This window comes from Elgaria multicarinata, chromosome 12 (assembly GCF_023053635.1).
Source record: "Elgaria multicarinata webbii isolate HBS135686 ecotype San Diego chromosome 12, rElgMul1.1.pri, whole genome shotgun sequence".
Classification (NCBI taxonomy): domain Eukaryota; kingdom Metazoa; phylum Chordata; class Lepidosauria; order Squamata; family Anguidae; genus Elgaria; species Elgaria multicarinata.
This window is the reverse complement of record NC_086182.1, coordinates 13,785,019-13,929,197: the sequence shown is the minus strand read 5'-3', so window position 1 is coordinate 13,929,197 and position 144,179 is coordinate 13,785,019. Positions and strand designations below refer to the sequence as shown.

Below are 144,179 nucleotides of genomic sequence, written 5' to 3'. Positions count from 1 at the left end.
CTCTGCTTCGGATCCGGGGATCCATAATGGAGCGGAGCACACCCCTAAAGCATACCCAAGGGTGGTCTAATTAAGGCAGAAAACCCTATAACCACCACCACCACCCTCCTCCTGGGTCATATAAATACAATAACAATACTTGCAATACCTAGCCATTTTCTGCCTTGCTTGCTCCTCTGATGAAACTGATGCTGAAAAGGGGGGATTGTAACAGGAATTCTACTTGGGTGAGGGGCTATCTATACGTTTTAAATGCCATGCAGTCACTGCACGGTTGTGCTGTGTCTGTTATATGACGCAGCTGCCAATTCACTGCCACTGTGGGGCTTCCTTGTGAAGCTGCAATGTAAAAAAAAAAATCAGGGACCCGGCTCTTCTGCTGTCTGACCTTGCTCTGGCATTGAGCCGGGGTTGTTCCTTGATGGAAAATAAGGTCTGATTGGTCGCCAGAGGCCAGGCAGGGGTGGGGGGCAGCAAGCCGAATTGCCACCACAGCAGGATATTCCTCAAAGCAGCAGCAATGCGGCACCATGAAGGCAGCCCGCCCCCCCAGTAAAACGAAGAGCTACCAATTTCTAGTTATGTATTGCATAGCTAAAGGCAACAAGATTTCCTAATTTTAACGAGTGTTACCAGCTTTTGTGACTTGCGGCTACTAGCTTTTGCATCGCTCGGTGGGTCTCGAGAGAAACAGTTTTAGCATTTGGAATATACTCAGTGAAAGAAACAGTTGAAACAGCTTGTGAAAGTTTGAATTTGAATGTTGGCTGGGAAGAGCAGGGGTGTGTGTGTGTGTGTTTGTGCATGCAGAACACTGTTTGCTTACAGTGTGTGGCGGAGAGGAAATATACTGGCAAAATCTGTTTGAATACTTGCCTGCTCTCTCCCATGTTGAATTTGTACATTTGTACAGAGAGAGAGAGGGGGTGGTGGTTTTATATAAGTAACTGTAGGGATCCATCAAGGGGGTGAACTACTTTTCAAGGGGGTGGTAGCAATGCTTCACATACAACCTTTTTGGCACAACCTGTGGAGTAGTGATGCGGGGGGCAAGCTGAAACAAAGTTTCTATTTAAGCTACCAGCTCCTTAAAGGATATGTGCCAAGCAGGACTTTGGATTGCCTTGTATAGAAGTTTGTGGCAGGGGGTGTTTAAAGAAAAAAGATGGGGATAGTTTCCAGTATGTCTGAATGTGTTAATGGCATGAAGCATGGAGAAGCTGGCAAAAAACAGAGGGAACGAGGACTCAGGACCATCTGCTTAGAATTAGCTTACAAATCCCTGCAGTCCACTGGAGAGCACTCGCCTGTACGAAAAGCAAATCAGGACCGACAGAAAACGAGAGCTGCATAGACCCGACAGGAACCAGATTTATCTTTACTAAACTAAACTAAACTAAACTAAAACAAAAGCAATCTTAACTGTAGCTATGACCGGGGGCACATGCAATAAATATCCGGCACCTAGACAATCCAAATCCATGCCAAGAAAAACTGTGTGTTTATTAATTGATTGATTGATTGATTGATTGCATTTTTATACCATCCAATAGCCAAAGCTCCCTGGGCGGTTCACAAAACTAGTAGAGTTTCTCTTATTCTGTAGAATTCATTTTATGTCTGCCTCCCCCACCCCATTTGGCCAAATTTATTATCAGGGGAGGGGCAGCAACTCTGAAGCCCTGTCCACAACCAAATTGGCTGCATCTCTTGACATCTGAGCTTGAACAGGCTTTGTCCGAACATTTTCAAGTGTATCGTTGAGCCAAACTGTGAATTATGGGAATGCAATTCACGGTACTCATATTTTTGCTATGTAAATAGCACCCATGGGCCCTATTAGGTGACGCGCCCCCTGGAAACAGCCCCTGGACCATGTTAGGTGTAGAGGGAGACCTACTTCTCCCTCTGCCTGCCACTGTCAGCACAAAAATCACCTTTCTGAAGCTGCTATTTGCATTTCAACATTATCTTGCTGTGGACAGAATTGAGCCACTGGTTGACAGGGCTCAATCTGTAATTGGGTTTTTGCCTTCTCCTTAGCAAGACGATGATGATGATGATGATGATGATGATGACGATATTTTCCCACCTTTTCCCCAATACTGGGAATCAAGGCGGTTTTCAAGATTAAAACATATACAATTAAAATATATAAATATAAATTTACAAAAGTTAAAATAGAATTAACCCCCCTGTAATATTAAAGACTTTTTAAAAAAATAAAAAATAAAAACCAAATAATAATGATAAAAACATCTAATACAGGAGGGAGCCAGTCTAGCCTCCCTGGGAAGGGAGTTCCAGAGTTTTGGAGAACCACTGATTAGCATTATTATTACCTGATTAGTATTGATGTTGCCAGTTCCCTAGGGAGGTTGTGGGCTCTCCCACACTAGAGGCATCCAAGAGGTATCTGGACAACCATCTGTCAGGGATGCTTTAGGGTGGATTCCTGTATTGAGCAGGGGGGTGGACTGGATGGCCTTATAGGCCCCTTCCAACTCTACTGTTGGGACTGTTGGGATCAGCCAGCAGGCAGGCTGGCCAAGGACTGGATACAGAGTCATTATGCCCCACCGAAAGCTATTGAAGCTGCAACCAATAAAAAGTTGTGGCCAATTGTTTAACCCATCCAGGTTGGTGGTCCCCAGTTAGCATCCCATGATCTGTGTGCTGCTGATACAAAGTTCCATTGGCACCAAATGGGAACATCCCTCCAATGTGGAGGTGATTTTTCCCCCTCTCACACTACATTCCATTTCCTCTTACTCTGCTAGGCTTGGATTGTGCCCTTAGATGCATTCATAGAGGAAAGGTCTATGAATTGCGATTATTCATCACAGCTAAATAGAATGTGATGGGAGTTTGGTTAGGATGCCTGAGAAAGCCTTGTACCTGCACCTACTGAGATACATGTGCCACTTTGCCTTTTTAGCACACTGCCTTGTGAGGATGATTCCATTCATGTGGGCAATTATTAAACTTCTGTCTGTTTTTTAATGCTGACTCTGTTGTCATTATTTAGTGCTGTGCTGTTTCTTTTTCTATTTTATTTATTTATTTACAATATTTATATACCGCTCCCCATTAAAATGTTTGAAATTGAAAGCACTTTAAAATTGATTTTAAAAGAAGCAAAATGTACAGTGAACCATGGCTGGTCATTAAGGAAAGGCTTCCTGGAATAATGACGTTTTCAGGAGGCTCCGAAAGGAATACGAAGTTGGCGCCTGCCTGACCCGCAGAGGCTGGGAATTTTAATTTGTTTTAATTTGTTTTCATTTTTTTTTTAAAAAAAAGTTATGATTGTTTTGTTGTATTTAAAAAAAACATAACTCTAGCTGCCTTGAGTGCTATTTTATACTGGAGGTGGGATAAAAAATAATAATAGATAAGCATAAATGTCCAGGCGTGCCAAAGTGAAGGATGAAATTAACAGGTTCTTTGACAAGTATGGAATATGGCTCTTTTTGGCTAAACAAAGTGGTGTGTGAGGTGGATGAAACTGGCAATGATATTGACAAGAGGCGGATGTTCCTCTGGGGAGGCACATAGCAAACAGGTAGACTTGTGATTGTGCACACTTGCACAATGTGTGTGTGTGTGTGTGTGTGTGTGTGTGTGTGACATTATTTGAGTAAAATGCATGATCCTTCCACCAAAATAAAAATAAAAAAAAGCACAAATTACAACTGTGTGATCTGGGGGGGGGGAATGTACAACATATTTCAGAAATCAGAGTGGGGGAAATCTGCTATAATCTGCTGCCATGTTCTGAAACATCTGGCTTAAAAGGAACAGAATTCCCCAGTATCACACATCCAAATTAATATCTGAATGAAGCCTGAATGTCTCTAACACAAATTTTCATCTTGTTTAAAGAGTGGCTGTTGTGGATTCTACCACACACTTGCCCCTCTACCAAAGATACATTTGTTTATTTGTTATATTTATACCCTGTCATTTTTACCAAAAAGCTCAAAGACTCCTACATATGGTTTCCAGCTGGTCTCCCACCCACATGCTGCTAAGGGCCAGGCCCTGCTTAGCCTCTGCAGTTCAACTTTATCATGTTCGTTCAGAGAACTCAGAACTAGCACCTCAAAAAGGGAAAAAAAGGGAAAAAAGGAATAAGATTAGTATCATGTCTAGTAACTATGGCAGAGAAAGTGTTTATTTATACCATCAAATTCAGCTGATGCAGCAAAATGGAGAGATACTGTATCTTTGCCTTCCTGTGTGAGTGCTACACTGTACATTGCCCACCCTTAACAGGACAGCAGGTAGCCACCACTACTAGGATTTCCACAGGCACATTGGCCCTACTCAGACAACACGCTAAACCATGATCGTTAAGTGTTTTGAGATAAACGTTATGGCTTAGTGTGCCATGAGAACCATGAATTAGCATGTCATGTGAACCATTCCGAACCATTGCAGCTACATAATCACAGATTAAATCTCTCACTAAATACTTGCTGCAAAAGGGTGAGAGGCCTAACCATGTCTTAGTACAACAACAACAACAACAACAACAACAACAGTTTATTGCGGTCAATAGACCATTCCAGCAGATAAAAATTTTACATACAGCAAACTGAACATACCATTAACTATTAACTATTAAAAGTCAGGCGATCATAGAAGATCTAAAAGAAATGGCCAGGTTCAAAAACTTGGCCCCTTGCTCAGTGGTTGATTTGTCTATATTACAAAGTAAAAGAGACGTTAAGAATTCAGTTGGGTGACCAGGATAAAATTGTAAAATAGGGTTTAGAAGATCATTTCTAGCCCCTAGATAAAATCTGCAAAACAGTAAAACATGAGATACAGTTTCCACTTCACTATTGTTGCAGGGGCAGCATCTGTTGAGCACTGGAATTTTATTAAATCTGCCCTCCAAAAGTTTGGAGGGAAGAACATTAAGTCTGGCTAATGAGAATGCTCTCCTGTATTTAGGAATAGACAACCAGCGTAGATAAGGCATCCCATCTTTACAAAAGGAGGCTGGTAGTCCTAGGGACAGGAGGGAGCATGGGCCCCGTGCAGCACTCTGAAGGACTTGCATATCTATATCAAGCAGTCTCTGTTTCACTACTGATTTGGCACTAGCTAAATCCCTTGATAGTAGCTTTTGGGGGGATAGGCCTACTGACTTGATTTTACTAGTCATGGCCTTTGCCCAAGGGGATTCAAAATGGTCTAACAGAATCTTAGATACTAGAGAATTAGATGGAGGTGTCTTAGTATATTGTCTGGACAGGCCCACCTTCACAGAATCATAGAATTGTGGAGTTGGAAGGAACCACATAGATCATCTACTCCAACCCTAGTCTACCTATTTGTTCAAAATAAGAGTTATTTGGTCTTCCATATTTTTTTCTTAGTCAAACTCTTCTCAACTATAAGGTATATAGTGAAAGAAATGATTACAAGTTATTATCATATGAAAGTTGAATCAGTTTGATTCTAATGATGCATTCTAACAGGAGCATTTTTTGCTGACATGCTGTGACATTTGACTGACCTCAAAGTTTTCTGATATGAGAAAAGCAAGGTAGAATATATGCCCAATCTAACTTGGAGAAGGGGTGAGCAAAATGTGTTTCAGGTAAGAAGTTGTTGTTGTTGTTATTATTATTATTATTATTATTATTATTATTATTATTATTTATATAGCACCATCAATGTACATGGTGCTGTACAGAGTAAAACAGTAAATAGCAAGACCCTGCCGCATAGGCTTACATTCTAATAAAATCATAATAAAACAATAAGGGGGGGAGAGAATGCACCAAACAGGCACAGGGTAGGGTAAAACTAGCAGTATAAAGTCAGAACAAAATCAAGTTTTAAAAGCTTTAGGAAAAAGAAAAGTTTTTAGCTGAGCTTTAAAAGCTGCGATTGAACTTGTAGTTCTCAAATGTTCTGGAAGAGCGTTCCAGGCGTAAGGGGCAGCAGAAGAAAATGGACAAAGCCAAGCAAGGGAAGTGGAGACCCTTGGGCAGGTGAGAAACATGGCATCAGAGGAGCGAAGAGCACGAGCGGGGGAATAGTGTGAGATGAGAGAGGAAAGATAGGAAGGAGCTAAACAGTGAAAAGCTTTGTAGGTCAACAGGAGAAGTTTATATTGGATTCTGAAGTGAATTGGAAGCCAATGAAGAGATTTCAGAAGTGGAGTAACATGGTCAGAGCGGCGAGCCAAGAAGATGATCTTAGCAGCAGAGTGGTGAACAGAAACCAACGGACTGATGTGAGAAGAAGGAAGGCCAGTGAGAAGAAGGTTGCAGTAGTCCACCTGAGAAATAACCAAAGCATGAACAAGAGTCTTGGCAGAAGAGACAGACAAAAATGATCGAATCCTGGAAAAGGAAGAATAAGTGCTGGACTGTTGTTCATGTTCAGTTTATGATGTAAAGGAGTGAAAGATAATATTATATATATATATATATATATATATATATATATATATATATATATATACCTGAGAAGCAAAGAAGATGTATCCTGTTGTGAAGGGAAGTGTGGCTCAGAAAAGCTGGCAAGTAATGAAGAAAAGACATTACTTTGCAAATTCATAGCTGAGAACTTTTGGGAAAATAATGACTAATAGTTAAAGAAATTCCATTCTGTGGAAGGGAAATATACGTCAGCAGTTCTCACAGGATGCTACATCTATGGTCATGAGGACGATGGCACTGGTTCTCATTGACTCTGACTCATGCTGATTAGTTCAGGGTCTAACCTTTTGATTCAGTGTGGTGAGAGCCAGTGTGGTGAGAGCCAGTGCGGTGTAGTGGCTAGGGAGTTATATTTGGAGTTGGGAGATCCAGGTTCTAGTCCCCACTTGGCCATGGAAACCCACTGGGTGACTTTGGGCCAGTCACAGGGTTGTTGTTGTGAGGATAATATGGAGGATTACGTATGCCACCTTGGGTTCCTTGGAGGAAAACAGGCAGGATATAGATGATGATGATGGTGATGATGATGATGATGATGATGATGATGATGATAACAATAACAATAATAATAATGATATGCTTATAGCAACATTTACACTGCAATTCCATACATGCCTTTGCAGAAGCAAGTTCTAAAGAGTTCACTGGGACCTACTGCCAGGTAAGTGGGTGAAAGAGTGCAGCCTTAATTATCTAGGCATCCTTTTATTCCATCCTTCCTTGAAAGACCTTGGCCATAGCTAGACCTAAGGTTTATCCCTGGATCGTCCAGGGGTCAAACCTGTTCATCTAGGTGACGCACAGGGGATCCAGTGCTCAGGGAGGGGCGAACCCTGGATGATCCCAGGATAAACCTTAGGTCTAGCTGTGGCCAGTATCTGTTTTTTTCCCCCTTAAATCACCTGTTTAAAAGTATGCCAAGTTCCCATTTCCTGTCTATTAAAATTTGGCACTGCCTAGAAGTGGCTACCCTGATGCTAGGATGTACTGACTTCCACACACAGAGACAATCGTTTTAAATAGACTAGAATGATTTTAAAAAGGTAACATGCATATAAAGCTTTCATACTTAGAATAAGAATAGAAAACAAATAGAATTAGCTTTCTCTATTCATTGGTGAAAGATTGTCTTATTTCAAGGACCATTTGTACTGGGTTGGAAAAGACCCTAGGGATCTTGAATGGAGGTAGAACATGGCATTTGGGGTGAGGCACTTTATGCCCTTGTACTATTTTATTATTTATATATTTCATTTCATTTCTATACCACCTCATTAACATAGAAAAATTAAAACATAACAGCTAAAACCAATTTAAATAATGTTTATCCCAATAGATCTCTTCTAAATCAGCAGACATCGAAGCCTCATCGTATAGCATTAAATACCTGAGAGTCAAGGGTGGTGTTTACCTTGTGTCGAAAAGATGAGAGTGTTGGTACCAGGCAGGTCTCAGTGGGGAGCTCATTCTGCAGTCAGGGAGCCAACACTGAGAAGGCCCTCTCCCTTGTTGCCACCTTCCAAGCCTCCCTTGGAGGTGGCACTTGGAGGGATGCTTTGGATGTTGATCGTATTGTCCAGGTACATTGAGGTCAGGGGAAGTGCTCCCGAATCTGAATCTAGAAATTGCTGATGGAACACATCTGCCATCCTCCCATAGACCCCTGCCCACCCCCATTAATATGAACTGTAAGTCTAGGAAACTGCCAGAGCAGATTTGGGGGCTGCAGAGGGTGTTGGCAGTGGAGAGGGAAAGAACAGGAAGCCCTGTTGATTGAGTAGATTTCTGTTCATGCACTGTTGGATTGAATCCCTAAGGGTTAGCTGAAATCTGCCTCCCAGTAACTTGCATCCATTGGTTCTACTCCTGTCCTCTGGAGCAACAGTGAAGAAGCCGGCTCCATATTCTGCATGACAACAACCCTTTAGATACTTGAAGATAGATGTACCAATGCAGTAGTTACATCACAACATCATTATTGGCTGGCTTGACAGAAAATAAATTATTATAAAGCTCTTCTCATTAAATTCAGTTTCTCCCACCTCTTCATTAGCTAAAATGAGTTCAATGTTTTATGTATATTTAACAAATGGTGGGAGTGCAGAAAAAATAATAATAGGAAGTTCAATGAAATTGTGCCTTGGGTTGCGAGAACAACTGTTGCAGTTCCTCGTCTCCCTGAGAAACTTCAGCTAACTTCATGGGAAAGAAAGATGGTTTTGTTCTCTCCCACATACAGGGGATCAAATTAAACGTCAGGCTAGAAGAAATAGAAAAACCACAGTAATTTCAGGAAAGCCTTGCTGTTTTTTCTCCATTTAAGGCATGTCTGCACTTCACATATCAAGCTTGCTTAATTGTCACCATTTTACAGTAAGAGAGTCTGATAAATGTAGTGGCTAGGAGGAGTTCTAAATGTAAAAGCACGCAGCATTCTGGTGACACCACAATTCTCTAGGATCCTTTGAGGAATCAATTTCACTATCAGAGAGGCTTACATCCGCAATACAGATGTGTCCTCTGATTCTGCAATCAACCCCAAGATACCTACTAGGCTCGTAATCCTATCTAGCTTCAGGTGAAGCCTTTGAGAGCCACACAGAACCTCAAGCACATGCATATTGTCATTACAGCTGTGTTCAAATGACCTCTCGAAATTCTCCATCCTATTTGCTGTCAGAGAAATTGGGAGGCGGATTTCACAGAATTTCTCCAGTTGGAAGAGAAATGCTCCAACAATTTCTCAGAGGTTCACACCTTACAAGGGTCATAGCACAGCTTCTCTCTCTCTCTCTCTCTCTCTCTCTCTCTCTCTCTGGGTTTTTTTGGGGTTGCACCTCCACTGCAAGTGGCAGCAGCACAAAGTCTGTTGGCAACCCGGTCCCATTTTGCACAATGCTGTTTACCTAGTGTTCTTCTGGGTCATTGGGGGCAGGGGTGAGAGGGAGGGAAAAGCTACCCAAATATGGGGAAGAAAATTCAGGGAAATTTTGCGAAGTGGACTTCCCCCCCCCCCCTTAGGATGTAAGAAAAAGAAAAATAGCAGTATCTGGTTTTTTCCCCCTTAAATCACCTGTTTAAAAGTATGCCAAGTTCCCATTTCCTGTCTATTAAAATTTGGCACTGCCTAGAAGTGGCTACCCTGATGCTAGGATGTACTGACTTCCACACACAGAGACAATCGTTTTAAATAGACTAGAATGATTTTAAAAAGGTAACATGCATATAAAGCTTTCATACTTAGAATAAGAATAGAAAACAAATAGAATTAGCTTTCTCTATTCATTGGTGAAGGATTGTCTTATTTCAAGGACCATTTGTACTGGGTTGGAAAAGACCCTAGGGATCTTGAATGGAGGTAGAACATGGCATTTGGGGTGAGGCACTTTATGCCCTTGTACTATTTTATTAGGAAACAACACATTTGGTTGCTCAAAACAAAGCCATGGTTAGGCTGCTAACCCTTTTGCAGCAAGTGTTTAGTGACCATGTTTAAAAACATGCTATGTCAAGGTTCACATGACACACTAAGCCATAATGTTTAGCTCAAAATGCTAAACAACATCAATGTCAAATTGCTCCAGTACAGATATACAAAAACTTTGTGTCCTGACTCCAACTATAGGCAGATTTCTCTGAATTTGACAGAGTGATTTAAACTTAATTAGAATTGATCTCACTGCATGGATTTGTGGGTGAGAATATACAAAACAAGAATTGACTTGGTTTGTCATCTAGAAACCATGACCCAAGCAGAAAATACCTTCTCCAGATCTGAATCTAAACCACAATGATGGATTTGATTAAAGCCAAATCTTTGGTCCTTATCCTATTGTGAGGCAAACAAAGAGTGCTAGGTTTCGAAAAGGCTGCAGATCAGCAGTGGATTACATGTTTTCGCACATTAAAGCCCCAGTTTGGGACACTGGCACCTCCCATTAACAAGTCTTACTGTCACTGAGGCCAAAATCTCTCTCCGGGGACGGCAGGCCTAACTTTGGAACAGTAAGAAAGTTGAATCACTGGTGTGAAACAGTGTAAAGCAGTTTTTGTGTGCCGCAGTTCCCAAGTATCATATTTTGATTTGCTCATTGTGATGTTGTGGCATCCAAATCCTGTGGCCAACCTTTGCCCTGTGAGTCACAGTTCCATTACATTCGCTACAATCCAGTTGAAATGCAGAGATGGCTGTAAAGGAAGGTCTCCCCCCATGTCTCATATTGATTGCTCAGCCTCAGAGCAGTCTGCTGGCAGTAGTCTCGGCCACTTGATCCCGGAGAATCTGAAAGAGCAGAAAATAGAAGGGAAATAAGATGGAGTTCTCCTTGACTTGAGAAAGGAGTAACTAGAGAAAGGTTACTCCTGCAAGTGGTTGGCCACACTGCCTGCTTATTACTTTATATTTCCAGGAGCTGTAGCCTGGCACTAGATACTTATTGGTCTTGAGGTACAGGAAGTTGTGGTGATGTGATGCCTGTGGGGAGGCACTGGGCCCAGGGAACAACCTCTATGCCAAAAGACACTAAAAGAAAAAGAAATGGTTCAAAGACTTGCATGTTCCAACATTCTCCTAGGGGACAACCCCTACTTCCTGGTCTCTCCCCCTATCGTTGCCTTCTGGGAGTACCTTCTTTAAATTTTGTAAGGCCAAGGAGAACTCCCATTTTGCTACCTCACCAGCAGGTAGGGCTCTACTCAGTGGCTGGCAGACACCATCATCTTTCCACAGACATTCTAGGGAAATGATACAACATAATCACTTTATGTTATTCTCAGATGGATTCCTGGGAAGGAAATATGGCAGACACCAGTGACAGCCTGCTTGGAATTATACTGCTTTCAAGGTGTTTTAAAGTTCTTAAAATTGTTAAAGCTTTCAACGTTGTTGTTGTTTAATTGTAGGTCACTGGGGTGGGGTTATTTGGATTAAGAGGCAATACAATACCAGACCAAGAAAGACATTTTGTAATGCAGGATCTTAGTTGCCTACTGGATGGGCTTGTATATTATTGACGATGATGAGTTAGGGTTAATTTTCTCAGAAAGCAATCCTATGACCCCTATACAGTGTCTGGTGGTGGGGCATAGGATTCTATGGTTTACAGGTTCCATGGTTGGAGACAGGGCTCCTCCCTTGGAGCCAGTAAACTGTGCTCCCCACTCCCCACCCCACCCCACCCCATCTTCTCTTACCCTTGAAGCCAGCATGGAGAGAACTGCTCCAGCTACCTTTCCATACTTGGAAACCTAAGCATGGAGATAGGGAAAGGGGGTGGTCCTGGGAGAAGGGAGGAAACCATGGAAGCTGCCTTTGCAGATTCCTATGCTCACCCCAGGCTTGTTTCTTCCTGTTCTGAAGCGCAACAGTTAGATGGGCAAAATCACTTCTGGAGAAATTCAGTGAAACTGCCCCCCCCCCCAATTTCTCTGCCGCCAATTTCTCTGCCCACAGAGTGGAGAATTTTGACAAGACATTTGCGCACAGCCCTAGTTCAAATTAGGGATGGTGGGGGAATCCATCCTGTGGACAGGTCCACCACATTTTTGGGGTGTGTGTGTGTTGCCCCTCCGCTGGACTCCAGCTCACTTGTCCATGAATTGGCCCAACTCAACCTGTGTCATTGGCAGCCACTGCCCACGAGGAAGAAAGAGTGACTTGCACACAGTGACCCGGCATGGCTGGGCGTCGGGGAGTTCTCATGGGGAGCTTGTGAATGCAAGCTGAGCCAGAGGCTCCATGGAAATCTCTCAAGCCCCAAGAGGGTTGGATTTCCCCATGCCAGACATCCCTAGTTCAAAGTATGTCCCTACTTAAACCTGTGAAATATTGTAGGCATGAACTATGAAGACTATTCAACCAGACCAGAGCTAGGTGGATCGCCTTGTCTTGAAATCCCTCCCATTCCTTCTTTCTCTCAGTCTTTTCCTGTGTCAAGGGATCAATGAGTGGATAACCTGGCATAAGACCATGTATGCTGTCAAGTAAAAGCATAAGAGCAACAACATGCTACAAATTAGTTAAAGATAAGATTTGGATAGCTGCGTTTATTAGTTTTCTCCATCTTTAGATCCTTTCAGCTAGACACCTGACCTTGCAGTAGTTATTCTTCTGAGGCAGTACATTTTGCTTGTGTGAGGCGTCTGTTTCTAGATAAGACTGAGAACAACAAGCATCACAGGATTTTTCTTTGAGGAAGCATTTGTGGGTGAGCTGACAGCTTTGCCAACTCAGTTCATGGTAAATAAACCAGCCGTTTCATTTATTGATAGAATAAATGAAGCCCCCTATCTTCATAAATGGGTTTTTACTCCCTTCAGTGCAAAGCTGTCTATAGTTGTGAAGGAGCCTGAAAAGTGATGAATTGCCCTTTCTCCTTTAAGATACATGGCATTTTTCAGCAGTCATAAACAGCTCGTCACGTTAGCAGAGGCAGCATATGCTTTGCAAATAAAACTGCTTACTAATCTGTACAATGGAGGGGTTGTTAAGAGTCCATTTTGCTGCCCTATTTAGACTATGGTCAATATAAATGAGAATCTAGGCATGTTCAACTACACACCTTCTCAGAAATGTTGTCATAACAACAACAATGACAATAACAATAGCAAGAACATCAACCCATCTATTGCTGGTACTTACATATATTCTCATTGGGGCATGTCTACACCATGCCTCATCCCGGGGATCACCCTGGGATCATCCCTGTGCATCCACATGATGCACAGGGTATCCCGGAGGGGGGGATGATCCCTCCATTTCCCCAAGATAACCGGCACCACTTGTATCCTGATTTTTCCCATGGTCTCAGGATTGTCCCAAGACTGTGGGAGGTGTGGCTGGCCGGCCTGGTTTTGTCCCGGCTCCTTATGAATAAACACAAGGAGCCGGGAACCAGGCATGGGACATGGAGCTCTTCAGGCACTCCATGCCCATAGGGGGTGGGGAGGGGAGCAAGATCGGGGGGCGGTTGTTTTTGTGGATTGAGGGGGAGCAACTCGTGAGCAGAATACTGTGAGATCCTCCCCCCTCCCTCACAGAATGCTGGGAGGTCTAGACATGCCCATTGTCTGCACTGGTCAGTCCCTTTTTCAGGGACCCCAAACTACTTTCAGCAAGAAGGCCATAGAAACATAGAATCATAGACTAGTAGAGTTGGAAGTGGCCTATAAGGCCATCGAGTCCAACCCCCTGCTCAATGCAGGAATCCACCCTAAAGCATCCCTGACAGATGGTTGTTCAGCTGCCTCTTGAATGCCTCTAGCGTGGGAGAGCCCACAACCTCCCTAGGTAACTGGTTCCATAGGGCTTTGTTTCCAGAACCTTGATCATCCCCGTTGCCCTCCTCTGAACATGCTCCAGCCAAATTCCATTTGTGATAAGCTTCAAGGGCCACATTCCAGTGGTAGGTGAGGCTGAAGGCAAAGAGGATGGAACCAACAGACCAAAAATACCAGCTTCTTTTAGCTTAAACCTTTCACTGCCAGTATCCAAGCATTAGGAGAGACACTTTGACTTTTCAAGATGGGTCAACGCTACCCAAGAGGAAGAAAACTGCCCAACAACCTGTAATTGGAGGGAATTTATTTATTTATTGCGTTTCTGAACCACCCAATAGTTGAAACTGTCAAAACCATAAGTCCAAAGCATAAGTACAATTTAAAATTTAAAAGTTAAACCATAATGTAAGAACACAATCAAGAAGTATGATCGAAAAGTACAACCAGAATAAAATTGAGCAGCAATACAAAGATTGAAAATACAGATTGAAAATGCAGATTTGAAAACAGGAATGTTAAAAGACTAAGATGATAAAATGTTAAAAGCACAGTCTCAATCAAATCTCTGGTCTTCAGTGCAATTTCTGGCATCATGTTCATCCATTCCTTCTCATTTCTTTTAAGAGACTGGCATTTAAGATGCTTATGTCCATTGTAGTGCATGGAAACAGCAGACTTGACACACTACTGTCTGGGAGATGTTGCCTCACAATGCAAGAAACAGGAAGTGAAGGGGTTCCTCCTGAGCCTAGAATGAGTCACTGAGTGATGTATCAGGCATTGTGCATATATTGGTTTTTAGAATAATCCTTGTTTTGACTGGTCTCGTGGCTCAGTTGCATGACACAGCAGACACTTGGCTTATCTGTTCTAAAAGTTTAATGAGTAGAATGACTAGAAGGCTTTTCGGTTTCATTCCAGCTCCCACAAATATAGTTTTCTGAAAAGAATCTCAGGCCTTTGCTAGACCTACCGCATATTCCAGGATGGAGGAGGGCTGATCTTGCGTTGTGAATAACGCAAGATCCCGCCCTCATTTACACGTCAAGCGAGGTGACCTCAACAAGAGAGCTGTCATGCCCGCCATTTTTAAAAAACTTTTAAAGGGCCAGCTGTGCACGAGTGCACAATTGACAAAAAGTAAGTATTTTTTTTTAAAAAAAAAATGATTCCCCCGCTCCCCCCACCCTGTCCCTGATGGGTGCAGCGCCCCATGCGCGGCTCCTAGCTCCGCGCGAGTAATCACGCAGAGCCAAGGAAAGCCACGGAAATGGGCCACACGCTCACGGTCTCGGCCCGAGACCACAGGAAAAAGCAGGGCCAAAGGGGCGGGCTATATCCCGGGGCCAGGGAGGGTTGATCCCTGCCTGATCCCAGGATCCCCTGTGCGTCATCTGGATGCACAGGGACAATCCTGGGTATCACCCCGGGATATAGCCTGGTCTAGCAAAGGCCTCACATTCTTGAACACTGAGAAGGTCCACAGCTGGTCTTAAAAGCATGGTAGAACATAAGACTGGAGTCGGTCTCTTAAAGGTATGCTGAGCTGAGGTCATTTAAAGCTTTGTAAGTCATGAACAGCACCTTCAGTCTCCAAGAAATCTCATTCAGATAGATAGATAGATAGATAGATAGATAGATAGATAGATAGATAGATAGATAGATAGATAGAGATAGAGATATATGAACAAAGGAAGATGCCTCATACAAAATCAAATTATTGGTCCATGCGGAGCTAGTCCATTGGCCCAGCTAGCCTGCCAACTTCTTCCCTAGGCCACACCCTCTCTTCCCTGGCAAAACATTCTTATCTACAAGCAATGACTTATTGGAGATGAGAGCTTTTCCCTGCTCAGTGCTGGAGAAGTCCCCCTTTCTCAGCACTGAGCAGGGGAAATGCCCTCCCTTCAGCTGTACTGCTTAGATCAGCTGTGGAGGAGGGGTTTACAAAGTTGTGTGTGAGAGAGAGTTCAGTGGCCACTACCACATGGGCTCTGACAATGCTCCCAGGTGACAATCTGTCCTTCTGGCCAAAACCAATCTCTGTACTCCAGGTCTACATTGAGCTACTCTCCAGAGCAGGCACTATCTCATAGCAAAGATTCCTGAGATTGAACCCAAGAATTTCTCCATGCTAAGATGTGTTCTTCCAGTTAAATGAGGCCCTGCCCCAAAGGAAAGATATGTGAGCCAAAGCCAACATATTTGGAATCAAATCCACTTAAAAAAACTCCCATCAGACAAAGGTATTTCACATTCATGGGATAGTTTTACGAGTCTAAAAATATGTTTCAAGAGTGAATTTGGATCCCAGTCCTAATCTGGCAGTTTTATAGCTCATTGCTGTGATTACAGGCAAGTTCTGGAAAACTTCCACAGGATTTTAAAACCAAGTTTGAAAAATGGATGACAGATCTAGGAAGGGAGTAGCTGTTGCTGAAAAATTCTGGGGGGGGGGTCTTTTGTCCTTGATGATTGCAACAATACAGAGTTAAAGGAAGTATCACTGCTGATTATTTACAAGCAGAGACGCCAAAGCACTTAGTACAAGTAAAAGCCTTCACCACCACGCCCGGCTTGCATGGGCGTAGGGTAGGTCATTGTGTGGGAGGTGAACAGGACATGTGGTGCCTGTTCATTGGCCCTCTCGATGGTGGTGCCACTGATGTGGGGAGGGGCGAGCTGCATTATTTAATGCTTCGCCTCGCCCCTCTGCTCCACTTTTGTTTTGGGGCCTCCCTCCCTCCCTCCCTCCCTGTAAACAGTGTGGTTCGCCAAGTAGGAATTTTTTACTCTCATATCCTGTTAATTTGGGAGTTTTTTTGCCTACTTTACGCTGTAAGACAGCGAGGGTGTATTAATAGGTTAATTTGCTTCTATTTGGTCACATTTGAAGGGGCACGCATGCGGGCATCAGGAGCAAGAATAAGGTTGGTGAGCATTCATAAGGCACCGTTGAGGTGATTGGTAACACCTGAGGCCCTCACCTGGGATTCCTGTGGCACTAGGTGACAGGATAAGGTTTACCTCTTAGGCCAACCTTACTCACTCACTCGGAGTTTTGTAACCTGAGGGGGAGTGACATCGGAAGGCCTACCTACCCCAAAAGGGGAGTCCTGATGGGTGGCGAAGAACACGCGTCGCCTGTCAGGATAAGAATGGATCGCCCAAACACAATTATGGCCAAGACGTTGGCTAAGATAGGATGCCCGCCTAGGCTTCCATCTTTCCTCACTGATACCTCATAAATAAAATGTGGCCCTATTTAACTCCAATCTTGTTGTCTGTCTCGTTATTTCGCCTTCCTCTCACAATCAGTCCTTTACAATCTTTAACTCAAGCTTCTCCCCTCCCTAACAGGGTTTCCTCCAGTTGTGTCAGACTACAACTCCCAATATGCTGTGATGGCTGGGAGTTATGAGAACTGTAGTCCGACACATCTGAAAAGCATCAAGTTGGGGATGGCTGCTTCAACCCATCCATCATTTCAATCTATTCTGGTGCTTTATTCTTCTACTCCGCATGGAGTTCCATGCTGATGATGAATATCAACAAAAATAATTCTGTATGAGCAAGAGCCACAATTCTGCTCACAGCCATGCAACACTCGTTTGGAATGTTTGCTGTATCAGGTGGAATGCAGCTATAGGAATGTGGATATCTTAGGAGCAATTATTCCTTGAAGGCCATTTTCCTACAATAGATTTCTACCAAAGAGAATTATTCCTTGAAGCCCATTTTCCTACATTAGATTTCTACCAAAGAGATTCCTTCCCCATGAGCCCTTGCCAAAGGAAGTGAGGTAGGTGCCAGATACCAGGAAGCGGGGGGTTCTGCTGTGGCACCCCAGCTGTGGAATGAGCTCCCTAGAGAGGTTCACTTGGCACCTACGTTGTACTCCTTAGGGTGAAGTCAGGTGAAAACCTATCCTCCTCCTCCTCCTCCTCCTCCTCCTCCTCCTCCTCCTCCTCTTCTTCTTCTTCTTCTTCTTCTTCTATATTTTACCATTTTACCATTTACTGCTATTTTAAATCTGTATGTTAAATCTCTGCATTGCTGCTTGGTTATTATTCTGGTTGTATTTTTATATTGTGGATTTTAAGCTATTATATTTTATGCTGTACCACATGGTTTTAATTTTTGTGAACTGCCCAGAGAGCTTCAACCATTGTGTGGCATAGAAATGAAACAAGTGCGTGTTAAATTAATTAATAATTACTACCCCAAATCCATATATTCTGCTGTATTGTAACCTGTCCTATTTGTGCTCTCATACGTCCATTCATTACAACGCTACAGGGAAGGGAAATAGTTGTTTTTCATGCAGTTAGAATGTATCGTTGGCTTCATGTTCTTTTCTTTTTTTTTAATACTATTTTTATTGATTTTCAAGTAAGGACAAATACAATAAACACACAGAGTAAAAGCATGTAAATATTAGCTAAAAGACAATGTCAATGATGCAGTACAACAGTGAGCATTTGAAAAGAAATATAGGAAGTAGAGCAGCACAGTGGATTGGAGTGCAGCAAAATGGACTACACTAAATTTCACATGGCAGGACACCCAATTTCACCCAAAGTGCTGCTCGTTGTGACATTGTATCAACTCCTGCTCATGGGGAATGACAGAATCCTTTAAATATAAGAAAGCAAACATCCAATTGCAAGAGGAGCAGCTATGAGATTCAGACCAGAATGCAACTAAGCTGCACTTTTATATGGACTTTTATGGATTGCACTGAGTATGGGGCAAGTAGAGATCACTGTCAGGGCTGGGCAGAGGGGGGCCAGTGGGGCCAGTGGGGCCAGTTGGCATGGGCCTATGACTTTGAGGGGGCCTACTCCGAGTCCCCCTGGGCAAAGTTGCTTGATCTTTCTCTTGTTGATGATGAATTTGCCCAAAGAAAACATGTAAAGCATTTCTGAATGTGAAGAAGTGATGTCTTTTATACATCTTGAATAAAAGAGCTTGCCATTACCTTTTTTTATAAATCGTTCTAGTTCATATATATTTAGAACTGATTAAAAAATACTTATTTATTAAATTAAATTAAAATTTATATACCGCCCCATAGTCAAAGCTCTCTGGGCGGTATACAAAAGTTAAAAACAGTGAACATTAAAAAGTATACAACATTTTAAACCATCAAAAATATAAAAACAGTATAAAACTGTTTGAAATGGGGCCTACATTTCCCATCTGGCCCAGGCCTACTACCAGCTTTGCCCGGCCCTGATCACTGTTAGTTAATTCACTCCAGCCTGTAACTGCAATCCTAGGGCTATTTTAATGAATTTTTAATTCTTTTTAAATGAGCAAATTCTTTTTAATGAATTTGATTATCATTCCTGGCCACCAGTGCCCCAGTCTTAGGTGACTTGTTAAAAAGACTATATATACAGAAGTACCACCATACTTTGCAAATCCCTTTCATATCTGGGGATGGCGTAGATTTTGATGTGATATGCCCACATTTTTATTTTTAACTGGGAAAAGTCAATACCTGATGACATTTTGCAGTCATTCTTCTGTGATAGACCTTCCTTAAGAACAGAAGAAGTGCCCTGATGCTGGATCAGACCAAGGGTCCATCTTGTCCAGCACTCTGTTTACACAGTGGCCAACTAGCCATTGGCCAGGGACCAATAAAGCAAGATGTGGTGCAACAGCACCCTCCCGCCAATGTTCCCCAGCAATGTGCCTCGAATATTGGAGGTAGCACACAACCATCAGGGCTAGTAGCCATTGATAGCCTTTATCTCCAAGTATTTATCCAACCCCCCTTTAAATCCATCCAAATTGGTGGCCATCACTACATCTTGTGGTAGTGGATTCCATAATTTAACTCTGCACTGTGTGAAGAAGTCCTTCCTTTTATTTGCCCTGGATCTGCCACCAATCAGCTTCATGGGGTGTCCTCTGTTTTGAGAGAGGGAGAGAAATGTCTCACTATCCACATTCTCCACACCATGCATAATTCTGTACACCTCTATCATGTCTCCCCTTAGCCTCCTTTTTTCCAAGCTAAACAATCCCAGTTGTTGTAACCTTCCCTCACAGGGGAGATGCTCCAGCCCTTTAATCGTTTTAGTTGCCCTTTTCCACACTTTTTCTATCTCTATGATATCCATTTTTAGGTGTGGTGACCTTGCTTAGACATATATGCTTCATCATTTTAAACTATTTTCAGAATAGTTTTTTAAAAAGAAGGAATGTGCGGGTGGGGGGGGACGACACCACCATGATCTTTTCTAGTCATAATATAAAATAATCCTTATTGTGAGCAAAGCGCTGAGATGATGAATGCATATTTATTAATGTGAGATTGAAAGAATGTGGCATTTCTGATCTTTCATATCCATAAATCAACTTGCAGCCCAGTCCTGCGCATGTTTACTCAGAAGCAAACCCCACAAATTTCAGAGGGATTTGCTTCCAGATAGGTGGAAATTTGGGCCATAGCTAGACCTAAGGTTTATTCCTGGATCGTCCAGGGGTCAAACCTGTTCACCTAGGTGACACACAGGGGATCCAGTGCTCAGACAGGGGTGAACCCTGGATGATCCCAGGATAAACCTTAGGTCTAGCTGTGGCCATGGACTGCAACCTTGGGGGGAAGGTTTTATTTCTATATCACCTCTCTGCAGCCAACCAAAGTGCTTTACAGAAAGTTTAGAATATAAAAACCATAATCAAATGAAAACATAATCTAAGACCCGATCTACACCAAGCAGGATATAACACTTTAAAAATGTTATGAAAACAGTATATGTAATGTGTCCTGGGCCTGAACAGTTGTCATAACCACTATAAACCATTATAAGCAGTAGTGTAGATACTGCCAAAGTTAATGTGGCCGACAAGACCACATCACACCAGTCCTTTTCCAGCTTCATTGGCTGCCAGTCCAGATCCGGGCCTGATTCAAAGTGCTGGTATTAACAGTTAAAGCCCTAACCGGCTTGGGGCCAGGCTATCTTAAGGAACGCCTCCTCCCATATGTACCTACCTGGACCTTAAGATCATCTACAGGGGCCCTTCTCCGTGAGCCCCTGCCAAAGGAAGTGAGGCAGGTGGCTACTAGGAGGAGGGCCTTCTCCGCTGTGGCACCCCGGCTGTGGAATGAGATCCCTAGAGAGGTCCGCCTGGCGCCTACACTGTACTGCTTTCGTCGCCAGCTGAAGACCTTTTTATTCACTCAGTATTTTAACACTTAATTTTAACTTAAATTTAAATTTTACTGTTTTAACTCTGTATTTTAATCTTATATCAACTTTGCTGTGTGGTTTTATCCTGGTTGTGCTTTTTATACTGTATTTCGTAATTGTGTTTTTAACCTGTTGGGTGTTTTATTGTGGTTTTAATTTTTGTGAACCGCCCAGAGAGCTTCGGCTATTGGGCGGTATAAAAATGTAATAAATAAATAAAATAAATAAATAAATAAATAAATCCCTAAGGAGGTTCGCTTGGCACCTACATTATATGCCTTTAGATGCCAGGTGAAGACCTTTTTATTCTCCCAGCATTTTAACAGTCTATAAATAAATTTTAACTTGGTGTTTTAAATTTGTAATTTTGCATTGCTGCTGTTTTTATCTGGTTGAGCTTTTATATTGTATTTTATATTATGGTTTTATACTGTTGTTTTATACTTTGAATGGTTTTAATATTTGTGAACCGTCCAGAGAGCTCCAGCTACTGGGCGGTATAGAAATGTAATAAATAAATAAATATTTTAAACAACCTTAAAAACATAAGAACAATTTAAGAGGTGAAGTTGACCCCCTTTTAGAATGCAGATTGGGAACCAGTTGCAACTGATGTGAATTATTTGGTATTGCTGCCTCTTGGGAGAAAGGCAGTTAGCAGAGAAAAACAAAGGGCAGAACAGAATGAGTGTTTACCAGCCCCATATGTACACAAGGGTAAAAAAGAGACTACACCCTTCTTTAGTGAAGAAAATAGTAAAAATGGTTTTCTCACAATTTCTTGTATAAAAATGCAGGTACAACATATAGGGCCTGTTCAGAGGATACTTGAGGCTCTGTGGTTTGCAAAACTATGGTTCTCTGGGGTTAACACTAACCACAACCAGTGCTATTGCACACAACACTTTAAGCCTTAGTTAGAGCTGCTAACCCTGCTGCAGATGGTCCGACTATGGTGGTTAGTGACTGAGCAGGGCTTAGCAAAACACATTGCATAAAACACCTTAAACCCTGCTGCTTAACCAAATGCCTTAACCAGCAAAGTTTAAGGTGTCTTCTGAACAGGCCCACTGTTTGTTTGTTGTTGTTGTTTTTTTTAAAAAAAAGCTTGTTCAGTTCATTTCTTTGTGTTCAATAACACTGGCAGGAGCAAGAGAGAGCAGGCTTGTGTGCTCCTAGCAATGGAGGAAAGTCAGAGAGAGAACTGAGAGAAAACTAAGAGATCCTAAGGCTAGCTATGCCCAAACTTCCCATGTGTTAACTAACTCACTGCAACACTGCCCCTTCCCTGTAGCTTGCAGACAGTGTTGCAATATTCCCAACAGCAACTCCACGAGGAGTGAATTCCAGTGTTGGAGAAGGCCCTTTCCTGTATGCCTGACAAGTGGACCTCTACAAGCCATGGTGACTTCAAAGGAGCCTTTCCTGCTGATACTGTGGCCTTAGCTAGACAGGGCTTTATCCTGGGGTGAACCCCAGGATCAGGGCGGGATCATCTCTCCCTTGCCCCGGGATAGAGCACTCCCCTTTGGGCCCGGTTTTTTCATGATCCCGGGCTGAGCCCAAGACCGCAGAATGTGTGGCCAGGTGCCATGGGTTGACCCAGCTCTGCGCAATTCCTCACGAGGAGCCGGGAGCAGGCACGGGGTACAGCACTCCTCAAGAGCGCAGCGCCCATTGGGGGCAGGGTGGGGGGAGCGGGGGAAATAATTTAAATTTTAAAAAGGACTTACCTTCAGCACATGAGCGTTCGTGCACTGCCGGTCCTTTTTTAAAAAAATTAAAATGGTGGACTTGATGCCTCTCCTGCTGAGGTCATCGCATGTCAGATGTTGACAGAGGAGGGATCTCATGTTAAACACAACGCGAGAACTGGATAGCAGGTAGATCTAACTAAGGTATGTATCTGGGAAGGTTCATGCTGAGATGGGCAGTCCATCAGCTATCCAGGCACTAAACCATTTGGGATGCAATCCTATGCATGATTAGACTGGAAAAAAGTGCTAGTTACCAGCATTCCCCAGCAAGGGAATTTTAGGACATTTACCCATCTAAACATGCATAGGAGTGCACCCTTAGGGCTTTAAAGGTTAAAACTATCATCTTGAATTGAGCCCTAAAAAATAATGATCTACCAGTGCAGATCATTCAATGTTGAAGTGAGAGATACTCATTCTGGAAAAGGAAAGAGGAAAGGAAAGGAAAGGAAGAGCAGTGTTGCATAAATTATTGCCTCTTTACACTATTCTGGATTAGGGCCATATTTCCATTTTTCTCAATCTCTGGGGGGAAATTCTCTGAAGTGCAAGAGAAAAACAATGCACAGTTTAACACCGAAGCACCTCACATGTCAAAATACGTTGCCTTTGTAAATTTAATACGCATTTGTGAATTTAGTAAGCATTCCCTCTGCCTGCTGGCATTTGAAGAGGAGTATTCAAATACTGCTCCATTGGGGAAGCCTGTTTTGTCTTTGTTTTTATGAAATAATAATGTGTATTTATTAAAGTGTACTCCCTACACAGAGCTTAGCACATAGAAGGGAAAGGATCAATCTGGGTATGGTTAGGGGGAAAATAAGCAACAAAAAGGAAAAGAAAAACAGCACATATATTGAGGGAGGAGGGAGGGAGGGAAAAAGGCAAATGGGTGACTGAACATCTCGTATCTCCACAAGGATGTTGCAATTGTTGGCTTGAAGAATCAGCAAAAATTTGTATGTGAGCTCCTGCGGCCAAAAGCCTGCCATGCAGATATAAATAAAAGAAGTTCTGTCTCTAAGCAAAACCAATTACAGAAAATCAGTGGGAGAAGAAAGCAATTTAAAATATAAATAATAAAGAAAACACAGTTAAGTGAGAGAGAGAAAAAACCTCATAGCTCTAAGAGTTTGGAATATATTTCATATTTGCATATGTGCTTTGAATTTGATATATGAAAATGATATAGAACAGCAAGGACCCAATACAGTCAGAGGCCGTTGCTAGACCAGGGTTTAGCCCAGTGCAAACCCCGGGCTCGCTCCTGTGCATCCAGATGACATACAGGGGATACCGGGCTCAGGCAGGGGTCAACTCTCCCTTGGCCCGGGATAACCGGAACTGCTTGAGGCCCGGTATTTCCCACGGTCTCGGGCTGAGCCCAAGACCGCGGTTGTGTAGACCGGTCAGCTGCTTTTCCCAGCTACCACAATTACTCACGAGTAGCCAGGAAAAGTGGCAGACGGGGCGCAGCGCTCCATAGGAGCGCTGAGCCCATCGGGACAGGGAGAGGGATCGGGGGTGGGGAGATCACGGGGGAAGCGGAGTTCACGTGGGGAAGCAGAGATCGCGGGGGAAGCAGAGATCGCGGGGGAAAGCGGAGATCACGGGGGAAGCAGAGATCGTGGGGGAAAGTGGAGATCGCGGGGGAAGCAGAGATCGCGGGGGGAAAGCGGAGATCGGGGGGGAAAGCGGAGATTGTGGAGGGAAAGCAGAGATCGCGGGGGGGAAGCGGAGATTGCGGGGGGAATCACGGCCAGGGTGAGGAAATCGGGAGCGAGGGGAGTGGGAAACCAGTTTTTTAAAAAACCTTACCTTTGTCGCTGGTGCGCTCCTGCACACCCGACCCTTCTGACATGTAGACTGGGGCGACAGCCCGCGCTACTTGTTGCATGGTCTCGCCCCTCCTCCCTCACAGATCACCAGGTAGGTCTAGCAACGGCCAGAGTTACAACATGGCTGAGGATGCAATCCTTAGCATGCCTACTGGGGAAAAGGGGTCCCATCGAACACAGTTTGATTCACTTCTTGAGTCAATGTGCTTCCTGGGCATCCTACAGATGTTCCTGAGAGTTAAAGATGAAGAGGCAGCAGCCCAGCTGCCTGTGCGAATAGAATCAGGGCAACAGCCAAGCTAGGGTGCCCACTTAGGAATCTCAATAATAACAACAACAACAACAACAATAATAATAATAATAATTTTTTTACCTGCCTCTCCGATTGGATCGAGGCAGGGAACAACAGCAAGCATAAAAAACATAAAATAGCATATGCTCATTTATATGTACAGATGCAAAGTTAGAAATAAATAAAAGAATTTAAGTAGGAATAGTGGGCCTGTTCAAACAATACGCTAAGCCATGATGAGGCCGCTAACCCTTTTGCAGCAAATGGTTCGTGAGCGTGTTTAAACTATGTTTATGTAGCCACCATGGTTAGGAATGGCTCAATTACAAGCTAAGTCATGGTTCACATGACACACTAAGCCATAACATTTAGCTCAAAATGTTTAACCACCATGGCTTAGCGTGTCATCTGAACAGGGTCATTGTCCATAATGTGGCCAACTGTGCCCAGATGACCTGTGTGCCTACTTGTTCACTCTGCTGACCAGGTGGCATTGATGGGCAACTTCAAGGCCTAACTCTTCCTTTTGATGGTCCCTTTCCCTGTAAACTAGGGTGACCATATGAAAAGGAGGACAGGGCTCCTGTATCTTTAACGGTTGTATTGAAAAGGAAATTTCAGCAAGTGTCATTTGTATATATGGAGAACCTGGGGAACTTTCCTCTTCATCACAACAGTTAAAGATGCAGGTGCCCTGCCCTCTTTTAAATCTGGCCACTCTAGTATAGCTCCTGCACCTTTAACTGTTGTGATGAAGCTGGAATTTCATCAGGTTCTCCATATATACAAATGACACCTGCTGAAATTCCCTTTTCTATGAAACTGTTAAAGATAGAGGAGCCCTGTCCTCCTTTTCATATGGTCACCCTACTGTAAACTGGACTTGGACTGGACGACCCTTCAAACAAGGATCCCTACGAAACAACAACAAAAGGGGTGAGCAAAAGAAAAGTGGGGCAGTGGTTTACCAGGGATGGGGACCATAAAATAGGGTCTGCCCCTATTTTATAGGGACAGGAACAGTCAGGGTATATTGAACTGGGGACACATCTGCTCTACAAACCTAACTTGACTCTATAGCCTTTAAAATTTTTAGAAGTGTCATTCTTTCCTAAAGCATCATGGGAATTGAGGTTTGGTGAGGGAGCTGAAAATGGTTGCAGTTGCCTCGTTCCATCACAGCAATACAGTTCCCAAGGGAAAGCCTCTTTAAGGTTGGTTTCCTTTTTTGCTGCCAACTCTTTGTTTTCCTTTTGTATCATGAATTTTAGCTTGTAAGCCTGATGCCTGCAACTGTCCTGGGTGGTGATGGTGGTGGTGATTGATTGATTGATTGATTGATTGGTAAGCCACTCTGGAAACTTTCCCAGCTGATGAAAGGGCTATGAACGCTTTAAATAATTCAATATTTAGCAAGGACCAGTATCCACAGGGTCGATATTCATCCGTTTACTTACTGTATTCCAAGGGTAGCAAGGTGTAGGTTCACAATCATAGCAGTTCCATGCAATTCCATTGGAATAACTTTACTCCACTGAGACCCCAGAATGGAAGCATTGTTAACTTAAATTCTGTTTCCTACTGTCATTGCTAATGCTGTCATTAAATCAGAAGGCTTTTTGCAAAGGGCTGTTTGTGGAAAGAGAATGATTCATCCATTCCCAAACTGATGAATCAAAGATCACAGCAAATTAAAAAAGAAAAGAAAAAGAAACCCACATACACACAATTGTGTGTGGAATCATGTCCTCCATACCATTCATAATTTGCATGAAAGTCTTATGATAGTAGAACGGCAGAGTGCATTATGGCATTTCAGTTACATACATGTAATTAATTAAAAAAATTGATTCGTCAGTTTGGGACTGGATGAATCGTTCCCTCTTTCCACTGTGCACTTTGCATACATTAGCTCAGTAGCCTTCACACCAACCTTATAATGAAGGTCTGTATTATTATTTCCATTTTGCAGATGGAAAACTGACACTGAGAAAATAGTCGCTTTCAAAGGGTCACTTTCAAAGAGTTTATGGATAAAGTAAAAATTGGACTCTGGAATTTCAGTTGTAAAGGCCTAAGGATATAGATGTTCCTAGACCAGTTAGGCCTGGTTGTATGCTCAATTCCTTCCCTTCTTTGCACAAAATATCAAAGAGAGATGGTTCAACTAGCTGAGTCCACGAGGTAATAGAATCATAGAATAGTAGAGTTGTTAGGGGCCTATAAGGCCATCAAGTCCAGCCCCCTACTCAGTGCAGGAATCCACCTTAAAGCATCCCTGACAGATGGCTGTCCAGCTGCCCCTTGAAGGCCTCTAGTGTGGCAGAAGAGCCCACAACCTCCCTAGGTAACTGGTTCCATTGTCGTACTACTTTAACAATCAGGAAGTTTTCCTGATGTCCAGCCGGAATCTGGCTTCCTGTAACTTGAGCCCATTATTCTGTGTCCTGCATTCTGGGATGATCAAGAAGAGATACTTCTCTCCATGCTAGGGCATTAATAGCTGCCCTAAAAGAGATAGCTGTGTGGCCACTCCTTAAGAAATCCTTCTTTGATCCAGAAGATTTTAATAAATAGAAACCTTCCTGGGAAAAGTGCTTGAGCAAGTGATAGGGATGGACATATCTGTCAATTTCAGTTCTGCTCGGGTTCTCCTTTTTCCAACCACAAGTTTGCTTCACCCTGTTTCTGCATCAATTTGCAATAACAAAACAACTCTGTATGGATATTCATAGATACATTTTTGGTGTTCATTCCTCCTAGTAAATGCATTTTCCACACAACTTTGCCTAATATCGACATTTTTGGTGTGCAATTTCTCCAAATATAGTGTGTTTTGCTATATTATTTCCACAAATATAGACATCTTTGTGCACACTTTCCCCCAATGTATGCATTTTTGTACAATAGAGATCTGGATTGCAAAAATTGGAAGAGTGTGCATATCAAAGTATAAATGGATTTCAGTTCACATATTGGTCCAAGGACTGCAAATTAAATAAGTTAACATCAAAATGTGAACCAACTAATTTTTCCCCATTCCTAATGGGTGATGGCTGTGCTAGTCCACGGACCCTTGGTAGAGACTGTTTCTCTGGGTTCACAATTATCAGGCTTTATGCCTGGATCTAGCGCAGACACAGCCTTGGTTGTCCTGATGGCTAAAGATAAAATCACCCTTTGGAAGAGGGTTCAAATACATTAAAGGGAAAAGAAGCAAATTCCAAGAGTCACCCCATGTCTTTCAGAGTGCCAGAATAAGAAGGTACTATCAGAAGAACCACAGTGACAAACATGACAATGGGAGTCTGCAAAAGCCATCAGCAAATTGTGCAGGCCACGGACCCAAAATACGTGCAGAAACGGTACACCAAAACTGCTTAGTCAGTGAGCTACTTATTTAAAGTTAGTGGCTTACACAACGATTCCCTTGGGACATCTCCGCTTTTAAAAGATTGAAACAAGATATATAGTCAGTAACTAATGAAAAACCATTTTCCTAGACAAGCTCCAATGAATTGCCCATGCCATACAACTTTTCCTTGTCTCTGTTTTTAAATGCTATATGGTGTAATGTTGCTGACACAGGGCCATTACTTCAAAGGTAGTTGTGAGTAAAGTGAGCTTTGCACTTGCCATTTTAAAAAAATGGCAGGTACACTTTCTTTCTTTATTTATTTTTCTTTCTTTTGGACAAATATATATCATGGACATGCCTTCAACCATTTAGACAAAATAGGCAGTGCAAAGTTGCTACTGAGACACAACAGGGAAATGGAAGCTTGGAAGGAATGTCAGGCCAATAGCTTGGTGTTGTCCAAGGAGAGAAATAGAGGGTGGCAAAGTCATGAAGTTGCAGCACAAAGATGATGAACACCACAGCCGCAGGGACACTGAAAGATAATGACTAAGCTCAAATTGAAAGCACAGCTTTCGGCTAAAAATAAAAATGATCTGGAGCAAAAGTCAAGAAAAGTTTGTACCCAGAAAAAATAAAGCTCTCTTGTACATCAGGATTACAATATTTACAAATAAAGTACATATGGAGGCAATCTGGATAAGCACTCCATACAGGCACTAGATCTTGCCCCATATAAAATCCTCCATATGAAAGCCCCAGAAAGAGGCACCTTGCAACCCAAGGGGCTTCTAGCCTCTAGCTCTCAGCAATCCCTCTCTGTTTCTTTCTTTGTGTGTGTGTGTGTGTGTGTGTGTGTACTAAAAACTGTTGTTTCTACACATATAGATGAATTTTAGCCATCCTTTCCCCTTAGAAGGGGCAAAGTTTTACAAGTAGCCTCTCTCACTTAAAACAATAGTCTCCAACTATTGGGCACCCTCACAGATGCCATCTAGATCCACAATCATGCCAAGTTTCAAGCAAATCCCATCATCCCCTGATTTTTGGTGGGGCTTTAACCTTTTAACTCACCCAAAATCAAGTCCCATGCTAGAACTACGTCAATTTTCATGTTAGAAACCTCAAGTTCGGCACCATGACACCTCATGGATGTATACACACGCATGCCAATACTCAAGCCAATCCAAGGATCCCCTGATTTTGGGGAAAATTTTGAAAATCGGACACCCCAGTATCTCAGGGATTTAAAGCTGCAGACAGCTCAATGGAGCCATTTCAAAGGAAATCCCAACATGCCATGAATTGGGGAGTAGAGATAAACCTATATGAATCTTCTTCCACACTTGAAAAATTGATTTGGAACTTCCAAAAGTCTAAGTGAGCGCAGGAAGGACTTATCCCCTGAGTCAAAGGAAGACACACACAAACCATCCCTGCGAGGCGGGCAGGGGAGGAGGGAGGGAAGGCAGGCAGGCAGCAGACATTTCTGGGGGCATAAGGAAGTGAGCCAAGAATAGTTTCAAAGCCAGTAATGCAAACCATCCGTGTGAGGTGGGAGCAGCACAGAGAGATGCCTTTTCTTTTGCATCCCATAACTGACTTCACAGCCTGCCTGACTTCACTGAAGAGGAAAAGCCAGGAGAGCTTGGGCTATGGGGTGTAAATATAAAATGGAATAAATAAATAAATAAATAAATAAATAAATAAATAAATAAAGGAGGGGTAGAATTAAAAGCAGCAGTGTTGCTGAATAAACAACAGGAAGAATTTTTTAAAAAGGCTATATATGTCTTTTACCAGTAAGAGGGAAGTGGACGTGCCCAGGGGGAGCAGGAATTATGCCAATTTTGACTGGCCCTGTCTAGGGACCAGTCTTTAAGAAGCAAACTAACACTTCAACTCATGATAGGCATTGCTTCACTGGTTAACCTTTGGAGGGCTCTGATGACCCTCCAGGGTGGAAGAGTGTGTGCACTGGGCATGTCTACATGCCCTAGGGGACCTCATCCCCTTGCACCACATCTATTCAGTTGTTCACCAAGGTTAGGGTGAGTAGCAGTGCTGTGTTTCCTATCTGTTATTTATTTGCTTAGTATATGATTTCAGGTTGTGTTTGTGTATTTGGTGGGGCTACTGTTTTAAAAAACACTGGGAAAAGTCCGTTCAGACTAAGAAAGAGAAGTTTCCCAGTATCCCAAGTACTGTTTTGCCTATCCCCTCCTCCAACTTTGGGATCATGTGATCATGATTCTGCCTCTCAGCACTTCAAAAAGGTACCTCTCCCGCTTTTTTTACCCGATTTTTCCAAAAATTATAGCAAGTGAACCGCACCACGCAGAGAGCTGAGAGTAGGCTCAAAATGACCCCCAGCCACGACTCTCTAAGCACAAGAAGTTTCAGAAAGACAGCTTAAAAAACAACACAGTTATCCCCTATTCTTTTCCGCAATGCAATCCTATGGGTGAATTTTTTCAAAATGGCGATCGGAGCGCTCCGCGGAAAGAGAAGCGCTCCGCCTATGGGCGCTTCTCTTCGCCATGCTTCTAAGGGTCCACGGTCCGCTTCTACTCCACCTCTGGGCAAGGCGGAGCAGGCCAATTCGCTTCTGATTCTCCGATTCTAATCAGAGCGGAGCTCACCCCTATTTTCTATTGCATTGAGTTGCCTTTTTGCACTGGCTACAGAATTCCCTGGCAAGAGCAGTGAAAGAAGCAAGTGTTGTTCTAGGAGAGCCTCTGGGACTGGTGTTTTTTTTTTTTTTTTTGCAGCAATGGCTGATGGGATACCATTGGGAGGACTAGGGGAGGAGAGGCAGTGAAGGAACTGTCAATCAAATGTATTTATTTATTTATTTTATTTATTACATTTATATCCTGCCTTTTTTCCTCCAAGGAACCCCAGGCAGCAAACATAATCCTCTTTTTCCTTTCCATTTTATCCTCACAACAACCCTGTGAGGTAGGTTGGGTTGAGAGTCTGTGGCTGGCCCAGAGTCACCCAGTGGGTTTCCATGGCCGAGTAGGGACTAGAACCCAGATCTCCTGACTCCCAGTCCAACACTCTAGCCACTATACCACACTGGCTCTCATTGTCTTTTACACAACTTTACAGGAGCCCACAGTCACACAACAGTGGAATTAGAACATGCTGTATGGTGAGTACCTCCTGAAAACTCAACTATTGAGTGGAGTTTTCTCACTGTGTAGAGAAACATGTTGTCTGAACTGAGCCAATATAAATTGATTGATTACCATACATTGAGAAGGTTTGAGTCTACAGAGGCAAGACAAAATGATCTGGCCTCTAAGGCCTGGAGTTTTGCTGCTGGGAGAAGGTATGAGTGAGAGGAGGAGTTGCACTTCCCTGGCTAAGATTCATTTCCCTGGTTAGTTTCATTTCCCCAGTTAAGTTTCATTTCAAGACTGAAACAATACTTTCTGTTTGGGGAGAAGAAGGTGTAAAAGAGTGAGAGCCAAAGAAGAAAGAGCAGGGAAGGATGAGAGCATGAGGAAGCAGCAGCTGGAAAAGCCTGAATGCAGCTAGGGTAAAAGACTTGTGTTTTGATTTTTTTTCTATTTATCCCTTTGTATCACTCAGCTCTATTGACTAAATACTTATATTTGTAATTTCGTTGTTTCAATATACCAGTAAACTGTTGTGTTAAACCTCAAGTGTCTGGTGTGCCAATCACCCCACGTCTACCATCTAAACCCCATATCACTTGAAAGGTGAAGGAAAAAAAAGGAAGGTGGGACTCTTAAGGAGGCAGAGATCTTTCATTAGTTGCTCTGGGGGTCCAGGTCTTAGGTGGAACCCTGCCACACACACACACACACACAAAAGCAATCTTGGTGTGATTGTACGTCTGAGTAGTTTTTGCTCAGCATTTCACCGATAACTATGTGTGTATGGCATTGGTAACACTGCGCAAAGAAAGAACCTTGATGCAAACATTGGTACAGTCCCATCCCGATATATTTTCTTTCCTTCAAACTTTAATCAGTCCACCGAGTGTACTGTATTATACATCAGTATCAGAGTGGGAAATTATGCAAGTCAGCTTAATAAAGTTGCAGCACATTGGGCATGATCTTATTCCAGAATTAATTTTGCACATTCTTGTAGTTTGATCAAAGTTCAGGAGGAGTGACACACAGAGCAGAAAGAACCCACAGAGCAATAAAGTAACACAACATGGGAACTCGTCTCATCCTTTATTGAATGTGCTTAAGTTTGGCAGCACTGAGCCTGATGTAATTTGTTTACTGTGTCCTCCATTTGCTGAACTGTTTCACTCAGGCTGGCTCCACTCTTTGGGGGCCCCTCAGGCATAGCATCTTCAATGACCCCCGACTGAAAGAGTTGGAACATGCAGACTGAATTCTGTTAGGCTGCATCTGGTATTTATGGATACTCTGTGCGAAGTGGACTTGGTAACATTGTTAGGGCAGTTGTGCCCCCACTGGTCTTAGGAGCCCTGGCAAATGCCCAATCTTATTACCCTCTGGAGCTGGACTTACATTCCAACTTGGTATAAAACTTGCCATGTGCTTTTTCATTTCTCTCTTTTCTTTTCATAGTGCCTCACTTTGGCCATGAACTCAACAGTGCTAGAAGGACAGTCCCCGTATTCTGAGCTTCAGCTTACAGCCCTCCACCCAGAACACACTAGTTCTGCAATTAGAAGAAATGGTGCAACCCAGCCATGTTTACATAAATCTACTATCCTTGCATTCTTGATTGTGGTTGCAGCTCTGATCTGTGTTTTAGAGCCAAATGAGAAACCCTTCCATGCTTGGGTTTAACGATTAAATAGCCTGTGGGTTGAGAGACAAGCTACATCACGACCATCATCATCATCATCATAAATTATTTCTTACCTGCCTCTCCATCCTGATTGAGGTGGGGAACAAGTATAAAATACATTAAATACTGTTTAAAAACATAGTATACATTGTTAAAACTTCCTAAAAATCTTCCTAAAAGCATCCTAAAAGCATCCTAAAATTTCACTGGATTGGCCTGATGGAAGAGATCAGTCTTTATAGCTTTCTGAAATGCTAAAAGACTGTTGAGTTGACAAATCTCCTCCGGCAGGCCATTCCAGAGTTTGGGAGCAGCAGAAGAGAAGGTCCTCTGGGTAATACCTGTCAGCCTAGTTTTGGGTGGCTGAAGGAAATTCTTCCCAGAGGACCTAAGTGTGTGGGGTGGATTGTACACGAGAAGGCGGGTCAGTGGTGGGTCCACTTTTAATGGCAGTGGTGAATGCATCCTTGATGGAGGCTAGGGTGCCCACCTGCCTAAAATTGGCTAGTGTGCAGCTACTCCTTAAGAAACCAACTCTTGATCCATCGCTGCTGACAAACTACCGACCACTCTCTAACCTTCCTTTTCTTGGTAAGGTGGTAGAGAAAGTGGTATTGGAGCAGGTTCAAGAGTTTTTCATGACTCCAATTTTCTAGATCCTTTTCAATTGGGTTTTAGACCGGGCCACAGCACGGAGACTGCCCTTGCCGCAGTCTGTGACGATCTTCTTTTATCGATGGACAAAGGTCATCTGTCCATCCTGCTGTTATTGGACCTTTCAGCAGCCGTCGACACAGTGGATCGTGAATTGTTGATTAGACGGTTGAAGACCCAGGTGGGACTGGAGGGCCGGGCTCTTGCCTGGTTCCAGTCCTACTTGGATGGAAGGGCTCAGGTGGTTACCATGGGCACCTGTACATCTACCCCCACAGCCCTCCCCTGTGGAGTTCCACAGGGTTCCATCCTCTCACCTTTCATGTTCGATGTATATGTGAGGCCACTGGCAGAGTTAATTAGAGCCCATGGGCTGAGGTACCATATGTATGCTGATGATACCCAGCTTTACATCTCGTTGGGGTCTGACCTCGGCGAGGCAGTTGCTACTCTGTCTTGGTGCCTGGCTGAGATCTGTAACTGGTTGACTAGGAGTAAACTAAAGCTTAACCCGGAGAAGACTGAGCTGATGGTGATTGGCCGAGGTCAGCAGCAGGCAGATTTGAGGCAGGAGCTCGTAGATCTGCCTATTTCAGGAATCCAACCAAGGATTGTGACTGAGGCGTGGGACCTGGGTGTTATTCTTGACCAGTCCCTAACTATGTCATCACAGGTGGGGGCCGTGGTTCGGAGTTGCTTTTATCAACTCCATGTGCTCTGCCAAGTTTGCCCCTTTCTGTCAGAGGCTGATCTTACCACCACAGTCCAGGCCCTGGTTTTTTCCAGACTGGACTATTGCAATCTGTTGTATACAGGGCTTCCCTTGAAGCAAATCCAACGCCTACAGGCTGTACAAAATGCAGCAGCCAGCTTGGTCAAGGGGCTCCCAAAGTGGTCTTCTATCACTTTGGTGCTTCAAGAGCTCCATTGGCTGCCGGTGGCTGCTAGGGTGCGCGACAAGGTTTTGTTGACGATGTATTTATTTATTTATTTATTTATTTATTTCATTTATATACTGCCCCACAGCCCAAGCTCTCTGGGCGGTTTACAACATTTAAAAATAGTAAACATTAAAAGTATACAAAAATTTAAAAACCATAAAAACAGTATAAAAACAACAGTATCCATTTAAAAACAACAATTCTGGGGTCCATTAAAAACAAACTTAACGTTGTTAAATGCTGTTAAAGCCCTGCATTGCTTGGGACCTGGTTTCCTGAGCACTCGCCTTTCTCCTGTGTCTCACCATTGGCAGACTCGCTCTCAGGAGCAGGGTGCCCTGATGGTCCCCCGCTACAAACTGGAATGTGCAGGGGCCAGGGCTTTTTCAGTGGCTGGTCCCCGGTTATGGAACAATGTGCCACTGGAGATTCAACAGGCTCCCACTTTCAATTGCTTCAAATGCCTTTGTAAGGCGTTTTTATTTTCACAAGAGCCTGGGGAGGGGGTGGTTTAAATTGGGGGTCGAGGGCTTTTAATGGTTTGATGGTGAGGGTTTTAATGGAATTGTTTTAATGTGGGTTGAGGGTCAAGACCTTTCTCTTCTCCCAGGCATTTTTAACAGCATTTTAACAGCATTTAACAACGTTAAGTTTGTTTTTAATGGACCCCACAATTGTTGTTTTTAAATGGATACTGTTGTTTTTATACTGTTTTTTATGCGTGTGTGTGTGTGTGTGTGTGTGTGTGTGTGTTTTAAATTGTATACTTTTAATGTTTACTATTTTTAAATGTTGTAAACCACCCAGAGAGCTTCGGCTGTGGGGCGGTATATAAATGTAATTAAATAAATAAATAAATAAATAAATAAAATAAATTAATGGAATTGTTTTATATGTTATTGTAGAGCGCCTCGATGCCAGAAATGGTGAGACGGCACTATAAAAATGCTTTAAATTAAATTACATTAAATAAATAAATAAAGGCGATCCCACAGATAGCCTGGACCCAAACCATGTAGGGCTTTAAAGGTGATAACCAATACTTTATACTTCGCCTGGAAACTAATTGGCAGCCAGTGAAGAGATTTTAAAACTGGTGTATTGCAGAGGAAAGGGACTCTGCTCCAATACTAATCCAAATTGGGAGGCCCTGTACCAGCTATTTGCTATGAGAGGAAAGCTCCCATTGGGGAGAGGTGGAGTTTCCCTTCCATTGTCAGATTGAACCATGGGAGTTGGGGGTGTTAAGGCCTGTCATCCCTATGCCATAGTCCAAATCAACTTTGCCACATACCCTACCTCCGCCCCCCTCGGCCATCGACCCACACAGATTACTTTTTAAATAAGGCACACCTCGGCTAAAAACAAAGGGCGCGTGGAGTGGAAGTTAGAGTATTATTAAGGATTCAGTATAAATGAGAATACTGGGATGAATTTGGGATGCACAAAACATAGTGGGGCAGTGACCAATATGGCTCAAAGGCATGTGATGCAGCAAACGTCCCGAAGCTAATCAAGCATGGGAACAGTCGGAGTCCGGATAGGGTTCCTATTAGGGATGTGCTCCGCTCCAATTAGAATTGGAGAATCAGAAGCGAATTGGCCTGCTCCGCCTTGCCCAGAGGCGGAGTAGAAGCGAACCACGGATCCTTAGAAGCAAGGAGAAGAGAAGCGCCCATAGGCGGAGCGCTTCTCTTTCCGCGGAGCGCTCCGATCGCCATTCTGAAAAATTTTGCCCATAGGATTGCATTGCGGAAAAGAATAGGGGATAACTGTGTTGTTTTTAAAGCTATCTTTCTGAAACTTCTTGTGCTTAGAGAGTCATGGATGGGGGTCATTTTGAGCCTACTCTCAGCTCTCTGCGTGGTGCGGTTCGCTTGCTATAATTTTTTTAAAAAACGGGTAAAAAAACCGGGAGATTTACCTTTTTGAAGTGCTGAGGGGCAGAGTCAACTCCCGGTCATGATCACATGATCCCAAAGTCAGAGGAGGGGATAGGCAAAACAGGATACTTGGGATACTGGGAACTTCTCTTTCTTAGTCTGAACGGACTTTTCCCAGTGTTTTTTAAAACAGTAGCCCCACCAAATGCACAAACACAATCTGAAATCATATACTAAGCAAAAAAATAACAGATAGGAAACACAGCACTGCTACCCACCCTAACCTTGGTGAACAACTGAATAGATGTGGTGCAAGGGGATGAGGTCCCCTAGGGCATGTGGACGTGCCCAGTGCACTCCTTGGAGGGTCATCAGAGCCCTCCAAAGGTCAGTGGAGAAGCAATGCCTATCATGAGTTGAAGTGTAAGCTCGCTTCTTAAAGAGTGGTTCCTAGACAGGGACAGTCAAAATTGGCATTATTTCCCCCTCCCCCTGGGCACGTCCACTTTCCTCTTACTGGTAAAAGGCAGATATAGCCTTTTTAAAAAATTCTTCCTGATGTTTATTCAGCAACACTGCTGCTTTTAATTCTACCCCTCCTTTGTTTGTTTATTTATTTATTTATTTATTTATTTATTCCATTTTATATTTACACCCCATAGCCCAAGCTCTCCTGGCTTTTCCTCTTCAGTGAAGTCAGGCAGGCTTTCATTGTGGTTCAACTCCTTATTGTCGTTGTTATTATTATTGCTATTAATATTAATTAGTACTGCTATTATTAACATTATTATTTTGTTGTTGTTTAATAATGGCTGTGATAACAGTGCAGTCAATCAACTCTGAAGCAAGGATCACAAAGCTTTACTCTTATACTCCTAGCCTCCTAGTTAGTTATGGGATCCAAAAGAAAAGGCATCTCTCTGTGCTGCTCCCACCTCACAGGGATGGTTTGCATTACTGGCTTTGAAACTATCCTTGGCTCACTTCCTTATGCCCCCAGAAATGTCTGCTGCCTGCCTGCCTTCCCTCCCTCCTCCCCTGCCCTCCTCGCAGGGATGGTTTGTGTGTGTCTTGCTTTAACTCAGGGGATAAGTCCTTCCTGCACTCACTTAGACTTTTGGAAGTTCCAAATCCATTTTTCAAGTGTGGAAGAAGATTCATATAGGTTTATCTCTACTCCCCAATTCATGGCATGTTGGGATTTCCTTTGAAATGGCCCCATTGAGCTGTCTGCAGCTTTAAATCCCTGAGATACTGGGGTGTCCGATTTTCATAAATTCCCCAAAAATCAGGGGATGATGGGATTGGCTTGAGTCTTGGCATGCATGTGTATACGTACATGAGGTGTCATGGTGCCGAGTTTGAGGTTTCTAACATGAAAATTGACGGAGATATCAAAAGGGGTGTGAATTGGGGTTATGGGTGGTACGTTAGAGGTTAAAGCCCCGCCAAAAATCAGGGGATGATGGGATTTGCTTGAAACTTGGCATGATTGTGGATCTAGATGGCATCTGTGAGGGTGCCCACTTCATTTTTTTTTATCTGTCAAAATGTCGGAGAACAGTCCATGTCTGAAAATGGGGTGTCCAATTTTCAAATATTCCCCCAAAATCAGGGGATGATGGGATTTTCTTGAAACTTGGTGTCCATGTGGACACATGGATAAGCTGTCATGGGACCGAACATGAGGTTTCTGACATGCAAATTGACATAGTTGTAGCATGGAAATTGATTTGGGGTGAGTTTAAAGGTTTAAGCCCCTTTTAAACCTGGTGGAGCTCCGATCCGGATCCGGAGCTTTGCAGCGGAGCGGGGCGGAGCAAAGTGGAGCGAAGCAGCCCGATCCGCACATTTTTATCTGGAAGAGAAGCGGATCGGGGGGTCCGTGCACACCCCTAGTTCCTATATATGCCACCTAAGTATAATACAGAACAACAAGCAGCTAATTGCAAGCTGCACACAAAAGTGCAGATAAAAGCATACTAAAAGCATCCTAAAATTCCACTGGATTTCCTGACTATTGAACATGTTTTAAGTATGTCTGCTTCCTGGATGTTGGTGTGGGTATATTTTGGTAGGCCCAGTTTCTGAAGGTTTTCTGTAAAAACCAAATTGATGTGATGCCAATGACTGATGTGATTAACAGAATGATTGTAACTTTTTCCTGTTGCCATAGTTTTTCAACTTCCATAGCAAGTGGTATAATTATTATTATTATTATTATTATTATTATTATTATTAAGTTTATGGAGGAGGAATTTGGAATGGAGAAGCAGTCTGCGGAGGAAGGTGTTTCTTAACTCTTTCCCTCCCTCAGAACTTCTGTGTTCCAAATCACCTCTCCTGCCAAGTTTCTTTTCTACTTGCAGGATCCAAAATGCATCTGTTTCTGTTCAAACCATGCGGGACGTGAAGAAGTTCAGAGATGTAATTTGAAAGTCAATTTGGAAAATGTGCACGTATTCGCTCCCTGCCCATGGCACATTCCCAACAATGCATAAGATCAGGCCTTCTGAATGCCAATGATGCGGTTTAGCCAGGGCCGGGTCTCCTATTAGGCCAGTTAGGCAGCCACCTTGGGCATGCAAACCTCAGAGGGGTGCTCTGTGTGTGTATGCGCCTCCGTGTGACCAGCGGGTGCCTCGCCAGCCTGGCCCCCTTCGCATGAACCGCCCGGAGAGAGAGGGGGCCTCGTGGGGCGGACACTCAGCTGGCTGGCTGCATGGCTCCGCCTCCTCAGGAGGGAGGGGAGCTCACTGGACCCGATCCGACGAGGAGGAAGAAGAGGAGAGACGCGCGTAAGGCACCGCACATGCAATATACAGGATGGCGGGGGGAACACTTCCCATCTGTGCCTGGGCTGGTCTCCTCGGGAGAAAGAGCCATCCAGGTCTGGGGAGCTTGCTCCTGAGGAAATGGCCCCCAGAGATTGAAAGCAAAGGGCCTGGTGTGGCCAGAGAGGGGGCCTCGTGGGGCGGAAGTTCGGCTGGCTGGCCGGCTGCACGGCGCCGCCTCCTCGGGAGGGAGGGGAGCTCACTGGACCTGATCCGAGAAGGAGGAGGAAGAGGAGAGATGCACATAAGGCACCCCCCCTGCACGCAAGAAGCAGGATGGCGGGGGACACCTGCCGTCTATGCCTGGGCTGGGCTCTTTGGGAGCAGGGGTTGTCCAGGTCTGGGGGACTTGCTTCCGAGGAAATGCCTCCCCCCCAGAGATCTGAAGTGAAGGGCCTGGCACTGCCCGACACCCCCTGCCCATGTCGGCCTCCCTGGGAGCAAGACTTTGAGGATTTAGATTATTTTCTTGGGAGTGAAGGAAAGTCACCGTGACCCTTTCTGTTTTTAAGGAGGGGGATGGGGTAGGAGGGAAATGTAGAGCCCCCCTTTCCCTTCTAAGGTGTTCAAGGAGAAGCAGGCACCACTAAGAAAATACCCGCTCCCCTGGTGTTTTTCCTGCCAAAAGTGCAGAGAAGGGCAACTAAAATTATTAAGGGTCTGGAGCATCTCCCCTATGAGGGAAGGTTACATCAACTGGGATTGTTTAGCTTGGAAAAAGGGAGGCTAAGGGGAGACATGATAGAGATGTACAAAATGATACATGGTATGGTGAATGTGGACAAGGAGACATTTTTCTCCCTCTCTCAAAATACTAGAACCCGGGGTCATCCCATGAAACTGATTGTTGGGAGATCCAGGACAAATAAAAGGAAGTACTTATTCACACAGCACATAGTTAAATTATGGAACTCACTACCACAAGATGTAGTGATGGCCACCAATCTGGATGGCTTTAAAAGGGGGTTGGATAAATTCCTGGAGGCAAAAGCTATCAATGGCTACTAGCCCTGATGGTTGTGTGCTATCTCCAGTATTCGAGGCAATAAGCCTGTGTGCACCAGTTGCTGGGGAACATGGGTGGGAGGCTGCTTTCGCACCATGTCCTGCTTGTTCATCCCTGGCCGATGGCTGGTTGGACACTGTGTGAACAGAGAGCTGAACTAGAAGGACCCTTGGTCTGATCCAGCATGGTACTTCTTGTGTTCTTATCTTTCAAATTTTGTGCTTTTTATTTTTTCTACAAAACATCTGTTCTTAAAAATCAAAGTTGCCAATTGGGGTGGGGTGCTAGTAGCTCGCCTTGCCTAGGGCGCAAAATAGTCTGGCACCGGCCCTGGGGTTAGCTACCATGATGGGGTGAAGAATGGTGCCTGTACCCAAGCAGTTCACTAAAAAAAAAAAAAAAGCAAAGATGGCAGACAGGCAATGATTTCAAACAGCCACCCTGTGCCCAAATAATTGTGTGAATTGAGCTTGACACTGTGTGATGGATTCCGTGCTCATCAAGGAAGTGACTGTGTGCACAAGGCTAAGAAATTTATTTGTTTATTTATTTATTTTATTACATTTCTATACCGCCCAATAGCCGAAGCTCTCTGGGTGGTTCACAAAAATTAAAACCATAGTAAGACAGCCAACAGATTAAAAGCACAAAAATTTGACTTATTTCTTATTTCTGTCCCTGAAAACAAAAGGCTGAGAAGTTGCTGGGTTTTTAAAAGGTAAATAAATGCACATACTCTCAAAACAGCACTCCTGAAACAAACGTTGAAGTCATATTCTATCTCCAAAGCTAATTGCAGCATTGCAAACTTCTAAATTGCAGCTGTGCTAAATGTTCAGATTCAAGCACTTTTGATGCCCAGATGACTATGTGAATTGGGCTTGCCACTTAGGGCATATCCTGGGATTGTTCCTGTGCATCCAAATGCCACACAGGGGATCCTGGGACCAGGCAGGAATGATCCCTCCATTTTCCTGGGATAACCCTTAGAAAGGGCCTTAGTGCTTTCATCAGCCCACTTCCTCATTTCCTTCGGCATGCTGCTTCCTGAGTGTGTGAGCCCTGCCAATCAGAGAGCCTGTAGACAATATGATGACACCACTAGAGAGGCAATCAGATTTGGCTATATGACATCACAAAGCCAACTCCAAGTGAAGGAAATGCTTCCTCTGCGTTCACTCTGGGACAGCAAAAATCCCTCATCCTGTTCAGACTTTCTCTCCCCCTTGCTGAAAGGGAAGCACTTCAGAGAAATTCCCTCCTCTCCATTTTGCTTAGCTAGGGTGACCATATTTGGGAAACCAAAAAAGAGGACACCTAGTGTGTGTGGGGGGGAAGCAGCTTTCTGAGTCCTGCAGAAAGTACGTTATTCCCCCGCCACCTTAAAGAACCCGATTGGAGTGGAGGAGGGGAAAGGATTTCATTCTGCACCACCACCATCCACTCCAATTGGGGCCTTTTCTATAATGTCCACGTATGACCCACTTTCCCCTTTAAGACCTCAATTGGAGCTCAGGGTGGGGGAATGATGTGCCTCAAGAAAGCATGTCACTCCCTCCTGCCATGCTAATGGCAGCCTTAAAGGGGAAGGTGTGTCATTCCAGGACATTATTGAAAATTATAGAAAATCCCCCGACACCATGGAAAGAACAAAAACCAGGACAAATCCGGGGAAATCCTGACAGTTGGTCACCCTAGCTTAGCCCTGTTCCAAACGCCTCCTCTACTGATGCGAACACAGAGCCATGAAGAAAAATTTAGGTACTTGTATAAGCTACCAGTTTATGGCTTACTTCCAAGTTAATGTGCCAAAGATGATAGCCTGAAGCACCCGAACATATTTTTTAAGCCCAAGGAGATCTCCGTCACAGTCTTCCTTTTGTGCAAAGTTAAACTAGAGATGGTTCCAATTTGAAATCTGGTTTGAGGGTGAGAGATGAACAAGAAAGCTAAAGGAAGCTGTGTAACTCCGGCAGTCCCTTATCTCTTGGCAGATTAGCTGCTGCTGGTTAAAAAAGATATATAAATCTTCCAAACATTTGCCAGTAGCATACATTCCTCCTTTGAACATTGCCCAATCTTCACTGTAATCAGACATGCCAGGAAATTCACTAAAGTCAGCTTTCATGATCTGCATGCAAAGAAATCTGAAAACTCTTCCAAATGCTACAGCTTTCCTTCTTTAAGAGGAACACACATCCCTTTTTCTGATATATGTCTCTCCTAAAATATTTCCACCTGATGTTGACTTTTGGAGAGGCATTGTGGATGTCCAACACTGGAAAGCAAATAACCCACCCCCCGATATACACAGTTGGATTCAAGATCTCTTGACCATACCATCCATGAAAAGGCTTATCGCATCAAATTGCATCAAAAAGATAATATAATCCAATTACTGAGTGTGAATAAGCTGCAATTAATATGGGGACATGCCCTTGAATGATACGCAGAGTAATGTGATCCATCGCCAAACTGCAGAATAATGCATGACGCTAAACAGTTTTAAAGAGCAATCGGATTCTTGGATCCAATTATTTATTTATTTATTTATTATTGCATTCATATCCCGCCTTTTTTCCTGCAAGGAACCCAAGGCGGTGTACATAATCCTCCTCCTCCTCCTTTCCACTTTATCCTCACAACAATAAAGAGAAAGAAAAAAATTCCCTCTGCTGTCTTGCAGTGATAGCTTAAGCTCAAAAAGCACCACTGAAAGAAATTCATAAGGAATGCTAAAAGTGTCCTGAGAATGAGCAAGGGGAAAAGATGCCTTTTTCAAAGGGGAACAAATGTTCTGGGAAATTGGAGGACAGATTTTGGATCCCATGATGATCCAATTTTATAACAGTGATCCAACTTTATAACGAGGCATGCAGCTTAATCCCAAACAGACATTACCCAATCTGCCTGTGATGCCTCACAATAATTTATAGTACAGGGGTTATGTTAGCAATGTATGGAACCTGAGTATGTTTGTTATTGTGATCGGTGACAAACCTGTCAACAACTCTTTTCCGATTAGGGATGCTTCTGGAATACGCATTGTTGAAAGCTTTGCTGTGCTGTAAAATGTAATTGATTTATTTTTATTACATTTATATACCGCCCCCCAGCCGAAGCTCTCTGGGCAATTTACAACAGCTACTATTTGCTACTATGCAGTCGCCTACCCTCTGATATACAAGTCAAACGGGTGTTTGTTGTTCTGTGGATTAAAGAGAAACTAGAAAAGTATAAACTGCCCAACAGCATGTCATCAGTATGCTATCAAAGGGTAGTATCCTATTCTGCTTGTGCACTCATGGGAGCAACCCCGTATGTAACTGGACTTTCATGCTTCTAAAAATAATCCCAAATGCATGGAATCACTGGTTTCTGGACCAGCGTAGGTCACGTCAGCGAGCTCCCTTCCACAAACTCCACTGACCTGACCTGTTCCAGAAACAAGCATTTCCAGATTATTTTTAAAAGCACAAAAGCCCTGTTGCTCAAGCAGTCAGTCCTGTGAGCACAACGGAGACAGCGTAGCCTCATTGGATACTGCCCAAAGATCCACAGCAAGCAAATTGGAGGGCTGCCTGTCAACAGTGCGGGCCTTTATAGTCATCTTCCCATGAGGTATGCAGTAAAAACTAGACCACCCTGCCTCCCATCCTCACACTGCATGAGATGCAAGAAAAGAGGGTGTGTGTGTTAAAACTCACACTAGTAGAATTTCAATCAGGCACCCACCAAAGGCAAAAATAAAAATGGGCTCACCTAATATGGGTAGTTCCTGGTCATGAGTAGCAATATTGCTGGAGGTCATATTTCCTCCTTGGAAACATGAGGTGAGCATTGCAGCCTCAAACTTTCTTCTCCAGTTGGGATTAGAAGCTGAGCCAGAGAAGAATTTAACTCCTGCCTTCCTGCAAGTCCTTTCACTGACCTGCAAACCCTCTCTAACATCCCTGTCACCTTTCCTCCACCCAGCCTCATTTTCCTTTCTTGCTATTTCTGTGTAATGGAGGAAGGGAAAGAGGTTTTTCTCCTCCTGCTGTTCTCCAATACCTGGCCTGTTGCTACAGATCGGAAACATAGGCCTTAGCTAGACGGGGCTTTATCCCGGGGTGAACCCCAGGATCGTCCCTGTGAATCCACATGATGCACAGGGGATCCTGGGATCAGGCAGGGATCATCCCTCCCTTGCCCCGAGATACAGCCCTCCCCTTTGGGCCCGGTTTTTCCACGGTCCGCGGAAAGTGTGGCCCGTTGCCGCGGGTTGACCCGGCTCCACACGATTCCTTGCACGGAGCTGGGAGCCGCGCACAGGGTGTAGCGCTCCTCAGAAGTGCTGCACCCATCGGGGGTAGGGTGGGGGGAGTGGGAAAATTATTATTATTATTTTTAAAAAAACGTACCTTTCGGTGCTCATGCGCTCCTGTTGCTTTAAAAAAAATGGCAGGCGTGATGCCTCTCCTCCTGAGGTCATCGCACCTCACGTGTAAACGGAGGAGGGATCTCGCAATAATCACATCATGGGATCTTCCCTCCTCCGTCGTGGAATAAAAGGTAGGTCTAGCTAAGGCCATAGTTCCCCAGTGCTAGTTACCAGCTCTAGTTCTAGCACACATCTGGGAAATGCACATTATAAAAATGCATATGTTTGAAAAATGCACACAGCATGTTTTAACCAATGGGAGAAAAATGCAGGCATCTCAAAAATGCACAGAACTAGTTTGGGGAGTGTGAATGAAAATATACTGTATATGGATTTTTGTGTAAAAAAAAGTCATGAGCTACAAACACAAGGAATGACCATTGATGTGGCATTTGGAGAACTTCAGTGAGTCCAAGATAGGGTTCAGACAACACGATAACCCATGGTGGTTTAAATAGTCAACGGTTGGTTATTTAACCCACCAAGGGTTATCGTGTTGTGTGGAGGGAGTTCTTTAACTAACGGTTGGTTTTTTGGCAGAAATAACCAATGCAAATAACCAAGTCTACGCAGAGTTGATTATTTGAACTACCATTGGTTATCGTGTCATGGGGAAGGTACCGTTGGTTATTTCCTCAGCCACTGTTGGTTATTTTATCAGCCACAGAGTTGCAAGGCAAGAGCAGTCAAAACAGTGGCTGCTGCTCTAGTCCAGCCAGCAAGATAGATTTTTGGAAGCAATGGCTGATGGGATACTAGCTGGAGGACAGAAAGGAAAGAGAGGGTGGGGGATGAGTGAGTCAACACAACGTGGACTAATAGTCACCTCAACGCTGATCCTAAACCACACCACGGTTGATTATTCTCATGTTGTGTGGGGAGTAAGCAACTGTCGGGTTGATTATTACCCCACCATTGACTATTGTGTTGTCTGAACGCAGCCAAGTGTCGCTGATTTGCACATTTGCATATCAGACTATGAAAACAGTTCATTAAAGGGCCTCAAACCCTACAACCCCATGAAGATTCCCATAAATCCAGCATCACTGCTACACTCCTGAGCTTCTAAAACACCAGCCCAAACTTCCTCCCCTTGCAGCAATCACCTCCCTCGCTAGAGCTGCCTTCCCATACCTATGTTTGTCGGTGAAACATTACAAGTATCATTAATCTCTGTGAAATGGATAATTACTTAACAGAGGGCACTCGGCAGATCCTTTGAGCCAGATAATGCTTAAAAAATAAAATTAAATCTGCAAGACCATTTAAGGGCAGAGCAGCAAGACATTCATCTTCTCCACCCCCGCGACTTCCCACACTTCTTTCAGCAATCAACCCACCCCGCTGTGCTGGCGGACACAGGCAGCCCCCTCCCATGGAGCACCCACTGCAGGGGTCCTGCTTCCATTCTCTTCTTCCCCAGCTGCATGCAAGAAGGGAAGGACACTGGGGAGGGCGCTTGCCTACACGTCAGCTGTTTTCTCAAAAGCGACATGATGAGGCTAGAAGGCCGTTCTGGAAACCATGTACTTTGGCCCCTGAGGAGCCCTGCCCAGTAATCATAGGGCTTGAAAGGCTTGCTGAGGTAGTTACTCACTGCTGAGACACATGTGCTCTGCACAGAAGAAGAACAGGAGAAGAGCCATGCTGGATCAGAGCAAGGGTTCATCAAGTCCAGCATTCCGTTCACACAGTGGCCAACCAGCTGTCGACCACAAACCAACATGCAGGACATGGGTGGAACAGCACCCGCCTGCCCATGTTCCCCAGCAACTGCTTACTGCCTCTGATACTGGAGGTAGCAACATAAAGGTACAATCCTATGCATGTTTAGACAGAAAAAACGGCCTCCAACTCCCAGCATGCCTTCTGGCTTGGAGGCATGCTGGGAGTTGGAGGCCTTTTCTCTGTCTAAACATGCATAGATTGGACCCTTCATGTTTCAGGAATGACTCCATGCTATTTCAGGAGCCAACCCATTGTCACCAAGACCCAGGGTAGGCAGTTTGGAGTCCAACAATATTTGGAGGGCCACAACTCCCATCGGTTTCAGCCAACATGGCCAATGATCAGGAGAAATGTAAATTGTAGTCCAGCAGCATCTTTAGGGACATGGGCTTCTCATCCCTGGACTAAAGAAAGTAAAATAGATGCTTTCCATTGTTCTTTTCTACATTTTTTAAAATTGCATTTGTAAACTGTTTTACAGTTTTCTGAACAGCTTACCAGAAACAAACATTTAAATAAAATAAAATAAAATAAAACAAAACAAAACCATAAAGCCATACATTCAAAGGCAACATGAAATACAACAACAAACCTCTCACCAATACATGCAGATTATCTTACAATATGGAAGAGGGCTGTTGCTTTTTGTAAATCCCAGCCAACTGTGGCTCAAACCTGACACTCACATCTGACACTCTTTGGGCCACTATAGAAGTAGCTCTCTGGCTCACCGCTATCTGGTTCAAATAGTCAGGACTTTAGGGAGGCAGCTGGGCAACCATCTGTCAGGGATGCTTTAGGGTGGATTCCTGCATTGAGCAGGGGGTTGGACTCGATGGCCTTATAGGCCCCTTCCAACTCTACTAGTCTATGATTCTATGAGGTAGTCTGAAAGTCTATGAAACTGCAATCTATCTGTGTTGTAGGCAAGACAGATATCTAACGGCAAATGCTGCACATTTTCTATGTACAGTAATTGGTGCTAGGAGAAAATTCTTAAAGGAGAGCACTGTGGCCACAGCTAGACCTAAGGTTTATCCTGGGATCATCCAGGGTTCGCCCCTGCCTGAGCACTGGATCCCCTGTGTGTCACCTAGATGAACAGGTTTGACCCCTGGACGATCCAGGGATAAACCTTAGGTCTAGCTATGGCCTGTGTCTTGCAGAGAAACTTAGAATATTGAATAGGTGAGTTATTTTATATAACTTTATACAGGTGTGTGCAATTTTACTTAACCAGTTGTTTTTAACATTTATTCTATATGATTTGGGTTTGTGTTAACTTTATGAATTATTTTGTCTAAATATTTTTGTTTGTTTTCTGATGGTCTGCTGACACTATGTAAACAAACAAATGTGATTTAATCCTATTGAAATAACAGAAGCCAGCTTAAGGCTCCCCATGATGTATGAAGCATGTTTGGAATTATAGGACATTTTTTGGTCTAAACATGCCTACAATTTATTTATTTATTTATTTATTTATTTTATTACATTTATATAGTGCCCCATAGCTGATGCTCTCTGGGCGGTTTACAAAAGATGGCACCCTTAATCACTGTTAAAAGGAAGACAGTAGACCTATTCAGGTGAACTAATCATGAATTCTCTCAAATGGTGGGTTTGCACCATCTAGCCCCACCCTGACATCACAGGCTCACCAGGGAGGAAGGCTTTGTTTGCACCAGGAGCGTAGAACTAGATATGTGGGGGACAGAACACCCCCACAAGGCCCTCTATAAGATGGATGATGTCAGCAGTCCAAGCCTTGGCCCATCCCCTTGGAGGCTAATGGGATTATTTAGTAATGGTGCCTTCTGTTAAAAAGGCAATTAGCAGAGAAAAGCAAAAAGGCAAAACAGAATGAGCTGTTTCCACATGCACATAAGGCTATCTTAGAATAAAAGGAGACAAAACCCTTCTTTAGTGAAGAAAAGGTAAAATTGTTTGATTTACAAAACTTCTTGCATATAAAATGCAGGTACAGCATACAGGTGTTTTTTTATTTTAAAAAAAGTTCAATCCATTTTGTGATCCATTACACTGGACTAAAAGGAAGAAATCACAGGAAACCACATCATAGGCTATAGAGATCCTAAGGCTAGCTGTAGTATCTCTATAGCCTATGATCTGGTTTCCTGTGATTTCTTCCTTTTAGTCCGGTGTCCCCTTTCCATTATCTTGCAGACAACGTTGAATATTCCCAACAGAGGCACCCATGGCTCCACAGATTGGATTGAAGAGTTGCACATGCTTTTCACACACAGCTATTTGTGTGAAGGCTTCCACATGATCTATTTTTGTGTTATTTTTGTTAGCCCCCCCCCCCCAAAAAAAAAAAAAAAAAAACCAGAAATTTATCAGCAAATAAAACCCAGGCAGGATCTACACTATTCATTACACCGTTGTTTAAGTGCATTGTTGCGTCCTCCCTTGCTACGTTACAAAATGCAACTTGAGCCCAGTCAATCGAAATACCTTTTCTTCTATCGTTTTACCCCGGCACACTCTTCTTTAGAACGTTCTTCATTATGCTCATACCGGCTCTGAAGTAAACCTCCTTCTTCTGAGCTAGACTCTGAGCTAGACCTGCCGGGATAAGCCGGCAGGGAGGCGGGGCGACGCGTAGGGACGAGGGAAGCCCTGCAGCGTCTTAAAGGGGTCACGTGCGCCCCGAAAGATAAGCAGTTTTTTTAAAAAATTAAGCCTCTGTCCCCTCTTTCACCGCCCTCCCTCCCCCTCCCCCTCCCCCTCGTCGCATTGTGCCAGCTCTCCCTCCCCTAGAAAAGCCCTCACTTGTCCTAATCAGGAAGCAAAGACCATGGTCACGAGACATGACTTTGAAAGACGGCATTGAATACAACGAAAGGTTGGGGCACATTGTTAGTTTTAAAACGATTTTAACAGAAAGTGGAACGGTTTTAAAAGTCAGAAGAAACGTAACAACAACAGCATCATGTGACTGCTGACGTCATCTCTGCCAGCTTGTTACGTTTCATCTAGACAAGTGTAGACGGGCTGCCAGATTGCCAGGGTTCCAGATGGTGTGCAGCCTTCACAGATTGCTGGACATGTGAAGTCTCCCACCCTGCAGATGTGCACACACCCGCAGATGCCAAGGGATGTGACTAGTCATAGCATGTGACATCAGGGGCAGGGCTAATTGGCATAGTCTTGCTCAGGCACTGATGCCTTGGTATAAACCAAAGCAAGAAATAAGGTATGTCAAGTTTCTGGGTGGATGGACAGAAACTCCCCATAAATAAACAAATACATAAATCCTTCTGCATAGAAAATGACCTTAGCCTTCTCCCAGAGCCTATTCTATATATGTAAAGGAGATTGTTATTATTAATAATAAATATGGAGCAATTGTGTGTCTTGACCACCTCAATGAGAACGTGGTCCCCTAAGGCAATGTGCATGGCCTTCTCTTTCATCTTCACAACAACTCTGTAAGGTACATTACTGACCAACCTAACATCACGCAGTGAGAAACATGGTACAGTGAGGATTTGAACATGAGTCTCCCCAATCCTACACAACTGCTTTATAACAGTATTGAAGTGCACTTACAACTATTGAGGCCCATGACACATTCCATATACTGTTTTCAAACCGCTTTCAAAGTGTTATATCCTGCTCAATGTAGATTTGGCCCCACTCTAACCACTATGCCATATTTATTTATTTATTTATTGCATTTTTATACTACCCAATAGCCAAAGCTCTCTTGGTGGTTCACAAAAATTAAAACCATGAGGAACATAATAATAAAACAACCAACCATCTAAAAACCCAAATACAAAATACAATATAAAAAGCACAACCAGGTTAAAACCACACAGTAGAAATTGATATAGGATTAAAATACAGAATTAAATCAGCAAAATTTAAATTTAAGTTAAATTAGGTCTTAAAATACTGATAAAATAAAAAAGATCTTCAGCTGGCGACAAAAAAATACAGTGTAGGTGCCAGGCAGAACTCTCTGGGGAGCTCGTTCCACAGCCAGGGTGCCACAACAGAGAAAGCCCTCCTCGTAGTAGCCACCTGCCTTACTTCCTTTGGCAGGGGCTCACGGATTCATACCTACACACTGCTGATTCATACCTACACACAACTTTCCTAAGTTCTCTTGGTTGTCTCTGGCCCACTGTTGAAATCTAAATTATAAACACCATGGGAGATATATCAACTTTGAAACATGAAGCACACTCCGAGATTCAGGGCCTTGCTAGATGACCGGTTAGCTCGGTGCAAGCCCTGGGCTCGCCCCATATGTCCAGATGACACACAGGGGATCCCGGGCTCAGGCAGGGGTAACCCTCCCTTGGCCCAGGATAACTTGTGGCCTGGTATTTCCCACGGTCTTGGGCTGAGCCCGAGACTGTGGGCGTGTAGACCGTTCTGCCGCTTTTCCGGCTACTGCAGTTACTCACGAGTAGCCAGGAAAAGCGGCAGACGGGATGCAGTGCTCCATAGGAGCGCTGGGCCCATCAGGGCAGGGGGAGAGTTCGGGGGTTGGGAGATCGCGGGGGGGGAAGAGGAGATCACGGGGGGGGGAGTGGAGACCACGGGGGGGGGGAGTGAAGTCCGCAGGGGGGAAAGGGGAGATCGTGGGGGGAAACTGGGGATCGCGGGGGGGGGGGGAACTGGAGATTGCGCAGGGGGGAAACCGGAGATCACGGGGGGGAAGCAGAGATCACGGGGGGAAGCGGAGATCGCGGGGGGGGGAAGGCAGAGATTGCAAGCGGAGATCGCGGGGCAGGATCACGGCCAGGGAGGAAATCGGGGGTGGGGGGAGCAGGGAACCCTTTTTTTTTTTTAAAGAAACCTTACCTTGGTCATTGGTGCGCTCCTGCGCACCCGGCCCTTTAAGCAGTAACACAAAATGGTGGACGCAACGGGCCTTTCTTGCAGCCCGTCACGTCTGACGTGTGGATAGGAGCAACAGCCCACGCTACTTGTAGCATGGGCTGGCCCCTCCACATGCCCAGATTTTCAGGTAGGTCTAGCAAGGCCCTCAGTGCTTACTATCACAGACTAGAGTTCTCACTTTATCCTTATACAGGAGGAGTGGACAATTCGTGTCTCTCCAATTGTTTTGGCCTACAACTCCCACCAGCCCTAGCCAGCATAGCTAATGGTAAGTGGTCATGGGAGTTGAAGGCCAAAAGTTTCCCAACCCTGTTAAATATAAATAGATAGAAGTACCCTTAAAGAAAGGCAAGGTGATAAAGGAAACTGATAGTTAAGTAATTCTTACTGGATTATTACGGCCATAATCCAACACAGTTAAACAGATTTAAGCCCACTAAAAGCATTAGGCTTTAAGCAAGCTTAACTGCATTTCTGGAGTGTGTCTCCTGAGAAATGTTTCAATCCTATTGTACTCAGTGGGCCTTCCTTCTGAGTAGTATATAGGATTGTGGTGTAAATGATTTAATTAAGGGTGCTTGGGGAAATAGACCATGGCCAATTCCAATACAAAATTAATTGGCCAACACATCTGGGATTAATGATCGACGTTTACTTACAACATCTCTCAGCTCAATGTACCAACACAGTTTTTGGGTCCCCAAAAATAAAAATAAAATAAAAATGACATTAAGAAATGTGCATTTCTAGAGAGATATTTAAATACAAGATTTTTGTGCAGATTTTTTTTGTAAAATGCAGAATAATGCAGAATGGGACAGGATGGACATATGGAAGAACAGCAGCTAGTCTGATTTATTCAAAACTTGGACCATTATACAGAATGCTAATGGTAGCACTTTAAGAGCGATGGAAACCCTTCCACTTAAAGGAACCCAGAAATTTGACACGTGCCCATCTTAGTTCACAGCCAGGGGTTGCCAGTAATGGTTCCATCAACTATTATGGATGACAGTCTCAAATGTTTGCCTTGCTTTTTACCCACTCAAACATAAAATTTGCTACCAACTGCATACTGGGGGGGGGGGGGAATGTCCAGAGATCTTCCGGCCACCCACCTCCCTTCCACTGCTCACTGTCTGATACATCATTACTTGTTCCATTTCAAACCTTTTGAAAGAAAGAAAAATGTTGGCTGGGCTTTTGACCCTCATGGGAAATTATTGTGCAAAAATGTTTGCAGAAAAGAAAGAAAAATCTTCCGTCAACTAGCTCGTATTCGCCTGGATTTTTTGTTACAGAATGTTCAGTATTCTGGACAGAGTTTGCTTGAGTCGCTCAAACATCTTTCACAGAACATAAAAGGAAAAAAAGAAAGAACTTATAGGTGTGTGGTTCACTGCAGTCAATGCTAGGGAATGGATGGCTATGAATACAATTTAGTTAAAACAGATGAGGTGAGACTCATATTTATTTATTTTCTTTTACTTCTTTGTGTCTCACACTTCTTCTGTGGGGTGTGCAGCTGAATCTTAAAAAGAACCCGGGCTGTTTCTTTTTTACAAAGCAAAAAAAAGGGGGGGGAAATACCACTAATGGGGAAAAAATCCCCTTTTTCATAAGGGGAAAAAATCCTACTAAAGTCATACTTGGAATAGACCCACTGAAATGAATGGGACAAGTTCATAACAAAAAATTTAAGTCCCATGCATGGTGTACTCTAAATAGGACTTTAGTTAGAATCTGCCTAAAACGCCCCCTCCCCACATTCCTCTACTGGGGTAGGTTTATCTAATGACAACTGAACCCAACTAAAGTCATACTTAGATTAGATCCATTGAAATGGATGCAACAAGTTCATGATAACTAACTTAAGTCCCATTCGTTTCAATGGGTCCACTCTAAATAGGACTTTAGTTAGAGTCTACCTAAGACCCCCCCCCATCCCTCAACTGGAGTAGGATTACCTAATGACAACTGCAATAGCACTCCAATCACCACTGGGCAGCTCAGTTCAGGTCTGTGGGCTGCCATTTTAATTTTGCTCAATGCTTTGAAGCAATGCTATACCAGGATATTGTGGGAAATTAAAATGTAGCCCAGTTTGGGGGTGAGGGTTGTATAAAGAAGGTCCAAGGCAGGCATCTACTGTGTCAGGATTTTGGGGTTAGAGTGTCCACTTATTTATTGCTTTGAAGAAGGAAGGGGGAACACGTATCACTGAAAAAGAGGACAAAGAGGGATGCAACTTCAAGGCCCCTTCCAAGGATGATGGGTCCTGATATTGACCCTGCCTGATCAGTAGGGGTTGATTTGCAGCTCAGAAGGGAACTACAGGAAGGTTTGGCACAAGAGAGGGTGCTGGCTCTGATATCAGTGGAGTGGTGAATCCACTCTGGGCTTCAGTGAGAACCAATCAGAATTCTGAAGGAGCTTTCCAAGGTGTGGGAGCATTCAGTGGCTGACTGTGGGTTGTTGCTAAATTGTGGGTTGCTTGTTGAACTGTGGTTAAGTGTGTTGTGCAAGCCCAGGACATTTTCCGCAGGGTGGCTTGTTAACCATGTAGTGTGGCTTGTTAAACATCCTGAACAACCCAGCAACAAACCATGGGTTCCCAAGGTGGCTCGTTTGACAAAAATAATAAGCCACACTGCAAGCTACCCTGCAGAAAATGTCCTGGGTTTGGACAGCACGCTAACTCATGGTTCAACAAACGACCCACAGTTCAACAACAACCCACCCTCAACCACTGAGTGTGGGAATAGTGTGTTGTGTGAACCCAGTCATTTTCTCATAATGTCTTCCAAGACATTTCAGCCCAGATCTAATCATAGAATCATAGAATAGCAGAGTTGGAAGGGTCCTACAAGGCCATCGAGTCCAACCCCTGCTCAATGCAGGAATCCACCCTAAAGCATCCCTGACAGATGCTCGTCCAGCTGCCTCTTGAAGGCCTCTAGTGTGGGAGAGCCCACAACCTCCCTAGGTAACTGGTAATCAGTTACCTAATCCCTAGGTAATCAGATACATTGTTTCACTCTTGGCACACATGATCAAGGTATGCTAAGATCCCTTGTATAGACATTTCAAGCCATGAAGTAACACATGCTGTCATTGTATCTGTTTGCCATGAAGAGGGTTATCTCAAGAGACAGGGACTCAATAAGACCATCTTGGCACTATGGTTTGGCATCCTTGGAAGAAGGACTGTCCAAAGACAGTGCATGCTGCCTACTGACAACCATTTATCTCCAGCCCTGTTAAGAGCTTTCGCTGACTCTGCCAGAGTTTTTATTATTATTATTTGATTTTTGTTTTGTTTTGTTTTTAGTATTCAGCCGGTGAGACTTCATTTGCTATGTAGGTCTGAGGAGCGTAGCTAAACACGAGGATTAACGTTGTGTCTGGCTTCCTTTGCCAGGAAAGTTTGGAATGGTGTGGTTTTATGCTAAAACTGACAAACCACCGACCAAGCTGGTTTTGTATGATTAGAAATAAATTTGTTTTATTGCATGACACCCTGTTTGTCTGGGTTTCTGCATCATTATCCACCTGATCTTCTAGTTAGGAATGGATGGGGATTTTGTTCAGTTCATTTTGGGATAAGAATTTACCAAGAACCACAAATTTCTTCTTAAGTATAATGACAATAACTTGACATTAAAAAAAAATATTTTACCATTTCTACTATCCAATGAGGTTGAAACTAGATCGGGTAAGATAGATATATAAAATAGATATGATAATGCTTTACTGTTAAAACCTTTTAGTATTGTTAATGACTGTAATCATGCTTTGTAGAAATAACTGTACATATATTTTTATCTTGTAATAAAATATTTTTTTAAAATGTGGGAAGATATGAAATTGACACATCCCTCTATCCGTCCATACTGGTCCAGGTCTTTCAATGTTTAGCTCAAGTCTGGGTTTGGATCCATCTGTATTCAGCCATGTTTATAATGTTGAATTAGAGCCTCCACCTCTTCCCCATCTCATTTTTTACAATCACACAGCAGGAAGGTACAACATGGTCCTCTCCATGCTGGAAATAGCTGTACACATTGGCTTTGGCTGGAGTAGATGGGTGAGATTTCATTTGGTTCTCTCTCTTTTTAAATAACAACTTACTGAAATGAACCAGGAGCCCGTCTACACTTGTCTAGATGAAACGTAACAAGTTGGCAGAGATGACGTCAGCAGTCACGTGATGCTGTTGTTACGTTTCTTCTGACTTTTAAAACCATTCCACTTTCTGTTAAAATCGTTTTAAAACTAACAATGTGCCCCAACCTTTCGTTGTATTCAATGCCGTCTTTCAAAGTCATGTCTCGTGACCATGGTCTTTGCTTCCTGATTAGGACAAGTGAGGGCTTTTCTAGGGGAGGGAGAGCTGGCACAACGCGACGAGGGGAAGGGGGAGGGGGGAGGGAGGGCGGTGAAAGAGGGGACAGAGGCTTAATTTTTTAAAAAAACCGCTTATCTTTCGGGGCGCACGCGGCCCCTTTAAGACGCTGCAGGGCTTCCCTCGTCCCTACGCGTCGCCCCGCCTCCCTGCCGGCTTATCCCGGCAGGTCTAGCTCAGAGTCACCGGAAGAAGGAGGTTTACTTCAGAGCCGGTATGAGCATAATGAAGAACGTTCTAAAGAAGAGTGTGCCGGGGTAAAACGATAGAAGAAAAGGTATTTCGATTGACTGGGCTCAAGTTGCATTTTGTAACGTAGCAAGGGAGAACGCAACAATGCACTTAAACAATGGTGTAATGAATAGTGTAGATCCTGCCCAGTTCCTTCATAAGGATGGAAAGAACTTGAGATTCAAAAAAAAAATGGAATATGGGAGAATCTGTAATTGACAGATCCCTAGTCAGCACTAGCTGGTGGAACTAAGGGGCAAACTAAACGTGCATGCTAGCTTTCTCTACTTACCTGTGAGCATGCACTTACAATGGAGGTTTCCCACCACCTTTTCTTAACCTCCTCACAGGTGTGTGAAAAGTGGGGAGAGTTTAAGCCCTCCTCTCCCAGAGTCCTATGGTCATGATCCAAATGGGGCTGCATACACTTATACGAGAGTCAAGAAAGCTAGCATGTACAGATCCACTATGTTTTAATGTTTGTCTCTGATGTTGACCTTTTGGGGAAATTTCAAAGGGAATCTTAAAAATGGGACCAGCTGCTGGCTTGAAGGAGCCCTCAGCAAAGCTCCCTCCATGAGATTATTCCAAGGACACTTGCTCTCCTGGCCATAGGATTAACTGACAGCGTTGGTGAACTGTTACAAGCCTAACCACTTGCTAAACGTGCTGTGGCAAGTGAAAGCACAAGTTGGCATAGGACCATCTGTGTCTTGAAACCAGGTGTGGTAATATCCAATGTAATTAACTGTAAGGAACTGCATGTTACAAGGATAGGTGGAAAGTTGACATAACAATGCTGCAAACACCAAGGCTCAAAAGATAACATGCAATTATTATTGCATATTATTATTGGACTCAATGGCCTTGCAGGCCCCTTCCAACTCTACTATTCTATGAGTCTATGAATTAACCATCTTTAGGAATGTCAAACAGTGTGACATCTGCAACCAGCCATTACACATTTCCTATAATGCTCCTGAATGTCAGATGTAGCCTTGCCCATGGGAATTGTGGGGAACTTAAAATGGAAGGTTGTAGGTACCCAACCCCCAATATGTGGGATGTCTGGCAGGTATCAGCCCTGATGGGTCCTGATGGGATGCTGAGGCCCCCAACTGATGTTCAACAATGCTGAGTGCTGATGCTGGCCTAAGGTGGACATCTGCTTCTTTTACTGCATAGTCATTTGGGATTTTTTAGTGATTATTTAATGGAATATATATATATATATATATATATATATATATATATATATATATATATATACCCTCCTTGCTTCCTTAGCATTGATAAATGCACCCTCCTTCCTTTCTTAGCAGGAGAGATGAGACCTAGGGAAGGAGACGGTTCCTTAGCTATGTTGAACATAAGCTATTTTGGCTTTTAAGGATGAATGTTTAGTCAGGAAAAAAGTCCTACACCTCTCAGCATCCTCCAGAGAGCATGGATGGCTGGGGAATGCTGGGAGTTGTACAACATTTTTCTCTCTAAACATCAGGGCCAGCCCAAGACATTTTGCTGCCTGATGCAGAGGACAAGATGGTGCCCCTCCCATGGCGTGGACAGGACTGGCAGATGAATCTATCTTCAACACTGTTGATGGGACAGCATCTTCCACTGAAGCTGAAAGCATTAGGGTAACTTGGGCAGTGGTCAGGTCAGGTCTCACAGCACACCAGTCGTTCTTTCAATTGATTTTTATTTATTACATTTTTATACCACCCAATAGCCGAAGCTCTCTTTCAACACCTTGCTGCCACCTCCCAGCATTGGCTGCCTGAGGCAACTGCTTCACTCTGCCTCATGATAGGGACAGCTCTGCTAAACATGCATACGATTGTGTCCTAAATGTCAAACCCAGCCCTTGTTTGTATTGGGCATGAGTGAAAATAGGAATAAGAGATGACACGGTTAGTGGGTTTACTTCTTGTATCACCAGAGTGGCAGTGTCGGTTTTAAGGCATGGCCTTTCTCAGTATGATCCTGCCTGGTTAATAAGATTTGCAGGAGATACCCTCTTGAGGACACCGTCCATCCTGACTGCTGCTTCCAAACAGTGGAATATGCTCTCTCAAGAACTGTGATTGGCCTCCACTGTTGGCTTTTAGGAAAGAACATGAAGACACATCTTTTTTTAATATAGTCTTTTCAGCTATGTAGTTGTTTTAATATTTTACTGTCTTTATGTGCGTGTTTTTTTAAAAAAAATTGTGTTAAGGTGTTATTGATTTAAATTGTTGCATGCCACCTTGATATACACCACATTGATTTGTTAATAGCAAATAAATAATAAGTATTGTTGCATGAAAATTTCAGAGAGATAATGAGCTGGATCCAGACTGAGTAACTTGTACTTCATTTCCACTGAAATCAATAGGACTTGAGAAATGGCTAACTCATCGCATTGATTTCAGCAGGACCTAAGTTTAACTAAGACTGGATCCAACCCTCTCTCCCTCTCTCCCTCTCTCTCATGCATTTGTCTATCCATGATGATTTTCTGGGCATGCTGCTAAGTTTTTGAAAAGATTAAAATTAAAACAATTCTAGGAGTGTTCCAGGCTGTCAGGAACACTCCCATTGCCTTGATTGTATGAAATAACACCCCATTAATCCACTGATTCTGTTGCTTTTTCCATTGGTCTAATTGACATGATTTTGATCATATCATTATAGTGTAGTTTTCAATAGTTGCTTCAGTTCCCAAAGTGAATTCAGTGAAGGAAGTCCAGTAATTTGGAGGGAGTGATTAATGGTACACTAATCCACATGGATGATTTTCCTTCTCTCTTTTTTTCATCCTTGCATTTGCCTGGATAATAATTCAGAATGTCCTTAAGCTGTGAGGTTTATTTTTGTTTGGTTTTTTAGCAGAAAGAAAAGAACATGCAGATGGGGGGGGGGGTTAATAAGAATTCCTCCCAATGTTCTTCTGATGCAGTTTGCCATTATGCATCATTGTTAAGTCACCTTCATTTTACACGCGGGTGAACAATGCCAGCCAATGGGAAGATGCTCAAGGTCACACAATAATGTGCTGGCGGAGCGCAAGTGCCAGAATACCAGCTTTGATTTTCACTGGAAAGCAAGGATTTCTCGCACTGTTGTAAATCAAAATTGAGGACACAACTGCACTTTCTTCCCTGTGAAGCATAGGAAGGGATATGGAGAACTTGGTGCAATCAAAAATGGAAAATGCTCATCATGAACCTTATGTGCCACTCTGTGTAGTGAGTGAACATTGCATGCAGTTGTTGATTTTTTATTTGGGTGAAGTTTATTATTACTAGCCTTCAATCTTTGTATATTTGAACTGCTGTGTGCACTAGCTTGTCCCATGCACCAGAGCATCTGTGTAAGAGCTGATTCATTTTGCATTGGCTTGGCATTCTCTGGGCTGCTGCCATTTTGGACTTCCAAGCCCTCACCTTGGTGCACAGAGTCTTGCAGAGCCTTGTATCATGGCCCTAGCTGAGCTCCCTTGTTGGCAGGGCTGCCCTTATTTCTAGGGGTGGCTCTAAAGAAAGAAACGGGGAATGAGTAAGTTATGCACAACCAGCAGAAACTTTTCTAAGAGTTACTTGGAAGCCACTGGTCTGGGAGGCTTCTGAAGTTCCTCTACCCTGTTGGGTTGAAAACAGCAGGGCAGAGAGAGTGGTGAACTTTCCCGTCACCCCACCCCATCCTCCAATCTCCTTTATTTTTGCTAGATGGGCTTTTCAGCCCATCTAGTCAGGTTCCTTTGGAGAGGGGAGGAGGCTGGAAGAGGCTCACATAAATTGTGACCTGGCCTCTCTAGTCTCTCCCCTTCCCATTCACCAGAATGTCCCCCTCCGAGGTCAATTTTCCAACTTGGAGAACAGCCATTGGCTGCAAATGGTCGGGGTGGATCTCTGATTCCCTCTTTTGAAGCTAGAATGTCATCTCTGACCTCAAGAGGGGATGCTCGCCATGGACTATAGGACTATTCTCCAAATCTTGCAGCCTTTGACACGGTTGATCATGATCTTCTCTTAGATTCCCTTCATGACCTTGGATTTTGTGGCTCTGTCTATAACTGGTTTGCCTCCTATCTAGCGGGTCGCTCTTTCAGCGTGTTGACTAATGGCAGCTCGTCTTCCTCCTTTCCCCTTTCAGTAGGGGTTCCGCAAGGCTCGGTGCTTGGCCCGTTGTTGTTTTCCTTATACATGTTGCCCTTGGGCAAGCTTATTCAATCTCATGGTCTCCAATATCATCTGTACGCCGATGATACACAACTATATCTGTCATCTCCGGAACTTTCTCCTGATGTTCACGATCGTATCTCGGCATGTCTTTCAGATATCTCAGCTTGGCTGCTTCATCGTCGCTTGAAGCTTAACATGGCAAAGACTGAATTGCTTGTTTTTCCTCCTAAACCTTCTCCTCATCTCTCATTCTCTCTTACTGTCAATGATGTTACGCTTACTCCGGTCAAGGAAGCTCGTAGCCTTGGCTTTATCTTCGACTCCTCGCTCTCCTTTATTCCTCATATTGAGGCAGTAGCTAAATCTTGTCGATTTTTCCTGTATAATATTGCCAGGATTCGATCATTTTTGTCTGTCTCTTCTGCCAAGACGCTTGTTCATGCACTGGTTATTTCACGGTTGGACTACTGCAACCTTCTTCTCTCTGGCCTTCCTTCTTCTCACATCAGCCCGTTGGTTTCTGTTCACCACTCTGCCGCAAAGATCATCTTCTTAGCACGCCGCTCCGACCATGTTACTCCGCTTCTGAAATCTCTTCATTGGCTTCCAATTCACTTCAGAATCCAATATAAACTTCTCCTGTTAACCTTCAAAGCTTTTCACGGTCTAGCTCCTTCCTATCTCTCCTCTCTCATCTCACACTATTGCCCCGCTCGTGCTCTTCGCTCCTCTGATGCCATGTTTCTCGCCTGCCCAAGGGCCTCTACTTCCCTTGCTCGGCTTCGTCCATTTTCGTCTGCTGCCCCTTACGCCTGGAACGCTCTTCCAGAACATTTGAGAACTACAAGTTCAACCACAGCTTTTAAAGCTCAACTAAAAACTTTTCTTTTTCCTAAAGCTTTTAAAACTTGATGTTGTGCAGACTTCTACTGTTACTTTCTACTGTTAGTTTTTCCCTACCCTGTGCCTGCTTACCCTTCCCTGTACCTGTTGGCATTCTCTTCCCCTCCTTATTGTTTTACTATGATTTTATTAGATTGTAAGCCTATGCGGCAGAGTCTTGCTATTTACTGTTTTACTCTGTACAGCACCATGTACATTGATGGTGCTATATAAATAAATAATAATAATAATAATAATAATCTCTCACCAGCCCAAGTATCCACGTTTTTCTGTCTATGGTTGCAATCTTATACACACTGGATTGGAGCCAGATATAGTCGTACCCCAGAGTAAACTCACTGAAATCAATGGGACTTAAGTTAGACATTGATGGAACTGCTCAGAGATATTATATTAAGTGGTATATTAGCATTCCAAATAAATAAAGACCAACTTAATTCCCATTGATTTGAATGGGTCTACTCCTAAATGACTAAATCTGGATCCAGTCCACTTACTAGCAAACACAGTGAGATTTCTTTGGAGTAAGCATGCATAGGGTTTCCTGCATGACTTGTGAGCATCAGAAATATATAGGCTACAATCCACAGACAATCAGCAACTTCCTTAAACATATAACGTTTATATGTTGCCATACTCCCATATGTTGCCATACACCCTGCCATACTCAGTATCATAGGAGCTAAAATCAGGGGGTGGGGGGAATCACAAGTATAAGGTTGAGAGGCAGTGTGGTGTAGTGGCTAAGGTGTTGGACTGGGAGTCGGGGATCCAGGTTCTAGTCCCCACTCGGCCATGGAAACCCACTGGGTGACTTTGGGCCAGATCACAGACTCTCAGCCCAACCCACCTCACAGGGTTGTTGATGTGAGGATAAAATGGAAAGGAGGAGGATAATGTACACCACGTTGGGTGCCTTGGAGGAAAAAAGGTGGGATAGAAATGCAATCAATTATTCAATCAATCTGGTTGATAATAATTGTAACAAAGCCACAATTATGATCAACCTTATACTTGGGTGGGCAAAACTGCCAGAAACAGAGGAATGACATTCAAAGCACTCCCATTTGGGGGAGACACCAGTTGTCAGTGTGTGTGTGTGTGTGTGTGTTAAACCATCCATTTCCCTACTCAAAAAGAAAAGAAGAAGCTCTCCTTCTTTAAATGGAAACGTCAAAAGCTTGTTCTCTTAATTAAATAAATCAAATTCTTTTGTGGGGTGTGTCTGGTGCTCCAGGTGGGAGGGCCATGTACCCATTGGCTCCCACCTAAGGGATGGCCCTGGATTGCACATGCGACTGGCAGACGCAAAGCTAAATTTAGAGACTGGTTTTTGAATGTTGATTTTAGATGTTTTATGATCTTAACTGTAAGCTGTCTTAAATAAATACATTCTTAAGTAAGTAAATAAATAAATACATAAAAGAAAGAAAGAAAGAAAGAAAGAAAGAAAGAAAGAACCAGTTGGTCACTATATATTCAGAGAGAGAGAGAATATATCAACTTTTTACAATTCTTTGACACCCTTGAGCACCCTACACACTGTCTAATATATATATATATATATATATATATATATATATATATATATATATATTTGTATTGCCAGAAGACTAGTGTGAATGCATGCATGTATTCACATCAGTCACACATATTTCGCACCAGCCTCAGGCCCCTTCAATTAATACATCACACATAAAACAGAAGAGACCAAATAAAATGTGCTTCCAAATAAATAAATAAATAAAGATTTAAACAGTTCACGCGGATGTGTTCTGTTCCTTCAGTATTGAGGAATTTCCCTGACACCGATCATGAAACACAACTGTAAAAGCCTCCTGACCACTTTAAAGTGTCAAAACTAAAATACAGTAATGCATGCAAATTTAGTAAAAAGCAGGAATAACTAACTATCCTCCAGGAATGCTACTATGATAGTCTTTTTGTCACTTCATTCTCACCCAACCACCCCGGAGATTTCTCAACAGCCAAATTGGAGGAGAGACATTTGCTAATAGCAGCTAACTGACGTTGCTCCTCGATCACCTTTCAGAAAGAAACTGGGAGACACACACACACAGAGAGAGAGAGAGCGAGAGAGAGAGAGAGAGAGAGAGGAGTCAGCGGAAAGAAATGTTGACAACTGTCAGATGTGCCCTCTCTAGCACTGCAATACGGTAACAGGAGGGAGATTACGGTAAAACCAAAAGAGAGCCCTAATGCCAGCTGCATCAGCTCACACCGCAGGAAAGTTGCGTCTCCTCCTTGACAGTGTAAAGCAGAGTATTTTTCAACTGGGAAAGCGCTGGTGTCACGAAGCTGGCACCCAGCCCCTCTCAGCCATTGGGACAGACGGAATTAGTGCAATTGTGAGTCATCAAAATACTACAAAAAGGACAGGATGAGATTGGCTGATGATTTGGGGGGTGTTGCTTTTTGCGTGCGTTTCCTCCCCCCCCCCCCGCCTTGCAAGCAGAGTGCCCCACTGTGCTCTACAGATGACTGCCTGCGATTCGTCCTCTCTCATGCACTCTGCAACAGGAGGTCCGCAGCCTTCCAGCCTGAAGTCGGTAAGCAAAAGGAGATATAGGGACAGCTGCTCCTAAGTGGGTCTTGTTTAGAGACCTGTGCTTTCCATTTCCATCTCCTAGCTTTCTCCTACCTCTTCTCTTCCCCCCCCCCTTTCTTCCCCCCTCACCCACCTTTCCTTCTTCTCGATACTGCTGGGTAATGTTGCCAGGGTTCAACTGTCCATTTGGGGGTTACCTTCCTCTTGCATTTTTGAATATCTTATGTTGATTCCTTAGTCCCAAATAGGCATCAGGAGAAGAGGGACATTGGCCAGAAAATGGGGTTTCATGTTTGCGTTTCTTCAAATGCTTTTTAAAATCCTCCCTTCCCCAGGAATTATTCTGACTTCCATCTCTTCTTTTTTGTGGGGATGGGGGTGCAAGTGGGGAAGAAGCCAACTTAATGCCCCCAACGCCCCTCTGGTTATGAAATGTTTTTCATATCCAAATGAAAATGTGTTTGTTTTCTATCAGCACTTTACCCTTGGCTATTTTCACCCCATGACTTCAGCACCTCAGAACTTGCAGTTTTATTTCTTTCTTTTTAAAAAAGAGCAGATTGAGAGGCTAATAAATAATAATAATAATAATAATAATAATAATAATAATAATAATAATAAATGTATTTCTTACCCGCCTTTCCATTTGGATCGAGGCAAGGAACAACAGTAAATATAAAATACGTAAGACTGAATGAAAACATAATATACATTGTTAAAACATCCTAAAAACATCCTAAGTGGTGTTGAAACTCAATGTATTTTAAAAATTAAATTAATCCATTATCTCGGGGCAATTTCAGTGAGGTTTCCCCTCTGTTACAAAGTATACTCCATGGCGAAAGGGGAAAATAACTAAGAGAACTGTTGCGCCTCAAAGACTAAAGACTAACAGATTTATCATGTCTAGAGCCCACTTTATCAAATGTGTGAATTGCTGTCCTCAGTTGGCTGGCACATGCATGCACACACTCACACACACATGGAATGATGTGTGTGTGTGTGTGTGTGTGTGTGTGTGTAAACAGTGGGACTAAATGACCAGGAAATGCAAAATGCAAATCCAGTAGCTCTGTAGTATTTCTATGTAACGCTCAACTGTACACAAGATGAGTACATTGATCCATCACAACCAGCAGTAATTAGCAATGACACAAACTTACTAGCTTTTGCTGTGCTTATTGGATTCGTGTTGTGGGAGAAAAAATCCTGGTCTCAATTGAACCCAAGACAAACTATCAGTGATATTTGAAGTGCTACCTCTAAAGAGACAAGTATCATGAATTGCGGGGTGTGTGTGTGTGTGTGTGTGTGTGTGTGTACGTACCATTTAATTACAGAAGGCATTGTTATCTGGTCATTGTCAATTCGATACCTGATTTCTGCTTTTCTGTCATTATACATACGAGAGGAATTAGTTCCAACTCCTCTGTGATGCATTTTTTCTGTAGAAGGTAGCAGCCTTTTGAGAAAGTCATAGCTCAGTGGTAGAGGACATGTTTTGCATGTTAAAGGTCCCAGCTTCAACCCTGGGATCTCCTGCTATGGAAAGACTCCTGTCTAAAACCCTGGAGAGCCACTGCCAGTCAGTGTAGCCAATACTGGTCTAGATCAATCAAAGGGCTGATTCAGTATAAGGCAGCTTCCTATGTCACCCTTTACTCCCCCCCCCTTTCCTAGGCTCTATGGCCGAGAACAAACTTCTTCAGCTAGGGAAGGGCTATAGGTCAGCAATATATTATTCCATTTACTTTATTAAATGTCATGTTCAATCCCTGACTTCTCCACTTAATAAAGCAGGGCTAGGGAACCAGTGCCTTCTGAGATTGGTTGAAGTACAACCCCCATTATCCCTGGCTAGATGGCCATTCTGGCTTGGGCTAATGGGGATTGGAATGCAATAGCATCTGGGTGATCACAGGTTCCCCACCCCCATACTAAAAAAAGATCTCAAGGAGCAAAGCTAGGACAAAACTCTGCCCAAGGCTCTAGAGAGATGGGGCCAAATGAATAGGACAACATGGGGGCTAGAGAGATGGATGAGTCATCCGGCTCAGAGCAACTAGGTCAGACGTTCTCAACTAGTGGTGGAAGAAAGGGTGAAGAATCCATTCTTTTCCTGTCCTTACTTGTTTGGGGCAACCGGCACTGAGACTGTGGAGATACCAGCCCACCTTCCTTGGGCAGATGCATGTAGAGTTTCCATACCTTTGAACTGAAAGAGATGCTCAACAAGGGTGGGAAAACAGAATGGGGGCGGGGGGAAGAGTCTAGTTCCAAAGTTCTGAAATGCTTTGGCTCTAAGTAACTCCTTATATTCCTTGCTTTGTTTTCTTGAAAGAGTAGCAGTGAGGTTCAAGCACTCCCATGAGTTCTTTGAATGCCCAACTCTCTAAGCATAGGAACATAGAAAGCTGCCTTATACCATGTCAGATAATTTGTCCAACCAGCTCAGTATTGTAGCCTTTGACTCTCAGCTACTCTCTATGGTCTCAGGCCAAGAGTGATTTTGCTACCTGCTCCTTTTACCAGGAGATGCCCAGAACTGAACCTGGGACTTTTTGCATGTGGTTTACAGCTGAGCTATGGTTTCTCCTCTAATGTGCAAGGTCTGATTGTGGTCACACAGTACTAAAGGTGCTGAAGGCATTTCTGAAGTGGCCCAGAGCTATCTTGAACCTCCTGGAAATAGGATGAGTTGCAGCACAAATAAAGCCCTTGTCTGGACAAATGTGAAACATAGGCTCTAAAGTGAACTGTATGAAATCCTTATGTACTCATATGTGAGTCTGATGTCTCCATGGAATCCCTCTCCCTCACACTGTTTATTTGCATGAACGTGGGATCATGGTTAATAAAAAGTGGGAAGAGAGGCAATTTCAATTGTCAATCTTGTGTTGCAAGCCACACTGAGCTGTTAGTGCAGCCATCCCAAGTGTGGCGCCCATGAGATGTTTAGGACAACAACACACATCTTTTCCAGCCAGCAATACCAGTGTCATGGATGGCAGGAACTGGCATCCAAAGCATCTGTGAAAGGCTGTGAAAATGTCCATAGCCATCTGTCTTCAACAGATGAAACAGGAACACACACACATTCCGAAATACATAACGTTGTCTTTCTATGTTGATACTGCAGGGTAGTGATTGGCAAACCATTTGCATTCATTTTGCCTGAGGTTCAGAGGCATTGTCAGCCGGAAAACAGTAAGCAAGGCAGGTTTCTCTGGGATTGAGAAACAGTTTCTGTTGAGCAAACACTGTACCAGTAAACAGCAGTTAGTCCTGCAGATGATCAGAGAAAGTCAGTCAAGCTGATTTCTTGGTTTCAGAAAACTGGTCAGGGGGGCTGCAGCAGCAAGTAGCCATGTTTTTGAAATGTTTTTTCTCTTCTTTCCCCATCTGACAGCAAAGAGAACAACTGCAAACGTGCTTCTCTCAAGTCACTTTCCAGGCTCTGACGGGCATTTGTTAATAAGCTCCAATCTTGGGGCCAGTTGGCACAATGCTGAGCTTCTGATGGCTTCAGGAACTTTGCTTAACATCTCAAGATCATAAAACATGTCATGGATGTTGATAAGAGAAACAGAGTAAACCCCAGTAATATCCTTGCGGCTTTCTATTATTCCAACAGTGAAGCTATTTGAAAAGCCAATCATGAAAAGGACACAAATGAACAGGGAGCAAAGAACATGTAACTACCCTTTGCGCTCCCTCTTTTTGATGAGAGAAATGTAAATAAATATATTTTTGATGATGATGGTTCTACAAATCCAGACGTTTTTCCTTGCCTAGTAGCAGAAAGCACACTGAGGCTCGATGGCTGTTTCTTTAAAAAACAACGGATTTTAGGAAAGAGATCTTTGGCACAACTTAATACAATATCATCAAATGTCCAGAAGGAATGGTGGAGAACATCAAAGAGAGTGTCCTGAAGGGTGTCTTTAAAATTGCACTAGCATTGTTTATTAAGAAAACAAACAAACAAACAAAAAACATATATATCTAATTGGAGCAGCTGACAAGAAAGAAATGTGGATTTTCAAATATGTTTCCAAGTCTACGATTTCCTTCCTGGTTCTGCATTTCTAAAGCAAGATTCACGTTTCAAGGGAGTTTTGATCAGCAATGTAGAAATAAAGTTTCTTGCAACACTACCAAATATTTGCTCTTGCCTCTTTCAAAGAAAGGGCAGAGTGAATCACAAACACATCGGACGAACATTAACCAGTTTCAATAATGGGCTTGAACTCGGAGAACATCTCTGACTGCTTAAACTGCACCCAGACTGTGGGGCAAGTAGATATCCCAAAGGCAATTTTATTGGGAGTTATCTTGGGTGGGCTGATAGTTTTTGGGGTCCTGGGCAACATTCTGGTGATCCTATCAGTCGCCTGCCACAAACACCTGCAAAGTGTAACCCATTACTACATTATCAACTTGGCTGTGGCTGACCTTCTCTTGACTTCAACTGTTCTCCCCTTCTCTGCTACTTTTGAGATTTTGGGTTACTGGGTTTTTGGGAGGATCTTCTGCAACATCTGGGCAGCCGTTGATGTTCTATGTTGCACTGCTTCCATCATGAGTCTTTGTGTCATCTCTATAGACCGATACATTGGGGTGAGCTACCCACTCAGATATCCAGCCATAGTGACAGAAAAGAGAGGTCTCCTCACTCTGCTATGTGTCTGGGCGCTTTCTCTTGTGATATCCATTGGACCCCTCTTTGGCTGGAAACAACCGGCTCCAGAAGATGACACAATTTGTCAGATCAACACTGATCCTGGTTACGTATTGTTCTCTGCCTTTGGCTCCTTCTACCTCCCTTTGATCATCATACTTGTGATGTATTGCCGGGTGTATGTGGTCGCCAGAAGGGAAAGCAAGGGTCTGTCTCGAGGGCTGAAGACCGAGAAATCCCATTCGGAAGAAGTGATTCTCCGTATCCACCGCAAAAACACCCCAGAAACCACCGGCTCTACGCCCAGCACCAAGAATAAATCCAATTTCTCTGTGAGGCTGCTGAAGTTCTCCAGGGAAAAGAAAGCAGCAAAGAGCTTGGGAATCGTGGTGGGATGCTTCATACTCTGCTGGCTTCCTTTCTTTCTAATCATGCCCATTGGTAAGTAAAGCAAATGCGTTAGCTATGGAGAGGGTGGGGTTGTGTGGACTTGGCGCTGACGGACATATCCAAAATTCTGGATGAGATCCTCGCCTGGTGCATTGTTTATGGAATAGCTTTGGGAACTAATTGAGGATCAAATCAGTCACAGCAGCAGCAGGGACATTTGTTTCGTCACCCATTTGCCCCATTTGTATATAAATTGGTATATGTGGGAGATACAGCAGAGGGAAGCTGAACTCTTCCGTCCTATAGTCATGATCATCATCAGCATTTCTATACCACCCAATAGCAAAGCTCTGAGGATGGTTCACAAGGTGTTGAACCTCTTTCAGCCGATGACCAAACTGCTTTCCAGAGAAGGTTTTGGGTTCCACATTCCAGTGACGGGTGGGATAGGAGGTAAAAATAGCAGGGCCAAAGCAAAAAGGGCAAGGTATACCAAAAAATACCAGCACATTTCAATTTAATGCGTACTGCCAGTGACTAAAACCTAGGAGAGAAATGCCAACCATTTAGGATGATGGAAAACTGTAGAAAAGGCAGGAAACCAAGACATGATTGGTGGCTAAGGGGAAGGGGTTGGGACAGGGGAAGAGAGGATGGGGAATTTGGTCCTCGGGGACACACTTGAGGATCTCCTTCCCTGGGACATGGACACACATGGGAGTAAACCAAAATTAAAATGTTTTGGGTAAATACATGCATAAAACCAGGCCGCAAAGCATTTACTCCTGGGTAGGTCTATGGACTTCACTAAAGCTAGCTTGGCATAACTGGTTGGAGCAGAGACTATAGCCTACGTGGTTTTCAAAAGTTTGCTGCTCTATGTGCTCAAGTTTCGCAAATCTAGCTTTGCATCTGTTTTTGGTCCGAATGGTGGAGTGAACTGCCTCAATCATTTCAAAAGAAATCTTCCATTGATATCAACAGGTTGAGGATTGATCAGCCAATTGTCAGTCCAATCCTAGCCACTTCTACTCAAATGTAAGGGTGCTTCCATACTAGGGATTTCAGAGAAGTCCAGGGCTGAATCTACACTACTGCTTTAAAGCGCTTTATAACAGTTTTATAGCACTTTAAAGCAGTTAAAACGCTTTATAACTATTATAAAGCGTTTTAAAGCAGTAGTGTAGATCCTGCCAAGAGTGGAATCCAAGGAGTTCAGATTTCTATGAATCCCACCTGTTGATGCTATTCGGCTTTTTTCAAAGACATGTGAATTCTGCAGACATGTGGACCAGTTTTTCACTTTGGGGGGTGGGCTTTTACTCATTCCCATTGACACTAATGCTCATTAACTAGATGTGCATTGCCACATTTGGGCAAGGGTGCAAAGCACAGGTTAGGGCTAATATGAATTAGCCCAAGTAGAACAAAATTCTAGTGAAGAAAAGCCAATTCAATAAGCAGATGATGGAATGAAAGAAGCGTGACAATCTGTGAGGCACAGACATAACAGATTTAACAAAATCTGTACATCCCTATTTCAGACATACACATCCTAGCGCTACCAATCGGAGGACATTCTGCAGCTGTTCCATCTCCCCTCTCCTCTTAACGGAATTTTTGCGGCAAGGGAAAAAGGTGGGAGAAGTGGTGGGAAAATGTGGAAGGGTTACATATGGAAAGTGATGATATTTGGATCCCCCGTATAATTACGTGAAGACGGCCGGTTGATTAGACAACAAAAGCTTTATCTGGAAGCTGTTTAAGCCCTGTTGAGTACAATTGGGCTTACTCCCAGAAACTGGATATGTGATGGCGGTTTTTAACATTTGCCGTTAAAAGGAAATCCCAAAGGAGATGCCAAAAAGGCCAAAAGCAAAGGAGTGGAACAAAGGATGCTATTTATTATGAGAAAATAAATCTGACGTGTTTCAGACCCTTGGGTCCTTCCACAGGGTGATTTGACAAAGTGCAAGGTATCGCTTCCATTTTGTATCTCTCAGTCTCTTATGTAGGGCTGTGCACGGAGCCCGCAAACCACTTTGTGGCCCGATCTGGATCTTCTGGATCGGGCCCGAACTGGTTTGGGCCAATCCGCCTGTCCCCCGCTCTGCTCTGCGGAGCAAGATCTGGCTCCACTGCCATCACCGCATGGGCAGCGGCGGCAGCACCAGGTAAGCCAACCACCCCGCCCCCTTACCCGTGTCCGTCATGGGCTTCAATTGAGGCCCCTGTTGAAGCCGGAAGAGAAGGCCGCGGCCTCTTCCGGCTTCAAGCCAGGGCCTTAGTTGAAGCCCGCGACAGACTGCAATGGAGGCAGGTAAGCCCCCTCCCCCCCGCACCCTTACCTGGCTCCACCGCCGTCACCGCACGGACTGTGGCGGCGGTGCCAGGTGAGTCCCCCTCCCCCCACTTACCTGCGTCCAGAGCTCCAGATCAAGGCGAACCGCTTCACCTCGATCCGCAGCCCCTCATCTCCGCCTTTGTTGGAGGCAAATCAGGCCACTCTGCTATCGCTTCTCTGAAGCGGAGCACAGCCCTACTCTTATGCATATCACCCTGAGGAAGGACCCAAGGGTCCAAAATGCATTGGATTTATTTTGCTCTACCCCTTGGTTTTTAACATTTGCCATAAGGTTTGGGCTTGGTGTGCCCTGCTATCTCTCACTAAAAAGACTCAACTCCTATAAATGAAGGTAGAGCACTTCTATCTCTGTATTCCAGATACTTGGATCACACAACGTAGCTGTAAGTTAGTTCACAAATGCATGCATCTATTGACTTGATTGCTGAAAGCTCGATGCATATAGCCAAATGTAGGGTTGGGCTCCATCAAGACAAGATAGAGCTGCAGGTAAAGTGAGACGACATTAAACTCGTGGCTTTGGATCTGTGAAAGCACATTCATTTGTTGCTGCAATCCATCAGCATGCATGTGTCAACCAGTCTCACACTGACTGGATTTTTACATGAACGGCCCCAATCCAGAGTTCTGTGAAAGCAGCGGCACTTGTAAATCCAAAGCTTTCCTAAATAGGCTATTAACAAGGTTTGTGGCAGTGGGGAGGTAGAGCATGACTTCTCTGAGTTCATCCTTTCCATTGGCACAGGAATTGCCGTTGCGCTCCTGGATCTACAGATTGTGGTTAGAGCTATGTGTAGAACTAGAGCTCCCAGATATGAAGGGTTTTTCCTCTGCACTGTTTTTACCACTCAAATATGCAGTAGGGTAAATCCATTTGCACAAGTCTGCTTCTTTGGACAGATCATCATTCAGTATAACAGAGCGTGCAGATTTTAAATTTGGAATGAATGTCAGTTGCAATGGAAACTTATGTTACTTTTTCAGAGTACAGTAGATGCAACACAACGGCATCATTTCGATTAGCTGTACAAGTTGGAGATGTCCTATTCTCGGTGACGGTGATTATTTAAAGTAAATCCTCAACCGGGTGTCTCTTTGAATTTTGACACTTCGAGAGGTAAATGATATGTTTTCAAACATCTCATGCACAGCTTTAATAAGAAATATCAGTGAAGCTAGTAACGTTGCTGAAGACCATCAATTTGATAGTAGGTGGAAGCAGCCATGGAAGCACAGCAAATAAACAAGCAAACAAAATACACAGATGTATTTGAGATACACAGCCCTAAATGTGCTTGTTTTAGATAGTTGGAACTTAATAGGTGTGTCAAATAAATCATATCAAATAATTCTGATTAGTGTAATTCCATTTTTAAAAATTTTTAGCTAAGCAAATACAGTGGAGTATCTCTCTCCCTCCCTTCCCTCTTTTAAAAATAATGAGTTTTAGTATGTTAATTACTGTATATAACCTAACTGTATCAAATACAGATTTCCACATAAATAGTTGTTGGCCAAGAACTACATACAGTTCTTTCTCCTATTTAGGGAATATTTTGAATGAAGAATCATTTACAAATCCCGGATATTAGATTAGTTCTAGTTTAACTCATTGGAGCTTTAGAACTGCCAGGAAGCTAAATCCTTAGATATGTCCATGTGAACCAAGTTGGGGTAAGGGGAGGAGGACAGAATTAAACAACTTTGAAATGCTAGAATATTACTTGGGGCAATGCAATTGCCAAGACTGGTTTGACGAGGCTGTTCACAAGCATCCAGACTCAATTAATTTAAAATAGGAGGTTAATCATATCTTTCATGCCACTCTAACCACTTGCTTATTAATTTTGTTAGCTGTGTCATAAGTGATCTGGGATCAGGCACTGGGATAGTGAAAAGATGCTTAATGGGGCAGGGGTAGAGTTTTATGAGGAAGTTTGAATGGGATGGGGAAAGGAAAGGTTAAATCCAGTAAGGATAGAATGCTTTGGAATGCAAGTCCTTTTATTGTACTGTTAAATTTCCGAAAGCAAACTAAGGAGATTTTAAAAAGAGGGCTTTGGTAAGAGTGTCATGCCACAATAACTCCTATGTTTCATCCTATCTGGGCCTTGTCTATATGGCTTGTTTACCCCAACCTAAATGCGCATATTCGCGTTTCAGGACACATGACGTAGCCGTCCATTCGCGGTTTTTAATTCGATAATGCGCATATTTGTAGTTGTGATTTACCGTGACTTTTGGATCACGTCCGAGTTTGCACCGCGTTATGGTTATGGGTCTTTGGGGGAGTTAAATCGCATTTAGAAATGTGGGTGGAGCTTTGAGGGTAGGACAATGTGATTGGCCGATTTCCCACCTATCGGCTGCGTCATTCCTTCGCACCGTTTTTAGTTTAAATTCTGATTCTGCAGAGCTCCGCAGAGAAAGGTTATTAAAACAAAGAGGGGGCAACAGGTATCCTCCTCTGCTGCCTCGTTCCTCCCCCGCACTCCCAATTTTCTATTATATGAATCTGCAGAGCTTCGCGTATAAAATGTAAGGCTTCTATTGTCTCTACTCTGTAGCTTCTAATCATCGCATAGGCACACTTGCGCATTTGTAACTGTGCTATAAAAAAATTCAGGAAATAAATCGCTGTGGGTGCTGCAGTGTGATGCTCTTTACCTACATTCGAATCAATGAAAATTCGGGTTTATATTTAATGAGGACCAATCCTGTTGTCGTATAGACGGGGGCCTGGTTAACTTAACTTCATCAAATTCCACCATCCTGAATGTGATAACAAGGACATGGTTTAATTCTAGGCACAATTCTTTCATGAGTAATTTATCTCATTCAAATGAGAGGATACATGAACACTTTCCAAGTTATTTATTGTTGTTAATTAATATTCCATGGTTTAGTGTCCCCAAGGTGCTCATTCTGTAGCTGCTCATTTATTGCTTCCACATATTACTTAAACACCTCCCCAAAAAGTCACGTAAAAGCATATTAATTCTAAATATGAATGTTATCCTTTTTTTCTTTATTTTGCACACAAAGTACAATTAAGCCAATGCTAAAAGCTTCCTTTATGCTTTTACTGCTTTTAAATTATATATTGTTTTAACTTGGTTCATGGTTTAATTTGTTTTTAACTGTGCATATTTATTGTTTTATATTGTATGTTTTTATCTGTACGTCGCCCTGAGATCTTAATAATATAAGGTGGGATACAAATGTTTTAAATAAATAAATATATTTTATCAAGTAGCACAAGAATCAAACCAACTGCAGACTTCTGCAGTGTCTTTTTTGTAATACAGTATCTTGGTTACTAACAGGAAAGCTTGCATATAACTGACAGTTATGAGTTAGGGTTAATTTTCTTAAAGTGATCTTTCTTCTGTTTTTCCCCATACAAGGAAAATAAAAATAGAAGCTAATGAAAAAATATATATACTAATCAATCTGCTAGCCTGAGAAGTATATTAATAGTGCTGTGGCAAACATTTCTCCAACATTTTTTATCATTCACATTCAATTTTATAGAAAAGAAATTGCTTCTGGAAAGAAATTCAAAGGAGAAGGAAATTTTAGAGAAATTTTCATAGGTTGGATTCAGGGTTGTTGTAGTTACTTTACTTATGAAGTAGCTGAGGAGAGTGTGAAAGCATCCTATATTTAATTGTGAAAGTGTCCTGTATTTAATTGCACAATCCCCTTTCTGGCAATTATCTCTCCAGCCTCCTTGGTTTCAACTAAAGCTCAGGGGGAGACATCATGTAGTAATTGCTCCCATAGGACTTTTCAAATTAGGAATGGCAGGTAGCCTGGGAGACTGCAGAGCAATGTCAGGGTGACCATATGGAAAGGAGGACTGTTGCATAGAGAAGGGAATTTCAGCAGGTGTCATTTGTATGCATGCAGCACCTGGTGAAATTCCCTCTTCATGCTAGAGAGAACAGATACGAAAGAGGGCAGGGCTCCTGCAGCTATAACTATTGTGATGAAGAGGGAATTTCACCAGGTGCTGCATGCATACAAATGGCACCTGCTGAAATTCCCTTTCTATTCAACTGTTTAAGATACAGGAGCCCTGTCCTCTTTTTCATATGGTCACCCCAAGGGCAGATATGTAATAGAATGGAGGGTGGACACATTATCCTCAGCCACTTCACAATGATTAGGTAAGCTCAGAAAAACCACATAAATACATTATAAAATGCCCTGAGAGTGAGGCAGAACAATGGAAACATCTTTTATGGCAGAAGAAAACTTTCAGGAAATTGGGGGGTGGGACAATTTTGTCACAGCATTAGCTCCACCTCTTCCCTGGACCTAGGCACAATGCTGCTCCCCTCACACCTACACCATAATGGAGGCTAGGTGTAAACACAATTGGCAGTAAAAAAGAAGAAAAAACAGAGAAAGGAAGAATCTATGCTACAACCCCTAGAAATAGTAAGCCCCACTTGTGAAAAACTATTCAAGAATGTTTCCTCCCACTGGAGAAATTCAGTGAAATTCTCCCCCCACCTTCCACTCCCAAGTTTCTCTGCTCACAAATAGGATGGAGAAATTTGTGAAACCATTTGCATACAGCTTTATTTACTAACACAAATAACAAATTGCTTCTTTTTTACTAATGCGCATTGCAAACATACTACAGTTCGAACATCTTGCATGTTTATTCAGAGGTAACCATGTTCATTTGGACTTATTCCCTGTAGTAAGCTGAAAGAACTGGGCATGTTTAGCCTGGAGAAGGCTGGGGGGAGGCATGATAGCACTCTTCAAATACTTAAAAGGTTGTCACACAGAGGAGGGCCAGGATCTCTCCTCGATCATCCCAGAGTGCAGGACACGGAATAACGGTCTCAAGTTACAGGAAGCCCGATTCCAGCTGGACATCAGGAAAAACTTCCTGACTGTTAGAGCAGTCTGACAATGGAACCACTGACCTAGTGAGGTTGTGGGCCCTCCCACACTAGAGGCATTCAAGAGGCAGCTGGACAGCTAACTATCTGTCAGGGATGCTTTAAGGTGGATTCCTGCATTGAGCAGGGGGTTGGACTTGATGGCCTTATAGGCCCCTTTCCAACTCTACTATTCTATGATTCTAAGCTTTTGCAACAGCTCCCATTCATTTCAATTTGGCTTGTGCAAGAGAATGTCCTATTATTTTTTTACTGACCATCAATAAACTTGGTTTGCAGTCATGTGCAGGATATATAACCATACGACTCTTCAAGTATTTCTGTAACTCAGGCTGCCATCCTATACCAACTTCCCTGGGAGTCAGCCCTGTTGAATTCAATGGGACTTACTTCTGAGTAGACATGTATAGGATTGTGTTGTTATAGGATCGTTATTGGGATTCTTTTTCTGAAAGAAAGCTAACTATCATTTCCCCTCGCCCCCATTTAAAAATTCTAGGAAGCTTCCAAAAAGAGCCCATTTAGCTATTGAATCCGAGAGCCATAATCACATTTCAGTCTCCCTTTAGAGCAATCAGTGCATTCTGACAAATGGCTCGAGGACAAGGTTTGCTATGCTCCACAGAAGGTAAAGTCCCAGAAAGACTCGGTCTTTATGCCCTGGGTGTCATAATGTTGGAATGCTGGTTGCCAAGAAGTCACAAACATACCCAAAAAGGATTAGGGAGAGAGAGAGAGAGAGAGAGAGAGAGAGAGAGAGAGAGAGAGACATAACATCCCCCGCCCGCCATCATCTGCTAATGTGGACTGTGCATGAAAGCTGTTGCCATAGAGTCCTTGGGCCGAGGTTTAAGAAATCTTCCTCATTTTGAAACTGACCTCACATCTTTGATCCCTTATAAGGGCAGTTGCCCAGAGTTTGTGTCCGTATCTTCGTACAACTTCCCTGCGTTATTTTAGAATCACATCGTTAGCCTTTCAGAGGCTGTTTGTCCCTCTCATAATGAAGAACATCACACTCAACAGCCATGCAAACATGCTAAGCCCTACCTCATTATAGAAACCACTGCTGGTACATGCTAATTCAACCAACGGGCTAATGGCATGGTGCTCCTTCGCTTGAGCTTGTCGGCTTCTCATTAAATAAAATGCAGAGAAGAAACCAAGCAGCAATCCTGTAATCACTTACTTTGGAATAACCCTATTGACCAGGGTCAACATTTATTTATTTATTTTTATTTATTTATTTATTGCATTTTTATACCACCCAATAGCTGAAGCTCCCTGGGCGGTTCACAAAAACTAAAACCATTCGAAGTATAAAACGAACAGTATAAAACATGACATAAAATACACATTAAAAACTGATTAAAACATAACATACATGATTAAAACATCTTTAAAACATCCTAAAATCATTCTAAAATTTCACTGGATAGGCCTGTCGGAACAGTAAATAAGGTCCCGCTCCTGCCAAGGGTCCACACCCCAGCAGGGACGTACTGACAAGAACTCCCTGAACTTGCTACTCCTTTTCAATGCTGTAACCGGTTTGTTCACCTGCCTCTGGCCCAGGAGACAACAGTGGTGCTGAGAAGGAGGAGGAGCAGATACCACAGCCTACCAAGCAAGCAAGTGGTGGTAGTAGGGTGACCATATGGAAAGGAGGACAGGGCTTCTGTATCTTTAACAGTTGTATTGAAAGAGGAATTTCAGCAGGTGTCATTTGTATATATGGGGAACCTGATGAAATTCTGTCTTCATCACAACAGTTAAAGTGCAGGAGCTATACTAGAGTGACCAGATTTAAAAGAGGGCAGGGCACCTGCAGCTTTAACTGTTGAAATTCTCTCTTCATCCCAACAGTTAAAGCTGCAGGAGCCCTGGCCTATTGACCAGATACAAAAGGTGGAGGGCTCCTGCAGCTTTAACTGCTGGGATGAAGAGAGAATTTCACCAGGTGCCGCATGACACGTGCTGTTAAAGATACAGGAGCCCTGTCCTTTGATCTGATCCAGCTTTGCTCTTCTTATGCTCTTATATGAATTCTTACTACTTTTGATGCAAAAACGCCCCATATAAATTGGACTAGGTTAAGCAGCCAACTACTATGTTCCAAGTAATGCACATTAGAAAGAAATAAGGAACCTTATAACCGGCAACCATCCTTTGTCTTGCCAAAGGCAACCATCTCTTGTCCAAGTTGTTGCCCCCATTTCACAGACAGGGATGTAGTGTATGAGGACAACAACACCATAAGGAGGCTGAATGGTTTGTGATTATGAAATAAAGACACCCAGCTTCTGAAGATGCATGCATATTGGGCATGATCCAGTTGAAAAATGCATAGTTAGGAGACCCATAAAGTTGGATACGAGAATTAAGCACTCTAAAGTAGGATTTTATCCGGTTTAACTTTGGCCGGATCATGTCCATTGTCATATTTCTCCCGCTCTGCTCATACTAGCAAACGTCTTGTGAAGTGAGTCAAATGGAATTTGGAAAACAGTCCAACATGTGCTGCAGTGTGGAAATGTGTTGATAGCTGCTGTTTGCATAGCAACCTAGGACCCAAACGAGTCATTGAGGCCTTTTGTAAGTCTAAGGCCAGATTCTTTCATTCCGTTTTGACATGGTAAAGCCACTGTGAGGTGAGTTTAACAAATGTTTTCGATACGGTGACCATTTCTTCTGAAGAATGTGCTCTCAATTGGTGAGACCCAAAGTTTATGAACATTGAAGTTGCCTCATGCAAAACCAGACCACTGTTCCATCTGGGCTATTACTGTCTACTTCACCTTTCACCAACCTGGCACCCTCCAAATCTTTGGGACTACAAGTCCCATCATCCATGGTAATTGAACATAACTAGGACTGATCTGAGATGCAGTCCAAAACACCTGAAGAGAACCAAATTTGGGAAGGCTGGTCTACTCTGACTGGAATTGGCTCTTTAGGCCAAAGGTGGACAGAAGGTGGATCTCCAGATGTTTGGGACTTCAATTCCAAGAAGCCTCTGCCAGCATGGCCAAAGAATGCTAGTAACTGAAGTCCAAAGCATCTGAAAAATCTACTCTCTGCCCACCCTTACTCTAGGCTTTAAAAACCTACCTATTTCAAGTGCCTTTTAACTGATATGCTCTCAATGGACATACTACTGAAATAATTGTTTCTATGGGCTGGGTTGCTGCTTTTTGTGTTGTTTTTAAATTGTAAAGTCTTTCATTTGCCAGATCTACACCAAGCAGGATACGACACTTTGAAAAAGGTTTGAGAACTGTACCTGGCGTGTGTCCTGGGCCCCAACAGTTGTCACTACTGTTATAAACCATTTTAAAGCAGTCGTGTAGATCCTGCCATTGTAAAGTCTCATTGTCATTTTACTGTCATTATCATCATCAACGTTTCTACACCACCCAATAGCCAAAACTCTCTGCATGGTTCCCCAATATTAAAACCCTAAAATAAATAAAACATATATATATATTCCCCTTCCCTTCTCTTCAGCCCATTATCCCGGGCTCTTTTCTCATCCACCTTGGCTGACCTTCCATTATTGGAGCCGGCCGGAGGAAAATCAGACTTCGGGCAACCGGTTTTGTGGAGGGAAAGCAAGGGAAGTGGAAGGTTCCACTCAACTCACCCTTGCACCTTTTTAGATGTTAAAATCAGACCTCACCCGCCCCCCTCCATTGATATATGAATCCATGATTAACAAACATGGCATGCTGCTAGCAGCATGCCCAGTGTGGATATGAGTCTGCCTACCCCAGAGGTGTTGAATCTCTTTCAGCTGTTGGTGAATTCCTTTTCAGAGAAGCTCTTGGGTGCTACGTTCCAGAGGTGGATAGGGTTTGAGGTAAAAGAGGCAAGGGCAAAATACCAGCTTAAAGCTCTTAGTGCTGGTAACTGAGAGCTCTATCAGATGAGCATTTTATGGCACGCTCATTGCTGGGCATTCACGGAGTTTCACAGAACCTTCTCATGAAGTCGTCTGCCTCCCGGCCCTTCAAGCCTTCTTTGCATGAAAACAACAACAACAACACCCTAGTAAGTCCAACTTATTTTTAAAGATGGAAGTTGCCTTTGTCTCCTGCTGCATGCAGGAGAAGCAGCAGGATCAAAACAGCCCACCAAATGGGCCATGTGCAAGTTGTTTACTTCCCCCTTTCAAAAGAGGAAGTAATGAGGGACAAATGCACAGGCGGAGAAGCAACAGTAAGCAAACGTGATTTTTCTGTGTGATGATGCTCTTAAGTCTTAGGAGAGGTGGTTTTTAGAATGGGGAAAAGCCAGAAATCTACCTCACGTCCTGGATGCCATTAGCTGACAGGGCTTTGCAAATGGTAGACAATTTGCCATTTTGTTTTCCCCCACCCCACTCAGGAATGCTTTGCTAGCTATGAAAGAAGTAACATTCCCAAGATTCCATGGGAAGAGGCAATGACAAACAGACGTTGGTATGTAGTTTCTTTGTTTGTTTTTTTCTTTATGCCTCTCAAAATGCTCTGGAATCCTCCATATCAGCCTAAGCGCTTGGCTGCATCTGGATTTGAATAATTCTTCCATGGGTTTCCATGAAGATTTATTATGATGTCCATTTGCAAAGAAAGAAAGTAACACAGGAGCTACATCACAACAGTCAAGTTGTGTCCAACTTCTCTATAGCAAAGACTATAAGTAATTCAGGGATGCAATTCCAGGACTTTTTAAAGAAGCTGGCAGCTAATCTTTTTTAAAGGCATCGGATGCACCTCCTGTCCTCTGAGTTCTTTCACCCCACAGGGATTTTACAAATAGCTCTGCTGCAGACCTTGCTGGGGGAAAGTATCCTTGCAACCACTGTACTTGGGAGAACGTCAAGCATTTGGCATGCATCATTATGTCTACATGCTCTTAACAGATGTATCAGTCGTTTGATGGCATTCTTGCTTGCGGGAGAAAGCAGTTCCTTCATGCCAACATTGGCCATGCCATAAAATATACAGACCAGGATGTTCTTGTACATTGCCCTATAGGTGGACTGTAAAGGGGGGGGGGGGGGGGAGGAAGACTAGCATGTTGCATTCACCATGGACATCTGCATAGATCCCATAGGTGTTCCATATGATTGGGACTGTTTTGCAGTAGATGCCTCTTTATAGATGTCCCAATCCCATGTGGACATCGAAGGCATGGGACCAGTGATGGCTGTAATATTGGAGGTATCCGCTTTACCCGCTAATCACTTTGACAACCTTTGTGGACTCAAAGGGTCTACACAAATACTGTTGTTTCTGACTAATGATAGGGATGACTGATGTTTGATGTTGTATGGTTGCCATTATGATCTATTGCTACAGAGGGCTGATTCATTTTATTTTATTTGTAATTAGAACCAAATGGAACAAAAAGAGGGAGCAAAACAACATGGATCTATGGTGGTTCATGTATCTCTGTTCATTACTTAGTGACACAAGTTTTGATGACTCTCAGCAATGTAAGCAATGTCATTCCACTGAAAAGCATTGGATTTGAGGTGTGGGGAAGTGAACGAAATGTCCCACCTGTGGTGTTTGATTCTTACATGTAAGACACCACTCAGTGCTACAGGCACTGCATAGACAGCATGCATATGTGAACCGGTACTTTGAAAAAGCTTGATAATGCGCAAGCTGAACTGTAGGAAAGATTTGGTCTCCCTGCTTTAAGAAGCTGGCAGTTAAGAAGCTTGCAATTGATCCATTAAATGCCGTGGGTGTAATAAAAAAGCAAGCTGGGTTCAGTCATAAGATTGCGCATGCACAATTGTTCATTTTAAGATATGTGCATCGTTATATCTTAAAATTTATTTTAAACAGCATGAGGTCAAGTCATTTTTAGCAAGCAGTGAGCCACAAGTGCTTTTGGGGAAAGAAATGCAGTCAGTACACCATTAAGACCATGTGATTCAGTGTGTCTAGATTTAGGAAGAAAAGGCAAGGTACATGTTGAACATCTTGAACCATAAATGACATAGCACAGGGTGAGTGTTGAAACACTTCCTGCTGTCACAAATGCTAGCCCAAGCACAACATGCCTTGTTTCTGTACAATTGAGAACTACAACGATGTAAGAAGAGTCATGGTGGATCAGATCAAAGGTCCATCTAGTCAAGTATTCTTTTCATACAGTGGCCAATGAGCTGAATGCGGTAAACCCACAAGTAGGACATATGGTTTTATATTGTATTTATATTATGGTTTTATACTGTTGTTTTATACTTTTAATGGTTTTAATTTTTGTGAACCGCCCAGAGAGCTCCGACTATTGGGCGGTATAGAAATGTAATAAATAAATAAATAAATATGCAACAGCAAACTCCTGCCCATGTTCCCCAGCAACTGGTGCACATAGGCATACTGCCTTTGATACTGGAGGTAGCAAAAATGCTACTGGAGATAGCCATCTGGACTAGCAGCCATTGATAGTCTCATCCATGAATTTGACTAATCCCCCTTTAAAGACATCCAAAGTGGTGGCCACCGGTTGGAGTGCTCCTGTTCAGGGTTTCAGCTGGCCAGCACTAATCTTTTCCAGGCTCCTGCTTCCCAGTTTTCCATCCCCCACCACCTCAGTGTTTTCTAGCCTCTAGCATGCTCAGTCCTCACTGAAATGCTTTGGGGGATCTTGTCCCCCAACTTTAATTTTTTCCTCCCCCCCCCTTCATTTCTGAAAATCTCAAGATTCTCCACAGCTTGATATCTCCCTCTAATGCCAGTTTAGCTAAATAAACATCTGTGTTTGGAGAATGAGTTTGAAACTACCATTTAGGACAAGTGGAACCTGTAACAAAATGTTGCAGTATGGAGTGCTTCATTACAGTTGCTTCATTCCATTCCATCTGTCTCTTAGCATTCCCCCTCCTCTCCTACAGTTGGCATTCTGTGCCCCACCCCCAGGTCCACGGTTCATCCTTTTTTGGACTTACCCCTTATTTAATTTTTTTCCCCTTAAGATTTTTAGACTTTTGCAAAGTTTGGGGTTCCCTTGTGTATGAGTGATGCTGTTCTGGCTGTGAAAGACTAGCCGCTAGGGAATGAATTTGTTCTTAGTATCAGGAATGAATCCCACTCCTTGGTTGTACAACTGATCAATGGCATAAGAGGCAGTCACTGAATCTGCTTCACTAGGCAAAACTGCCAGAAACCACAGGAACCAGAGTGTAGCAATACAGAGAGGGAAGGAGTCCACCTACCTTTGCCTTTCTGAACCATGTGGTTGTGGGTTTGTCAGGGGTTGGCATAGTCAACATCCTATAATGCCTAGAGTTCTTTGAGGTTCTCTGAATTCCACCTCATTCTGGTTTGTGTCCATATCAGACTACAATCTGTGCTTTTTTCCCCCTTCCCTTCCTTTTCGCGCATAAAACTGTTCATGTTTTTGTGTGCATTTTCCCAATTTGTGTTCATTTTTGAAATGTACGCCTTTTATGCCCGCTGATTAAAGCATGTTTGTTTGCATTTTTTCAAACATGGGCATTTCCAAATGTCTGCCTTCTTTGTTCTCGTTCCATGAATCACATTACAACCTTAGAAATGTACTGACTTCAACTGCAGATTGTATTTATTTTAGCCTCACAGCCTAATTTCAGAGAGCCCTGAAAGGTACTGTAATTTAAACACACACATAGAGACACACACACAGAGAGAGATACACATTTACACACACACCTCCTCCTCCTCCTCCCCACCCCCACCGCCACCCAAAACCACAGCACGCAGGAATGGGAAAGATTAAGCATTCTCTCTTTGCCTGCTCAGATCTAGAGATTTCTGGGCATGCGTGGAGGTGAAAACCCCTCCCATCATGCAGAATTGCTCATTCTCTCCTGCTACTACTACTACCAATGAGAAATAGGATCCTGGGAATGGGATTGTTTTTTCCAGGGTTTGGTTGAAGCTATCAAATCTCCCATTACCCAGTGATCCCTAGTGAGATTGCTGTCCTGGTGCTGCTAATACCAATGCCACAACAGTGTGTTTTCCCTCTGCAGTCCAGGTGATCAGCTGGGCTGTAGGGATAAGTGGGTAGAGTCCTCCCAGCTGGCTTTGCAGCTCATGGGGATCTAAGAGGAACCTCAGTGAACAGAGAGAGAAAAGTAAGACTTGGCCACTTTTCATTTATCCTGTATGGTCTTGGGGGGGGGGGGAGGGGGGGGAGAGAGAAATTTGTTGAGTCGGCATTTTAATTAGGATTTATCTAATTTCACACTTTTGAACCACTGTGTGAACTGAAACTCTGTTACCCTTCAAAATTTGCACTTCTTCGAATTTTGCAATTTATTTATTTATTTATTTATTTATTAAAACCTTTGTATCCTGCCCTCTATCTCAGGCATCTAAGGGCAGGGTACAGATAAAATCAGAACAATGTAAAACAATAAATAAGATACACAGCTAAAAATGTATTAAATCATTAACAAATTAAAACCAGTAGAAAATATTTTAAAAGCAATATAAACAATTTAAAACAACTAACTTCCCCAGTTTTGTTCTAAAATTTTCAGGGGGGGAAATAACATTACAAAATTGTAATATTGTGGGAAATGGTGGCAAAAATGTATACATGCAACGATGCATGTATTTCTCCTAATATGCATTAAATGTGCATTAAATGCTTATGGATTTTCATGTGAACTCTAAAAGAAATATTAAAAGTCGGGATGAACCAAATTTAAGATGAGAAATTCTCAAAGCTTAAGTTGAACCACATTTAAAACTGGCAAAATTAGAAAGAGATAAACTGAAATTGACAGACTTCTCTATCTGTACTATGGTCTGTTATGGCCTTGCCAGACCAGATTTTCACATGATCGGTATTGGTGGTTCATTTAGCACTCTTCCAATACACAGCCTGATGCAGTGAAGCAAGTTAATTCTGCACAGAATAAAATCAGTTCCGCTGACTCATATAGAGGTCATCTCTTAACATGGTATAACTGACAACTGCCTGTAGAAAACTATAGGAGACCCCTGATGTGGCTTTCATTTCTTTTGCTCCAGATATGCTGTCAAGAGAGGCTGAAATTCAGTGATAGTGTAAATACTTTGCATACAGAAGGTGTCAGGTTCAATACCCAGTGTAGGAAGGATTCTACACGTCGTACTGAGGGAGCTTCCATGCGCCCACAGTGCGCCCCCAAAGCGATCATGTAGCTTGCCTGGCGAAGAGACGAGGAAGAGGCGTCCTTGCTGCCGCCGCCGCCGCCACCCACCTACCTCCTCGCCGGCCGGGTTGGAGAGCTCGGCGGAAGAAGGCGGGGTCCGACCCGGCTAGCAAGGAGGTGGGTGGCGGCGGCGGCGGCGGCAACAAGGACGCCTCTTCCTCGTCTCTTCGCCAGGCAAGCTACACGATCGCTTTGGGGGCGCACTGGGGGCACATGGAAGCGCCCTCAGTACGACGTGTAGAATCCCTAGGACTGGAGGGCAGGGGTGTGTGGAACTGCCTGAAACTGCCAGTCAGTATAAACAGTACTGGGCTAGATGGACCCATAGGTCTGATTCAGTATGAGGCAACTTCCTATGTCCCTATGTTGTCTGTTTCTCGAATTTCATACAGGTACAGCAATGAGTGGGTCAGCACCACACATGGTTGATGATTTATGAAAGGGTGGCTAGAAAATATGCTTGCTTGGATGGCCCTGCCCTGACCACTGGACTTTGGGACATGTGTCCGATCTCAGTAATATATTTACTTGTGAGGTTGATAGCTGTAATCAACAAACCCCATTGCTTGAAATTGTCTTGCTTTGGTTTTAATTTGGAGATGGACATAGCTTGGCAAAGGTCTTCATTTTAGCCTCATAATCTCAAGTGATTTCAGAACGCTCCCAAAGATACCTGGTTTTGTTTTCAATTAAACAAGATTTGGTATGGAGTCTCATTCATGGGACAGATGAGAGGGTTTTTTGCCCCATAAATCATCCTCTTTAATTAACAAACACCATTGTGTGGGTTTTCAAAGAGTTGATATTTAACGGTTTATTACAACTGCAAAAAGTAAGTAGCACAGGGTCTTTTGATAACAGAACAAGTCAAAACAGAATAATCATGCCACCAATCTAAAGTCAGAGAGGAAGAGGTCATTGGGCAATTCTAATAACTAAAAATAAAAATAAAAAATGACTTCCCTCTTCCTTGACTGCTACCCTAATAATAATAATAATAATAATAATAATAATAATAATAATAATCTGATTCTCTGAGTGTGGATCCTCAGGTAGCAAAAACAACACCATTCACACACACCAGGGTCATGGAAATCCCCAAGGTTTTGCAGAAGTACGAAACGTCTTTGGCGGGGAATGTGTAGATGGCTAGGATAGAAACCTCAATGAGGAATGAACATGCTCAGTGGGCATGGAATGCTGACATTTTTGGCAGAGGTGGAACGGTGTGTCCTGGAAAGGACATGGCTGGCTTGGTGGCTAGAAACCTGGACAGGATTACTCTACGCTGCAACATTTTGTTGCCAGTTCCATATATATATATATATATATATATATATATATATATATATATATATATTAAAAATGGGACAAGAATACACCCCTGTCATGCAACATGTTTGGGAAACAGAAAAGGGTTCTATGAGGTCCCCTCTCTGATAATATTGACTTTGGCTGAAACATTATACAAAGCATTTATAAGAAACAATAAACAAGGCTCCAGATTCAATTAGTGGACTGTTTTCTGTGATATGGAATCAAAGGCAGCATTTCAGTCAAAAAACGTATAACAAAAGCAACAAATATTTGACCTGTGTTCCCAGTGATAGCATACAGGAGAGATTGTACAGGAAGGGTGATCAGGAAGGGGTGGAGGAAGGAGGAGGAAAGATGGAGACACTGCACTCATGTACACCAAACAAGATATTCCACTATGGAAGTGGTATGGAAGTGTTATATAAAAGGCAGGAGCCACACCAAGCAGAGTATAGTGGTATGAAAGCGGTATATGGTATGTGCCAGTGGGTCCCAACAGTTGTCAGTGCACTTCAATACCACTATAGAATCATAGAATCATAGAATAGTAGAGTTGGAAGCGGCCTAGAAGGCCATCAAGTCCAACCCCCTGCTCAATGCAGGAATCCACCTTAAAGCATCCCTGACAGGTGGCTGTCCAGCTGCATCTTGAATACCTCTAGTGTGGGAGAGCCCACAACCTCCCTAGGTAACTGGTTCCATTGTTGTACTGCTCTAACAGTCAGGAAGTTTTTCCTGATGTCCAGCAGTAGTGTGGCTCCTGTCTTTTATATAACACTTTCATAGTAGAATATCCTGCTTGGTGTAGATGAGCCCACTATAGTTTGGGAAGGATTCAGGGCACTATGGAAGTGTTGTGGGTTACTGAAGATAATGAAGAGGAAGAAAGAATGAGAATTTCATTCCTTTTTTCAAATCATGTCAGTATATCCATTTTGCAATCCTGAATATGAACATGAGCAGGAGTGCTTCCCCCACTCCAAGAAATGTTCCCAAATTCCCAAATTTCAGTTTGCGTTCAAAATATTTGAGATTTTTTTTAATTCACTCCTTGAAATGTGCATTTGTTTTTTAAAAAATACACATTTCCACACTTTAGTCAATGAAAGGAGAGTTTGCCATTTTCAAAGTTATATGCACAGAAATGCTCACTTTCCCCACTGGAAAGGTGCACTTCTCAAGCTGAGCAACAGGTTGAAAATGAAAAGAGAGGTAGCTGAAATGGGCTTAAAATTGATTATTTTGTATAATTTAGGTGAAATCAAAGATCGCTGTTTCACCCATCCCTAGAAGAACATATCTCAGAGCAGAAGATGAATACGATAAAGAAACAAGAATAGGAATCTGCCGTTGATCCAAATAGCTCTTTTTTGTCTACTCTGAGGCAGAGATCTTTAATGTCACTTGCTACCTGAGGGTCAGGATCGCTTCTCGACCATCCCAGAATAATGGGCTCAAGTTACAGGAAGCTAGATTCCAGCTGGACATCAGGAAAAACTTACTGACTGTTAGAGCAGTACGACAATGGAACCAATGACCTAGGGAGGTTGTGGGCTCTCCCACACAAAAGGCATTCAAGAGGCAGTTGGACAGCCATCTGTCAGGGATGCTTTAAGGTGGATTCCTGCATTGTGCAGGGGCTTGGACTCAATGACCTTATAGGCCCCTTTCAACTCTACTATTCTATGATTCTTTTTACTAGGGATGTGGTCCACTTCTCGAACTGGAGAAGCAGGAGCGGAGCGGGGGGCTTCGCCTGCCCTTAAGGCGGAGGCGAAGAGGATTGGGGGGCCGGCAGAGCTTAGCGAAGAGGATTGAGGTGAAGGCGGATCCTTCGCCTCAATCCGGAGCTCCGCCAGAAAGGTAAGTGGGGTTTACATGCGGCGACAGCGACAGGGCCCGGTAAACTCCCCCTCCTCTCCCTTACCTGCGTCCATCCGCGGTCCCTCAGCTTCTTCAATTTAGCCCGCGGTTCAACCAGGAAGTCTAGGCCGCACTTGCGGCCCAGACTTCCTGGTTGAACCGCGGGCTCAATTGAAGAAGCCGAGGGACCGCGAACGGAGGCAGGTAAGGCCCCCCTCCCCCTTGGTCCCTTACCCGGCTCTGCCACCATCGCTGCACGGGCGGTGACGGCAGCAGGGCCCGGTAAACCCCCCCCGCCCTCCTCTCCTGGCCTTACCTGGCGCCACTCCCCTCCACTGCGGAGCTCCGATTCGGAGCCAGAGCTCTGCGGCGAAGAGGAGCGGAGTATGGGCGGAGCGGCGCGAAGCGGAGCGGGCCGATCCGAAATTTTCGGATCGGCCAGCGGGGCGGAGCGGGGGGTCCGTGCACACCCCTACTTTTTACTAGGGATGCCAGGTGTTGAACCTGGACTCTTCCTCATACAAAGCATACATTCCATCACTGAGCAATGATCTCTCTCCCAGCTACAGTCCCATCCTAACCAAGACATCAAGATCTGGGCTGAATAAATCAAGGTCCAGGGCATCCAAACATCCAAATCTAATCCTTCACGTGTATGTATATGAATTAGGGAGATTTTCTCTCTCCAAGCAGTCTAAAGCATCTAAAGACTGATTTTATTGACATGGGTGTCACACTCATCATAGCCGTATATCCGGTCAAATGTAGTGCAGCAATTTTTGTAAGGCTTTGTTTCATTTTTTGCTGTGGGGCGTGAAGATTGGATTAATCTTCAGGGCACAATTTTAAGAATTTTCATCTTACCTTACATCCTGCATGGGCAACTTTTACAGGTCTTGGGCCAAATTCCACACCCACACACACACCCCATGCCCAGAGTTGCTGCCATGTTGCCAGATGGGCCACCAAAATTCAGCAGAAAAGGAGCAAAAGAAGCAACACATGATGCTCAGAGAGCACATGCCCCATTTTAAAGTGAAATCATGCTCCCCAGTGCCTCCAGAGGGAGGCTAAAAATCATGGTTTTGCCTCCACCATGCCACCGAAGTTCAGCAGCACATAGAGTGGGGTTGTGACGAGGGCTACAGAAAGGGCCAGGGGCCACATGCCTAGCTCTGCCTTGAATGGCTGAGGGTAGACCGACCCTTCTCATCTTTTTTCACAACAAAAAAGGCCTTGCCATTAATTTAGGTGGCAGCTAGGCTACTTCATCAAGAGCCTTGGAGAGAATGCCACATGGGAATGATGCAATATCATCATATAGCATTATTCACAGGGGCATTTTTGGAAGGTTGGATCCTGGCTCAACAGGAAAGGCAGGAGAGAGAGAGAGAGAGAATGAACGGTCGGCAACCTTCTATTTAAGTTAAGATAAAAATTCTTAAAATCTGTCATCCCCAAAAGTCACTTCATATCACCCCTCCCAGTTTTGCAGAAATTGAATGGTCCCACAAAAGTGTGTGTGTGTGTGGCAGGGGGTATTTTCAGTCCATCTTGAACCAACTGTATTTTTGTTTTACACAAGTTCGATATCCCCAACAGACCTATGAAATTCAGAACGTTGGAAAAAAATATTTGGAAGTGAGCCTGCCAACTGGCCAAGGAAGGGAAGGAGGGGAAAACCAGCTTAGCCTTTTTCTGGACCTTTCACAGAAATCTGATATGCAGAAACAAACTGATGAAGCTTTCCCTGGCCAGGAACTCAACATAATCACTTGCTAATTACTGCAGAATCTGATCCAACGGCTGTTGAAGAGACAGCTACAGGTGCCTGTTCAAAATCCTGGCCTAAATCCAATGTGCTGGTTAGCAGAAGAAATGGCGGTACTAATGATGTTCTGCTGCTGTTTTTTCTTTCTTTCCTGTTACACCAATTTTCATGCAAGCACTTGCAGACAACTTTGTAAACCAAAGACCTTCAAGCACTTGGGGAAATGGCTGCACAAGTTGGATTCTCTCCTTGTGCATAGTTTGGGACATTGGTTTCTGCTCATGCAACACCTTTTGCACTAGTGGAAGAACAGTGTGGGATACGACTCCCTTCCTGCACCATAAGGTCTGGTGGAGAGGTTGTTGTCTGTGTCAGAATATGGGTTGATGCAGCATTCATGCATGAGAGGGCTTCTCCCCAGTTGCAGCTCAAAACTACAGGTGGTTCACTTGCTCCCCTCTCTTTTTGGCTTCTGCTGCCTGGTGAAGGCAACCTTGTTTAGGTGGGCTTCTTAATTAATCTTGGTATTTTAAATACAAACTCTGCTACGCTGTCTCTTTTGTGGGGAGGTTAAATTGTTTATTCTTGGGAATTATGTTTTTGTGATGATGATGATTCCTCAACAGTTTTTAGTTACCCTAACAACTGCCAAAATAGCTGTCGGAGGGGGGGAGAGGTAGGACAGAAAGAGCCCCAATCAATAAATGTTGGCAATTCTGTTTCATAGTGCATAGGTTTACTGAGGAGTCACATCATCCTATATACTAATAGGGAATTTAATTTCTGAGTGTGGGTTCTTATGCAGCCAAAACAGAACCACCCTTGCCCAAGAGGGTGGTATCAGTAGGTTTGAAGGAAGCCAAAGATTTCTAGAAATGCAACAGAATTTAAGGGGTGTTAAAAGGCACCCCAATTAAAATGAAATAAAATAAACAGTTCAATGTTCAATGGTCACAGAATGCTGAGTCACTATTGGACCAGTGGAGACAGAAAAATGGTGGGGAGACGGAACAGAGTAAACTGAAAAATGGCTAGCTGGCTAGGATCCTGAATGGGAACACTCCATGCTGCAATATTTTGCTGCAGGTCCCCCTTGAGTGATTTTATTCACACAAGACATGCACACAAGGATAGGAACAGTGCCCCAAGTTTGCATAAATATCATGTGAAAAGAATTGATCCCAAGCTTAAATGTGATCCCAAGAGTGGCAAGCATCCATGTTCCCCTTGAGAAGACAGAACCATGTGAATGGAAGACAAGGAGTGCTTTCCTGTATGCTGAAATGAGTCAGGGCTATGAGTGTAGACAATAGAGATATAATGAAATGTTGTCAGGTTAGCATACCTTGTTTGTTTATTTATTTATTTATTACATTTATATACCGCCCCATAGCCGAAGCTCTCTGGACAGTTTACAAAAGTTAAAAACAGTGAACATTAAACTTTTGTTTAACTCATGTTGCCAAATCATAGAATCATAGAATCATAGGATAGCAGAGTTGGAAGGGGCCTACAAGGCCATCGAGTCCAACCCCCTTACATGTCAGCAGTTACCTGGTATTTAGCACCTAGGACAGGGTTGGGGGCTAAATTCAACTTTGGAGAAGCTCTCAGGGAGAAGATCTCAGCCCCACTCACCATTCTTATGGTGGGCGGGGCTGAAGGCAGTGCCAAAGGCAAAAGGAATGACAACAACAACAACATATTGAAGCAAAATCTCTTTATCAATAACTCAGCTGCAGGAAAAGCATTTCTACTTCTTGAAATAGGGGGGAAACAAAAGGTTTAGAAACCACCAGAAAAGAAGTGATGGTTGGGTGAAAGACTTCATGCCCATCTGGAGAGCCCTGGATGACAAGACGAGGACCCCAGAAGAGTTAGATTGGGCCCTTGGCTCTAATGTTCGCCACCCCGGGCATACGACATGGCTTGTTGCTTTTTTTCTTTCCTGGTCGGTCTCCTGTGATTTTTAACAGCTTAATGACAGGAGAAATGAAACAGATGGAGCTTTTCCTGGCATGAATGCAGGGGGTTGGAGCATGCATTCTGGACCTGCCCTTTGATCTCTGCACATTTGCCCAACCTTCTGTCCAGACATGTGCACATATACGCTTTAAGCTTATGTGATCTGCTCTCTCTGCCCAAACTAAATCTGTACAGATGATTGAATGAAAACATGGAGGTTGGCGGCAGAGTATACAGATGTGCTCCTGATCCCTCCTCCATGTATTCGTTGTCTTTGTTATGTCATCTACACAGGCAGAGCCAGTGTGAAGGGTTGGCATAGTTGGGCACTAACCAAGGGCCCACACCCCAGTAGAGCACCCTGGACCTGTTCCTCTTCTTCACCAGAAAAACCCAAAGTATAGGGAAAGGGGGTCAAACACCCCTTCCCAGTCTTGAAATGTGGCACTTTATTTCTAAATGGCAAATTACCCCTTTCATAAATGCCCATGTACAGTGTTTGTTTCAATAGCAGAAAATCAGTCACCTGCTCACAGAATTGTGAGTGTTTTGTGTCACAGTGGAGGCTCAATTGCCATAACATAAATCCCTTGAAAGGGGAAGGGAGTATTCATGTTTTTGCTTTTCATAAGGAAATGGACCATATTCTCTACAGCTCTGTGAGTCACCTGTCAAACAGGAGGCAAGCATCAAGCGAGCCATTGAGACGCTCTTTCTAATCATGCACAGGGAAGAGCGTTAATTCACCACGTTTTGTGCCCCCAGGGGCACATAAATCTTCGTAATTAGTGGCTTCTGAATTGCCAGCACAGGTTTTGGAAGGCAAATGTGAAGGAGTTAATGGCTAAACATAAAGACCTTGGAGTTTATTTTCTACCTTTGGAATTTTTAAAAAAGGAGACATGAACTGTAGATTCTACCACGGTCTGAGAGTGCAGTACTAAACTCAAAGTCCTACTGTGTTCAATGGGAGTTACTCCCCGGAAAGGGTACATAGGGTTCTCATTGCATCCTTAAAATGCTCATTCCCAAATAGCATGGCAGGGAGGAGGAAGGGGACACAGATCTAGTTTGATGATCACCTCTGAGTTTGGAAAGATGAAATTTGCATAAGGTACTCCTCACATTGCAGCATGTCTCCAGGAACCAGGAAGTCTCCAATTAATCATAGTTCCCCCATTGGGAGCAGTGGGTGGAAGAGGAAGTAGGGGGAAAATAATGAGGAAGAGAAAAACACGTTGCCACCTTGTAATTAAGTGGCAGGGCTGAGGAGGAGGAGGAGGGAACAGAGAGTTCAGAGGAGACACCAGGCAGGAAGGCTCCAGAGTTCATTGCATGGGCAGAATCTTCCCCATCCCTGATCTATGGAGTCCAACTTAAATTTTTGTTACTCAATTAAATGCATGTTCTTCTCCTGTCTACCTCTGCTTCCGCTTCCTCTTCCTCTGTTGTCTCCCCTTGCACTTTGCAAAGCCCCTTGCACACTGACGTTTCTATGCCAGTTCTACTTCTCATTGTTGTCACATTCCACTCAGCGTAGCCACTAGGGTCAGTTGCAGGAATTGGAAAGGGGTTCTACTTCCAGCTGTTGGAGCTGCACGACCGTAGTCCTGGACAACTGTAGCACCAATCAGTTGTCAGCAGAGGTTTCCCTTCCCAACCCTAATCAGCTGATCAGCAGAGCGGCTGATTGACAGCGAGGGCTTTGTGTGCAGTCCTAGCTGCTGCTCATGTCGGCAGCTGGGAGAGGGCCTACATCTGTCAACATCTGTTGATCTCCCTATCGCCTGCCTTTCCATCCTCAAAAGGTACATTGCTAACAACCACCATAACAATAGTGGTGTAGTGGTCCATTTGGAAGTGCAGGCGCTCATCACGACAGTCCCCATAGCCATACCCACAAGGAGGGTGTAGGCAGCTGCACTGATCCATATCAATGAACCAGTTTTAGCAGTTTTTATCTCCACCTGGAGCTAATGGATGTTAATTGACCATTCAAGACAAAGCCACCCCCCAAAGGACTTTGCATTACAGCAGGGAACTATATATTATTGCTGAGAAATTCATTCCCCCTCCCAGCTACTGTGAGGATTGCACCTAAGGTCAGAGGGAACAGGGAAGGATTGGGGGGAGGGGGATAGGTGACATCAGCTGCCCCCTTGATCAAAAAGTGCTGGTGTTATATTTAATTTTTGGTAAACCTCCTGGAGGTGGGTATAGAATTAAATAATAATAATAATAATAATAATAATAATAATAAATCACTTACCTCATCAACATAGCAATACCTATTAAAATGTTGTAGAAAAGGAAGAGGAAAAGAATGGGGGGGAAATAGACACCACTGGCTATGAAAGTTAGAGAACTAGGGCAACAGGAAAAGGTTACAATTATTCCCTTAGTCACATCCGTCACTGGCATCACATCAAAAAACTATACAGAAAACCTTCAGAAACTAGGCCTACCAAAATATATCCGCGTCAACATCCAGAAAGCAGTCATACTTCAAAATATAACATGATTTGGCAAAGCCCGTCATGCCCATCTAAAAAAACGCCATGAGCAAGAAAGAGATATAATAAGAAAACATCCCTGTGAGCTCTGACTGCATTACACCACTGAACAGCAACAACAATTGAGAAAAGAGGGCCTGGCACAAGTAGCAGCAGCAGGACCAATTCACCAAATACCAAATGATCCAAGAGTCACTTCCTTAAATGTTCATCTAAACAAAAGTGGTTTTATCTGACACATAGTGAAGAAAGGCCCAAATAGATGAGACAACTGATATGTGAATAGCTCTCTGATCAATTTAAACTTTTGTAAATAGGAAGGGGGGATCTGGATCAAGGCTGCAGGATAGGGAGGAGTGATTAACTCTTTCCTTTCCACCTGTGATGTTTTTCCAGAGAACCCCCAAACACACACACTCACACACACCTACCTCCATAAGTTGTCACTTTGTCCATTAGGAGGAAAAATATACCTGCTGATGGAGCAGGGATTTCTCCACCCACCAATATGTACGGTGAGAGAGGTATAAGAAATTCATTTCACTTTGTCTTAGACGAGAATTTCCTCAGCTCTCATTCTGGAACACATACTCAAACACAATCTGCAATCCAAGTCCACGTACCTCTGAGCATGCATTGCGATTTGTGGACCAAAGCAACATGCGTTTGGAAATGTGTACATTTCAAAAGCATGCATGAAGAAAGGGGGTACTTTTGAGAAATGTGCATGAGCGCACATTAATCAATGGGAGAAAAGCATGAGTTATTTTTTTTAAGAAAGTTCAAAAATATGTGTACCAATGCAAAAAATATGTGCACTGAAATACACACATTTTCATGTGTGAATGGGGTGGGAGAGGTGACAATCAATTGAGCTCTCAGGTAGAAATTGGAAAGTGTTGTTGATCTTAAGTTTTACAGATTTCCACACCCCTATGTACATGTAGGTACATAAGGTGTTCCAGTAGCTCTCCAGGTGTCGAAATGATCTCTGCCTGTTGGCATGCAGCTTTGTTAAATGGAACTCTTCAACATTTGCTGCTTCCCATGCCGTCGCATACATTGCCGCCTTTACTCGTCTCTCTGTGGGACAAGTCCTGGTTGTTGAATAAGCCATAATCACAGCTTCTGTGTAATGTATTTGCGGCAGAATCAAGGGATGCCTCTGCCACCAAATTGGCACTTAATCAGCAGGAGGCAGATGGAAATGTTGCAGCTGTCAGCTCAGAGCAACAAAATCTACACACAGAACACAAACAAAACCTTAAAGTATAATGGGGTGGAAGGGATCGAAATCCTCTTTCGGGGAAGGAGGGCCGGGCCCAGCCAAAGTTTAATCCCTGGAGTAAATTAGAGAAGTGATGTTCCAATGCACACAGAGATACACACAATACCGGCCTAATTTCATGTTTCAGGGGAGAACCCTGCCCCCTCGACATCATCTAGCCCACCAGCTTAGTCTGGGGGTGTAATCTGGCCCTTCCCCACCTTAAAACAAGCCATGCAAGGCCTTGTTTCAGTGCAAAAATCGCAAACTCAGAAATGACGTTGGCCACAGATGACGTCTGAGTCCGTGTTCAGCTTGGAAGGTGTGAACTGGGTAAATCCCAATGAAAAATAAACTGAAATGAATTTCTCGTACCTCCCTGCCTGTGACCCATCTGATTACAACTCTCTTCTGAGAAGGGATGTCCTTCAATGTGAAATCTAGCCTTTTGAGGGCTTGACAGACACACCCACCCCGCTGAGTACTTGACTCAGCTCCAATTTGTAGGCTAAACCATGGGGATTCCCCCCAAATCCAGGGTTGTTTTCATTACTTATTTGCGTGAACAGAAATGTGCAGGAAGCGCAATGTAGATTGAGTGAGGCCAGCTCATGGGGAAATGAGCAAATTCGAGGGGTAGGGAGTGAACTGAGTAAAGCTGAGCCGCAGAATGAGGGGACATGGGGTGACTTTAAAAAGGAAAAGAGAAAACTTTCCAAAGGCATTCTAAAACTTTCTGAAAGCAACACACTGGGAAAGAGGGCTCCAACATCCAACTGTTCCCATTCACATTGCCCACCCTCTGTACAGGGCAAACAAGGTTCTAGACCACGTGGAAAATTAGTGTTCCACATCACACAAAGATCCCCCTTGGACCCTATGGAAAGGAGGGCAGGGCTCCTGTATCATTAACAGTTGCAGAGAAAAGGAAATTTCAGCAGGCAGCCCCTGGTGAAACTCCCTCTTCATCACAACTCTTAAATCTGGAGAAGCCCTGCCGTCTTGACCAAATACAGAGGAGTTTCAAGAGAGATTATTTTCCTCATCCTACCTGAAGAAGTCAGGAATCGAAACTGGGACCTTCTGGATGCAAAACTGATGCTCTGCCACAGTGAGCAAGACCCCTCCCATAGCAAAAAGCATATTTTCATCCGCCCTCCTTGCATGCGGTTCTCAGTAAATTTTAGAATGCCTGAAAGGGGCTAAAGAAGAAATGAGAGAGAGAATGTGAGCCGGGGGGGGGGGGGGGAGAGAGAGAGAGAGAGAGAGAGAGAGAGAGAGAGAGAGAGAGAGAGAGAAGGCCCCGGGATAGAATTGCAGCATGACTTTTGCTACATGGGCAGGAGAACTCTTTCAGCCATGTTTTGGCCATGTTGTGTTATTCCATATTGCCTTGCCATTCATTCATCTGAAAAAGGAGTGTTGAACCTCTTTCAGCCCATGTGCCAAATTCTTGGGTGATGGGGAGCATTTTAGTGCTGGATGGGCCAATGGCAAAAGGGATACAGCCAGAATACCCAAAATACTAGGACATTTTCGCTGAAGGCTCTTACTGCAAGAAACACAGTCTTAGGCAAGGCATTTCAATCTCTCAGAATTTGGAGCGGGGTGGGGCATGAAAATGCTGAGACACTACCAAAGGATCGATAGTCAGGGGAAAGGACTGTTTCTAGGAAAATTGGGGGGGGGGGGCGGCCATCTGGTTAGGGTGACCACATGAAAAGGAGGACAGGGCTCCTGTATCTTTAACAGTTGCATAGAAAGGGGAATTTCAGTAGGTGTCATTTGTATACATGCAGCACCTGGTGAAATCCCCTCTTCATCACAACAGTTAAAGCTGCAGGAGCCCTGCCTCTTTTGTATCTGGTCAATCTAACATAGCTCCTGTAAACTTTAACTGTTGCGACAAAGAAGGAATTTCACCAGGTGCTGCATGCATACAAAAATGATACCTGCTGAAATTTCCTTTTACAGGAACCCTGTCCTCCTTTCCATGTGGTCACCCTTCATCTAGGGGAATCCAGAGGGGCAGATGGGGACTCAAGGAAGTCTGGGTTTGGCTCCTGGGCCTCGGTTCCCTGCCTCTGCTTTACCAGCATCCCTACTGTCCTCCAACTTACCAGTATGCATATTTGTTCCTAATCATGTGATTAAAGCCATCAAATTATTAAAGAGGAAGCTGGAAGCATAAAAGAAACGAATGTGTTAAAAGGAAATGGATGGCAGTGATGTTTGTATATTCCTAAAAAAATGTTTGGTTTTCATTGAGAGTTGGCTTCTTCAAAACAGGAAATTTCAACACTGAGTGGTCAATCCAAAACGTTTACACCAATATGTTAGCATTTAAATCTTCTTTCCTCTCCTCCCCTTCCCACCCGCTTCGCCTGAAGAGTGGGAGATATGCCATCACTATTTTTAACAGACTTTGGCAGTGTATCAGGATTCCACTTAAAGTTCTCCAGAAGTCACAGCAAAGTTGAATTACGGGGGAGGGGGGAGGATATTTTGTTTTTCCCACCCACAACTATGTGTAGCTTAGTAAGTTGTGTCTCAAGTTTATTTATTATTGCATTCACATTTATATCCCACCATTTTTCCTCCAAGGAACCCAAGGTGGCATACATAATCTTCCTCCTCTCCATTTTATCCTCACAACAACAACCCTGTGATGTAGGTTGGGCTGAGAGTCTGTGACTGGTCCAAAGTCACCCAGTGGGTTTCCATGGCCAAGTGGGAACTAAAACCCGGATCGACCGACTCCCAGTCCAACACCTTAGCCACTATACCACACTGGCTCTACAACCTCTCCCAAAGTGTGTTGGTGTACAACTTATGTCCCATTCATTTGCTAGGGTCCATGGGTATGTCATGCCTATGTTACCCCTTGCAGGACTACCTCTTGTGGCATTATGATTATCTCTTTTTCACTCATGGCAGTTTTTCTAGATGGACATGACAGGCTTTGCCAAGTCATGCTGTCTTTTACAGAATCAAGAATTTCCTGCCAATTTAGCATGTGACTGCTTTCTGGATGTTGGTGTGGATGTTATTTTGGTAGGCCCAGTTTCTGAAGGTTTTCTGTATAGTTTTTTGAGGTGATGTCAGTGACTGATGTGACTAAGGGAATAATTGTGACCTTTTCCTGTTGCCATAGTTCATTGACTTCCACAGCCAGTGGTTTTCTCTCTTTTCCTCTTCCTTGTCAACAACATTTTTGTCATTGAGTAGTGCTATGTCGATGAGGTATGTGTGTTTTTCCTTTTTGTCTATAACCATTATGTCCAGTCGGTTGCAAGGTATTGTTTTGTCAGTATGAATTGTTCTGCCCAGTATATTTTATGATCTGCATTTTCCAAGATTGTTTCGGGTCAGTATGTATAGTATGGTGTAGATTGTTGGATAAGGTTGAATTTGATGGCCAGTTGTTGATGAATTATTTTTGCAGCTGTATTGTGTCTGTATAGTCCATTCCTGCCAGATTATTATTATTATTACCCATCTTTTTTCTCAAGCTGGCTTACATGGTTCTCCTCCAACTCCTCTCCATTTTATCCTCATGACAATTCTGTGAGGTCATTTAAGCTGAGAGTCAGTGAGTGTCCCAAAGTCACCCAGCAAGCTTCCATGGCCAAGTGGGGACTAGAACCCAGATCTCCTGACTCCCAGTCCAACAGTTTAGCCACTACACCACACTGGCCCTGTTCATAAGACTCCTTAAACCACAGTGGTTAAGGCTTTTTGGTTAAGCAAAAAGCCTTATTAACACCACCATGGTTTACGGTTTCTTCTGAACAGGGCAACTGGCTCTCATTTATCTCCAGCTGGTGAAGAAAAGTGAGTAAAGTGATTGCTTTGGATGGCACATGGAGTGATAGTATCCTTCTGAACTTACAGTGGGAGAGCAGCTGGTTATAATTCAGCATACCCTATTACTGCAGGGAGTTAACACTGGCTTGTGAAAAGAGGAGAGTTTTGTTATGGCATTGACACAGTCTTCCTGTACCAGCACTATGCATCAGGGTAGATCTTTTAAGCATGGCTTTCAGTCACAGTTATCCAGGGTTAGCAACAGACAAGGTTTTTTGTTGTTTTTGTTTGAAGACCAATGGGTTAGTTCCAGATTTAGCCAGATTAAACTAAAAGGGACATCTAGTCATCATGACTTTGGTGGATCTCCCCTAAGTATGACTAAATCTGGAATCAACCCAACGAAAAATGATTTCAGAGTAAATTGAAGTTGGGGATGAATGCAATTAGAACTAGTAATCTCTTAAACCCATGTTTACCCAGATAATCCTCTTGGTTTTCCACCCTCTTCCTATCCTGTCCTCTGACTGTCAGCTGATACAATTCCTACCCTCAACTGTCATTTCACACGCCCTTTCAATACTTCCTTCCACTGGGACTACACTAAGTATCACTAAGTCTGGATCTCACCCAGGGCTTCTTTTACTGTTTCCCTCAAAAAACAGAGGAGAACTCAGGTGGCAAACTGTCCAGCTTTGGCTGTAGCAGGCTCTAGAGACAGCAGAGTTCAGGTTATAACAGACGTGGTTTAAGTCCAGGCAAAAATCAGAGTGCAGGCAAGCAGAGAAGAGGATCAGGCAACGACAGGAGTGGACATTATAACAGGCAAGAGGTAAAACAATCAGGTACTTTACACAGTCCAGAAGCAGAGTTATTAGGCAGTCCAAAAGGTCAGGAAACAGGGCATCAGGCAGAGGCAGCATTCAGGAGACAAGATACAAGGAAGGATGGACCAAGTTTATCCAACAGTGGCTCAATTCTAATGAAGGCTCTTAAGCCCAAAGCCTGCTGGACCCCACCCAGAGCTCAGCTGCAGTAATCAGAGCTCCCCTTTCAGAGCCCTACTCCTGAGGAGTCACTTTCTCCTGGGGAAGTATTTTCACAGAGGAGCCCTACTAGCCTGTCGCTTGTGGTGACAATACTAGGGTGACCATATGAAAAGGAGGACCGGGCTCCTGTATCTTTAACAGTTGTATTGAAAAGGGAATTTCAGCAGGTGTCGTTGGTATATATGGAGAACCTGGTGAAATTTCCTATTCATCACAATAGTTAAAGCTGCAACTGCCCTGCCCTTTTTTAAATCTGGTCATCTAGTATAGCTCTTGCACCTTTAACTGCTGTGATGAAGATGGAATTTCATCAGGTTCTCCATATATACAAATGACACCTGCTGAAATTCCATTTTCTCTGCAACTGTTAAAGATACAGGAGCCCTGTCCTCCTTTTCATATGGTCACCCTAGCTCCCAGGGGACAGGGGATTGCTCAGCCTCTGCCTCTTTCTCCCAAAAAGGGATGGACCTGCAACCACCTCCCCCTAGGGCTTAGGTTCCTATAGGTCTGATGGCAGTCCCTGGTCTGGGGTGTCCCAACCTTCTGGGGCCTCTAGCTCCTCCTCTGAGGAGGACTTCTCAAATGACAAAATCTCTCTTTAGGAAGGAAACTTGCTATAACAGGAAAACACTCTGAATTTACTGAATTTGAATTTACTCTCTGTGATCCAGAATATTATGAATCTTCAGTGGTACGTGAAGCTATGTACATGGAATGGCTTGCCCTTTCACTTTGCTTTCAAGGAATCCAATTCTAAGCCACTATGAATGGGCTTTCTGCAGAATTTTGGCAAGGTTTCCAATTCTGGTACATGGAAAATAACTGTTTGTGTTAAATGTTGCCCTATTTAGATGACATGCTAAGCCATGGTGGTTAAACATTTTGATAGGGTGACCATATGAAAAAAAGGACAGGTCACCTGCAGCTTTAACTGTTGTAATGAAGAGGGAATTTCACCAGGTGCTGCATGTATACAAATGACACCTGATGGAATTGGATTTCTTTTACGGATATACAAGAATTTCATTCCACTTGTGTAAGTGTGCATTAATCTAATGCACACTTGCACTAATGTGTGTCAACACAAACTTGTACTTGTGCTATCATACATTTGAGCAAGTACAAATTTGCACACAAATACATACAAAGTAAAACAGCTGTTCCACTGCAGAATCTGCAGGTCAGATTCATAGAAATCTGAACTCATTTATATCCATTGCAGATTTCTCCAACATCCAATGTAGTCCCATTTTCATGTAACTTTTTAGAAATAGATTCATATTTGTATGAAGGCAGAACAACAGAACTTTCATAAACAGTTATGCCAAAAGCTTGGAGGATTAATACTCCCATATAACTAATCCTTTCATTGTGCAAAATAATCTTCTCCAGGCTAGATGCATAAAAGTTTCTGTGTGTCACTTCCCAAATCATTGCAAAAATAAAGTTCTGAAGGAGAACCATCATTTCTCTGGGCCTTATACACACTCCCCCACCCTGAAACACACACACACATGGACAAACCCTTGCCTATTTTAAATAACTGCAGGATTGACTGGTGTCGTTTAGTTTAGTTCAATTTTTTAAAATTGCCTTACATTGCTGTCTGCCTAATTTGTATTTACATATATATCCAGACATGACAGTATGGCATGTATTTAATTTTTAATATTATTTTCACTGATATGTGCATTTTTGTTTGCCCTTTCCCCTAAGATGCATGTTCTGTATGTGCTGAGGGTGGGGGGGCAGGAACCTGGAGAATTCTATTAAAGAATTTGAAGGAGTGCTAATTACAAAGGACAACTGAGTTTTGGTTTTCATAGTGGTTCGAATGTGGGAAATTCAGTACGTTCACAGTAAAATGTGCACTGAATTAATGTCTCCTCCATCCTTACTGCCTTTCATTAACTCGTCACTGCCAACTCCCAAGATATTAGGCAGAGACTTTTTGCATCTCCCTTAATGAGAACTGCTTTAGTGATATGAGGGAAGGTTACAACAGCTGGGATTGGTTCGCTTGGAAAAAACCGTGAGGGAGGGGAGACGTGATAGAACTGTACCAAATTATGCATGGTGTGGAGAAGGTGTATAGGGAGACATTTTTCTCCCTCTCACAAAACACTAGAACCTGGGGCTATCCCATGAACCTGATTGGTGGAAGATTCGGGACAGATAAAAAGAAGGACTTTTTCACACATTGCATAGTTAAACTACGGAATTTGCTACCACAAGATGTAGTGATGGCCACCAATTTGAATAGCTTTAAAAAGGGGTTAGACAAATTCCTGGAGAAGAAGGCTATCAATGGCTACTAGTCCTAATGGTTATATGCTACCTCTATACCAGAGGCAATATGCCTATATACACCATTCATGGTGAACATGGGTGTTATTGTACTGAGATCTTACTATTAGAGTTTCCTTGACCATTGTGTGAATAGAAAACTGAACAAGATAGGCCCTTGGTCTGATCTATCATGGCTCTTCTTTTGAATTTATTTATTTATTTATTTATTTATTTATTTATTTATTTATTTATTTATTACACTTATATACCGCTCCCATAGCCAGGGCTCTCTGGGCGGTTTACAGAAATTCTAAAATTGAGGTAAAAACAAGTATACAAAATTTAAAACTCTAAAACACAGAACATAAACACAGAAAGCATTAAAAACTTATGCCATGGATTGAACATGAGACCCTGGGCTCTCACTCTGAGCTATACCCACTCCCCATACACAATTCTCAGAATACTGTAACATTGTCATGGTCTCTGCTTGACTCTGCATTTAGTGCTCAGAGGCAGCTTATAACGTCTGCTCTGATTGAAGTGCGAGGCTTTCTCCTACCAAAGTAATTAAAACACGGAGAGCCTAAGTGGCTTGGGGCCAGAACAGGCTTCCGATTTCTGCAGCTATAGCCAGACACTGAAGAATGATAGGTAGAGGTAAAATAACTTCAGCAAGAGCCGTTCTTTCAGAGTGCTCACAATGCAAGGATGAGCAAGCGGACCCTTCCTTCCTTAGCAACAGTAGAATCGAATTTGCTTATGGGAAGAGAACAAGGGTATTGCAATGCATGAACAATGCCAGGCTGACCAAACTTCTCAGTCACACCTTTGGAAAAAAGAGAAAGAGAAAGCTCTTCTGGATGATTTGTATCTTTCAACAAAGTCTACCTCTTTGAGTTAAAGCATAAAGGGATACAGAACTGCCCTGCTCCCAAGGGTCTTCTCTTTCGAACTCACAGTCCATGAATTATTATAGCTGAATTCTACATATGATCATCTAAGGGTTATATCCCATTTTAAAGAGCTTTTTAGGCTCCCCCAGAGGGAGGCATTTTGCAACGGCCGTCCCCTTAGTCTTCCAGCACACAGGAGGCTTTAGTACCTGTGGGGATGGGTGGAGCAGACAAACACTGTCAGGGCTCAGCCAGAAGCACCACACCTTTTCTGAAACAGCTCTCCCCCGCTGCCTGAGATGAAATACAAGATGGCATCCCCATCCCTTCCATGTACAGAAGCAGTCCAGGATGGGAGCTGAATCTAAGTTCAACTAAGGATGTCGCAGGTGCCTGACAAGGTCCGGGAGTCTGACAGACTCCCCTACGTCCACCTCCCCAGACCCAGTTGGGCGCCCATGGTGGGTTTGTGGACCCATGGGATGAGCACCCCCATGGCCTGATGAGTGCCCAGCAGCCATGAGTGCACAATGGAAGATCTGGAAATGACATAATTCCCCCACTGCATAAATGGCAACCACCAAATACTGAAGCACAAGGACTTTTGATTAGCAGGGGCAGTGGAACCATCTGCCACCCTTCCCTAGCTACCCCATTCCCTCTGAGCATAGCTACAATCTTCACAGTAGGTGTGGGATGGATGACAGAGGGCCACCAATATGGGTGGCTTTAATAGGGGGTTGGATAAATTCCTGGAGGAGAAGGCTATCAATAGCTACTAGCCCTGATGATTATATGCTGCCTCCAGTATCTGAGGCAATAAGCCTGTGTGCATCAATTGCTGGGGAACATGGGTGGGAGGATGCTGTTACACCGTGTCCTGCTTGTGGGTCAACGGCTGGTCGGCCACTGTGCCAACAGAGTGCTGGACTAGATGGACCCTTGGTCTGATGTAGCATCAGGGCACTTCTTATGTTCTTAGTCCTGATAGCTATGTGCTACCTCTGGTCTTAGAGGCAGTAAGCCTATTTACACCAGTTTCTGGGGAACATGGGTGGGAGCATGCTGTTACACCATGCCCCACTTTGTTGGTCCCTGGGCAACAGCTGGTTGGCCACTGTGCAAACAGAGTGCTGGGCTAGATAGACCCTTGGGGCCTTGCTAGACCCTGCCAGATAAGCCGGCAGGGAGGTGGGGCGATGTCGCGCTAACTTTAGCGCGCGCCGCCCCGCCTCCTAGACGGCCGACGTGCAGGGACTGCGGAAGCCCTGCAGCGTTGGCCTTTTTTGTTGTTGTTGTTGTTAAAGGGGCCACGTGCGCCCCGAAGACTGCGGACAAGGTAGGAGCCTTTTTTAAAAAATTAAGCCCCCCACCTTTTTTAAATTAAGCCCCCTGCCCCCTGCCCACACTTTCCCCGCCCTCCCTCCCTGTCCCATCCCCTGTGTCGCCCTTCGCCATCTCCCTCCCTGTCCCGTGTCGCCCTTCGCCATCCCCCTCCCTGTCCCGTGTTGCCCTTCGCCATCTCCCTCCCTGTCCCGTGTTGCCCTTCGCCATCTCCCTCCCTGTCCCATGTCGCCCTTCGCCATCCCTCACTGTCCCGTGTCGCCCTTCGCCATCCCCCTCCCTGTCCCGTGTCGCCCTTCGCCATCCCTCACTGTCCCATGTCACCCTTCGCCATCTCCCTCCCTGTCCCGTGTCGCCCTTCGCCATCCCTCACTGTCCCGTGTCGCCCTTCGCCATCTCCCTCTCCTGCCGGTCCGGCCTTCCCCCTCCCTATGTCCCCCCCGGGACCCCCCCCCTGGCCCGATGGGCACAGCGCTCAGCGCTGTGCCCAGTCTGTGGCTTTTCCCGGCTACTCGCAAGCCGCAAAAAGCCACGGACCTTGCTAGACGTTCCGCAGCCCTGGCCTCAGGCCGGGGCTGCGGAAAAGGCGCGCCATAAGCGACTTTGCTTATGGCGCGTTAGGGGAGGCTTTAGGGCGGCCTGGGCCCGGATTCCCCTGTGTGTCATGTGGACGCACAGCAGGGAAACCGGGCCTCAAAGCGTGCTAAGGCCTCGTCTAGCAAGGCCCTGGGTCTGATCTAGCATGGCACTTCTTATGTTGGAGGAATCCCTCTGGGAAGGTGAAGCTGACCCATCTTTCATCATCTCGGCACCCCCGGACTTCAGCTTGCTTCCCCGCGAACTGGCCTTACGCAATTTGCATCACGTTGGAACAGCTTGCCAATATTCCTGTCTCTCCCCTTTTAAATAGGCATTTGTGCTTTGTGCAAAGTGCAGCTGTAATTTGCTTTATTTATTTATTACATTTTTATACTGCCCCATACTCAAAGCTTTCTAGGTGGTTTGCAAAAACTAAAACCTCCAGCTGCAGCGTAAATCAATATAAAATATAAAAGCTTAAAACTACAGTATAAAAGTACAAGTAGACGAAAAGCTAGCAGCAATGCAGATTTAAAATACAGGTTTCAAACAGCAGACCCAAAAGACTAGAAATGCTAAAATGCTAGGAAAATAAAAATAGTTTTCACCTGGCGCCGAAACGAGTACAATGATAGCCACACATCACACCATTGTAAGCAGCAAGATCCAGAGAAGAGCCTGGGTTGTCTTGCATTTGTCTGTCTATTGTTCCAACTCTCAGCTTGAAGTATTGTGGGGAAAACTAGCTATATTAAGTCAATGCTCTTTCCCCAGGAAGCCAGTAGAATAAAGTGACAAAACATTTTGTGCACTATACCATTTCAGGTTGCAGATGGGTTTGGGATGAAAATCAACAGCAACAACAGACAGCTCCTTGCATATAGAAAGCTAGATTTTCCTCCCATGCTATTTTTCTATAGGCAGGGAGGTTCCCCCCTCCTCCTCCTACAGGAGAACACTCCAGCATGCTTTCCCCCATCAATCTGAAGTGATATGACCTCGGGGAAGCTTCACCCCTAGACTCTACTAATTGCAAAGATCTGGCCCTCATATCCTGATTCTTCGTGAAGCCAAAGGGGAAATGATAAGCTATTGTCTTATGTGGAGTTGACAAAACTCCTGAGAAATCCAGGCAAGCTCCAGATGGTCTGACTGTGAATCTTTATTTATTTATTTTATTTATTGCATTTGTATACCACCCCTTAGCTGAAGCTATCTGGGTGGTTCACATAACTTACTTTCTTTCTTTCTTTCTTTCTTTCTTTCTTTCTTTCTTTCTTTCTTTCTTTCTTTCTTTCTTTCTAACCTTAAGCCTAAATAGGAAATTCTAGAACATGAGCAAGGCTCCTAATAGGATTTCTGAGAGTCTGCAGAATCCAGTTTAATGCAACTTGAAACTCAAGACCATTTCTGTCTTCCCTGGAGGTGGGTCACCAGCTTCTCCTGGCCATTCTTGATACATCAGATGTTTGGCATTAAAGGATCAGAACCCGCCCCTCCCAAAACCAGTTACCTATTGCAATGCATCAATGCATGGGTATTCTATCCTCTGGAAGATGTTATCTTTCAAAAAGAGCTGGATTTGCTTCTGGGGATCAGTTGCTGATCCCAAGTGTAGGAAAATTCAATGAGAAGCTATTGATCCTTGACATACAGTAAGAAAAACTCTTGACAGTAATAGAGTTTTTTTTTGTTGTTGTTTTTTATGGCAAGGTTCTGTTGCTCTCTTGCTTTCAAAGCTGCAGTTTGGATGATTAACATCCATCGAGAGCAGGCCCACGTGTGGGCCCCACTGTCCCTACTGCAGCAAATAATTCATTCATTCATTTATTTTACCAAAAAATGACTTTATTTATTTATTACATTTATATACCGCCCCATAGCTGAAGCTCTCTGGGCGGTTTACAAAAGTTAAAAACAGTAAACATTAAAAATATACAAAATTTAAAACCATCAAAAACAACAGTATAAAAACAACAGTATCCATTTTAGCCCTACAGAGCACTAATGTGGTCAAACTTAGCCCATTCTTAGCACTCCGGAGTGATATATGGGTCAAAACATGCTAAATTTAGCCCATCTAGTGGTCCATACCACTAATGCAGCCATTTTGGGGGGATATATATGGAGAGCCAGTGTGGTGTAGTGGCTAAAGTGTTGGACTGGGAGTTGGGAGATCTGGGTTCTAGTCCCCACTTGGCCATGGAAACCCTTTGGGTGACTTTGGGCCAGCCCCATACTCTCAGCCCAACCTACCTCACAGGGTTGTTGTTGTGAGGATAACATGAAGAGGAGAAGGATTATGTACACCGCCTTGTACATTTCCTTAGAGGAAAGAAAAAGGCGGGATATACATGCAATAATAAATTGAGAGAGAAAGAGAGAGAGAGAGAGAGAGACTGACCCATTGTATGCAGTCCACCAGAAGGGGCAAAATGGCCCCAGGACTCCCCCCCCAGTTGCCCCCCCCCATCTAAGGTTTCATGACCATAACCTAACTTACTCCAACATATTTATAAATGGGGTTTGTGTCAAAAGATTGGAACTACATTTTGTAAGTTATTTCTGCACGTTGTAAAATTTTTCATTTTATCCTGATTTCTGAAGGGGGGATTGTTTTGCTGTCAGCACCTCTTTTTGCTTTCCGCCGCGCTGTCTTTGAAATGTAATCTTAAGGGAAGAGATATTCTGGCTGCTTTGTTTATGCAGCAGCCGTAGCAATAGGGATTCGGCAGTACGCAGTCGCTTCTTGGTTTCTTTCCATGGCGTGGTCCACAAAGAGGGAGATGGATTTGAACTATGTCCAAAGTGAATTCTGGGGGCAGCTGTTTGGTCTGTAAAAAAAATCGTTCAGAGCCCCATCTTAGCCCCTTGCTGAGAATGTATTGTTCAACACTCAGGATGTTTTACTCTGCGTATTTCCATGTTATAAAGCATGGTTGTTGAATCTCTTTCAGTCCAAGGGCTAAAATCCATAACAACATCAAAAGAGCCATGCTGGATCAGACGAAGGGACCACCAAGTCCAGCATTCTGTTCACACAATGGAAACCCATAAGCAGGACATGAGTACAACAGCACCCTCTCATCCATGTTCCCAAGCAACAGGTGTACATAGGCTCACTGCCTCTGAAACTGGAGACAGCATAGGGCTCAACTACACCAAGCAGGATATTCCACTACGAAAATGGTATATAAAAGGCAGCAGCCACACTACCGTTTTATAGTGGTATTGAAGTGCACTGACCACTGTTGGGGCCCATTGGCACATGCCATGTACCACTTTCATACTGCTATATCCTGCTTGGTGTGGCTCCTGCCTTTTATATACCGCTTTCATAGTGGAATATCCTGCTTGGTGTAGATGAGCCCATAGAGGCATCAGGACTAGTAGCCATGAATATCCGTCTCGTCCAGGAATTTGTCTAACCTGCTTTTAAAGCCACCAAAACTGGTAGCTATCAGTGTATCTTGTGCTAACGAATTCTATAGTTTATGTGCTGTGTGAAGAAGTACTTCCTTTTATTTGTCCTGAATCTCCCACCAATCACGTTCATTCAATGAATTCAGGTTCTAGTATTATGGGAGAGGGAGAAAAATGTCTTCCTATCCACGTTCTCCATAATTTTGTACACCTCTATCATGTCTCCCCTTACTCTAGATCCCAGGCAGGCACAGGGCACTGTCAAAAGCTATCTGTCACTTGCATATAATTAATACCGCAGAACATCCTTGACAGATAGTTGTCCAGCTGCCTCTTGAATGCCTATAGTGTGGGAGAGCCCACAACCTCCCTAGGTAACTGGTTCCATTGTCATACTACTCGAACTCCTTTCAAACAACCAAAGAGAAGAATTAGCTTTTATTTATTTTCCTATATGGTATATTTATATGGACGCCCATCTCCATATGTTGTCTGGGCAGCTTAGTACGCTGAGTTAGTTTCAATTCTGGCTACAGATTTGTTTGTCTTTTTAGGGCAGGGCTGGAAAAAATCTTTCAGCCAGAGGGCAAATTCTAACCTGGGAAAGGTCTTGGAGGTCATATGCCAGCACCGGGTGTAGTCAAAATGTCATTCTTATATATTCTGTTATTATATATGTTGTACATGTTATTGTGATTGCTTAATTCTTTATTTTTTATTTTTATTGTCGTTAGCTAGCTTACACAACATTTGTGTGAAAAGGTGGGGTGCCTATTTAAACGATAAATACAATAAATGAACACTAGGAAAGAAAACAGCTTTCAGCTATAAAATAACTGAAGTCTGACAAGTATCTCCTTTTGTGAGCTTTCATCTGATCTGGGACAATTTTATTATGAACAGAATTTATTTTCTTTCTTTTTAAAAAAAAAAAACCTTCAAAATGATTTCCCATTTTTTGTATTATACAATCATTACAAGGTCTTCATCTAAAAAATTATATTTTTTGTGTGAGCCCTTGGTGGGGTGTGGGGGGAGGGAATGAATCATTTTGAATTCAGTCCCTCAAATTAATAATAATAATAATAATAATAATAATAATAATAATAATAATAATATATTTCTTACCCGCATCTCCGATTGGATCGAGGCAGGGAACAACAGCAAGCATAAAACACATACAATATTAATTAAAAACATAGTATACACTGTTAAGAAAACATCCTAAAAGCATCCTAAAAATTCTACTGGATTGTACTTGAAACGCTACCTAAATGCTTTTTTAATTAATGAAAAAGTCCCATGTTTTCAGGCCTGGGCCAAAGTAAGTTTCTCTTTCTCCAGTCACATCATCAGTTTTACCAACACTCATCTTGTATAAGTTCCATATGATGATGCTAATGAGAAGCCTGTTTCTCATAGTTTAGAATCAGAAGATGAAGATGAGGATAAGTAGCTTTGTACGTGTTTCTTTTTTACCATTTATTTTTATTTTTATTATGTTTTTATACTGCCCAATAGCCCATGCTTTCTGGGCAGTGTACAATTAAAACCATAAAATGCAGTAAGTATACAATAAATTTAAAACATTCAAAGTTTAAAACAGCAATATATAATCAGATAAATTACAGTAAGCCTGTGCGAAAAGGTAAGCCCACTGCTGAGGTTCTTTGTGGTGATATTCTGTTCATTTTGAAAAGGCCAGCAAGACCTCCTCTGAACATCATAACTCTTGTCTGGGTGCATATAAGAGAAGGCAGTCTGCTATGTATGCTGGTCCCAAGTTGCTTAGGACTTTATAGGATAGTAAATTGACTATGTATTTCAATGAATAAGAAGAAAACGAGGACTGAAACTTTTATTAAAATTTTCCAATAAATTCCATTAGACCCACAGTAAAACTATTTTAAAACTGATTTAAAATCCACTTTATATTTTCCCAGTTTTTATTTGCAATTCTAACTGCATTGAAGGGTTGGGAGAAAATCCATGTTAAAAGGATCTACAACACAGTGTCCAACGCCAGATCTATACCACGCGGGATATAACACTTTGAAAGCTGTTTGAAAATGCAATATGGAATGGGTCCTGGACATCAATACTGTTATAAACCATTATAAAGAAGTGGTGCAGATCCTGCTCTAGTTAGGGATAGGCAAATGGACACTGTTTGAGATTGCTAGGAATCTCCAAACTTTATCTCACCACTGTCTCGTGCCAAATTCCTGTTCGCATTTGTAATTGCTGCTCGCGCTGTGCGAACAGTTAAATTGCACAAATCGAGCAGCGATCAAATGTGAAATCTGTGCAGATTTCCCCAAATTTGCACAACTTCCTTCCATAGACTAAACCAGGATTCAGTCTACAGGGGAAATTTGCACACACGCACACACACACCCCAAAAAAGTCTACAGGGGTTTCGCACAGAAGTGCATTGGGAATGTCACACAAATTGAATGTGAGTATATGTTCGGCAATTTACAAACAAATTCAGCGGACACATGCTTGCGGTCAGGGCTTTGAACAGGCCATGCGCACATGCTTTGTGAACAAAAACAAAGTCCTCTCATATCCCAAGTCCTATACAGACTCCTTTGCAGGGATTTCAAAGTCGTTCTTCTCACCATGCTGGAGAAGGTAATTTGGAATGAGGTAGCAACCAGCTTGGCTTGCAGAAATGAGAAGATTCTTGTGGTCACCCACGCGAGTCAAAGTATGGTGCCATCACAACTGGTGCAATGCCAAAGCATGCGCTAAGGCACATCCTCAGGCAGTCCCGCCTTATGTACTTAAGGGAAGAACAGAAACTGGGTTGCAGCTGGTTGACAGGGAGGAGCAGTGGCAACAAACAAGGTCCCCAGAAAATCCTCACTCATACACTCTCAGCACGCTTCCTAAGAAAGCCCCACCTTATGTACCTAAGGGAAGAGCAAAAGTAGGGTTGCAGATGGTTGGCAGGGGCAACCGGCAAGGCCTTCAGGAACTCCACCCACTCTCATCCTTTTTCTCATAGGAAAACCATCCCATCCAGTCTCTATTATACTGCATGTGCTTTCTTTTTTTTAAAAAAAGATGTGTACTGACAACGTTAGAAAAATTGTGGATTACAACCCAATTAAATCAAATAAAAAGGCATCCGGATGCAGTTTCAAAAGGAAAGTTTATTTCCACCTCAGGTACCAAAAATCTCTTTGTACAAAGGTCCCTCTCCCTTGTCAATGTAAGGGAAAAGGCCCGGAACAGAAGTTTACGTTCCATTTTATACAGGGGGGAAACATTGTATGCAAATAATTGGTTGCTTGCTCAGATCGTCACGGCTGATCCTCCTTCCTGTTTTCTTGACATGCCCAGATGGGTGAGAGACCCTATTGACTTTGCAAACTCCATTATCACATGATTCCCTTAGTAATGAATCCTGGGACCTTCCTGTCACGTATTCCATTGTCTTTAACTAATCCCTGTCCACCACTCCCTCCCTGGTTCCCCCCGCCTCGCAATGTCCCCTGGGACATTCCTGTCCCACCTTGCCTACGTGGCAGAAACCTTCCTGCTTCACTCTCCCTTGGTGCCTGACATTCCTTTTGATGGGAGAGCTTCCCACCTCTTATTTCTCTCCCTGGTTTCCCACTGAGCTGTGGGGAAAGGAAATAAGAGGTGTGTGTGTCAAGTGCCTGGTGATTTAACCAGCGGCTAGGGCTCGTCCTTACCCCTGAGTAAGCGACCTTACCCAAATAGGTAAATGGGACTTTTCTCTCCCACCTGGGAGTTGGGGGTCTATTCTACTCATCTAAATCACTTAGAAATCACCCAAGGGTGGCATTTTGGGAAAGGGAAATGAGGGATCTTGGAAGAAGGACAGGAGAGAAGAGATGGGCAAAAGGAGTAGTGGGAAATCAGTTATTTTTCCATAACAACAAGAGTCCCCAAACTTTTGAGGGAGTGCCTTGGGTGCTCTCACAAAATGTCTGCTGGGGGAGGGCTTGTCCATCCACAAAATGGCTGCCATGGTGGGCATGAAAAAAAACACCCCTCATTTCCAGAACGCAAAACTAGTGAAACTAAAAGAAAAGTAACTTGGCCAAGAACCCAAGTACAAGGCTAAAGTGGGAGAGCTGAGCTCCAAAACACAAATCTACTATTTTGAAGCCACAGTTTTCTGCTCCAGCAGAAAGGAGCCAATTCTGTTGCCCTCCCAAATGATTACCTTTGGAAAAAGAACAAATGGTGGTTTAAATAGGCACAGTTGGTTATTTAACCTACCATGGGTTATTGTGTTGTGTGGAGGGAGTTTTTTAACCAATTGTTGGTTATTTGGCCAAAATAACCAACACAACCAAGTCAAATCAGTAGGATAGGTTTTCAGCAGCAATGGCTGATGGAATACTAGTGCGAGGACTGAAAGGGAAAGCGAGGGGGGATGAGTGTATCAACACAGTGCAAACTAATAGTCAGTAGGGGTGTGCACGGACCCCCCGCTCCGCTTCACTTGCAGATCCGCCATTTTTCGGATTGGGCCGCTCCGCCCCGCCCCCGCTCTGCCCACTTCCGCTCCGCTCCGCCCGGAGCTCCGGATCCGGATCCGGAGCTCCGTTTCCCCCCCCCCCATAGGCTTGCATTGAAAGCTAAAAAATTATACAACTTTTTTTCTGTTCAAGTTAGAAACCTCATGTTTGGCACCATGACACCTCATGGGGATATACACACGCACGCCAAGTTTCAAAGCAATCCCATCATCCCCTGATTTTTGGCGAATTTTTGAAAATCGGGCACCCCACACACAACATCCCTGCGAGGTGTGTTAAAAAACACGGGGAAAAGCCCGTTCAGATGAAGAAAGAGAAGTTTCCCAGAATCCCAAGTTACCTGTTTTGCCTATGCCCTCCTCCAACTTTGGGATCATCATGACCGGGAGCTGACTCTGCCCCTCAGCCCTTTGAAAAAGGTATTTTTCCCGCCAATTTTTTAAAAACTTCTAGCCTGCGACCCGTACGATGCAGAAAGTTGAGAGTGGTCTCAAAATGACCCCCATCCACGACTCTCTGTGCACAAGAATTTTCAGAATGATAGCTTAACCCCCCCCAGTTATCCCCGATTCTTTCCCTCAATGCAATCCTATGGGCGAAAAGCCGAAAACGCAGTTTGAGCCGCGCGGTTGACCCGATTTTCACAAAAATATAGCCCGCGACCCGTACGATGCAGAAAGTTGAGAGTGGTCTCAAAATGACCCCCATCCACGACTCTCTGTGCACAAGAATTTTCAGAATGATAGCTTAAACCCCCCCCCCAGTTATCCCCGATTCTTTCCCTCAATGCAATCCTATGGGCGAAAAGCCGAAAACGCAGTTTGAGCCGCGCGGTTGACCCGATTTTCACAAAAATATAGCCCGCGACCCGTACGATGCAGAAAGTTGAGAGTGGTCTCAAAATGACCCCCATCCACGACTCTCTGTGCACAAGAATTTTCAGAATGATAGCTTAAACCCCCCCCAGTTATCCCCGATTCTTTCCCTCAATGCAATCCTATGGGCGAAAAGCCGAAAATGCAGTTTGAGCCGCGCGGTTGACCCGATTTTCACAAAAATATAGCCCGTGACCCGTACGATGCAGAGAGGTGAGAGTGGTCTCAAAATGACCCCCATCCACGACTCTCTGTGCACAAGAATTTTCAGAATGATAGCTTCAAAAACAACGTAGTTATGCACGATTATTTGCCGCAATGCAATCCTATGGCGAAATGTTTTCAAGATGGCGACCGGAGCGCTCCGCCTGAACTCGGAGCTCCGAAAAATGGCCGCTTCTCTTCGCCTTGCTTCTAGGGGGTCCGCGGTCCGCTCCTACTCCGCCTCTGGGTAAGGCGGAGCAGGCCAATCCGCTACTGCTTCTACGCTCCTAATCGGAGCGGAGCACATCCCTAATAGTCAGGTCAACGCTGATCTTAATCCACACCATGGTTGATTATTATCATGTTTTATGGGGAGTATCACCTAGATAAACAACTGTTGAGTTGATTATGGCCCCACCATTGTCTATTGTGTTGTCTGAACACATTATGCTTCTTCAATATGTTCTTCTGTTTCCCCAGGTTGTAATTGCATTTTGAGGTGGTGGCAGATTTTGAAAACCTACACCCACCCACAAACGTTTCTTACCACTTGACATCTGAAATGGTGCTCTTATTGATCCAGTAACATTCTGTGTGTTTTTCATTTCAGGTTCTTTATTTCCTGATTTCAAGCCTTCAGACACCATTTTTAAAATTGCATTCTGGCTTGGCTATCTAAACAGCTGCATCAACCCTATCATCTACCCTTGTTCAAGTCAAGAGTTTAAAAAGGCATTCCAAAATGTTCTAAAAGCCCAGTGTCTCACACGGAAGTACTCAGCCAATAAATACTCCCTTAACTTCAACCTCAATCACCCAAGCAACCATGTCGCAGAAGCTCCGAAAGATGTCGTCCGCATTCCTGTCGGCTCTGGTGAGAAGTTCTACAAGATTTCCAAATCGGATGGCGTCTGTGAATGGAAACTTTTTTCAGCCATGCAAAGCATGTCTACTAAGAACACAGACTCAAAAGACAGGTCTAGCTGTGCCACAGCCAAAGTGAAGAGCAAAGGTTTCCTGAGAGTATGCTGCTGTGCGAGCACTTCAGGAAACAATGCCTCAAAAGACAGGAAAGTGCCCACTATTAAAATACATACTGTTTCTGTCAATGATAATGGGGAAGACGTCTAATGGCATCCATCTTTGCTAAAGGCATCCATCTTTGCTGCAGGATTGGCACAGGTTTACATGCTAAACTTCAGTTTTGGCAACTCAAGAAGGAGGGGACATGTTTTCTAGTGGTGTACAGTGAAAGGAAGAATGCTGAAGCAGTACAAATGTTGGTCGAACCTGTGCAGATGGAATTTATTGGGAAAATCTCATCCACAGTGATTTAAATCCCCCTGGAAACTGTGGGATTTGGAAATGGTCCTATGTGGGGCTGGACTCCGTCCAATTATTCTGATACTATTTCCTTACTATTTTGAAGCTTCTGTGATTTGTTTTATTTTATTTCCAATTGTTTAGCACTTTCGTTCTTAAGGTTTGATGGAGTACAAACAGTATTGTAATATATCCTACCATAGAGAACCATTGATCTATGTTCTTGGTTTCATCACAGGTACTTTCTTTTTTAATGGCTCTCAACAGAGTAACTCTGTATTTGTGAATTTGACAAGACAGCAGTGTAAGTTAAAGGGGGGATTTGACAAAATCTGAAGTGAAGGCCTTTTAACTTGACTTTTAACTTTAACTTTTAACTTTAACTTTTGTTAATGGATTGATTTTAATCATGTGAAGCTGTGAGTTCCATAAAAACACAATGGACACAATTGGAGTATTTGACTAAGCACAAGGCTGCTTTCTGAGCATGAAAGCCTCTTTTAGAGCTTAGCACTCATACTTGAGACTCTTAAGCTCTCTGTGCATGCACAGCAATCCTGGTGGGAACTGTTTCTCCATGACGGCACAACATCCCATGTGACCAAGATGTGTGGGTGAGACGAATACAACCACACAGTCAGAGATGTCGATGTGGATCTTTCACACCAGCACAGTGCCAATTAGGTGGGACTAGAGATGATGAAGAAATCAACAATGGATTCAGATAAATTTGGATTTCTATGACTCTGACCCATGGATTCTGCATCAGACTGGTTTTTTATGGGTCGCATTGATTTCACAAACTGGTTTTTCACTTTTGCAGTGTGGGGGTGGATGGGGATTTACACTAATTCTCATTAACTAATGCAAATTAGTGCATTTGCACAAGTACACAGTACTAGTGAGCACTTGTGCTAACATGAATTAGCAATAATGTGAATCAGTGCAAGTAGAACAAAATTCTGTTTTAAAAATGAATGAAAGAGGCAAACACAGATATAACAAAATCTGTCCATCCCTAGTTGGGACTGATCCATGTGAACAGTTCTGTCCATGTGCTTATAATGCCCACATACATATTATCAATAAGAAGCAGTTCCCATATTTATTGGTGTGCATATGAAGAGGGCCTCAATGTCTGATCTCTTTCTCTTTCCCATTCTCTTTCTTGATTTTTAGGGACCATTTTCTTATGCCAAAGGTGTTTGAAAAATCTCTATGTGTAGTTTTGAGGCTTCACCTGATCTGTGTTCCTTTATATTGCCTGTCTTGCGGTACATTCATTTTTGGAATGCAATGTTTATGGTGGAAAATATTGAGAAGCAAAATCATGTATATTTGGAATAATAACAATGCCATGAAACTGCCCTCTGAGTTTGTGGGACACTTCACACCCTATTGAACCATGTGTGTTGCCAGTTGCAAAAGTGAAGGGTGAGAAATAATGAGACAAGACACAGGAATGGGATTAAATATGGGCCACATTTATTCAAAGATCTGCAAAAGGGGGAAAGGCCTAAGCGAGCATCATCTATTGGCCACTTATGAGGCCATTGTTGGGATTGGGCGAGGCAATCACTGTACGTCCAGTGGCGCTTGTTCATTTGCCACCAGATGGGCCTCCCCCTCCTGGGGTAGGGAGGCCTTCCGATGTCAAACCGCCCTCAGGCTGCAGGGCTCTGAGTGGTTTGAGGAGGGTTGGCCTCAAAGGTAATGGGGCTCCCAGTGGTTGGCCCTCAGGGATTACCTATCACCACAACAGTGCCTGTGAAAGCTCACCAATTTACACCTTGCACCAGATGCTGACTCCTATCTGCCTACCCAACAAATGTGACCAAATTGAGAACCAAATCAACCTAATTATACACCCTACCTGTCTTACAGTGTGAAGTAGGCGAAAAAACTCATAATCATGTTAGATTATGAGCAAAAAAATCCTACTTGGCCTCTGAAAAGACAACAGGCAAACCCACACTGTCTACAGGGAAAGGAGGGAGGGAGCGAGCCGCGCAGCAAAAGAGGCAGCTGAGGGGGTGAGCCAGCTTATAAAGCTTGTTATTCCCCTCCCAGTGCAAGTGGCACCAAATAGACACAGCCAATGGCTGCCCCCCACATCTCATCATGCCACCCTCACCTGCAATTAGCCTTCCCATGCCCAGGCTTTGCTGGGTGTGGGTATAAGGCAATGTTCGTGTTTCTGCCTGAGCTCAACATGGCATATACCTGCAACAAGTGCAAGCTGGTGGCACTTTTGGAAGAAAAAGTGAGAGGACTTGAGCAGCGAGTGTCCACCCTCCAAGGAATAAGAGAAGTCGAGGAGTTCTTAGACCGAACGGTGGAACTGCAACAGCAACAAGAAGCACATGAGATTGAAGAACAACAGCCAGCTGAAGCAGAAGTGGAGCATGCTGAGGGGAGGGAAGCCAATGAAGAGGAAACTCCCTAGAAAAGAGTGACAGTTAGGAGCAGAAGAATTAGAAGGCATTCTGCACCAGTGGAGCCATTGGAGTTAAGCAACCGCTTTCAGCTTCTGGAGAATGAGACTGAAGGACAGTTTGCAGAGGCAGAAGTACAGGAGACACCATGCAACAGTGACCAAGAGGCAGAAGGTAGGTCAACCAAGAAGAAGAGAAGAGTAGTCGTTGTGGGAGACTCCCTGCTGCATGGGATTGAAACCCAAGTATGTCATGAAGACCCATGGACTCGCCAGGTGTGCTGTCTCCCTGGAGCACAGATTAGAGATGTGACTGAAGGGTTACCGAAGCTCATAAAGCCCACGGACACATACCTCTTTCTTTTCATCCATGTGGGAACAAATGATGTCGCCAAGCAGAGCTACGAAGAAATCGTTTCAGACTTTGAAGCTCTGGGAAGGAAACTGAAGAACTTTGGGGCCCAGGTAGTTTTCTCATCCATCCTCCCGGTTCTTGGAAGAGGATTAGAAAGGGAAAGAAAAATACTCCGGATGAACGACTGGCTTCGAAGGTGGTGCCGTCGTGAGAGTTTTGGATTCTGGGACCACGGGCTACGCTACTTGGAACATGGACTACTGGCAAGGGATGGGTTGCACCTCACAAGGGCTGGAAAGAATGAGTTCGGCCACAGCATGAAGAACTTCATCAGGAGGGTTTTAAACTGAATCTTAAGGGGGTGGGAGACGTAAATTTTGAGGCAACAATGGATGAAGGCCAATGCACCACAGTACAGAGAACAGCTCCAACAGTGTCCCCAAATAGTGTCTGCAACAATGTAGGAACAAAGCCAGACTATAAAACACATGGTCTTCGATGTCTATATACTAATGCCCAGAGCATGGGAAACAAACAGAATGAACTTGAACTCTTATTACATGAAGGCAAATATGACTTGATAGGTATAACTGAAACTTGGTGGGATGACTCCCATGACTGGAATATAGCAATTGAAGGATATAACTTGTTCAAAAAGAACAGAAGAAATAGAAAGGGAGGTGGAGTTGTACTATATGTTAAAAATACCTATCCCTGCACAGAAATACAGGAGGATGAGACTGGGAGCCCCGTCGAGAGCGTCTGGATTAAAATAAATGGGGCTAGGAATAAAAAGAATATGATAATCGGAGTCTACTACCGACCACCCAATCAAGGAGAAGATGAGGACGAAACTTTTGAGAAACAAATTGCCAGTGTTTCAAGGAAGTGTGATGTAGAAGTGATGGGGGACTTCAATTACCCTGATATCTGTTGGGAGACCATTACTGCCAAAAGCGGCCCTTCCAAGAAATTCCTGACATGTATGGGTGATAACTTTCTCCTACACAAAGTGGTGGAAGGAACTAGAGGATTGGCAATCCTTGACTTGTTATTGACCAATAGGGATGACTTAGTGGATAAAGTGGCAGTTACGGGAACTCTGGGGGAAAGTGACCATGTCATACTTGAATTCTTGATTATGAAGGAGGCAAAAGTCGAGCGTAGCCATACACGTACTCTGGATTTTAGGAAAGCTGATTTTAATAAACTCAGAACTATAATAAGTAAGGTCCCATGGCAAGGGAGCCTAATGAGAAAAGGAGTGCAGGATGGGTGGGAGTATTGAAAAAATGAAATTTTAAAGGCACAGTTACAAACAATTCCAACAAGGAGAAAAGATAGAAGACAACAGAGGAAACCAATGTGGCTCCACAAAAAGCTAAGAGATGACCTGAAAACAAAAAGGGATACATATAGGAAGTGGAAGGAAGGCCAGGCTACAAAAGAAGAGTACAGACAAGTGGCGCAGAAGTGCCGAAATGGCGTCAGGAAGGCTAAAGCTGTGAATGAGCTGAGATTAGCGAGGGATGCTAAAAGCAATAAAAAGGCTTTCTTCAGATACGTGAATAGTAAAAGACAGAGGAAAGAAATGGTGGTTCAACTGCTTAATGAGGATGGCAAATTGATAACAGACGACAAAGAAAAGGCTGAAGTGCTCAATTCCTACTTTGCCTCGGTCTTCTCCCAAAAGCAGGTCTATGACCCCCCTGGAAAAAGTGAAGCAGAAGTTGAGGGGGCAGGATTGCAGTTTGAGATTGATAAACAAATGGTCAAAGAACACCTAATTTCCTTGAATGAGCTTAAATCTCCAGGGCCCGATGAACTACATCCTAGAGTAATGAAGGAGCTAGCAGAAGAACTCTCAGAACCTTTGTCTATTATCTTTGCAAAATCATGGAAGACGGGTGAGGTGCCGGACGACTGGAGGAGGGCTAACGTTGTCCCTATCTTCAAAAAGGGCAAAAAGGAGGAACCTGGGAACTACAGATCAGTCAGTCTGACATCCATCCCTGGGAAAATTCTGGAGCAGATTATAAAGAAGTCAATCTGTAAACACCTTGAAATCAATGCAGTGATTACTAGAAGCCAACATGGATTTGTCAGGAACAAATCCTGTCAGACTAATTTGATCTCATTTTTTAATAGGATAACCTCCCTTGTGGACTGTGGGAATGCTGTGGACATCATATATCTTGACTTCAGCAAAGCTTTTGACAAAGTACCACATGACATTCTGATTAACAAACTAGCTAAAAGTGGGCTAGATGGAACAACTATTAGGTGGATTCACAGTTGGCTACAGAATCGGACTCAAAGAGTACTTATCAATGGAACCTTCTGAAACTGGGGAGAGGCAACAAGTGGGGTGCCGCAGGGCTCAGTCCTGGGCCCAGTGCTCTTCAACATTTTTATTAATGATTTGGACGAGGAGGTGCAGGGAACGCTGATCAAATTTGCAGATGACACCAAATTGGGTGGGATAGCTAATACCCTGGAAGACAGAAACAAACTTCAAAGTGATCTTGATAGGCTGGAGTGCTGGGCTGAAAACAACAGAATGAAATTTAATAGGGATAAATGCCAAGTTCTACATTTAGAGAATAGAAACCAAATGCACAGTTACAAGATGGGGGACACTTGGCTCAGCAATACTACATATGAGAAAGATCTTGGAATTGTTGTAGATCGCAAGCTGAATATGAGCCAACAGTGCAATATGGCTGCAAGAAAGGCAAATGCTATTTTGGGCTGCATTAATAGAACTATAGCTTCCAAATCACGTGAGGTACTGGTTCCTCTCTATTCGGCCCTGGTTAGGCCTCATCTAGAGTATTGTGTCCAGTTCTGGGCTCCACAATTCAAGAAGGATGCAGACAAGCTGGAGCGTGTTCAGAAGAGGGCAACCAGGATGATCAGAGGTCTAGAAACAAAGCCCTATGAAGTGAGATTGAAAGAACTGGGCATGTTTAGCCTGGAGAAGAGAAGATTGAGGGGAGACATGATAGCACTCTTCAAATACTTAAAAGGTTGTCACACAGAGGAGGGCCAGGATCTCTTCTCGATCCTCCCAGACTGCAAAACACGGAATAACGGGCTCAAGTTAAAGGAAGCCAGATTCCAGCTGGACATCAGGAAAAACTTCCTGACTGTTAGAGCAGTGTGACGGTGGAATCAGTTACCTAGGGAGGTTGTGGGCTCTCCCACACTAGAGGCATTCAAGAGGCAGCTGGACAAGCATCTGTCAGGGATGCTTTAGGGTGGATTCCTGCATTGAGCAGGGGGTTGGACTCGATGGCCTTGTAGGCCCCTTCCAACTCTGCTATTCTATGATTCTATGATTCTATGTGTGATACCATCACACCAAATAACCCATACCCATGGCCTCAACAGACTATTCCAACAGAAACAAGACCCTTTGATCTTCTCCCCCTTCTTTTTGGAATGTGCAAACACCAGGGTTCATGTGGACAGATAGCTAATGGAAATCATACTGATTCATACTGCAAGACTACACTCACTGCAAGTTGATCTGTTGCTGTTAACATGCAGTGCAGATTTATGGAGATGCAGCATTTATTACAGGGGTCCAGAAAACTTGAATTATTTTAGCTTGTCAAACTCCTGGATAAAGATGGTGGTCCATGTCAAACCATTAAGAAGACTAGATCAGATTTCTTTATTTGCATTTATACAAAGATAACATTTAAAGTTAACACAAACCCAGAACATATGGAATAAACTGAAAATTCAGGATCTCTAGTTTAAAAAAGTAAAATTTTACACAAACCTTTATAAAATTATATGAAGTCACTCATGAACATAATGTTCTGAATCTCTCTGGCAAGGCACATCATTCTCCATTAAGAATTTATCCTTGACAACCATTATCGTAGATAGAAAACATGCAGTCTTTGCCGTAAGGTATCTATCTTGACAACAAAGCAAATAGATTACAGTCCCATGGACAGACTTCCCCAAATGTCTCTCTTAAATCTGACCCAGATATTGCTACCTTAGCCCAGGGGTGGGCAACTTGTAGACCACCAGATGATTTGGCCTACAACTCCCATCAGCCCTAGCCAGCATAGTCAATGTTGTGGGATGATGGAAGTTGTAGTACCATTAAAATAATATTTTCTAATGGTACTAAACATGATTATTTGGACCTGCCCTGAGTAAAGAGTGATCTCGGAATATCCAGTAAATAGCTGTGGATTTATCAAGGAGTGGGTGTTTTCAGGTACAAAACCAACCTAATATTAAATAGTTTGTGTCAGGCTTTTTGATGATAGAAAGAGGCCTATATCACTGGTCCATTTAGCCTCATATTTCCAACACTGACTGGCAGCATCTCTCCAGGATTTCAGGCAGGGGTTTTTCCAGACCTACCTGGAGACGTGGGTATTGAACCTGGGACCATCTACATGCAAAGCATGTGCTCTACCCGCTGAACTATGATCCACGTGATGCATCTATATTGCAGACTTACATTGGGTTTACAGTATGCAACGAATTCTGGGCACTATAATTTGCTAAATGTTCAGAATTGTCTCTAACAACCCTTTTGTACCCTAGACATCATACCCTGAGGAAAGTGAATTGCTCTTATACTAGTTTAAGTCCTCAGTGTTGCTATGTCCACAGAGATTTATTTCAATTGACTTTGGCTAAATTAAATTGCTTTACTTGAGATTACCAAAACATAAATCAATCCCCTACAACAGGGCTGAAATGACTCATCGCTCAGCTATTGACGTCAATGAGAGTGTTTTCCATTAATATAAAATATTCATTTTATTATAATTTATTTTTTTTAAAAAAAAATCAGTGCTCCCTCATTAAACCCGATTTCCTGAATTTGGATTATCAGAAATCGTAACAAACAGGAGGTCACGGCAATCCCTAAGCTCTGGGTGTTTCAATTTGTGAATTGAGTTCACTACAAGGAGTTTCCTTTCATTTGATTGTACAGTGGGGAATGCTCCATGTACAGGGTGAGTGTTGTGGGTAGGCATATCAAAGCCCCACACTCAAGCAGGGGCCCACAGACAAAAGTCTCCTGGATTTGCTTCCCCTCCTCACCATTTCAACTTGCTGGTTCACTTCTCAACAGTGGTGGTGAGAAGGTGAAGTGGTAGATGAGGAGAGACTGAAAGAACTGGGTATGTTTAGTCTGGAGAAGAGAAGATTGAGGAGAGACATGATAGAACTCTTCAAATACTTGAAAGGTTGTCACACAGGGGAGGGTTGGGATCTCTTTTCAATCCTCTCAGAGTGCAGGACATGGAGTATGGGCTCAAGAAGCCGAATTCTGGCTGGACATCAGGAAAAATTTCCTGACTGTTAGAGCAGTACGACAATGGAACCAATGACCTAGGGACGTCGTGGGCTCTCCCACACTAGGAGCATTCAAGAGGCAGCTGGACAGCCATCTGTCAGGAATGCTTTAAGGCGGATTCCTGCATTGAGCAGGGGGTTGGACTTGATGGCCTTCTAGGCTGCTTCCAACTCTACTATTCTATGATTCTATGATTCTATAGTGGTATTGAAGTGCACTGACAACTGTTGGGACCCACTGGCACATACCATATACCACTTTCATACCACTATACTCTGCTTGGTGTGGCTCCTGCCTTTTATATAACACTTCCATACCGCTTCCATAGTGGAATATCTTGTTTGGTGTACATGAGTGCAGTGTCTCCATCTTTCCTCCTCCTTCCTCCACCCCTTCCTGATCACCCTTTGGAACCAATGACCTAGGGACGTCGTGGGCTCTCCCACACTAGGAGCATTCAAGAGGCAGCTGGACAGCCATCTGTCAGGAATGCTTTAAGGCGGATTCCTGCAATGAGCAGGGAGTTGGACTCGATGGCCTTGTAGGCCCCTTCCAACACTACTATTCTATGATTCTAGATGCTTACTTCCTCAGTGGCTCTCCACCTGGTCTGCGAGTGAGTGGTAGCAATGATGAGAAAGATGACGAGCAAGAGCAGTGGTTGACAATGGTGGTGAGAAGGCAGACTCACTGGGGAAGCATGAGGCCATTGATGGTGTCTTCCGCAAGAGCCCACAAAAACATGGAACCGGCACTGTACATGTGTCACATTCCCAAACACAGAGGTGAATGGGAAATCCTCTGTGTGGAATTCCAGGCTAGTTCACATGTGTGTTTATCACTTGATGACTGGAATATGAAGTGAGCACCAACCAAGTAGGTAAAGGTACCATCACAAAACAAACATCACGGAGAAGAGCTTTCATCTCACCTTGTCTTAAACACAAAGGATTGGAGCCAGACAAAATTTGTCAAGCCATAGTCCTGTTGAAACCAGTGGACTTTCAGTCCCATTGATTTTGATGTGACAAAAGCAAGACTAACTCAATTTGGATCCAACCCAATAGTTTTCATTAAAGTTGGTTCAAACATTCAACATCCAGCCACCAACTGCAGAGAATTTATGTGTGAACTAACCCTATGTGGTGGCACATATCCATCATGGTATCTCTCGTGAGCATGCTGGACAAGTGCTATTGTGTTTCTATCAAAGATTAGGGGTTGCCAAAGTTTGCTTTCTGGAGAACCTATCATTAAAAGCTTTTCAGAATGCATCAGTTCATATAACTGCAGTGGCAATCAAAGATTTCACAAAGCCAGAGATCTTTACAAAAGCTTTTCCCATTCCATTAAGACTGTCAAAAGCCCTGGCAATACGGCTGTTATTTTCTTCTGCATCGCTACAGGCTCAAAGGGGTTATATATTGAATGTGTTTGAAATACGGAAGGACTCAAATAAGTTCACAGAAAAATGTAAGGCTTGGAAGGTAGTCATTGACCTTTAAGACAGCTTGAAAATGATTCGATTCAGCTATTTTGCTCAGTTTCAACCTGCCTGGAGATTTCTGCTCCCCTCCCCACATAATACAAAAGAGTTAAAAGATGCATTTTGGTATTACAGTTCTTTCCTCTGTACATAACACCCTATACGTAGAAATTATCTGGCATTCATGTTTGTGCTGTAGGCAGGTGGGGCGAATCCCTCTAGGATCATCAGCAGAGCGGGTAGAGAAATTGGGAAGACAATTCCACCGAATTTCTCCAGGGGGAGAAGAAATTCTCCAACAATTTTCCACAGGTAAGAATCACCATTGGCAAGATTGTAAAACAGCTTCTTTCCATCTTCCTTTTTTCTAAAGGGTTTTGGGGGGAATTTTTTGCATTGCCATTGAAAGTGGCAACAGCATCAACTGTGTGGGAAGCCTGGCCCTCATTTTGCATTCTGCACAATGTCGCATCTACCTGGCATCACTCTAATGGCATTGAGGGGAGGGAATGTAGCCATCACCAAAAAAAAAAAAATGGTGAAGAAAATATGGAGAAAATTTTCTCTGCTTCATTTTCCTCTGATGGCCACAGCAGCGACCCATGAAAGAGGCTTCCATTCAACCTGGGGTTCAACCTTGGGTGCTTCCAGATGGAGCACTACCAATCCAACGGTATCGAGCAGCTATTCTGTCATTGCCTCCTTAACAGATATGGCAGTGGGGCGGAGGGAGAGTGCTTTGAACGGAACTGTACAAAGGCTTGAACTCACAGTACAGTACATCAGGGGATAATCCTAAACTAAATACTCTGCTCCTGAAGTGAAATGTTATCGGGAAGATGTCAGTATGTTTGGACAGGCTTAAAATAGAAAAGTTACACTCCTGCCTGCATCATTCCATGAGGTGTGAAAGTCAAGGTCAGATTCAACTGGGGCCCAGGCCCTGGTAGATCATTTTTATAGTAGTGCAGGCTCTCCAATAAACTCCTGCAATTTGAAAGGTTGAAATATGGAGACACACACACACAGAGAGAGAACCGAAGCATTTATATCTGGAAGTTTATCAGTCCCCTCCCTTCCACAAGACACATGAATGTTGGGGAGCAAAGAATATGAAACCAGACATGATCAGCCACCTGTGACTCTTAGCTTGAAAAGTGATGTTTCTTGTCCTTAGGATTTTATATTGGAAAACATGTGAAAAATACCAGCTGAAAATCCAGTGCTCTGTAAGGGGGACCTGCAAGAAAATGTTGCAATCCATTCAGGATTCCAGCCATCCAGACAAGATCTTTTCCAGGATACCAAATCCCATCTCATCTCATCCCATCCCATTCCAACATCACCCTGTTTTTCAGTATTCTCCCCTAACTGTCAGTCAACATTCCACGCCCACTGGACATAGTCAGTAATCATCAGGTTGTTCTGGGTCTTTAGTGTTGGTGTCTTTGTTGATATTTTTGTTTCCCCCTTAAAATGTTTTATACTTCTGCAAACCTTGAGGTTTCCCCAAGCCTACTGATATCTTTTTCTCTTGTGTAGATGGTGTCCTTTTGTGATATAAAGAACTATAACTGGAGAATGAATTTACTATTATGCAAGTGTGGCCTGGAACAAAACGTTGCACTGTACCTTCCATCCTTAAAGGGTCCCTCTAAGTAAGGCATTCTCCACTTCCCCATAAACACATCGGGCCTTGCTAGATGACGGGGTAGCCCAGTGCGAGCCCTGGGTCAGCCCCTGTGCGTCCAGATGATGCACAGGGGATCCCGGGCTCAGGCAGGGGTAACCCTCCCTTGGTGCAGGATAACCAGCACTGTTTGTAGCCTGGTATTTCCCGCGGGCGTGTAGCCCATTCCGCCTCTTTTCCCAGCTACCGCATTTACACGCAAGAAGCTGGGGAAAGCAGTGGATGGCGTGCAGCGCTCCACAGGAGCGCTGCGGCCATCAGGGCAGGGTGGGGAGATGGAGGGAAACGGAGCCTGGGGGAGAAGGGGGGAAATGGAGCCGGGGGTGGGGGGGAAACGGAGCCGGGGGGGATCAGAGATCACGGGTGGGGGGGATCGTGGCCAGGGTGGGGAAATTGGGAGTGGGGGAGCGGGGAACTCTTTAAAAAAAAGGGGTGGGAAAAGCCTACCTTAATCTATGGTGTGCTCCTGCACACCCGGCCCTTTAAAAATTAAAAAATGGCAGACGCAATGGGGCTTTCCTGCAGCCCATCACATCTGACATTTAGACTGGGGCGACAGCTCATGCTACTTTTAGCGCGGGCTGGCCCCTCCTCCCAACCGGATTCAAATGTAGGTCTAGCAAGGCCCATCATGCTCCATTTTTCTTTTCCAGCTACATTCCATTACTAGTTAATATGCTACATTAGGGAGGAGTATGCTGCCCCCCCTTAGGGTTTTTTTTAAAAAAATATATATTTATAATATTTTAAATATTGTTTGTGCAGATTCACAGCCACTGTGAGGCTCTCCCCTTATATAAACAGACTCGAGGCAAAGAGTCTCAGGTTTAATCCCTGTTATCTCCAGTTTAAAAGGATTGGGTAGCAGGCAATAAGAAAGGTTGTCTGAGGTCCTGGAGAGATACTGAACAGACAATACTAGTCTGGATGGAGAAATAGTCTGACTTCATATAAGACTTCTTCCTATGTTCCTGCAAGGGAAGGACCATCACTATAGCTCAATGCTAGCACATGCAGGAGATCCTGAGGAGTTCCCTAAGTTTCTAAAATCCTTAAGTTCCCAAGGAGTCCCCAAATTCCCAAGTTCTGAAGGAGATCTAAAATACTTCTCAAGTTCCCCAAATCCCCAAGTTCTCAAGGAGGTCCTAATGAGATCCAACATTCAAATGCTGGCACCTCCAGCTAAAAGATTTTGGTAGCCAGTGATGGTAAAGACTCTTCCCTGACTGAGGCTATTGGGAGCTGCTCCACCTCAGAGTAGATAATACCAAGCATCTCAATGGAGAGAATTAGTCTATTTTGCCCGGGAGTGTGTGTGCTGCTGGCAGTAGTCAAACATAAGCCTATCATGTCCCATTCTCTGATTTATATATATTTTTAACTGCATGAAAATTCACATTTAGTTTACATGCATTTTCCCCTAAAACAGGAGGTGCTGAATTCAATTTCACAGAAACTCTCGAGGGTCCACATTCCAGGAGTAGTCATCTAAAACACCTGGAAGCCTGCCGGTGGCCTCCCTCCTGATTGAAGGAGGGGGAAGACCTGGTCTTTCAATTCGCCAGCCACTGCAGGGACTTGGTTTCCACCCACCCACCTTCCCCTCACTCGGTTCCTGAAATAGCTTTTGTAAACATTGATCCAGATGTCGATCAATTTGACGACCACCTTTTGTCCGCTGCATGCAGCAGACGAGCAGAACCGCTGACACGCTGAGCTTCCCTACTGGGGGAGCGAAACAATTAGTGAACGTGTGTTTTTGCCAGCAGATCGGGGACAGCAACGAAGGCTTGGAGTGGGCTCTTTGTAGCTTGATTGGCCAGCTGTGAGGGTTGTTTTCTACTGGGGGAAAAATGAACCACTTCAACTCCTCCCAGATGTAGGGATTGTCAAAAAATGCCTTGCACAAGGTCAGTCTATTTTTTCCAACCAGCCCAGTTACAGTCCAGCTGGACAATTTTGTCCGGCCGTCCACATTATTAAGCAAACAAGCCAAATTAACATTTCCCAGTCTAATGTGAGGATTAGAATGCAGTTATCATCCACACAGCATCATTATATGAAATCTGGGAGGCTGTTCTCAAGCACACGTACACAGAGGTGTGTTTTAGGGGGAATGCATACACAAATGCATGTACTGCAACATGCTGTATGTGGGGCTCAGGGCCAGCGCTGCCATAGAGGCAAGTCAGGCCTAGAGTGCCAAGGTAAGGGGGGCACTGAACACTGCGTCCGGAAGTCGCCCTCCCACTCCCAGAGCTGCTCTAGCCGAGCGAGGCAGCTTCCGGGCGCGCCGTTCTGAAGCCGCCCTGCCTCCCGCCCCCACCCCAGCGTCCCTGGCTTAGCTTCGGCTGGGTGCCTGCCCAGCCAAAGCCAAGCCCGGATGCTGGGGGGGTGGGGCGGACGGACGGCTCCATGTTCTGACGTCCGGAACACCTGAAGCCGCCCTCCCAGTCAGAGCCGCTCTAGCAGCGCGCGCGCCCCAGTCGACAGCCCCGCCCATCGCCTCATGTTGCACTTCCGGGTACGTCACATGAGGCAAGGGAAAGGCAACGCGGCCTCCATCCCCGCCTGTCTCTGCCTACCTGGGGTGGGGGTGGGGGGTACGCTGGGGGGTGTGGGGGGGTGAAAGTAGCTCACCTTGCCTAGGGTGCAAAATAGCCTGGCATTGGCCCTGGTGGGGCTAACCATGCGTGTGGTTCGGATGCTGCAGCTAGTGCAGAACACAGCACCTAGGGTGCTCACAGGGACACCTAGCTCTGCCCCTACAAAACCTGTATCAAAAGAACTGCACTGTTTGCCTGTTAGCTACTGAGCCACATACAAGGTTATGTTATTATCCTATAAAGCCCTAAACAACTTGGGAACCAGAATACCTAGCAGACCGCCTTCCCTTATATACACCCAGACGACAGTTAGGATACTCAGAGGGTGTTGGGCTAGTCCATGAAGCTCACTGGGTGACCTTTGACTAATCAGCGTCGCTCAATCTAAATACCTCACAGGGTTGTTAGGAAGCTAAAAGGAGGAGTTCATGTTTGCTGCTCTGATAAAATATAAATAAATAAATCATGGCCACTAGCCCCAAGAGAGAGCCAGTGAGTTCTGTGTTCCTTGAAATTCGCTCTAGCCACAAAAAGTATCCAAAATGGCCCCTCATTTTTGTGGCCACAAATGTGGGGGAGGGGCTGAATTTTCTCTCAGCATTAGTGAAAAGTAAGGATTAAATCTCTGACATGCCGCAATTAGTGTCTCAGACATAAAAAGCATTTGTAAACTGTATCATTTTCTGTACTCTTTTAGTCCTGTTCTGTGGGTACACTAATAGCTAAGCAATTTGTTTAAACTTATGGGATCACATGCCATTCTCCCAAGAAGCTATGGAAAGAATCCATGTCTCTGACTTTTGCACTACAGCCAAAAAGAGAAGAATTTTCATTCCCATTTCCTGGGCAAATGTTTGAACAGGAACCAGTGAGAATTTCTCAGAGCTGTACAATAGCTTCCCATTTGCAATTTCTGATAACCTTCCCTGACCCACTAAATGGTTTTAGCAAGGCTGCTCCTGGCCTTTTTGCACTCCCGGTAAGCTCAATTTTGTGAACTGAGGAACTTTGAAATAGACTGTGTTCCAAATCAGATTGGCTTAGCAGGTTATCACTAAAAAAGATCATCTCTTTCTCTAATTCTGCAGTTCAGGAAGTGTGCAGAACCATTATCAGGAATTTCCAAGGACATTTCCATCAGAGGTATACAAGCCACACACTGCCTATGTGTGGCACAACCCAGGTTTCCATCTATCCTCAGTAAGCCCTGAGGTGTGGACTGTGGTACAGGCAACATACAGGGCTAGTTTGGTGCTATATGAATGATAGAATCATAGTATAGCAGAGTTGGAAGGGACCTACAAGGCCATCAAGTCCAACCCCCTGCTTAATGCAGGAATCCATCCTAAAGCATCCCTGACAGATGGTTGTCCAGCTGCCTCTTGAAGGCCTCTAGTGTGGGAGAGCCCACTACCTCCCTAGGTAACTGATTCCACCGCTGCACTGCTCTAACAGTTAGGAAGTTTTAACGTTCATTCATATAGCTTCAAATGCTTCCTTCTCCTCCTCCCTCCTGTCATTGTGCGTTGCAACTCCCTCCTTCCTTCCCTTCCCTCCTGGTTTGAGGCAAACCATAGTTTTGTGATTCATACAAACCAGCAAACAATGGTTTGTGCCTGATGCACAAACAGGGAAAATGAAAACCAAAATTGAACCATTGTTTATGGTCCTTTGCAGGGCAAGCACAAATGGCAGTTTCATGGTTTCGCTGAGACGGCAACCCATGGTTTGTCTGAAGTCATATAGAGCGGATGGGAAGCCTGCAAGTCTGAGGGACCCACCAGAAGGCCTAAAGAGCTCTGAACTGCTTTGGCACACTTCCAGCTATATCTTACAACACCACACCAGAAATGGAGAAAGATAACTTTTGGATGCACCACTCATAGTAAGGGAACTGGATAATGTGTAACCATTCCTTCTCTGTAGGGAAACAAACTTGCTGTCTCCACATCCAGCAAGACAAATCCATCTATTTCTTGTCCATTCCACTTTTGCATTATAAGTCAGTTCCATCCCTTTTCTGCATTAATTGTGCAAATGTTTTAAGAACAAAAATAACAACCATTCTGTGGGAAAACTTTGCATTTAAAGGTAAATTTAAGTGCATTGTATCAAATGCATTTTCTCCCAAAACGCACAAATGCATTTGGATTGATTTTTGGAGGTGCAGATCAGCTCAGTTTATATCAGAATTCGCAAAAGGTCAAATTCCTCAAGCATATCACCTGCTGGGAGCCAAACTGTATGATACGTGATCTGCATTTCATGTTAAGAAGAAGGAAAAAGCAACTCTACTTCTGTGTGTGTGTGTGTGTGTGTGTGTGTGTGTGTGTGTGTGTGTGTAGGGGGAGCTTAGGACAAACTAGAGGGTTTTTATTCCTTTCTTTCCATTACAAAGCAGGATATTGCACTATGAAAGTCATATGAAAGCGGAATATAAGAGGCAAGAGCCACATGACTGCTTTATAGCAGTATTGAAGTGCACTGACAACTACGGGTGTGCACGGACCCCCCGATCCGCCCCGCGGGCCGATCTGAAAATTTCGGATCAGGCCCGCTCCGCTCTGTGCCGCTCCGCCCATAGTCCGCTCCTCTTCGCCGCGGAGCTCCGGCTCCAAATCGGAGCTCCGCAGTGGAGGGGAGTGGCGCCAGGTAAGCCCCCCTCCCTCCTCTCCCTTACCTGCAGAGCCCGGTAAGGGACCAAGGGGGAGGGGGGGCTTACCTGCGTCCATCTGCAGTCCCTTGGCTTCTTCAATTGAGCCCGTGGCTCAACCAGGAAGTCTGGGCCGCAAGGGGAGGGGCATTTTGCTCAGCTGATAATTATGTTTTAGGATAACCATACTGAATGATTATTCATTCAGTATTAAAGCAAATTTTTATTAAAGTATTAAAACAGCAACCATCCTCACAGCTTGTGAAGCAGGCTATTGTTGAATAAATTAAAGCAGTGCATAGAACAGAGTCTTTAGTAGGGATATGAAAATAGGGATGTTAACAAGAACATAAAGAAATAGCTGCATTTGTGTAACAAGAAGATGCCTATGATCTATGAAACGTTGGAGGTATGAAGTCAGATTTGTGTTATTGCGAATGCAAGGAGACCTGTGTGTTTCACTTGAGAGTGGCATCTCAATGAGAATGTCAAAATGCCCTGCTATTGATCCAGTGATATCCAGGGATACAGCTGCTGCTGCCTTTGCTGAGCAGCTGTCTGGGCTATGATCACAAATCCAACTTGCATGGCTGCACTTTCTTGGACTTATTTAAGTGGTTACAAGAGAATGTGACTATGAACACTGCACCTTTTACTTCTTAAGACAGTAAACCTGGTGCATACCTGGTGCAGTGCATACCTGGTGCACTGTATGGTGCACTGTAGAGGCTAGATTTCTGCAAACTGGCCTCTATGGATACGTTGCTGGACTACAACTTCTATCATTCCATCCAGCATGCACTGTTGTCAAAGGATGATAGGAGTTGTATTCCAATACACAGGGAGCATGCTAGGTTGGGGGAGACTGTTGCAAACTATTCAGAAGGGCATGTGAGCTAGTGCATCTATCTTTCCATGCTCTGTTGCAGAAACGTCCTGCATTCTTGACTTGAGAATCGATACACACAAATTCTGCATTCATAGCACAACTATATGGAGGATAGATGGCCTGGATGAAGGGGGAGTTAGCTCATGTGATCTCTTCATGGTTTGAACATGAGGCATATTCTCTTAGGATCATCTTCTGCTCCCATGGAAATAGATGGGACAGGAACTAGACACAACACAGCAACCATGATGGGATTCTCATACCCATGCTAGTTGTCTAATGTGGATGTAGAGGCAGGGGGGTTAGTAAGGGGGAAGTGGTGGACTGGAGAAGAATTCTTAACTCTTCCCCACCTAGCTTCCTCCTGTAACTCCTCCTCCCTGCCAATTTCCATCCAGGTTTCTGCCAGTTGGGCTCAAATCAGAAAAAGGTCTGGCTGGGAGTGAATTGTGGCTGTTTCCTACACCATTCAGTAACATTACGATCATAAGAAGAGAACAGATGTGTCACACCAAAAGGTCTATTAAGCCCAATATTCACGTTGTACAGCAGCGGACCAATATTCGATTTGTGTAGCAGCCGATGGCATGGCCACAGCAGACGATGAATCAATGGCCCCTTCCTGATCATGTTCCGCAGCAATTGGTATACGCTGCCTCTTATATCGGAGGTAATATACAGCCATTATGACTAATAGCCATTGATACTAACCTTAACATAAGGGTGCAATCCTATGCATCTTAAGACAGGGAAAAAAGGCCTACAGTTCCCAGAATTTTCCAGCCAGTACAGCTGGCTCGGGGATTCTGAGAATTGTAGGAGGTTTTTTTCTGCCTGAACATGCATAGGACGGTGCACTAAATGCTATGGCATCTTCTGCAAAGTTATCATCTTCCTGCTCACTCCTAACTTGAAGTGGTTTGTGAAAAAGTTAAGAAGCACCAGTCCCAATAGCATTCTTTGGGGGGGGGGCACTGTTTACACCCTTCCATTTCAGGAATTGGCCATTCATTCCTTCTTTCTTTTTGTTCTTTAAGGTGCAATGCCATGCACGTTTAGGTAGCAAAAAGCCCTACAACTCACAGCATGTCCCAGCCAGCATGCTGGGAATTATAGGACCTTTTGCTATCTAAACATGCCTGCAATTGCATCCTTAACCAGCTGCTGATCGATAAGAGGACCCTGTACACACTTTTTAAGCCCTCACTGAACAGTGCTTGGATCTATCAGTCAACTCTAGAGCTGAGTGCAGTTTCAGATGCAACATGTTTGTTTGTTGGTTGAAAAACAAAACAGAACAAAAATAGAAAACTGGATGGCAGAGCTACACAACGTCACATTGCCAGAAGTAAAATTCAGCTGCCAAGCCAAGCCAGTTTCTGTATGCAGAATGGGGCGGGGGGGAAGATACCATCTTGTCCTTCACAACAGGCAGCAAAATGACTTGGGGCATATTATTATTATTATTATTATTGTTGTTGTTGTTGTTGTTGTTGTTGTTGTTGTCATTGTTATTTACATTCATATACCACCCCATAGCCGAAGATCTCTGGGTGGTTTACAAAGATTAAAACAATTACATTAAAGAGACTGAACTTTAAAAATCAATATACAACATTTAAAAACAAAAACATACAAAACAGCTAACATTTAAAACCATTTTTAAACGCTCAGCCAGGCCAAAGTTCATTTTAGAGGCAGTTAAAAACTCAACACATGCTGTTAAATGCCTGGGAGAAAAGGGAAGTCTTAACCTGGCACCAAAAAGATATGTGTTTGTGTTTTAAAGTTGAATTTCTGCACTGCTGCTCATTTTATCCTGGTTGTGCTTTTATAGAGTACTTTATATCATGTTTTTATACTGTTTGTTTTATACTGAATGGTTTTAATTTTTGTGAACTGCCCAGGGAGCTTCGGCTATTGGGCGGTATAGAAATGCAATAAATAAACAACGTTGGTGCCAGGCGGGCCTCATTGGGGAAATGGTTCCATAATTCACTCAGTAGTGGCTGTGAAGTTGCACACCCTTGCTTAGATGATGCAGCTGCCAATTCGCAGCCACATCATGGTATCTGTCCCAAAGCTGCACATTTTTGCAGTACCATTTTACCACGTATTTGGACAAGCCCTAGAGCTGACAAAGAGTGGGAATTGAGCTCCAGAAGCCTCTAGGAGCTTTTGCTGGCCAGTTGGGACCAAAGAGATGCCTTTCTTCTCTGTAGATCTGTGTCCGTCCGTCCGTCCCCCGTCCCCCCGCTTCCGTGAATATCCAGCTAAAAAATACTCAGGTTTAGGAATAACATCCCCTCTAATTCTATACAGCACATCCTCAATGGGTGGGAATACTGTGTAACACTTGTAGCCCCTACTTGTTCTGGTTCTATTTTAAGGCCTTCCTGATCATGTTACTGTGGAGTCAATCAAAATTTGACCCCGTGGGAATTCAGCCCAACCTTATTTGAAACATGAATCTATTTTTGGCCCAGAAGAAAACTGAAGGCTTCCACATTTAAACAGTGCACTGTGATGCTATGCCTCCCAGGCTGACCTTCACCACCGCAATCAAGTGAATAATGCATCTAATCAGAGCAACCAATAATTCACAGCAACGGGAGTTTGCAATATTTAGATCTCCTTCCAAATCGGGGGGATTAGGAGTTATTTTTATAAGTACTGGGAACTCTGCTGTAATTGGCTCTCTGGACTAATTGAGCATGGAGACTAGGCCATGGAACCAGTTCAAATAAGGTGATATAGGAATAACTCCCCCTTCCAAAGACACGGGCTGCAATATGTCTCTTCTGGCCAGATATAAACTCTTGTGACCCGTAGCTGTCCTTGGTTGTTTTCAGCCTGTTCAATTTATACAAAATGTGTATATTCTTTTTTCCCCTTTGATAAAAGGTTGCTCTTAATCTGCCTTCTAGTACTTCCCATACACTCAGCTCCTTCTGGGGAGGCCTTTCTCTCAGTCCCACCAACATCCCAGGCATGCCTGATGGGTATGCGGGACAGGGCCTTCTTGGTGGCTGCTCCAAGGCTCTGAAACTCCCTTCCCAAGGAGGCTAGGCCAGCTGGATGTGGTACACTTTCAGAGGCAGGCAAAAACTGTTTTGTTCCGGCATGCTTTTGGAGATACTCTGGACCTGTGTTAATGTAGTGGATTCCCCCCACACACACACACACACTTTTAATCTGTTACTGTTTGGTGTGTGTGTGTGTGTGTGTGTGTGTTAAAAAAATAACATGTTTTTAATTTTACTGCAGGTTTAATTCTATTTTAAGTTTTGTAAATTTATATTTATATGTTTTAATTGTACATGTTTTAATCTTGTAAACTGCCTTGAGTCCCAGTACTGGGGAAAAGGTAGGATATAAATAAATATAATGATGATGATGATGATGATGATGATGATGATGATGATGATGATGATGATGATGTTGATGTTGCTTTACACAAAAAAAGCAGTGGAAATCAAGGCTATGATGATTAGTCACTTACAGTGCAATCCATGGATCTGTCTTCACAGCACTGGGTTCGCACTTCCTCTCTTCGAAACACCACAGTTTCCTTCTCCCGGGGTGGCATCGGGTAATCTCAATGCTGAGGAGGGGGCACAGGGTTTCTGAGCAGCCATTGGGGTTCCAGAGCTGTCCCCACCCACTTCCTGGTGAAAGGTGACCTCCTGCCTCGTCCTCCATGATTTTGTCCTATCCCCCTCTAAAGCCATTCGGATCGATGTTAGCCATATTGTGGTAGTGTTGTGTTGTGTGAAGAAGTACTTCCTTTTAGCTGTCCTGAATCTCTCACCTAGCAGCTTCATGCCTCCTCAGAAGTATTACTAAACAGGAAGCAACTGATTGCACCTGAGTGCATAAGAAGAGGAGGGAGCCCAAAAACCCAAGTCCCTCTCAGGTGAATTCATTCAGTGCCTTTTGCTTTGGCCTATGTATCAGTTTTTGAGTTGAACTGCAGTCCATTTTCCAGACTCAGCAGACATGCTCCAGAGATATACTGGTGTAAGTGAGAGGTGAATATCTTCAATCACCCCGAATCGTCAATTCTGCCTTTCTCCTTGTACAGCTGCTTCTCGGCCAACATTTCTAGCTGATCTCGCTTTCTGAGATGACTAGCTGAATTGTGCTGTACTTTATCATAAATCTCAAGTGTTAGCCGTTGGTCATTCCTCTTTGTATCGCTTAAAGTGCCTAGGGAAGCATTAATAAAGCTTTTTCCTGCTAAGTGAATTGCAAGAATGGCTTCATCCAGAAATCTCCGAGGCTTATGATTAATTCCTCTTAAAAAGGCAAGCTGCAGGAGGGGGCCCATTCCTCCCTTACTGAAATGTGGCCCTCTCTAGGGCGAAAGAGCTCGTAGTTCAACCTATTTAGGACATGGAAAGTTAGAAAATCCTGGATTAGAATCAAGGCTCATTGCATTGTCTTTATCCAACAGTGTTTCCAGGGGTGTAGACTTCTCCATTTCCCAGCAGGGAGGGCATGGTGGGTGTTCAACCTGTTCTGGATGGGGTTGCACTCCCCCTGAAGGAGCAGGTTCATAGCTTGGGGGTTCTCCTAGAACCAGCTCTGTACTAGAACCAGTACTCAACAAAAATATTATATTTTAATTATAAGGTTATGATAGTTTACACACTACCCCACCATCCATAATCCCAGTATTTTTTTTATTGTTTCACAAACATACATAACATAAAAATATTACGTCAAAACATTACATAAAATACAAACATCCGGGGGGGTGGGAAAGAAGGGGGAAAAGCAAAGACAAGGAGAGGGGGGGAAGGAAAAGAACACAAAGGTTAAGATGTATTTTCGGCTCTCTACACATCATGAATGCGAATTATATTCTGTCATTACTCAATTACATTTAACACAATAATCAAATTATTTTCTTTCTTCTAACTTAAATATGGCCTTAGCTAGACCAGCTAAGTGAACCCCGGGATCGTCCCTGTGTGTCCAGATGACGCACAGGAGATCCCAGGATCAGGGAGAGATCATCCCTCCTTGGCCCCGGGACACAGCCCTACACTTTGGACCTGCTTTTTCTGCGGTGCCAGGCTGAGCCCGGGACCATGGAAGGTGTGGCCCATTGCCGCAGCTTGAGCCCATCAGGGGTAGGGTGGGGGGAGCAGGGAAATGACATTATCTTTTTTTAAAAAAAAAACTACCTCTGCGCACAAGCGTTCATACACTCCTCTTCGTTTAAAAATAAAAAATGGCGGGTGCGACGCCTCTCTTCCTGAGGTCGTCACACCATACATGTAAACAGGGGTGAGATCTCGCATTGTTCACAACGCGAGGTCTCCTCTCCTCTCCCCCGGACTTTACGGTATAAGGCCTATATCTCATACACTGAATCCACAGACAAATACATCATTTCTCTCTGTTTCTTGCAAAAGTTCTGTCAGAGGTTTCCAGTCAGATATAAATTTGGCCGTTGATTTTTCTCTCATTATCGCTGTGAGTTTGGCCATAATACGATACAATATACCATCCAGGTTGAAGCCCGAGATAAAAATCAACAAACTGGTTTGGGCTGAGGATTCCTTGCTTGAGTGAATGTGTGCCATGTTTAAAAGTTTTAGTCACCCAAAATATAAAGGCGCTTTTTCCAGACATGCTGGGATGCAGCTATCAGTCTCTGTCTGAATCATGGTTTCTTTGCTGAACTCACATTTTGTCTCCGGCCATATCTAGCATTAGTAACTGAACAGGAGAGAATCCCGGGGGAGAATATTTTTCTTAGAGACAGGCTTTTCCCAAGAGGAAATGAATGAATCAATAAGAGTTAAATGAACAAAAGAGCCAGCAGAATCACTAGAAGACAAGAGAAGAAAATCTTTCAGCCTGAGAGCCAAATTCCATTTAAGAGAAGTATTTTGTTGAGGGGACATTCCAATGACCTGCTGCGTGTGAGGTCTGGAAGACATAAGAACACAAGAAGAGCCATATGCTGGATCAGACCAAGAAGCCATCTAGTCCAGCACTCTATTCCCACATTGGCCACCCAGCTGTCGACCAAGAACCTATAAGCAGGACACAGGTGCAACAGCAACCTCAAGCCCATGTTCCCCAGCAATTGGTGTCTATAGGCTTACTGCCTCTGATCCTGGAGGTGGCACGTAGCCATCAGGACTGGTAGCCATTGATAGACTTCTCCAGGAATTTATCCAACTTCTTTTAAAGCCATCCAAATGGGTGGCCATCATAGCAAATTCCATATATCCACTGCATACATTATGAATACACATGCATTTAGTGATTTGTATTTAACTACTATATTACTCCTGTTTTACTGCATTCATTTCCAAAAGTTCTTTCCTGATTTACACCAGTGGGCAATAAAGCATCAGGCCCAGAAATCTGTCTAGTCTCAAGATAAGAAAAGTGACAGAAGAAGAGACAAATTCAGGAGAGGAATGTCAGATATTGCATATCGTACCCACCCAGAAGTTCAGGAACATGACTTGGAGCAATAAAGATTCCCTCCCATGCTTGAAACAGAACAATGCAGTGCAGTGTAAAGGCTAAAGTCTTGGACTGAGAGTCAGGAGTTCTGGGTTCTAGTCCCTACTCAGCCATGGAAACCCTCTGGGTGATGTAAGAAGAACCATGTTGATCAGACCGAGGGTCCATCTAGTCCAGCACTCTGTTCACACAGTGGCCAACCAGCTGTCGGCCAGGGATCAACAAAGCAGGGCATGGTGCAACTGCACCCTCCTTTAAAAGCCACCCAAATTGGTGTCCATCACTACATCGTGTGGTAGTGAATTCCATAATTTAACTATGCGCTGTGTGAAGAAGTCCTTCCTTTTATTTGTCCTGACGGAGACACTTATGTACAGCAACTGATGATGGTGACAGTGGTGGCATAAGTGCATGAGTTGCCAAAAGCTCGGTGGACTTGAACCCCCAGATGTGTTCCTCCACAATCCCTATTTATTTATTTATTTATTTATTACATTTTTATACCGCCCAATAGCCGAAGCTCTCTGGGCGGTTTAGGCATACAACTTATGCTTCTGGATTATTTATTTATTTATAATAGTTATATGCTGCTCCCCATTCAAGAATTTTGGAGTGGACAAATTGAATAAAAGAATAAAAACACCTTTAAAATACGTTGTTAAAAGAAGGTGCAATAGAACCGGAGCTGGTCATCAAGGGAAGGCTTCCTGGAACAACGACGTTTTCAGGAGGTGCTGGAAGGAATGCAAAGTTGGAGGGAGTCCACACACCGTTCCAAAGGCGCCCCGAAGCCCCTTGAGGGCGCCCCGAAAACGCTTGTGTAGCACATACCTTAATCGTCCCCAGAAGAGGCGGAGGAGGAGGCGTGTTTTGGCAGCGCAGACTGCGGGTGGGCTGCTCCTGGCTCCGTTTTCCTTTAGCCAGCAGGCCCTGCGAGAGCTACCAGCAGCGGGGCTGGGTCGTGGGAGGGAAGAGAGCCGACGGGCGAGGAAAGGGGAGGGCGCCTCCCACGCCCCCGGGACCATGCAGGGGCCGCTGCCGCCCCTCCGCTGCTGGTAGCTCTCACAGGGCCTGCTGGCTAAAGGAAAACGGAGCCAGGAGCAGCCGGCCCGCAGTCTGTGCTGCCAAAACATGCCTCCTCCTCCGCCTCTTCTGGGGACGATTAAGGTATGTGCTACACAAGCGTTTTCGGGGCGCCCTCAAGGGGCTTCGGGGCGCCTTCGGAACGGTGTGTGGACTCCCCCTGGGTGCCTGCCTGACCTCAAGAGACAAGGAATTCCACAGGATGGGGGCCATCACACTGAAGGCTCTTCCCTGGTGGACTCCAATCAGACAGTAGGTCTATGTGGGGTAAAGATCACAATCACAGGGGCCAAACCCGGCCTGCATGGGGCTGCCAATTCATCCTTCCAGATTTCCCCAGATGCCACAGCCCACTTTTCCCTGAGCACCCATTATTTAGTGCAGGGCTCTGAGATATGGATTTCATTTTGAAGAAGCTCTCAGGGGGCAGCTCATTTCAGTGATGAGTAGGACACATTTGCTCTTATTTATTTATTTATTTATTTATTGCATTTCTATACCGCCCAATAGCCAAAGCTCTCTGGGCGGTTTACAAAATTAAGACAAGGAAAGTATAAAACAACAGTATGAAACCATAATATAAAATACAATATAAAAGCACAACCAAGATAAAAACAGCAGCAATGCAAAAATACAAATTTAAAATACAAATTTAAAACAGCAAGTTCAAATTAATTTATAGACTGTTAAAATACTGGGAGAATAAAAAGCGTCTAAAAGAATATAATGTAGGTGCCAAGCGAACCTCCTTAGGGAGCTCATTCCACAGCTGGGGTGCCACAGCAGAAAAGGCTCTCCTCCTGGTAGCCACCTGCCTCACTTCCTTTGGCAGGGGCCAAAGGCAATTTGAAATTGTCGTGTGCTACTGCTCATCCCGTACCATGTACAGGTGGCTGAAAGTCCTTGGAGTTGTGCAGAACAGCTTAATGAACCTCCTTGGTGTTTCATGAAGTCCTCTTTGGCTGCAAGGAATGTTTGTGGACTTTCTTTCTACAAAGGACATAGAACGGATGTACATGGTGCTTAATTGAATCTGCAGAAGGATTTGCAAAGACAAAGAAAGAAACACACACACACATACACTGTGTGCTAATCCAACTCATTTAGTAGAATAGAATTGAGTAGTAAATGAGAAGAATTATGCTGTTTCAATGGTTTCAGCAGTTCACGTTTGGATTCTGGTGCCACTTTAACAAATACGAGAAGGGGCGCTCCATGAAGACTCCTGGAGCATCAGCCAAATGCAGTATCGTCTGTCTGTAAAAGTGCCCATTTCACTTAATGCTCGCTGCTCAGCCGCTTGTAAATGTAGATTTATTTTTGCTGTTGTAAAAACATTTGAGTTGCAATAAAGCCCAGGAAGACTCCGACCTAAGACAACCAATAGATTTAACAACAGAACAGAAGCAGCATTCGAAGATCGCCGGCTGTGCTGTTTCTTTAAGTATCAGCCACAGATCGCTGGCAGAATGAAATGGTGAGCACTGGTACGAACTTCATGTACAGCTCCAATAAATTTCCTGGAACAGATTTGAAGGCAGATTAGTCAGAGTGGATCCCTAGGGCTCAATTTACCCGTATATTTTCCTCTCGGGATGGGAAGCCCACTGGGAAAGACATTTTGAGCAGCAAATGTCCAGACGCGTTTTTAGCACCCATCCCCCAGCTCATCTTCACACCCTCCAGGAGCTACTTCATATTTAAAACACTGGGAGACCATTACATGTATCTACCTATTTGGCTGATTGCTCAAAGTTGTATATTGTCTTTGTGTATACTGACGTTTGTGTGTGTTTTATATTTTTAAATTTTGTATATTATTTTAATGTCTTTAATCTTTGAAAACCACCCAGACAGCTTCAGCTATGGGGCAGTATAGAAATAATAATAATAATAATAATAATAATAATAATAATAATAATAACAACAACAACAACAACCAGAATGAAAGAACCTAGCACTACAAAACAAAGACCAAACACGACCACTCACACTCGCAGAAAAAAAAGAAAAATGGGCACAAAAAGCACTACATGGGAAACATTACAACATAATACAGAACACACAAATAAACAAAGAATAATAATCTGAATCGCTCAGGAAGGGTGAGCTATTTCCAGAAACAGAAGGATTCCTAATAGCTATGCAGGATTGAGTTATAACAACCAAGAACTACTAAAAATATATCATAAAAGATAACAGCGTAACAACAGATTTATGTAGAAAATATCAATTCCAAGAAACAATAGACCATGTAACAGGAGGATGTAAAATTCTGGCAGGAATGCGCCTCTATGGACAGATACAATACAGCTGCAGAAATAATTCACCACCAACTGGCCACCAATTCAACCTCATCAAACAACCTACACCATACTCACCTGAAACAATCTTGGAAAATGCAGATCATAAAATATATTGGGACAGAACAATTCATATGGACAAGACCATACCTTGCAACCAACCAGACATAACGGTTATAGACAAAAAAGAAAAACACACATAACTCATAGACATAGCAATACCTAATGACAAAAATGATGTAGAAAAGAAAGAAGAGAAGAGAGGAAGAGGAGAAGAGAGAGAAATATACACCACTGGACATGGAAGTTAAAGAACTATGGCAACAGGAAAAGGTCACAATTATCCCGTTAGTGACATCAGTCACCGGCATTACATCAAAAAACTATACAGAAAACTTTCAGAAACTGGACCTACCAAATACATCCACACCAACATCCAGAAAGCATGCTCAATTGTCAGGAAATTCCTGAATCAGTAAAAGACAGCATGACCGGGCAAAGCCCATCATGTCCATCCATCTAGAAAAACCACCACGAGCAGAAAAAAACTATCTGAAACCCTGGAGAGCCACGGTCAGTCAGTGTAGACAATAGTGGACTAGACGGAGCAGTGATCTGATTTAATGTAAGGCAGCTTCCAATGTCCTTGCATTCTTC

At 43.8% G+C, this 144,179-nt stretch overlaps 1 protein-coding gene across 2 annotated transcripts; it reads left to right on the top strand.

The window, feature by feature from the left end:
- Positions 1 to 63,552: 63,552 nt before the first annotated feature.
- Positions 63,553 to 116,543, top strand: ADRA1A (adrenoceptor alpha 1A). 2 transcript variants are annotated; one of them, XM_063139194.1, is made up of 3 exons: positions 63,553 to 63,635; positions 67,051 to 68,756; positions 115,478 to 116,543. In XM_063139194.1, the coding sequence occupies exons 2-3, from the start codon at positions 67,874 to 67,876 to the stop codon at positions 115,996 to 115,998; spliced, it is 1,404 nt and encodes a 467-aa protein (XP_062995264.1). In that variant the 5' UTR covers positions 63,553 to 63,635; positions 67,051 to 67,873; the 3' UTR covers positions 115,999 to 116,543. The 2 variants fall into 2 exon arrangements, with proteins under 2 accessions (XP_062995264.1, XP_062995263.1); XM_063139193.1 differs by having other exon boundaries at positions 67,044 to 68,756.
- The last annotated feature ends 27,636 nt before the right edge of the window (positions 116,544 to 144,179 follow it).

What these genes read in the sequence shown, in the direction of transcription:
- ADRA1A (XM_063139194.1), top strand. Translation starts at nt 67,874, where the DNA reads ATGGGCTTGAACTCGGAGAACATCTCTGACTGCTTAAACTGCACCCAG. An exon ending in CTTTCTAATCATGCCCATTG is followed by an intron (nt 68,757 to 115,477) that starts GTAAGTAAAGCA and finishes TTTTCATTTCAG; the next exon opens with GTTCTTTATTTCCTGATTTC.